This window comes from Andrographis paniculata, unplaced genomic scaffold (genome assembly GCF_009805555.1).
Source record: "Andrographis paniculata isolate CXL003 unplaced genomic scaffold, ASM980555v1 Contig79END, whole genome shotgun sequence".
NCBI classification, from domain to species: Eukaryota; Viridiplantae; Streptophyta; class Magnoliopsida; order Lamiales; family Acanthaceae; genus Andrographis; species Andrographis paniculata.
In genome coordinates this window covers 2,407,380-2,551,558 of record NW_026137616.1, presented here as the reverse complement: position 1 = coordinate 2,551,558, position 144,179 = coordinate 2,407,380, and the positions used below count along the sequence as shown (strand labels likewise).

The 144,179-nt window shown below is 28.0% G+C and overlaps 16 protein-coding genes across 28 annotated transcripts; 6 read left to right on the top strand and 10 right to left on the bottom strand.

The window, feature by feature from the left end:
* Window positions 1–16,847: 16,847 nt before the first annotated feature.
* Window positions 16,848–18,732, top strand: LOC127240551 (1-aminocyclopropane-1-carboxylate synthase 3-like). Its single transcript, XM_051259275.1, has 4 exons — window positions 16,848–17,074; window positions 17,164–17,298; window positions 17,382–17,542; window positions 17,642–18,732. The coding sequence occupies exons 1-4, from the start codon at window positions 16,931–16,933 to the stop codon at window positions 18,603–18,605; spliced, it is 1,404 nt and encodes a 467-aa protein (XP_051115232.1). The 5' UTR covers window positions 16,848–16,930; the 3' UTR covers window positions 18,606–18,732.
* A 5,613-nt stretch (window positions 18,733–24,345) lies between these two features.
* Window positions 24,346–28,625, bottom strand: LOC127240068 (uncharacterized). The gene is made up of 10 exons (XM_051258509.1): window positions 28,210–28,625; window positions 27,721–27,907; window positions 27,484–27,617; window positions 27,285–27,397; window positions 27,033–27,156; window positions 26,003–26,152; window positions 25,767–25,922; window positions 25,462–25,541; window positions 25,330–25,379; window positions 24,346–24,806 (listed from the first exon to the last, which is right to left on the bottom strand). The coding sequence occupies exons 1-10, from the start codon at window positions 28,603–28,605 to the stop codon at window positions 24,649–24,651; spliced, it is 1,548 nt and encodes a 515-aa protein (XP_051114466.1). The 5' UTR covers window positions 28,606–28,625; the 3' UTR covers window positions 24,346–24,648.
* Window positions 28,626–39,366: 10,741 nt separating this feature from the next.
* On the top strand, window positions 39,367–40,943 carry LOC127240434 (homeobox-leucine zipper protein HAT22-like). Its single transcript, XM_051259128.1, has 3 exons — window positions 39,367–39,888; window positions 39,972–40,051; window positions 40,430–40,943. Exons 1-3 carry the CDS (start codon window positions 39,511–39,513, stop codon window positions 40,683–40,685), a joined length of 714 nt encoding a protein of 237 aa, XP_051115085.1. The 5' UTR covers window positions 39,367–39,510; the 3' UTR covers window positions 40,686–40,943.
* A 6,756-nt stretch (window positions 40,944–47,699) lies between these two features.
* On the bottom strand, window positions 47,700–51,337 carry LOC127240495 (leucine-rich repeat receptor-like serine/threonine-protein kinase BAM1). Its single transcript, XM_051259209.1, has 2 exons — window positions 48,823–51,337; window positions 47,700–48,046 (listed from the first exon to the last, which is right to left on the bottom strand). Exons 1-2 carry the CDS (start codon window positions 51,305–51,307, stop codon window positions 47,700–47,702), a joined length of 2,832 nt encoding a protein of 943 aa, XP_051115166.1. The 5' UTR covers window positions 51,308–51,337.
* Window positions 51,338–53,479: 2,142 nt separating this feature from the next.
* On the top strand, window positions 53,480–56,953 carry LOC127240570 (uncharacterized). 3 transcript variants are annotated; one of them, XM_051259306.1, is made up of 4 exons: window positions 53,480–53,812; window positions 54,007–54,077; window positions 54,230–54,323; window positions 54,914–56,953. In XM_051259306.1, the coding sequence occupies exon 4, from the start codon at window positions 54,967–54,969 to the stop codon at window positions 56,710–56,712; it is 1,746 nt and encodes a 581-aa protein (XP_051115263.1). In that variant the 5' UTR covers window positions 53,480–53,812; window positions 54,007–54,077; window positions 54,230–54,323; window positions 54,914–54,966; the 3' UTR covers window positions 56,713–56,953. The 3 variants fall into 3 exon arrangements, with proteins under 3 accessions (XP_051115263.1, XP_051115262.1, XP_051115260.1); XM_051259305.1 differs by having other exon boundaries at window positions 54,179–54,323; XM_051259303.1 differs by having other exon boundaries at window positions 54,163–54,323.
* A 155-nt stretch (window positions 56,954–57,108) lies between these two features.
* On the bottom strand, window positions 57,109–59,625 carry LOC127240571 (uncharacterized). Of its 4 annotated transcripts, none has more exons than XM_051259307.1 (6): window positions 59,423–59,625; window positions 58,710–58,793; window positions 58,504–58,599; window positions 57,731–57,834; window positions 57,528–57,664; window positions 57,109–57,389 (listed from the first exon to the last, which is right to left on the bottom strand). In XM_051259307.1, exons 2-6 carry the CDS (start codon window positions 58,767–58,769, stop codon window positions 57,307–57,309), a joined length of 480 nt encoding a protein of 159 aa, XP_051115264.1. In that variant the 5' UTR covers window positions 58,770–58,793; window positions 59,423–59,625; the 3' UTR covers window positions 57,109–57,306. The 4 variants fall into 4 exon arrangements, with proteins under 4 accessions (XP_051115264.1, XP_051115267.1, XP_051115265.1 ...); XM_051259310.1 differs by having other exon boundaries at window positions 58,710–58,783; XM_051259308.1 differs by having other exon boundaries at window positions 59,441–59,625.
* A 2,750-nt stretch (window positions 59,626–62,375) lies between these two features.
* LOC127240612 (transcription factor bHLH18-like) lies at window positions 62,376–64,731 on the bottom strand. The gene is made up of 4 exons (XM_051259386.1): window positions 64,701–64,731; window positions 63,777–64,325; window positions 63,344–63,691; window positions 62,376–62,500 (listed from the first exon to the last, which is right to left on the bottom strand). Exons 1-4 carry the CDS (start codon window positions 64,701–64,703, stop codon window positions 62,432–62,434), a joined length of 969 nt encoding a protein of 322 aa, XP_051115343.1. The 5' UTR covers window positions 64,704–64,731; the 3' UTR covers window positions 62,376–62,431.
* Window positions 64,732–82,151: 17,420 nt separating this feature from the next.
* LOC127240667 (uncharacterized) lies at window positions 82,152–88,848 on the top strand. Its single transcript, XM_051259467.1, has 10 exons — window positions 82,152–82,350; window positions 82,474–82,579; window positions 82,739–82,877; window positions 85,265–85,373; window positions 85,471–85,607; window positions 85,898–86,034; window positions 86,964–87,070; window positions 87,182–87,309; window positions 87,583–87,678; window positions 88,600–88,848. The coding sequence occupies exons 1-9, from the start codon at window positions 82,300–82,302 to the stop codon at window positions 87,653–87,655; spliced, it is 987 nt and encodes a 328-aa protein (XP_051115424.1). The 5' UTR covers window positions 82,152–82,299; the 3' UTR covers window positions 87,656–87,678; window positions 88,600–88,848.
* Window positions 88,849–90,169: 1,321 nt separating this feature from the next.
* On the bottom strand, window positions 90,170–93,673 carry LOC127240445 (auxin-responsive protein IAA8-like). Of its 2 annotated transcripts, XM_051259140.1 has the most exons (7): window positions 93,506–93,673; window positions 92,930–92,976; window positions 91,746–92,380; window positions 91,435–91,661; window positions 91,221–91,362; window positions 90,771–90,832; window positions 90,170–90,479 (listed from the first exon to the last, which is right to left on the bottom strand). In XM_051259140.1, the coding sequence occupies exons 3-7, from the start codon at window positions 92,348–92,350 to the stop codon at window positions 90,442–90,444; spliced, it is 1,074 nt and encodes a 357-aa protein (XP_051115097.1). In that variant the 5' UTR covers window positions 92,351–92,380; window positions 92,930–92,976; window positions 93,506–93,673; the 3' UTR covers window positions 90,170–90,441. The 2 variants fall into 2 exon arrangements, with proteins under 2 accessions (XP_051115097.1, XP_051115098.1); XM_051259141.1 differs by lacking the exon at window positions 92,930–92,976.
* Window positions 93,674–106,669: 12,996 nt separating this feature from the next.
* Window positions 106,670–109,625, top strand: LOC127240557 (protein CYSTEINE-RICH TRANSMEMBRANE MODULE 11-like). Of its 4 annotated transcripts, none has more exons than XR_007836339.1 (3): window positions 106,670–106,797; window positions 106,961–107,048; window positions 108,956–109,625. XR_007836339.1 is itself a non-coding variant. In XM_051259282.1 (3 exons), exons 1-3 carry the CDS (start codon window positions 106,755–106,757, stop codon window positions 109,422–109,424), a joined length of 276 nt encoding a protein of 91 aa, XP_051115239.1. In that variant the 5' UTR covers window positions 106,670–106,754; the 3' UTR covers window positions 109,425–109,625. The 4 variants fall into 4 exon arrangements, 2 of the variants coding, with proteins under 2 accessions (XP_051115239.1, XP_051115240.1); XR_007836338.1 differs by having other exon boundaries at window positions 108,948–109,625; XM_051259282.1 differs by having other exon boundaries at window positions 109,280–109,625.
* Window positions 109,626–113,700: 4,075 nt separating this feature from the next.
* On the bottom strand, window positions 113,701–114,958 carry LOC127240568 (uncharacterized protein At4g22758-like). The gene is made up of 2 exons (XM_051259301.1): window positions 114,670–114,958; window positions 113,701–114,044 (listed from the first exon to the last, which is right to left on the bottom strand). The coding sequence occupies exons 1-2, from the start codon at window positions 114,950–114,952 to the stop codon at window positions 113,866–113,868; spliced, it is 462 nt and encodes a 153-aa protein (XP_051115258.1). The 5' UTR covers window positions 114,953–114,958; the 3' UTR covers window positions 113,701–113,865.
* A 2,175-nt stretch (window positions 114,959–117,133) lies between these two features.
* LOC127240566 (protein PTST, chloroplastic) lies at window positions 117,134–120,946 on the bottom strand. Of its 4 annotated transcripts, XR_007836342.1 has the most exons (10): window positions 120,803–120,933; window positions 120,612–120,672; window positions 120,037–120,280; window positions 119,853–119,942; window positions 119,431–119,499; window positions 119,228–119,333; window positions 118,513–118,601; window positions 117,805–117,953; window positions 117,559–117,722; window positions 117,134–117,433 (listed from the first exon to the last, which is right to left on the bottom strand). XR_007836342.1 is itself a non-coding variant. In XM_051259299.1 (9 exons), the coding sequence occupies exons 2-9, from the start codon at window positions 120,656–120,658 to the stop codon at window positions 117,620–117,622; spliced, it is 897 nt and encodes a 298-aa protein (XP_051115256.1). In that variant the 5' UTR covers window positions 120,659–120,672; window positions 120,830–120,946; the 3' UTR covers window positions 117,134–117,619. The 4 variants fall into 4 exon arrangements, 3 of the variants coding, with proteins under 3 accessions (XP_051115256.1, XP_051115255.1, XP_051115257.1); XM_051259299.1 differs by having other exon boundaries at window positions 117,134–117,722; window positions 120,830–120,946; XM_051259298.1 differs by having other exon boundaries at window positions 117,134–117,722.
* Window positions 120,947–122,461: 1,515 nt separating this feature from the next.
* Window positions 122,462–124,916, bottom strand: LOC127240109 (uncharacterized). Its single transcript, XM_051258579.1, has 3 exons — window positions 124,457–124,916; window positions 123,436–123,565; window positions 122,462–122,881 (listed from the first exon to the last, which is right to left on the bottom strand). Exons 1-3 carry the CDS (start codon window positions 124,865–124,867, stop codon window positions 122,661–122,663), a joined length of 762 nt encoding a protein of 253 aa, XP_051114536.1. The 5' UTR covers window positions 124,868–124,916; the 3' UTR covers window positions 122,462–122,660.
* A 3,991-nt stretch (window positions 124,917–128,907) lies between these two features.
* Window positions 128,908–131,098, top strand: LOC127240451 (GTPase activating protein 1-like). Its single transcript, XM_051259148.1, has 3 exons — window positions 128,908–129,101; window positions 129,890–129,985; window positions 130,669–131,098. The coding sequence occupies exons 1-3, from the start codon at window positions 128,943–128,945 to the stop codon at window positions 130,945–130,947; spliced, it is 534 nt and encodes a 177-aa protein (XP_051115105.1). The 5' UTR covers window positions 128,908–128,942; the 3' UTR covers window positions 130,948–131,098.
* An 834-nt stretch (window positions 131,099–131,932) lies between these two features.
* Window positions 131,933–133,660, bottom strand: LOC127240033 (kirola-like). Its single transcript, XM_051258447.1, has 2 exons — window positions 133,401–133,660; window positions 131,933–132,382 (listed from the first exon to the last, which is right to left on the bottom strand). Exons 1-2 carry the CDS (start codon window positions 133,585–133,587, stop codon window positions 132,129–132,131), a joined length of 441 nt encoding a protein of 146 aa, XP_051114404.1. The 5' UTR covers window positions 133,588–133,660; the 3' UTR covers window positions 131,933–132,128.
* A 4,072-nt stretch (window positions 133,661–137,732) lies between these two features.
* LOC127240702 (MLP-like protein 34) lies at window positions 137,733–139,458 on the bottom strand. The gene is made up of 2 exons (XM_051259511.1): window positions 139,179–139,458; window positions 137,733–138,275 (listed from the first exon to the last, which is right to left on the bottom strand). The coding sequence occupies exons 1-2, from the start codon at window positions 139,366–139,368 to the stop codon at window positions 138,022–138,024; spliced, it is 444 nt and encodes a 147-aa protein (XP_051115468.1). The 5' UTR covers window positions 139,369–139,458; the 3' UTR covers window positions 137,733–138,021.
* Window positions 139,459–144,179: the final 4,721 nt, after the last annotated feature.

The window sequence follows — 144,179 nt, the reverse complement described above, 5'->3', positions numbered from 1 at the left end:
GAATAATAGTCTGAATACCACTGGCCAAGCTTGATTGATTATTGTTTATGGTTTTCTTTATTGTGATTGATTTTTAATATTTTTTGTAACATGTAAATTTTGTCTATTATATATGATTACTCTTAATTGGGTTGAGAACGAGATTTAAGGAATATTGATATTATATTGATAGTTGGTAAAAAATATAGATAAAATATTTTTTTGCCCTTACGAGTGTATTAGTGTAAAAAATAGTAGTAATTGTGTAATAAAAATGAAATAGTAGGGGTAGTTTTACGATGATATGATTATTTATGGAAATAAGACTATTGTTTTGGGAGGGACAAAAATGATAAATAAAAATATTGTATCGAGACAGAGTGAGTAATATAGTGGGATAATGGTTGTATAATACAAATATTATTTAAACACTTTCCCTTTGATTTCCATTAATATTATGTTCAATAATGTATAGTTTTTAATATAAATATATTATTTATTTTGATAAAATATTTAAAAAGTAATAAAAATAAATATTTTAATAATATTTTCATAGTTTATAATAATTTACAAGTATTTAAAGAAAATTTGAGTTTGTTTGTGAAATAATTTTTTCAATATAATTTTTAATATATATTTTATTATTTTATAAAAAAATTAATATTCAATATAAAATAATATTTTATATTGTCAACACAACTTTTTATACTTCGGAAAAAAAAAAAAAAACTCCAAATCAAAACACTAAACAAACAAAAATAATTGTGTATAATTTTGAAGTTTTGAATACTCAGATTAATTGGGTATATGAGTATTAAATTTATATTTATCAAAGATATTTGGACTTTACTTTTTAAACATAAATAATACTCCTTCCGTATGGGTCCGTAGATATGAGAATTTAGGTAAAATGTGATTAGTAAATAATTAAGAAGAGTATTAGTAAAAATAATTATCGTATAATAAAAATAATTGTGGATTAAGATTAAGATAACTAAATAGTTTAATTATGATTAAAAAATTATAAAATTTAAAATTTAAAATGAGATTAAAGTGTATAATTATATTTTCAAAAAAGGAATGAACAAATTATGTAGGACGAAGAAAAATAGAAAATAGGGACAAATTATGTGGGACGGAGGGAGTACTATATATTGCTATATTTATAACTATGGTAAAATGGTTAATAAATCTTTAATATATTTACATTTTTATTTAACTCTCCATTATAAATTATAAAATGAAAGCACATTTGGGCTTTTGGATGTATGCCATTTTTTTATTTTTTTTTATTTTTTTATGTTAGATATGAAAAAAATGTATTTATAATACTCTATCCGTTCCACTTATCGTGTCCATATTGTCCTTTTTTTTTTGTCTCATATCTTATGTCACTTATATTTTTTGGAAAATGATTATACACTTTAATCTCATTATAAAATTTTTTATTTTATAATTTTTTAAATTTTAATTAGACTAATTAGTTATTTTAATATAAATCTATAATTATTTATAATACATTCTTAATTATTTACTAATAATTATACTTATCCTAAATTCTCGTGTCTACAGTAACCCGGATACGATACATGAGACAGAGGGAGTATAAAATTAGAATTTTTTTATATTAAATTATTAATTTTCTGTAAATAAATTATGAATATATATATATATATATTATATATTATGTTAATACGTGTATATTATATTATTTTTAATAATATTTATGTGAAATCGTTACCTAACAAATACTAAGTAAACATTATCTAAAAAAATATAAATTAAAAACTAAAGGAGGATTTGAATGGATCAGCAGACTAAATTAAGATCGAATTTAATAGCCCAACTGAAGAAATATAAATGGCCCAGAAGATACAAAAAACATAAAAAATAAAATGAAACAAGCAGTTGGAATTTTAGAAAATATTTTAAAAGACTTTCTTATGAATAAATAATTATTAATGAAATTCTTTTTTAGAATTACCTTGTATGTATTATGACTTTTGACTACTATTTCTTGATGTCTTTCTATATGATTTTTGTTTTTAATTTAATCTACTAGTTAAAAATATATGGATTTCTTAGGTTTATATTTGGGTTTGAATTTTATTTATTAATTTTTTTAATTTTGATTTAAAAATACTTAGAGATCGTATTTGTGAAAAAATAAAAAATAAAAAATAGTGATTTTTTTTAGGAGATAGTAAAATATTTGGTTTGGATGCAAATCAAACAAACCCAAATTTATATTTAAAATTTTAAAATATATAATTCATGCAAAATTTAAAATAAAATACAGAAAAAAAAAAAATAAAAATCCCAAGATCATATTTAAAGTAAAAATTGGTTGAGAGTGAGAGGATCAAAACATAATTTGGATCATTGAGTCTGGAAATATATTTCTTTCTGACCCAAATGAATTCTAAGAACAAAAATTGCTCACTAAGCCCACATTCAAAATTCAACCACTTATCAATCCATTTTGGGCCCACATATCTAATCATCTATTAATTTTATTTTATTTATTCAGAAAAAAAAAAATAAAAATGCATTTGTGGGTATATAAAAAGTTGTGATTTTTCATAATATATATATATATATATATATATAGGAGATTTTCTTTAACTCTGAAAACACAATCCTTAATTAGGCAAACAAATGAGTTTATTGAGATAATTTAATTGTGACAAGTACCCATTATTGTACATTAATGAAGTTAAGAATATTATATAATTAATAGTAAGTTGTCATCACTCCGTGTTTTTTTTTTTTTGTGATATAATTTGAATGAAATTTTTTTAATGAGATATAGAAAATTGTGTAAAAAATATTTTATCCGTATGTCTCTAACGATCACATTTAATTATCTTTTACGTAATTGTACTTAACATTAAAAATATCTTTATATTTGTACAAATATCATTCTATTAGTATTATAAGATAATAAAAGTATTTTTGTAATTTTTTCTTAATTTGTACTACGTTGGAGTAATAATTAATATTTAAATATCAACGTGCAAAAAATAAATAAGACATTTAGAGCCGAACAAGATAGTATAAAAATAATGAATATGTGTAATATATTAATATTTTTGAAAAAATACTGTATTTTTTTTTTTTTTTGGTTAAAAGAATATATACACCTGGTATATATATAATTATATATGCAAAGGTAACTCCAACTTGGGAGCACAAAGGGCCTCAAAGTTTGGTTACCAAAGCTTTAGGGCACATGAACATGACCTTTCTTGGCCTTTTGTTATTAAAATATATAGATAGCCATTCAAATAAAATTCACCAAACTCCCATTATAATTAAATTAGTTCATTATGTCCAAATGAATATTTTGTTCTTTTAGTGATTTTTTATTTGATATTATACAATTCTTATATTTTTAAAAATATATTATTATCTTACAAAATTTCACATTAAACCACTCTATAAACACAACAAACCAAACACAATGCAAACTCTTTACAATCACTACATATATAATCCCAAAATCTTTTGAGGTGGCACTTTTTGGCCTCTACCTACTATATATGTGTATATATGTATGTATTGTATGTATATATCAAACAACATGATCTACACAATGCTTCTTTAGTGGCAACACCAAGAAACATATGTTTTTAGCCTATTCCATGGCCATATCTTCAAATCAAACATTTTCTTATGATAAAGGGACAAAATTAAATATGGGTTTATTGAGAAATTGTTTGTGGAATGGGTGGTGAAGAAAAACAAGAAAGAACAAGGAAAATGAAGGCTTCCCTACAAGGTACAAACATTGCAAGAATTTGAGTACAATAAGGCCTCCACTCTTAATCATTTGCCAGGTTATTAATGTTGTTCTTGTTTTCACCAAATACACACACATATATGTGTATATATATATATATGTATATATATATATGTATATATGTGGCTCTTCCAAGACAATTAAGACAAGAAATCATGCTATTTCTTGAGTCTTGGCTACCTATGTGCCCATCAATTTCCTCTTCATTTGGCCCATGTTGTCTACCTTAAAGTGCATGTCGATTTTCGACACAAGCGTTTCTTGGATCATCGGTTCAGTTCATATATAGTAACTACATAAATAGTTGAATGTGGATTCTTTTTCATTAGTTAGTGACAAGTGAAAAGGGGTGGTGGTTTTGTTTGATACTATGAATTTTGATGTATTCACATATAGTGTGTAGTATTAGAGATTAGAGTTTAGAATTTTTATATAATGAGAAGGGGAAATGTTTTTAAAATGATATTATTAAGGTATTGTAGTATAATTAATTTAGGGTTTACATTGTGTGAGTGTGTGTGGGTTTATAAGGCTTTCATTTATAAGTACTTTCCAAACAACTATTATATTGATCTATTGTGTTTCGAATCATCATAATATATATATATATATGTATATAAGATAGAACATTCAAGTGTGCTCAAACAAAATGATCCCAATCAAGCTCAGCTGGATCCAACCCTCACTCCATCAACAACCTAGCTATATGTGCTTTATACAATCTCTCTCTCTCTCTCTCTCTCTCTCTCTCTCTATATATATATATATATATATATATATGAAGAAAACATTGAATGAGGCCTCCATGCTTGAGCTTTGGCAAACACAGTCACACACACATGAGATTTAATTTGACAATATACATCATGCAGCATGCTTGATTGTTACTTGTAGTCTGTGACAACCATATATATATATATATATGTATAATGTATGTATGTGTGTGTGCATGGACAAATTAATTGAAACATATATTGGGTTGTCTGAAAGAAACATATATATATATATATATCATATATGCAAGATCAGAGTAGTAGAAGAAGCTTGCATATGGGGCCTTTATTTGCTAAATCTTGGCTGATCCTTTATATATATCTATCTATATATATATATATATATAGATATTATATTTCTTCTTCTACAATTTTAAAATTATTTCTTGTCTTGAAAATTTTGTTTTGCAGAAAACATGTAATACCTTGAGCATTTTCCATTGCTGCATTGTTCTACAATGATTATTATTATTTCTTTTTCAAAAAATTCAATAACTTATCTTATATATATATATATAAATCGATCCATGTATTGACATATATATATATATTTCAATCCCCCTTTTTTTTCAATCATAACTATAAAATGTATAACATAACCTAAGCAAATGTATAAATAATACTAGGTTCACACTATTGCCAGAATTGATGTTCCAAAATCAACACTAAGAGTAAATATTTACCCTCTAATTCAATTTAACTTGTACATAGAATTATATTAAGAAAATTGAATTTAATTTTATATTAAGCAAATTTAACTCCACTGATTCCAACTCTACTCGATATATAATATCATAATTAATCCATCTAAATTCTAATCAAACTATAATAATTATCTCATGTTCATCGTGAACAATTTTCACTTTATAATAATACATACATACATATATATATATATGTCGAACAATTAATATTTTTGCTCGTATCCACGCTACATTGGACTTATTCTTGAGCAATGAAACCATCGAAATTATGACCATGACATTGACTTGCATTTACTTCTTAGATATGTATAAAATCCAATCAATATATATAAACCCCCCCCCCCCCCCCCCCCCCCACACACACACACACACACACATATACATATTTGTGGGGGGGGGGGGTGTCCTAATGGTCCATAGGGATGTCTCCTAGGAAGTGTGGGTAAGGGATGGTCTTAATGTGAGAATCATGTTAGTTGTCACTATAACCAAACCAAACTTCACTAATGGTCCCTTCTACATATTAACTCTTTGTAAGAAGTGTCACGTGCCCTAATCACCCTTCTTCCACAACAATTCACGTGGCCCCCCACAACCCCCCTCCCCTTGTTTGTACAATTATTTGGGAAATAATACAATGATAGATATATGAAAATTAATTAATTCGTATGAATGTGATAGCTAGCTAGGAACTTGAAATTAATATATTACTCTCTTAGTCCCACATAATTTGTTTTATTTTCGTCCGTCTCACATAATTTATCCTTTCCTTTTTTGGAAAATTAATTATACACTTTAATCATATTTTAAAATTTAAAATTTAATTTTTTTAATCTTAATTAAACTATTTAGTTATCTTAATCTTAATCTATAATTATTTTTACTAATACATTTCTTAATTACTTACTAATTATACTTTATCTAAATTTTCGTGTCTACAGTAATACACCCGTATTACATGGGATTGAGGGAGTATCTATTATATTAGGAAATAAATTAATCTTCATATTCATAGTTTGATACTTCGTGTTTTCTTACAATTTGGTGACATTTGGTTCGAGAGTGTGAGAATTATATAAGAGGTGACTGATATCTCAATCATGATTATGATATGTATAAATGGAAAGTCTAATTAATTCAATTTGTTGCGTGATAATAACCTACTTTAATTTATTTTAAAGTAAATTACATTAAAAAAAAAACATAAATCCATTTTTAATTTAATTTTAATTATTTGACTTGTGTGTGTGTAAGCTTCCACTTTTCAAGATTATTTCAATCATATTTGTTCCAAAAGAAAACCAAATTCATAATTTTTAATTCAATTATACATTTAGCGTAATTGTCTGTAAAAATACACTATTCATCATATTTTTTCCTCCAAAAAATATCAAACCAAACACCTAATTTTCATTTTTTATATTATACTAAAAATTAATTTTACATTCAAAACATCACATCAACACCTATTTATATCACATCATACAACTATTCAAATTCAAATTTTTACTATTCAAATCCCAACTAAAAATCCAAATCCCCAAACAAACACACCCTAAAAAAAATACATCTAAATTACTATTTCAAATAAAAATATTCGGAATATAAGAAAAAACTAATATCTCCCACTATAGAGTTCTATTTTTTTTTTTTTTAACTATACAAATATATGAGCTTCAAGAAAAATATATTATTATATCATATAAAACATCATATTGAACAATTGATATTCAAATACAAAACCAAACACTACAAAAAAAATATATATATATATATATATTTATAACGGAATTCCGTCCCTAAAGTTCACGTAGCTAACGTAATTTCATTCATAATTCTGTCTCTAATGTCATTAGTAACGGAAAAAGTAGATTTAGAGACAAAAATATTTTGTTACAAAAATGATTTTTTCTTGTAGTGAAAATAAACGGTGTATTTTTATGCAACGCTATCATTATTAAATATTAAAGAAAATAAAAAAGTAAATAGATGTTTTTTCACAAAACTCAATCAACACAATGATCGGATGTGTATATATATATATATATATATCGTCAATTCCAATAAATTGGTCATTCACTTGCATGCAAAAATTGTCTTTTACCCAACATTTTTTGTACAACTATTCCTAAGAAGGGTTTGTTTGGCAACACATAAATAAAGTCAAATGTAAGATTTGTCATGTTACTACAAAAACCCCATAATTTATAGTACACCATGTCATTTCTTGTCTCATATTTAAGTTACATTTCATTCAAGTAGGAGTTCCATCACTCAATTAAATGTTTGCCCATTAGAAACCTATTCTCATTCCATGTTATGGGCAGACTTCACATTTTAATACATTTATAAATAAATATATATATATATATATATATATTAATTTTTCCAAATTATCAATTTCATGTCTACAAATTCATCCATCAAATGCCCTAACCTATCACACCTATCATCATCGATCATCTCACACTCACTATATAACACACGATCATTAACAAAAACAAATATTATGCTAATATCATGAATTTTTGTCCCAACAAGAAGCTGTTAGAAAATGTCATATTCCAATAATTCAAGAACATTAACTGTCTTCCCATTTGGCAAATTGGATGGGAATGTAGGTGTATTTGAAGTGACACTATTTTAAAACTAAGTTAGATGAAAATGACATATACAATAAATATATATATATATATATATCCATGTACAAAGTAAAATAATATTATAAATTATTATTTACTTTGTTATTTTTGTTTGGAATTACAAAGGGTTTGTTTGCCCAACTCGATCTTCCCGACATGATTCTCAATATATATATATATATATATATATATAAAAAGAAAGTAGTTATAACCCTAAGAAATTATAAAAATGTTTGTTTGGAGGATTTTGGAAAACTTTTATTATTTACACAAAATTTTTCCTTAAAAAATATCAAATTAAACACCTATTTTTATTTTTTTTATTCTACTAAAAATCAATTTTACATTCAAAACATCACGTCAATACTTATTTATATCACATAGAGTTGGCATAAACTGACCCGACATGACAACCCGACACAAAATAATTGAGTTTTGGTCAAAGATTCTAACCCGATTATATATACGGGTTGACACGAACCCGACACGATAATAAACGGGTCGGGTTAGGGTTGAGACTCTCAACTCGAACCCGACACGACAACCCGATTATAATATATTAATATTGATTAATATATTTATTATATATGTAAAATAATCATAATTTAATAATTTTTTCATAAATTTATTTAAACTAAGTTCAATTTTAAATAATTCAACCTACACTACCAGAAAATTAGGCTATAGCTGCGGTAAAAAAGTCATGGTTTTAGTACAAATTGGTGACTTTTTAGTCGGAAAAATATACGGAACTATTTCCGTTGAATTTTGCTGGTGACTTTTTTTAAGTGGTGACATTTCTGTAACAATAAGTTATAGAATAATATCATGACATGTCCGTGACTATATATAGCAACAAAATTTTCGTGACAATAAGTTACCAAATAATACCATTACACGTGACTTTATATATTAACGAAATTATATTATAATTTGTGTTCAATGCAACCATACACGATTATTTTTTTCGGAATTACTTCGTACCACACTATTTTTCAACCAATGACCTTATACTTATTTTTTAATTTAATCTGGCAAGTCGAAGGGTTTCGAACTAGTTACCTTATAGTTATTAAAGACTTACACGACTTGTCATGCCAACTTAGCTATCTACTCTAAATTATTACTTTTTGTTTGCTATTATATTTTAACTATATAAATATTATTGATTATAAATTTATTTTTTAAAAATATATACATATTTATTTAATATATCATCATGAATTTTTAACAAAAAATTGAATAGCTACGAACGATATTGAATAAAGATATTGAAGATGATTTTATTATTTTGTTATTACTTTGAATAGCTACAAACAATAAAATTTTATTTAGTTACGGAAAGTTGTTTGTAGCTTTCTCAGCAAATATTATTTACTGAATAGTCAAAACAAAAAGTTGTGACATAAATTTGTCACGAAATTACTTTCTGTGACTTTTAATTGTCACAGATTAAAATTTGCGACAAATTTCCGCAATTATCAACCTTTTTTCTAGTAGTGCTAATTTACGCTCAAACCAATAAAAACTAACATAACGTGACATGAAAACAAAAAATATTTAATTTGAATCAAGAAATTAGACTTAATTGTTTATACGGGTCAACACGAGTCAACCCGAACCCGACGCGATAATAAACGGGTTAACACGAACCTGACACGATAATAAACGGGTCAGGTTAGAATTGAGTAATTTAACCTGTTTAAAGTAGTCAACCCGACACGAATCGATCCATTTCCGGCTCTAATATCACATCGTACAACTATTTCAATTCAAATTTTTTACTATTCAAATATCAACCCAAAATCTAAACTTTCAAACAAACACACCCTTATTTCAAATGGTGGAAGAGAGTATTACGCAGCTACCCGCCGCTGGCCATCTTATTATCTACTTTGATTGTTCGTTTATATTATTAATAGTAACACCACATCAAAATAAATAAACATTTAAATGAATGTTTAATAATTTAATAATATATATATATATATATATATGAAAGTATAATTTGTGGAGGCAAAAAAGGGTTTTTGGTTGTATTTGTCTATTTGAGGACAAAGAGGCCCCTCAAAATCAGACAATGCTGATTATTACTCTCTCTCTCCCAAATATCATGTCCACATTGCCGTTTTTGTCCGTCCCACGTACCATATCACTTTCCTTCTTTAAAAAATGATTATACACTTTAATCGTATTTTAAATTTTTAAATTTTTTTATTTTAATTAAACTAATTAGTTATCTTAATTTTAATTTATAATTATTTATATTATAGAATAATTATTTTCACTAATACATTTTTAATTATCTAATAATTACACCCCTCCTAAAATACCGTGTCTACAGTGTAGCAGACACGGTATTGGGACTGAGGGATTATTATTATTATTATTATTATTTAATTCAACTATATAAGAAAATTTCAAACACTACCCAGTCAGCACCCACTATATATCACCTACCACCCTAATTAAATACTTAATAATCATTTCCAAATCAACATTTAATTAATTAATTACTACCATCTACTATCATTTTCTTTGATGCTTTTATTTATTTTATTTTATTTTTCGTGACGTCTGTAACATATAATATGATTTGGCAGCATATGAAAGTACAAATAAATCGTATATTTACACGTTGCATAATACAAATCGACAATATATAATAATAGTTGATGCAATATATGCTATAATTAAACAGAATACCTAATTATATTTTTTAAGTACATACTAATAACATATTATAATAATCAACATAACAATTATATTTATTCAATAGCTTATATTTACTCTCTTCCCCCCAAATTAAATGAGTCTTTTGTAGTTTTGTAATAAATTAAAAATAATAATATTTTATTAGTTAGTACAAGAGTAAGAATTTTTGATATTTTTGTCATTTGATTTTTTATAAAATAAGAAATAAATATTTTAAAGTAAGATAAACAAAAATATTAAAAATGATATTTTGAATTGCGAGGGAGAAAGTATGTTATATCAACCCAATTATATATGATAATTAATTTAAGTATGTTATATCAACCCAATTATATATGATAATTAATTTAAGGTAAATTATTTTTTAGTCCCGTAACTGGATTCTCTTATCATTTTAATCCCGTAAGTGTAGCATGTCACAAACTAGTCTCATAAATAAAAAAATTTCATTGTTTTAGTCCTCCGGCGCCGGAGACGCCCGTGTGGCTCGCCGGAGGCCACGTGTCCACCAGGTCAGCGATACTTGGCGGACTCATTGATTTTAATTTTTTTTATTTTTTTTTTAAATTTTTTAAAAAATTTATTTTTAATTTTATTTGCCTTTTTAAATTTTTTTTTTATTTGGTCCAATTGAAAAAAAAAAATTAAAAAAATAATAAAAATAAAAATAAAATCCACGTGCCCGCCAGGTGTCGCTGACCTGACAGGACACTTGGCGGACACGTGGCTTCCAGCGAGCCACGCGAGCCTCTCCGGCGCCGGAGGACTACAACAACAAAATTTTTTTACTTAAAAACAGTTTACCCTTAATTTAAATCACGAATCCAATTATTATTCATCAAAAGGGCCTCTAATCCTATACATAAATAAATAAATTAATCCTACTTTAATTTGGAAGATGATTTTATCACTTGTTGGATGTGATCATTAGGTTACAATATTACAACCTGCGAATCAATTCAATTGGCTGATGATACTAACGGCTAAACTCGTTGTTTTTGCAATCCATGCATCTTCTTGTAATAATTTGCTTTCAACCGACACTCAAAATCATGTTTCTTTAGAACTGACTTTCAACCGACACACAAAATCATGTTTCTTTAGAACTGACCTCACAATATTTATTGCTTTTTCTTTAACAATCAAATAAGAATATACATGCATAATTTTTTATATAATATATTTAAGATATTCAATCAAATATTTTTTTTATATTAGATCAAATAGGCGCTGTTTACACAGCACACTTTTACTCATTTTGTACTATTTATTTTTTCAAAAAATATCACATCAAATATATTTTTTCTCTCACAAAATATCAAATTAAATACTAATATTTTTTTTCAAACTTCCAAATTTTAAAAAAGCTCCAAAAACTTCTATCTAAAACAAATCCCAAATATTTAATATATATATATATATATATATTAGCAATGATATAATATTATTAGGCATTTAGGCTCATCCACACACTAATGCCGAGGTTGACTTCAAGTGAAAAGGTAGTTAGGAGCCATCATCAAAACATTCTTATTTATTTATTTGGAAAGTAGTATTACAACTCAACTTTCTAATTTTTTTTTTTAATTTTTTTTTTTTATAGCGCGAGAATTCGCAGCTGCTTTGATTATTACAACTCACTTTGAAAATATAATGTATGGATGAATATTAGAGATTAAGAAAAAAAAAATGTATTTATTGAATAATATAATTTATAATTGGATATTTTGAAAAAATTAAGGTTCTGTTTGCCTGATTTTACTATTGTAACTTTATTTTCCCTCCAAAAAAATAAAAATATCAAATCAAACATCTAATTTTTATTTATTTTATTACATTAAAAATCTAATTTTACATTGAAAATATCACATCAAACCACTATTTCAATTCAAAATTTTACTATTGAAAATCAAAACTCAAAACCAAAAACTCACAAGTAAACAACACCCTAAGTATATCATGTGCTTGTCGGGCACCACATAATATTATTACAAGCAATATATTATATATGTTAATGTGATACGATACAACACATGAACTAACAATATATGCTACAGTCATTTACAATATATAATAGTTGATTTTAGTACATGATAATTTTATATAGCACACATGTAAATATGAACAAAGAACACATATTACTTACAATATATATTGTGTGTAATAAAAATATGTGTTATTTATACATATTATGAAGGTTGATTGTTGAATTTTTCAAATCGGTCTTTCTTGCGCAGCTTAGGTGGAGGGCAAAGAAGGCCTCAACACTGTGACCATTCACATAATGATATAATAATACTAATAATAATAAAAAAATGATTATTATGTATTTAAATTATGAGTATTGTTCAAGTTGAAAAAAGATATATTTGGCAAACTATTTATTTAGTCTTGTATTTGACTTATTTTATTATTTTAGGATTTTATGTAGATTTTTTTTAAAAAATAGTCTAATAAGTAAAAACTTTTTGTTAAAATGGTCTTTCGGTGCTGTACTGACCATGCTGGTCAGCCGTTGCTGACGCGGATGACATGTCATTGCCATGCGGAGGACCATTTTAGCGGAAAAAATTTATTTGCAGAACTATTTTCAGACAAAGTCTATTTAAATGTCCTAAAAATGATAAATGGGGTCATATAAGGAACTTAAAGAAATAGTTTACCAAGACATTTGTAAAATAAATAATAATAAAAAAATTTCACGTGTTGCTGACGTGGCATCTACGTAGCGATGACATGTTAGCCAAGTCAGCAACGGCGGGCCAGCATGGGGAGTTCGGCACCGGAGGATCATTTTAGCAAATAAATTTTAATTACGAGACTATTTTCAAACATGGTTCACCTAGGGGCTGTTTGGTTCAAGGATTTAATGGGATTCCATAGGATTTGGATTTTAAAATCCCATGAAATTCATGTTTGGTTAAAAAAAAAAAAAGTGGAATTTAAAATGATGGGATTTGAAAAAATGGTCTAAAATCCTACAAATAAGGAATTTTTTTGTAATGGAGATACCTTGCTATTTTTAAATCTCATTCTTGAAATTTTTATTTTTACATTTATATCATCTTATAAAAAAAATAATAGTATTATATTTATATAAAAAATTAAATAATTTTAAAAATTAATTATTATTTGAATTATATATTTAATTAAATTTATATTATTTTTTATTGTACAGTATTTTTTAAATAAATTAATAAATTCATTGTTTAAATTATTATTTATTATAAATTTTATTAGAATTATAAAATTATAGGGACGACCATAAGTCGGGTTTCGTTGAAACTGATATTCATTCCAAATATATATTGTTAAATCTGAGATTCAAATTGGATCCGATTATACTAGATTCGACCGAGACTATACCCGATAAGACTTGATGAATCCGAAAAATCCATTTTTTATAATTTTTAAATTTTAATTTAAAATTACACATGTACCAGATCCAATGTATATTAAAATTTATGTATTTTATTAGAGAAATACTATAATAAAATAATGAATACGTTAAACTCAAAAAAAAATATTTTAATATAATTATATTATTCGAAATTATTTTTTCATATGTATGGTTGATATATTATTATTATCTTACCCTAATCATAACCCGGATCCAGATCTAATACTCAAATAATTGGACTCAACTTCAAATAAATAGGTCGGACTCGGTAGGGTCTCGAGTTTACGCGAATCTATTGTCGTCCTATAAAATTATTGATATATTTTCAATTTATATTAATAATGAATTAGAGGTTTACTTTGTCAAAATAAATAAAGAGGACAATTATGTCATTAGATATAAAAAATCCAAATCCACGAAATATAAATCCTACCATATTTTACCAACCAAACATAATATGAGATTTCAAATCCTAAATATAATAAATCTCATCACATATAAATCCTACTGTAAAATCTCAATCCCACCAAAAAAATCCATGAACCAAACAGCCCCCTAAAGTCTTAAAATAATAAAAGTGGTAAGATACAATACTAAAAAAAAATTTATCCAAATATATATAATTTTTATGAATATACTTTTTTTTAAAAAAAAAAAAAGTCAAACATAAATTTAATTAGTTGAATAAATATTTTAAAAGTAAAATAAAATTTATAAGTTTCTTTGTTAATTAAAACAAATCACTAATCAGTAAATATCTAATAATAATATATATATATATATATAACATAATATGCTACTCCCTCCGTCCTAAACAAGGTGCAATATTTATTTTTGGCATGAATTTTTAGATGGGTAGTATTAAGTAGGATAATTTAGAAAGTGGGTGATGTGATGGAGAGAGAAATATATACTTTATTTTTTATTTAGATGATGTGAGAGAATAAAGTCGGAGGTAGAAATTAAATATAATTAATTATTTCCTATTTTGAAAATATTACAGTGTTTTTAGGACATGCCAAAAAAGAAATGTTGCAGTGTTTGGGACGAATGTAGTATTAATTTTCAGCACAGTAAGTCTATATAAAGTACAATATATAAACAATATATCACATGTTTTTATATAAAACATTGTTATATTTAAGGGTGTCAAAATTAAATCTGACCTGAAAATCGAATCCGTTCAATTTGAAATTTTTTATGTTCAGGTTTGTAAAAAAATCAGATCGATCCGAAACGAAAAAAATTTGTATCGTGTTCGGGTTGACGGGTTTCGAATTTTGGGTTGACTTGAAATTATTTATTATTATTATTTTAATTTATAATATCTATATTATACAATAATAAAATAATATAAAAAATTAAATTAAAAATAGATTTTTTTAGGTAAATTTAATTTTTTTAAAAAATTTTGGATTTGTTTTGTGTCGGGTTTGTTCGAGTTTCCGGTTGACCTGAAATTATTTTTTTATTATTATTTTCATTTATAATATTTATATTATATTAAAGATAAAATAATATAAAAAATTAAATTAACAATGGATCTTTTAGGTAATTTTTTTTTAATTTTCGGGTTTGTTTTATGTCGGGTTTTTTCGAGTTTTGGATTGACCTGAAATTATTATTTTTTTATTATTTTAATTTATAATATTTATATTATATTAAAGATAAAATAATATAAAAAAATTAAATTAACAATGGATTTTTTTAGGTAAACTTTTTTTTTTTTAATTTTCGGGTTTGTTTCGATTTTGGATAACTTGAAATTAAATCAGATAAACATGAACTCGACCAAAAAAAATTAGTGCTATGTTCAGGTTTAGAATTTCAAATCAAAATTCGGGTTCGAATTGGATTTGGATTGACAATTTTTTGTTACATCTATGATTCAATTCGACACGAATACGATTGGTAAACACGGATGGACACTCTAGTTATGTTGTTTGCCTTATGGTTGAATATTAATCACCTTAAGATTAGCGTGTTTATTCGATGAAATCAGCACTCTAATTGCCTCCCCTTTCTAATTGAAAAATGAGTCCATTCTTTTTGTCATAAAAAAAGATAAATAAAAAAAAAAAATTTCATTTTATAATAAAAATCTACTGGTTTTTCGTTTTTTATTATAAAAAGATAAAATATATATATATATATATATACACACAATTAAAATCCGTGCAACATAATAAATGAGTTTATTATTGTTTTTTTTAGGACCGAAAAAGTAAAATAAAAAAAAAATATATATATATATATATATAGTAGTCGACAAGATGGGCCCATGAGGCCGGCGGAGAAATGGACCAAAGTCCAGTATTTCATGGGCTTTGTTCCACTTTTCCCCTTATGTCTCTACCCCGCGATTTCCTATGTCGGTAGTCGGTACCGCTTCATTCCCAAATTATTATTATTATTATTATTATTATTATTATAAATATATCGTTCGTGTGTATTAGAGGATAATTGTGTATATTTATTTTTGTAAATGTACAAACAGAAAAATGGAATCAGTAATTAATAAATTAATAAATAAATGTAATCTCAGTTGCCAACGCGGCGTAATTAAATGAGGAGGGTATTGTGTTAGGTGGTGGTGGTGGTGGGGTTAAAAGCGCGTGCGGAGTGTAAAAGCGTGATTGTAAAAGCGGGTTTGCCCAATATAATTAATTAATTGAAACAGAAATTGAAAGAGAGAGAGGCGGCACATGTGCGTCTGTTTGCTTTGCTTTGCTGACTCACTCTCTCTCTCTCTCTGTATCACTCGCTGACTCTGCTATATAAATCCAATCCCTCTGCCCTTACTCTCCACTACAGCTCCCACTTCCACTTTCACTTCTACTGCTACTAATTCAACTCTCAATTATCCTCTTTCTCTCTCTACATTTAATTTTATTTTCTTGGAAAGCATTAAGAAGATGATGCTGTCGAAGAAAGCAGCCTGCAACTCGCACGGGCAGGATTCGTCATACTTCCTCGGGTGGGAGGAGTACGAGAAGAATCCGTACGATGAGGTCTCCAATCCCAGTGGTATAATTCAGATGGGTCTTGCAGAGAATCAGGTCTGTCTGTCTGTCTGTCTCTATCCACACACACACGTACGGGTCTGTGTGTAAGTACAGTCGGTCTTAACTATTGTATACATGTTCAGCTGTCGTTCGATCTGCTGGAAGCGTGGCTCAGAGAAAATCCTGAGGCGGCTGGATTTAAGACAGACGATGGAGAATCCATTTTCAGAGAGCTTGCCCTCTTCCAGGACTACCATGGTCTCCCTGCTTTCAAAAATGTAACCCACATACATACATACATAAATGCAAATTAAATAAAAATATTTACTTACTAATAATGTTGTTTTTAAAACATGTTCAGGCAATGGTTGACTTCATGTCGGAAATCCGAGGTAACAAAGTCAGCTTCGAACCCGACAACCTCGTCCTCACCGCCGGCGCCACCTCCGCCAACGAAACCCTCATTTTTTGCCTCGCTGACCCCGGCGACGCTTTCCTCCTCCCCACCCCATACTACCCTGGGTACGTATCTACAAATAGTATTATTATTATTATTATTATTATTATTAATTAATGATTTTGGAAAATTAATTTAATTATTCACGGCGGCAACGAATGCAGATTCGATAGAGACCTCAAGTGGCGAACCGGCGCCGAAATAGTACCGATCCAGTGCACCAGCGCAAACGGCTTCAGGCTCACGGAGCCGGCTCTGGAAGAGGCTTACCAAGCGGCTAGGGACCGCAACCTCCGGGTGAAAGGAGTGTTAGTGACGAACCCATCGAACCCGCTGGGCACAACCCTGAGCCGCGCCGAGCTGGACCTCCTCGTCGGCTTCGCCGACGCCAAGTGCGTCCATCTAATCAGCGACGAGATCTACTCCGGCACGGTTTTCGACTCCCAAGAATTCATCAGCGTCATGGAGGTCCTCAAGGACCGGGACCACCGCACCAGCGCCGCCCTCCTGAACCGGGTCCACGTCGTCTACAGCCTGTCAAAGGACTTAGGCCTCCCCGGCTTCCGCGTCGGCGCTATATACTCCAACGACGGCGCGGTGGTGGCCGCCGCCACAAAAATGTCGAGCTTCGGACTTGTCTCGTCGCAGACACAGTATCTCCTCTCCCCCATGCTCTCCGACCGGAAGTTCGCCCGGCGGTACCTCGCGAAAAACCGGGCCCGGCTGAGGGACCGCCAGGCAATGCTGGTCCGGGACCTCGCTAAGGCCGGGATCCCGTGCCTGGACAGCAACGCCGGGCTCTTCTGCTGGGTGGACATGAGGCACCTCCTCGGCGCGGAAACGTTCGAGGCGGAGATGGAGCTGTGGAAGAAGATCGTATACGACGTCGGATTGAACATCTCGCCCGGTTCGTCGTGCCATTGCGCTGAACCGGGCTGGTTCAGAGTCTGCTTCGCCAACCTGTCCGAGCAAACCCTCCATCTTGCAATCCAACGGCTCAAATCGTTCGTCCGTACCTCCCTCCATCATAACGGCTTTTTCCGGCAGAAACCTTCTAGAAGATCCGAATCTCTTACCACCAAATGGGTTTTTCGGTTATCGTTCAACGATCGCGAACGGGAACGATAGAAGCATAATTAATTTACCCATTTATTTTAATTAATTAATTAATTAATTATTAAAATTTACATATATATATATATATATAATTAGAATAAATTTTTAATTTCTTTTTGTTTTAGTGTATTTCTCATATGTTGTTTTATTACATAGAGAGAGTGCACTCTGGACGACGTGAAAGTGTGATTCGCGCTTCCTGGCTATGTAAAGCTTCTATTTTTAATCACTCTTTTTTATTATAAGATTTTGAATCCCAATATTTATTTATTTATTTGCCTAAGTATTTTTACAAGACAAGTGCCATTTATATATAGGATAAAGTATATTAATGCAAAAATTAAATACGTGCATAACAGTTATACTTTGACAATTTTATTTTTAGTAGTGATTTGATATATGAATTCGTACGTATCAGTTAGTTTCTTACGGTTATAATAACAAGTTCGAATTACAAAATTTATAACTTCTTATATATATATATATATGGACCTTAATTACGTCGTTTAATGGAATTTATGTAAATGATTCCCACTTTTTTGTTTTCTTTATTTTATTTTATTTTTTTAAAAAAAAACTTTTGAAAAAATAAATATAAATAGAATGAAACAATACGGCTCTATTCACTTTAACTTTTCTTTTATTATTATTATTATTATTTTCAAATTTCTTTAAAGTAAACTTTGTAATTGTTGATAAAAATATATTTATATTTGTTTTTATGTATAACATTAATTACAATCACTACACAAATGGTGTGTTCTTTTGAATTTTTTTTTTTTTTTTTTTGTTTCAATAGTAACTTAAAAGTAATATTTTATAAAATAAAATAATATATATTTTTATAAAATTAAAATCAACTTTCAAAAATATTAGAATTGAATACGAAAATAAATCCAAAACGAATAAGAGCTTGAGCTGTGTTTACTTGTTTTTTTTATTATATTATACTTTTCTGTCGCCCTAGTGGAAAATATATATATGTTTTTTCTTATAGTAGATTAAGGAATAATATTTTATTAATTAAATAAAGTATTTAAGATAATTTTGACATTTTTTTTTTCTTGAAAATAACAAATATATTTTTTTTTTTTATAAAAGTTAGGGTATCTTTTTTTTTATATATAAATACTTTTTTCTATAATTAAAAAAAAAATTGAGATAAACAAAAATATAAAATTGATAGATTAAATTGGGATGAACAAACTATATTATATCATTACACTAAAAGTCTTAAATTTATTTTTGATGTAGAATTTAGAGATTACAGTATTTAAATGACAATGGTTATATTTTTGGATATAAAAACTTTTCAGAGCTTGTGTTTTAATATGAAATTCTCTTTGTTCCAGTTAATTTGTCTCATTTAGCTTATACACATATGTTATTGTGTAGTTAATAAGGAATTAACAGATGTATTAGTAAAAATAATTACTTATTTAATAAAAATAAGATTAAGATGACTAAATAATTTAATTAAAATAAAAAATTATAAATTATGAAAGATGGAAGAATGAAAATAGAAAGAGTTGACAAATTAAGTAAAACAGAGAGAGTATAACAATATTGATGTAAATGTATGTAAAATTGAATGTTTATAATATACGGTATAATCGAACAAACTAAAATATATATATATAATAAAAAATATAAACTTTTTAAGCTGATTATTTTTTTTAAATAATTAGTTAGATACTATAATTAAATTTTTATTATTCAGGACAAAAGGACCAAATCACACACACATATATATATATATATATATATGATATTCTATTTATATTTAGCTGCCGACGAGACATTAAATAAACAAAATTAATTTTGTCACACCGACTTTTTATCACGAAAATTGTCCTACGCTGGACAAAACGTTACGTTGTTTAAAGCGTATAAGCACTTCTCAGCGCCTTCTTCTAAGTCAAAGCACGACTTTACCCTTTTTCCATTTTTGCCATTTATATACACCCATATTTTCAATTATATCCATTTTTGGAAACCCGCGTATTCTGCTCTGCGCCGTCGATCTCTGTAAATCGACGGCGTGGTTTGATCGGGATTTCAGGTCCCGGGACCTCTTGATAAGTGCAAGTCCAGAGAAGGGTAAGTTGCCTATAAGTAATTTCCTCTTTTTGTGTGGCCAAGAAATAATTTTGTTAGGACACAAATATTTGGATTCATATTAGCAGAATATTAAGCGTACTAACCATTGGCTAATCTGATGCCACGTGGCGGGCTGTGGGAGCTGATGTTGGGATCTTGTCGTGGGGAATTTTCACTTGGATGGCAAAATTTTAATAATTACGATTAATGATTATTTTTAGCCAATTAGTTGCATATTGGGATCATTAATTAATTATATTGGACCTTGCCCCAACAAAATTAGAAATTTCATATTGCCCCTATATTTATTTTGAGTAAAATATATTTTTGGTTTATTCAGTATTTCTATTTTAAAATTGATTCAACTCCTAGTTCATCAAATTAGTTCAATTTTAATTCTTATTTACTAATTTCGATAAAATGTTAATAAAATAAGATCATTGTTAAAGTATTACGTTAATCACGAGTCACGACTTTTACTTTTGCACTCTTGATAAATTATCGATTAAATTTTTTATAATTAAAGAATCAAAATTATATTTACGTTAAAATTTTAACATAATTGATAATTAAAAAATAAATCATCTAAATTTGATACATATATATACACCATAGACTAATAGTGCTTTTTTTTTTTTTTTTTACCCTTTATTTATTTAAAAAGATAAATTTAATTGAAATTAATTAATATAGTATGCAAGTGATAAAGAAAATGACGTATCAAATTACTAATTTAGATAGCCTAAATTAAAACTATATATTGGGTAATTGACAAAATAAAAGTTGGGCACAACTTCTGTCTTCTAATGCCATTAATTAATTAAATAAAAAATAAAAAATAAATTGATTTTATTGTATCACAAAGATATACTAAAAATATATATGTACTGGCCAAATAAATTGCACAAATTTGTGTAAGTAATTACTAACAAGAGATACAAAACATATGTAATATATAATATATGTAATTACTATTAATATAAACTAGATTCATTCATTTTTATCACTAATTGCTATCAAAATTACTATTGAAAAAGAAATCATTATTGTTGGAGATTTGGATTTGTTTACTTCAGCATTTTACAAATATATATCGAAAAAATGAAATATTAAAAATCAAAATAAAATAAAATAATATGGTACCAAAAACTTATATTGAACACATAATATGAACCAAAAATTTTAATATATACTAAGCCCATAAGCAATTATTAGACTAATTTGGAGGTTTTTTATAATCACTTTGTTGTCCAAATTTGTGCTCAAAAAAATTTGTAAATTAATTTATAAATAGGGTTTTTAAACTTTTAATTTTGGGTAAACTATTTTTTTTAGTCTCGTAACTGGAATCCCTTGTCATTTTAGTCTTGTAAGTGGAGCCTGTCGCAAACTAGTCCCATAAGTGAAAAAATTTTGTTGTTTTAGTCCTCCGGCGCCGGAGACGCCCGCATGGCTTGCCGGAAGCCACGTGCTTGCCCGGTGTCCCGCCAGGTCACCGACACCTGACGGACACGCGGATTTTTTTTATTATTTTTTTATTGTTTTCAATTTTTTTAATTTTTTTTTCAATTGGACCAAATAAAAAAAATTAAAAACTACAAATAAAATTAAAAATAAATTTTAAAAAAAGAAAAAATAATAATAAAATCCACGTGTCCGCCAGGTATCGGAGGATTAAAATAGCGAAAAATTTTCACTTATGAAACTAGTTTGCGACATGCTCCACTTAAGGGACTAAAATGATAAGGGGGTCCAGTTACGGTACTAAAAAAAATAGTTTATCCTTTAATTTTTATGTATATAAACTTGTATGAAACTCTAGGCATAAAATTGAGCAATAATATGAGTAGAATAATTTAGAGTGTACCTATTTTATTATTTGAAAGATCATACATATCACAATGGAACATGATGAAATTAAAGGTGTTTTCAACTTCAATAGATATGTAGGATTTAGTTAAAAAAATAAAAATAAAAGAAATTCCCATTTCAAAACTATTCTTATAATTAGAAATAAGAAAAAGTGTTTAATAGGGTGCTATAAATTCAAAATATGTATTTGATATAATTTCTAAAAAATAATTTTACCATAAAATAAATAGGACTATGAATTAGTAAAATACAAAAATTGCACAAAAAATTAGTAAAAATATTGTGGATTTATTTACTTAATGATTTTTTTAATTATTAAATTTAATATTTGTAGATAAATTGTAGTATCAAAAACTAATTTAATATATACATACATATTTATATATATATATATATTCCCAAGCATTTTATTTCCACCACAATCAATAAAGTTTGGATTATTTTTTTTCATTAGTCAAAATTGATTTCAAGACATATACAATAAATAATAGACAAGAAGTTTTGTTTGGTTGTTTATTTAAACCAAAAGTATCCAAAAGGATCTTTGAGAATGTATCAAGAAACCAACATATATATTAAAGATATATGATTTCATTTGACATTTTTATTTGATGGAATGTATTTGTAAATTGATATGCTACAGCTTTTTGGGATTATTTTTATTATTATAAGTTTATATATAATTAATTCAAGTCAAGAAAGGCAGATATAATATGTGGGTTTGCATGGAGACATGCTTTTCTTAACTTTGACCAATTGTTCACTTCTTGTCTAGTTTTTAATTATTATTATTATTTTATTCAAAATATACTTTAAAAAAAAAAAAAGAATTATATAAATATATAAAGGAGATGGTTGCGGTGTTGATTTTTCGCATCTAACACGCGTTATATATACAAACAAACATATACTAGTACTGTATACAACACATCTTGTTTTTTAATAATAATAAGTGTACATGTCATGTGTTAAAATAACTGTTGTGTATGATGTATGAGACCATACCTATAGCATATGATATATTTGTATTATATTAGAATATACAATGTGTTATTTGTAGTAATATTGTATTTTCTCTGTAGTAATATTGTATGCTGTTAGCACACAATGTGTTGTTGAGACTATATCATGTGTTTTTTATTCATGTGTTGTATTTGTATTATAGTAACATATATAGTGTGTTATCTCTAATAATATTATGTGTTGTCAAATAGTACCGTATGTGTGTATATATATATATATACATGCATGCATGTATGTATGTCAGTACGTGTGTGTGTGTCTGAGAGAGAGAGAGAGGAGGTATGGGCAGAAGGGGGTGGTGCGCGTGTCACGTGAGCAGTGTTCCCCATGAAAGCAAACATAGAAACACCTGCATGCATGGAGGAGTATGGGCACCAGGAGCCCCGATAGCAGCTTCCGGGCCGGGCCGAATATTTATTAAGCAAATTGCCGGTGTGCTATTTCGGTGCTGCAGTGCTGACCTGACCTGAAGATAAAATCATTATATATAAGTATTATTTTAAAAACTGTGTCATTTGTTTATTAAGAATTGATAGAATTAAATAATAAAACAAATAAATAAATATTTCGTTAGCTACAATGCAGTTTAATTATATTGATTATTAATTTATTAATAATATTATTATTATACGCGTGATAATTATATTGATTATTAATTTATTAATTACTTTTGATAGATTTAAAAAAAAAAATTAATTTAAATTTAATATTAAAGTAATATATGATAGGATATTTTGTGAATCGAAACACACCATTCCAATAGTAAAAATTGGATGTTTGGTGACTAAATAAATAAACCGTTATTTCCTAGCGGTCCAGCCAGTACAGTACAACCTAATTAATTACTCTCTCTCCTCATTAATTACACACTACCCTTCATCATCCGTCAATGCTCCATACTGTCTCTGTTGTTTCCTTTACTAATATAACTGAAAACATCAATAATTAATACTATTCTAATATTATAACATGCATCAGTGCTTTAGATAGAGCTTTAGACCATCGTCACCCGTAAGATAGTTTGGAACAAAACAGACAAGGCTGTCTGAATTCAAATTTGTTACATATCAAAAACTCTTATGATCTTCTTCTTCTTCGTTGTCTTCTCGAAGTATTCATCCAACCATCCGCGAATCAACTTGACTTCGACGGCCCTCTGCTCCAGCAGCCAGTCAGGATCCTCGGCAGTTGCCGGTCGCAAATCCAAGTGATGGGCACCTACCAACCAACCAAGATAATAATATGAATGTAATTTGCACATAAAACACCCCATACTGACACATACTTTCACTAAATCTTTTCTTGGAGTTGAATAATTACTCAACAAGTTCACACTTACAGCTGCAGGATTTTCACATTGACTATTGCTGTAAATGCAATCAAGAATCAATCAATACTACCATGTGATTTGGGACCTCAAAGTTTGAATTTACATACACATATATATATATAACTTTCAACACGACGTACGTGTTGAACTCTCGTAATCTCTCCTTAATGTTAGTAGCTCACTTACTAACTACCCAAACTACTAAGTTCATCGTGTAAAACTTATAATTACACTCAAATACACCATTGAACTCTACATGCATAGAAAGCATGGAAATAAGACAACTCTCAAATTCCTATTTCAGCAGAAGATTTATTTTATTGCATAATATTTATTGAAATAACGATAAAAGCGAAATCATGATATTTAATTAGTGCAGCAAAGATTGAAATCTGGTTCTAGTGCAGTTACCTTTTTCTGTTACAAGAGCTACAATGGTTTCGGATACAGACTCCAAAACACTGCAACAATATCATCAGTTTTGTCAAGAATCAGTAGTCGATGACTATTATTATATACACAGATAAACAGCAAAAATCTTACCTGCCACCGCTCCAGGGGTCCAATAGCCCATTCGAGAAAATGATATTGCTTCCAAAGTTTCCCAGGACTTTCTTGAATCCCTTTATTATTGGAAAAATTGAAAGAAAAAAAGAAGGGTTAATCACTTTTGAAGTCCCTCGTGTGACACTCTAGCCTATAGTACTTAAAAAAGTAACAATATAATCCTCGTGTTCGACATTGGTCATTTTACCCCTTCACTGGTATGTTGGCTAACAAGAAAAATCACTTAGAAGAGCACATATAATTATATACATATACATATATATATATATATATGCACATACATGTCCACCAAATTCAGTAGTTATCCAGTTAGGTCTGGGCTTGACATGATAACTCTTGAAACACCACTCTACCATGGAAGAGTAGTTATAGTCGTATGTTGGAAACATGCTACCATTCCTGCTACTGGACATAGGCATTACCATCTCGGTGCAGGCCTGTAAATTTAAGCAAACAATTACTTTTAAATTATACAAGAATGTGCACATGAAGTGAGAAAACATTACCAAAGTCACACCTGCCAATTCCACCCACTCATACCATGAGGGTCATCATCCACATCGAAGCAATCAACTCTACCAGTGTAATTGTAATAAACGCTAACTCCAGCGAATATGCGCTTCAAGACATCAGTCCCATTGGGAAAGTCATCAATCTTCCTACATACCTGACCGAGAGAAAGGCATTGGTGAGCAATTAGACAGCATATTGATTATTGAAACCATTGCTCGCTATGTAATGGTTAAGGAAACAACAATGTAACCAAAACACCATTTCAAAAATCTTTCAAAACCCTTTAAATCGTTCACTCAAAATTGTTAAATTATCACTTGGAAGGTTGGAGGAAACTTAAAATGCTTCATAAAATGCTTCTACATTCTACTCTTACCTCCGAAAAACTCAAAATTTCAAAATAAGAGTCCCATGTAGTAGTTAAAATATTAGCAAATAAAGCCTTAATAGAAAAATATCAATTGTAGATGTTTGAAACAGAATAAATAATAATTTATGTGATCAAACGAATTTCTAACCTTAATTATAAAAAAAATCAAGAAAACATGCTGTATGAGTTGAAACCAATCAATCTAGTACAGATTAAATTAGTTAAAGAAGAAAAAAAATAAAAAATTTTAAAAAATAAAAACCAAGAAGCTACTGTAAGCACTACTTCTGGTAGAAACTATTTTTATTGTAACGAAATGAAGATGAAAACACACACACACACAAAGATAAAAGTAATTTGGTGACTCAATTCGATTGGATTGATCAACATCTAGGGGTAGCCATGCCAAATATTTTCGCTAGAATTTTCGTTAAATGCAAAACCCCAGCAGTGTCCAAGGGGTTGGACGTACATTACTCTCTAGGCTTTAGCTTGGAGCTTCACAACACAACATTTATAAGCAATTAGAAGCAAAAATGAAAACTTGAAAAGCACTTGTCAGCATAAATATTTGGTAGAAGCACAAAAACATATTGTTTGAGCCCATACCAAATGGTGTCATAATGCAGGAATATCAAATAACAAACTAAACAGACAATCAAACCTCCTTAATTGGATTTCCAGGCAAGGGCATTAGAAAGTCGGATGGGTATGGATAGTTTGCCATTGCCAAATAACTATAAGCCGACTCCAGCCAGTCATAAAGATCATCAACACTCTTTAGTTTCCTGCCAATTCAACTTCATTCACAAATTCCACAAAGATAGCTACAACGAAGAAACCTCCTAACCAGGTACTAATAAATTTATTTCAAGAAAAAGATTTGAACTAGAAAATGTAGTTCATACATCCTTACCTGCAAAAACCAAAAGCTTTAGTCAAATAAGAAAGCCCGTTACTTTTATGTGCCTCGGTTTCTATTGCATCCCATGATTCTTTTATAGAATTAAAGCAGCTAACACTCTCACGCTGCCGAGGAAAGAATCAAACAGTACTCCAGAAGAAGAGCCTATTCGAATCTAAAAACAATATAACAAGCAAAAGTAAAGGCATACTCTGAAGCCATTAGAGACAATATCGTAAAATGTCTCCGGAGGCACAACATCCTCAAATTGAAGCACTGGCGCTGAAGAAGCGAGCGCCCCAATGGCAATGTGGGGATACTTCAGCCTCATCCACGCAGCCAACACTATGTCAAAGACTCATCATGTAGGCAATAAACTTACAGAAAAAAAACAAATGACTGTAAATTATAGTCTAAAGCCGAAAAACAAAAAAGGAATTGCACATACTTCCACCATATGATCCACCAAAAAGCACCACAGGACAAGCTTGGGCAGACAAATTCCTCTTCAAGTCAGTGATCAACACAGCAAAATCAGCAAGGGCTTGCTCAGCTGTTAAATGAGCTAGCGTGGTTACATTCTTATAGGCCACCTCCTTACTGCCATACGGCATCGACTCTCCATAGTACCTATGCTGTCAATACAGAGCATTCTGATCTTACCAAAAGCATTGCCAATTTTACCCTAATTCCTCAGTAACAAGAAATTATTTATAACCTCTCAAGCAGCCATTACAATGTCTGCTTCTTGAGTGTATTGTTTGCAATCAATAAGAAACTAAAATGGAAATAATCTCTTCCAATGGGAGTGAAAGCGTAATGTTACCACAAACACATATGCGATGCACAAATTTTCAATTCAACGAAACCGTACGAAATTTCATTCATACACAATCCGAATTTGCAAAATAAAGATACATAACAGAAACAGGATTACCTCGGGAAAGACGACCATGGCACGAAAACGAGGAGCGATCTCCCACAGGAAGCCGGTATTGGAAGCGAACCATTCGATGTCGCCTTCATTCCCGCAGTAAAAAAAGATCGGACCGAGCTGCTCGGGACCCGCCCAATGCTCAGTGTTAATGAGGTAGCGTTGACGGAAGGAAGGCAGTTCCGAAAATCCGAAGTGATCGAGATTCTGCTCGAAGTACCGAGTCTCGTACGAGTAAGGCGTAGCTCCCGAACCCCCGCCGGCGGCGAACTTGCCGAGAAAGCGGGAGGCGGCTCCTCCCGGAGAGCGGATGAACCGAGATGAGAGTACTGGATGGAAGAAGGCGACAAGGAATAAGGAAATCAGAGGAAGTAACGGCGGCTTGGGAAAGTCTGCCATTGTTGAGTACTGAGCTCTGCTCAGAGACTGAAAACGCTTTGTGTATGTCTTTATACTTTTTCTTATTATTATTATTATTTCATAAAGTATCTTTACATATTATTAATTGATTAATTAAAAAAAAATAATTAATTTATGCATTATCTAAGCTATCTTACCGCTGTCAAAATGGATTGAGTTCATCTGACTGCCAACCCAGTCACACTTTTTAGGAGAGTTGAGTTGTGATTTTATAAATCCGTTAAAATACAGGCTTAAACGGGTTAACCCACGTGGACCGCGGGTTGAGAGTAGATTAGCCTGCAGTGGGGCGGTTCGCCTGCGGGCTAAGTAAATATAATAATTAGTACTCACTGTATCAATTAAATCTTTTTTTAATTATTTTTTACTGTCATATTAGAAAAATTATAATAAAAGTAATCAAATATTAATATTAGAATATATTTTAATTTTATATAAACTACAGATATACCATTATAAATACAATTGATTTATAAATAACGTACACAGAGAAAAGCATATCAAAATCATCATGTACATTTTATTTAATAAATAATATATTATTATTTTTAATCTACTAAAAAGATATATTTTTAATTAAGACAAATAAAATTAGCTTAAATAAATTAATCAATATTGTTTACACGTTGGTTTTTTTTTTCTAACTCTGTTATCAATGTCACTTTTATTTATTTCAATTTTTGATCATTTTTTTTTGTTCGTCTTCTATTTTATTTTTTTATAATTTTTTATTTTAAAATCTACATTTTCATAAAATTAAATATGATTTATTTGTAAAATATTTCTTATTATTAATTTTTTTTAAACACAGTAACTAGTACTATTTAGAATTAAAAAAAAATATATATTTTTTATTTATTTTAAAATATTTATTATTTAGATTCTACAATAAAATTATTTTTAGTTATTTTTAAATATTAATTACGAAAATATTTATAATATATTTTTTTAAAAAAAAAATTCCTGGGCTAGCCCGCTTAACTCGCCACCTGCCGATGGGTTGGATTGGGTTGAAGAAATTTTGATCCGCCCCGCCGCGGGTTACGGTAGATCGTAGGCCAATCCGTCCTATTAATCCGTTTTGACAGATCTACTATAATGAAATAAAGTTTATTTTAATTTTTTTTATTATTATTTTAAAAATTCTATCACTATTATGGGTGTTTCATTGACTGAAAAAATTAAATATATTTATTTTACTTATTTGATTGAAATTGAGAATGGATAAATAAATTATTTTTTATTTTCTACTTTCAATGATATTCTATATGTGGAAAATGAAAAGAATTAACACAGCAATAAAAAACATAAAAATAAAAATATCATTTATCTCTAATCATCCTAAAATAACTTTTCGAATGTTTCTAGCGGTAGAAACATATCTAAATGTCAAAATACCTTATAAATTGTATCGGAAAAATACAAAAAAATTTAGTTGATAAGATCATTAACTTTTTTTTGTTATAGTAATAGTGAGTAATATTTTTTATAAAATAAGGTATTTTGGTATATGGAAATTACCATACACTATTTAATTAGTATTCGATATATTAATATATACTGATGATTCAGTATGTTGATATCAAATTTAGTATTTTGGCATGAAACAAATATGTACCGTTACCGTCAATTTGATATACCAAATTATTGAAACGATATCGATATTTACTTTATAGAATTTTTTATATAAGAAATTTGCTATGGTATTGATATATATTTTTAATACATACCAAAAAAAATGGACATAATATACTACAATCATCTTTAATCATTCAATTACTCACAATTGAAGTGTTCTACAAATTGACAATATAGTATTATTTTATTAATAAATGTGTTTTTAGATTTATTAATTCATATATATATTAAATAAATGATAATTTATTTATTTATTTATATTTATTTCGTTGAATCTTTTTTTTTTTACTATCTAAAAAATGTCGAAGATGTCAAATTAGTATATTATTATCATCGTATCGAAATTAGTTTAAATAGTATTTTGATATAATATTTTATAAAAAAAAAATAAATAAATACTTCCCTCCGTCCCAATACAATAGTCCTGTTTACTATTTTTGTCGGTCTCAAAACAATAGTCTCATTTCCATAAAGAATCATATCACTGTAAAACTACTCATACTTTTTTATTATTATTATACAATTGCCACTACTTTTTACACTAATATACTCACAAGGACAAAAAAGTCTTTTACTCCGTACTTTTTACCTATTATCAATATAATATCAATATTTTTTAAATCTCGTATCAAACACAACCCATACTATAGTTCTGGGACGGAGATAGTAATATATTTCAATAATAATAAAAAAAAAAGCACAAAGTCTATTTTGATATTTGTTTCACCTTTAGATGTATTAATATTATTTATATCGTACTTCATTATTATGTATTTTGGGTTCTAATTATCTAATTTTTTTTTAAATGTATATTTTATTATTTTACGTTGGTTGTTTTTCAATATTCTTTCATGAAATTAAAATTTTAGGTTGTTGCGTTTCTATTTAATCATTTATATTAAGTTTTATTTCAAAACAATTGTTTAATTATACAATTTTTATTTATAATTATTCACTATTTTAAAATAGTTTAATATTATTTGTAATTAATAATTATGATTAAATTAAATAGATTTAATTTATATTTGTATTTAATATTTTAGTTTGAAATATTTTTTAGATAAAATAGATAGATAATATAAAAATTAATTTTTTGTACAGTAAAATATTTGGTGGTCAAAGAAACCCAAACTTTATACCCCTATATCTTTAAACATTATAAAATAATATTTTTTCTTTAATTTACAAGTAAAATTTATTAAGTTAAATATTTTAATATATTAAATTTAAATAAAAATAAATTTATTATTCATTATAAATTTAATAAATATTCTAAAGCTACTAACAACATCATTATACAAAAATAATAATAATAAAACAATACTCCCTCCGTCCTACATAGTTTGTCCCTATTTTTTATTTTCGTCCGTCCCAATTTGTCCATTCCTTTTTTGGAAATATAATTATACACTTTAATTTCATTTTAAATTTAAAATTTTATAATTTTTTTAATCTTAATTAAACTATTTAGTTATTTTAATTTTAATCCATAATTATTTTTATTATATGATAATTATTTTTACTAATACACTTCTTAATTATTTACTAATCATATTTTACCTAAATTCTTGTATTTACGGTATGGGACGGAGGGAGAATTATATTACATTACTGTTAATATACTAAACTCTACCATTCCATAATCCAAATACAATAACTGTTAGTATAAGATAGAGTGTCTCAAATATTTATTTTTTAGTATTTTTAATATTATTTTAAAATTCTTAAAATCATTTGAAGCAATAGTCCTTATTTGGGCTAATGTTAATAATCACTGGGCTTTATATTCCAATATTTGTTATATTTAAAATAAGAAATGGTCCTTATTTGGGCTAATATCAATAATCATTGGGCTTTATATTTCTATATTTATTATAATTAAATTAATTTTTCAAGGGATTATAATAAATGATTTAAGTTATTCTTGAAACACACAATAAATCTATAAGTCCATATATATTATTCTTAATTTATCGGAAAAAAAAAAAAAAAAAAAAAAAAAAGAGCTATGGATTTGGTTCAACTTATATCGAAGATAGTGTGGTTATTAACTTTCATTGAAATAAGCTTTTTTTTCAATATATAGTCATTTGAATATTCAATAATTTGCTTCAAACACTACATTGTTACGATATTCAAGTTGATCATGTCAATTTATAAATTCGTCCGGTAGCCATTTAATTTACACGGGAATACGTTTTGAATCTATTTACTTTTAAATAATACAAAATGAAAGAAATAATAAAAAATTTTCCTTAAAAATATTTTTATCATTCACAGTATGAGTAATCAAAAGACACTCATTTCATGTCACATTCGATATTTTGTTTGGATAACATTGAAGCTCAATATATATCTTCGAACTTTGCTCGAGAACAATGCATTTTCAATCAGCATTTTTATCCTTTTAGGAAAAAACATAGTGGTTTTTCCTGAGTTTCAATCAATTTTGTTGCACCAATTATAGTAAGGATTGTCATTTTTTCTTTTTATCAAATAAGATATACTCCCTCCGTCTCAATACAGTAGTCTTGTTTATCATTTTTGTTTGTCTCAAAACAATAGTCTTAATTCTATAAATAATCATATCACCATAAAACTACTTCTATTTTTTCATTTTTATTACACAATAGCCGCTACTTTTTACACTAATACACTCACAATGGCAAAAAAATCTTTTGTCTATATTTTTACCAACTACCAATATAATATCAATATTCCTTAAATTACGTATCCAACCCAATTAAGACTATAGTTCTGGAACGGAGGAAGTATATTTTAATTTTCAAAATATTGTGAGTCATAACACTGTCAATGAGACAAGGATTTCATCGGCTTCAAACTATTTGACATTCATATATGTGCAAAAAATAACAATAACAAAAGATATGTATTACTCTCTTTGTCTCACATTTCTCGTCTACTATTTCTATTTTCGTACGTTCTATTTTATTTGTCATTTCTTTTTTAAAAAATATAATTATACACTTTATTTATATTTTGAATTTCATAATTTATGATTTTTTTATTCTAATTATATTATTTAGTTATCTTAATCTATAATTAATTTTATTATACAAAAATTATTTTTATTAATATATTTCTTAATTATTTATTAATTATATTTTACTCAAATTTTCATTTCTACGCAAAAGGTGGGACGAATGAAGTATTAAATATAATATAAACAGATTTATATTATATGAAGATTACAAAAAGATAGGGGAAAAATATTAAAATAACAAAAAAAAATACAATTATATTATATTATTAAACTACGTTAGCTGGCTTAATGAAATCATCGCATTCGGGTGTGTGATATTATCATTAATTATATTATTGAATGTGTTGTCATAGGCAACATTTCTTGTTTAGACATCAATTTTTTTCAATTTTTCTTTTTAAATTTGATACAATTCAGCCAAGTGAGTAGTTGAGCGACCAATAAGGACCTAGTAATAATCTTTGATTTCATGCCGGGTGCATTTTTTATAATTATATTTGTTCATCTCAATGTCAAATCTCTATTGAGGTTTATACGGCTTTTTGTCATGATAATGTTGATTTGACTCATATTGGGACATATTCTGATAATTGTTGACCACATGAGTAAACCCGGCCCCATATGTGGTTTTTACGATTGCAAACATTTTTTTTTTCCCGAAGAAATAAGTCATCTATTTCAAAAAGGATGAAATATATAACATATATTTTAATAACACATTATATAATTATATATAAAACAATATATTCTAATTTTAACAAAATAAATAGATTATATACATTAAAACACAATATAACTCACACAACAAATATTAATACAATATATAGCATAACACATTATATAATTTCATATTGTACAATATACTGTGATTTCAATATAATAAATAAATTATACAATACAAAATAATATATAGCTCACACAATATATGTTTCTATATAACAAAGTATATGCAATATATATTGTCATGAAATATTAATTATTTTAAATTGATATGTTAAGTAAATCAACACAGTACTAAATTAACTCGCTACCTAGTGTATATATATTCGCGATAATATTTTTATTATATCGAATATCTTTTGTTGTAAAAATGTAAAAGAATTATGTCTCCCTTTCTGTCAAAATTTTTCATTATAATTTAGTAATTTATATGAAAGTATGCATCGTATTATAATGTGTTTATTTGATAACATATTTTTGGCGATATATTTTAAATTTTAAAATAATATATTTTTCTAAAAAATTATGATAATTATATAAAAGTTATATTTAAAAAGTCACTAAATAAATATACTATTTTATTATATAAATATTATACTGTAATATTATTTTTAAAAAATATATATACAAAATAAAATTATCTCGTATTATATTATTATTTATTGACTTTTCATAATCATAAAACAGTCGATGACAAAAATAAAATTATAGTTCTTCCGTTTAGGTAGAAATGAACCCTTTTGTTTAAACACGAGAGTTTTAGAATTCAAATAGTATAGATTAGTTATTTAGACGATAGAAATTAGTTATTTATTGATTAAAAAATAAAAAAAAATGTGTTTAAATATTTTTAATATTATATTTGAATAAAATATGTACAATATGGATATTATTTTGTAGAGAATAAAATTTATATTATACAAATAAATAAAAAAAATTATTTATTTATTTATCATTATCATAAATTAATTTTATAAAAAATAGAGCGTTTTAAAAATAAATAAAAATATTTGTTAGTTAATGAGAGATAGAAATCAAGAAGTTTTGAGCTGGTTTTAAATGGTGTTAGAAATTTATTTAAATTGATTTTATTTTTATTAAATGTGTTTAAAATTAATAAAGTTATCAAAAATAGAAAAAAAAAATCTCCTATTGTAGAAAAAAAAAAAAAAAAAAAAAGAATTATGTGTAGCGAAAACGGAAAAAATTATTGTCGTATTTATCACTAAAATCCTTCTAACTTATCATTAACAAATTAAATAAATTGTGTATAATTTTAGCCATATACAGGTGTACCCGTTGCTGCATTGCCTCCACACCAGGACACAATTATTCTTTTATTATATTAAAGATATATATATATATATATATTAATATATTATGTGGTAAGAGAAGACACAAGTGTATCGTTTCTATTAGTTTTTTTTATTTTAGTTTATGATCTAAAACTTGCAGCGGCTAAGGGTGTGTTTGTTTGGAGGGTTTGGATTTTGAGTTGGTATTTGAATAGTAAAAATTTTGTATTTGAATAGTTGTATGAATTGATATAAATAGGTATTGATGTGATGTTTTAAATGTAAAATTGATTTTTAATGTAATATAAAAAATAAAAAATAGATGTTTGATTTGGTATTTTTAAGAGAAAAAATAGGATGAACAGTGTATTTAAAATCCAATCCCCGAAACAAACACACCTGATTAAATTCTTAATCAAATTTAATATTTTATAAATTAAATTTAACAAGACAAATCACAATAAACTAATGCAATAGACAAAACATAAAACAACTCACTATTATTCTTTTATTTTACTTATCGACGATATAGGAAATGATAATTATAAAAATTACTTTAATTAGGTGTGTTTACTTATGAAGTTTTGATTTTGAATAGTAAATTTTTGAATTGAAATAATTGTTTGATTTGTTATAAATATGTATTGATACGATGTTTTGAATGAAAATTTAGATTTTAGTGTAATAAAATAAATAAAAATTGGTTGTTTAATTTGATATATTTGAAAAAATAAAATAAAATGGTAAAATCAGATGTAAAAACTTACCGATACATAGAGCTTATATAGATTAAGAATAATAGAGGATTTTAATTTTTCAAAGCTTCGTATGTGCTCAAAGTTTTAGATATAAATTTTAATGTAACGGTGTATTTTGTGTATAAAAACAATCTAATATTTTATTAAAAGGTTTTAATACTTAGCTTTTTTTTTTATGATTTCAAATACAATTCTATACTATTTATTCCGTATAATTTTCAGTAAAAATATTTTTTTTTTATTTGATAAATATTTTTTTCTTCTGTTACACATAACTGTTTTTTTTTCATTCACAAAAATTGATTTCTTTATATTTTTAACAAATTTATCAATTTAAACACACTTAATAAATATAAATCAATTTAATTAAATTTATATTCTCTTACACACAAAATCTCTTTATATATATATTTTTGTTATTTACACCGGTCTACTTAACAGTGTTGGGACAAACTCGCCGCATCACGCCGCATGTTGTCCCAAATTTGTAAAATAAAAATTATATATATTTTTTTATAATAGTAATAAAATAATTGAGCAATGAAATGATGATTGCCCAATAATTAAATAACTAATTAATTAATTAATTAATTAATTAATGTAAGGTAATGCGGGAGACAGCTATTTGGTCTGATCCAAAAATACTAATCATTTTTAATTATTAATTAATTGCAAAATAATCATGGTCTCCGTATATATAGACAAACACATAACACTCAATAAATAGCTACACGTGTTGATGACGTCATTATTACGCAATTAATATACTACTCCCTCCGTCCCATTAATATGGGTGTATTACTGTACATAGGTAAAGAATAATTAGTAAGTAATTAAAAAGTGTATTACTAAAAAATAATTATAGATAAAGATTAAGATAAATAAATAGTTTAATTAAAATTAAGAAAATTATAAAATTTAAAATTTAAAATGCGATTATAAGTGCATAATTATATTTCCAAAAATAGAAAAAAAGAATTTATGTGGGATGAACGAAAATAGAAAATAGAGACAAATTATATAGCAGGGAGGGAGTAATAAATAATGGACCACCAAATCAAAGAATAAAACATGCTATTTGAAGCCCTCACCAATTTAAACAATTTTAGCAATCATCAGGTCTGTTTGGTAAAAAGATAAAAATGTCCCTATTAAATTGTGTGATATAAAAGTAAAAACACTCAGTATAATATATTAGAAGTTATAAGGATATTAATTATATTATTTATGTAGTACAATAACTAAATTAGAAAATAGTATTGGGACGGATAAAAATAGAAAATAATATCATTTCTATGAACAGAGGGAGTATGTTAATTTTAGTTTAAATAATATTTTAATACGATAGTTTGTATTAAAAAGAAAAAAAAAATTTAATAGTATCTAAATAAAATTGAATTTAAATAATTATTTAGTATGATATAAATATGTATTAATATAATATTTTGTATATAAATTTAAATTTTAATATATTATAAAAAATAATTATTTGATTTGATTTTTACAAGAAAAAGAATTACAAATAGTAAAAGAATATCCTTCTGAAGCTACCAATAAATTAAATACACTTTATATTAAATGATATAAATGACCGTCTTACTTCAAATTATACATTATTTATTTATTTATTGAAATTGATTGTCCCAACTAAATTGTATGTCGTAGAACAATTTAGTAAATACCAAATAACATAAATTATTGTAAGTTAATGTGGTGAAGTGTTAGTCTTATTTTGAGTAATTAACTAAAAAATAAAAGAGTGATCTTCTATATATAAGAAAATGTAAAATTTATTATCAAAAGATAACTAAAAAATAAAAAATAAAATCAATCACTAGAAATATATTCATCCTCCTATTTAAATACACACAAAATAAAAATAAAAATAAAAATAAAAAATCCAACAATGACTAATTTGTTCATCTTCAAAATTTTACCAAATATGAGTAAATTCTACTAAAAAAGTCATTGTACGAGTTTAAACTTCTGATGTCTCAAAATTTTATCTGTTACATATGATTTTCTTAGTGTAATTTATTTTTTCGAATTTAATTTACAAATTATTAAATTCGATCAAAATTTATTTAGAATATGCTCGAAAAATATTGACCTTATATAATAATGGTATGTATATTTATATTAGATACAAAACACATCAATCAATCAATCAAAATTGGTCTTGCAATGGGTGACGCAGCCAATCATCTTCAAAGAACATACCAGAATTGTATTTGGAGGTAGCCACGTACTCATTTCACAAAAAATGACAATTTTAACAATGATCCCTTTTAGCATACTTTTGTATTCTTTTATCATTCTTGTGCTATTTTTAATTTTTAATCATTTTTTTTTAAAAAAAAATATTGGTCTTAGTCTCGTATGCATTTCAATTCATAACATCTTCTTTGTACATTTAGGATAAGAATAATTTTAAAAAATTCACACAAAATAAATCATATTTGTCGAAGATCTGAAAGTATCGAAAATTTAAATTCATTTTATGCTATTAAATAATCCTTATTGGACCATCATGTTTAAAAATAGACCCAGTGGTCTTCTCAAGAATTGCATGAGTATGACCTAGAATAGCCATAATTTGCGTAAATTGAATAGTTATGTATTAATTATTATTATTATTATTATTATTTGAAAGTCAACTCAAATAGTATTTGAGCTTAAGTTTTTATATTTAAAATAATTTTTTTATCATTAAATTATTTGGAGAAAGAGTTCGAGAACCCTTTTTAAAAATTTTAATTTTTATAAACGTATATATTTTTTATTAAAAAAATGTACAAGTTAAATAGGAAAAAAATAAATAAATAGATTGGAGTACAAACAAAAATCCGTTGTTGAATCCAATGAATAGCAACAAAGACGACTGTGGCGTGCGAAAGAGCGACCGACAGGTAACCCTATCAACTACCGTCCCGCGGCCCGACCCGGCCCGGCCCAAAATCCACAAACGTTTCACATTCACATGTGATTCCCACCTCCTCATGAATTCTTTCCATTGATTACGGTCATCTCTGTCTTTACATTTCAAAGCTCCATGGACCTCTACTCCAGGGCAATCATAACCGTCTACTCTTCCAACAAACGGCGTAGATCTACCCGGCGTCGGAATCCCATAATCTCTACTATCCTGGCTGCTTCTTTCAGTTTCCTCGTTATTGGCCATCATTATTGGAGATAACTGTAAGTGGCCTTCTTCTAGTCAACTCCTCTCATTCATTCATCGTCCATTATTCATTAATAATAAAATTCTACACACCTTAATAATATATATATATATATATAATTCTGACCTATATATCTATCCCTTCTTCTTCCCCATCGTTCCTCATTTCAACATCTCTGCAACTCGAAAAAATCAATAAAATAAAATTAAAAAAACCCCTTCTTGTTTGTCCAAACATTATATCAATAAAAGCTTAACAAATTAAGCAATCAATTTCCTCCCAATTCGATGGGAATTGATGATCTATGCCAGACAGGATTAGGGTTAGTTCTCCAGCTGGGGATTTCCTCATCGCTTGATTTCAAATCGCCGGCCGTCGCTTCCCTGCGGGAGAAGAAATCTGAGCCGTCGCTGTCGCTCAGCCTCTCCGGCGAGCCGTCCGATCAAATTCAATTAGATAATCTATACGGTCAGGATAGCGCGGCGTCGTCGAGCGTGAAGAGAGAGAGGGAGGGGGAGGAGGCCGTGGAAACCGATAGGATTTCATCAAGGATGATCGGCGATGATGATGACGATGGATCCAACGGTCGGAAAAAGCTCAGGCTCACCAAGGCTCAGTCTGCCCTCCTCGAGGAAAGCTTCAAGCGCCGCAGCACTCTCAATCCCGTGCGTCGAATTTACATTCCTACCCCTGCCTAATCACTTATTTCCTCATTAATTATATATCTTAATAAATATTTATTTATTAGAAACTTAAGCAAGATTTGGCGAGGGACTTGAAGCTCAGGCCACGTCAGGTTGAAGTGTGGTTCCAGAATCGAAGAGCCAGGCAAGCCATCTGCAATTTTATTTTATTTTATTTATATATATATATATATGTTAAAAATTTATATTCTATATTATTATTATTATTATTATTATTATTATTATTATTATTATTAGGCTAACATACTTATAAAAAATTGAGTCAAACTTCCTTATCGTTTTATAACTTCTACGTCGAATTCCCTCGGCAATGATTCTTATTTAACGGTATTTGGCTAAATATAAGGACCATTTAAGTCAAGTATCCTTAATTAAGAACCATCGATTGAGTTTGAAGCAGTTTTAAAAATATTGAAGATTTAACTCAATTCCATTTTGATAAATTTTATGCAATTTAACTTTATTATTATTTAAAAAATGTTTATTTATGTATTTATTTTAGGACTAAGCTGAAGCAGACCGAAATAGACTGCGAGTTCCTGAGGAAATGCTGCGAGTCGTTGGCGGACGAGAACCGGCGGCTGCAGAAGGAGCTCCAGGAGCTGAAGTCCCCGAAGCCATCTGAGCCGCTGTACATGCAGCTCCCGGCGGCTACGCTCGCCGTCTGCCCTTCCTGTGAGGAAACAGCCGCGGCTAAGACCGCATTCACTATGGCTCCGAAGTTCACTTCCTTCACCAATCAATCGGCGGCTTGCTAATCTCGGCTCGGCTCCCTTAATTACAAAACACGTATACGATACATGTATTTCATATACAATACGTAGCTTTTTAGAAAATTATAGATATAGGAAAAACAGAAAAAGGATAATTGAAGATATTATATTTTAATTTGTTAATTATATAGGGACGTTGGATGTAAATAATTAGTTACATATTAATTTTATAAATATAATAGTGTGTTTCAAAATAGAATGTAAAATCATTTGTGTCCAGCATACTTTCACCTTAAAAATATAAACAAGTTCAATTTCAAATAGTGTCTCTCCTTGTAACATTTTTAATTTTTAATTTTTTTTATTACTCAATTTTTAGTTTATATATATATATATATAAGTGAATAATAAATTTAAGTAACATAAATTAGTAAGTTATTAATAATAAATTATAATATTATTTATTTTTTTTATATGAAAATATAATCTTGTTGGTATTTGAAAATTATTAATTAATATATATAATTAAAAAAATTAGAATATTTATTTAGATATTTTTAATATTATATATCAATAAAATATATAAATATTATTTTGTAAATAATATACAAAAATAAATATATTTATTTATTTATAATTAATTTAAAACTAGTTTTATAAAAATTACGAAGTTTTTAATATAGATAAAAATATTTGCAGATACACATAAAATGATTTTGAGTGATTAATTATGTTTAAAATAAATAAACTTATTAAAAAATAGTTATCTATTACAGGACGGGCAAAAAAATTGTGACATAATTGAGAAAGTATAATGCAATATCTAACAACTATTTGTATGTCGTAAAATTCAAAATACATACTTCCTCCGTCCCACATAATTGTCTCTATTTTTTATTTTCGTCCGTCCCACATAACTTGTCATTTCTATTTTTTGAAATATAATTATGTACTTTAATGGTATTTTAAATTTTAAATTTTATAATTTTCTTAATTTTAATTAAACTATTTACTCATCTTAATTTTAATTTATAATTATTTTTACTAAATAATAATTATTTTTACTAATACACTTTTTAATTACTTATTAATTATACTTTACCTAAATTCTCGTATCTACAGTAATACACTGGTATTACATGAGACGGAGGGAGTAATATTTGTCTTATAAATAAAGTACTTTGTCACTATAATTGAAAGTGTAAATATTTGAATAGCTTTTGAACAATAGCATTGGTGTACAGAAAATTAGGGTGGGGTACATATTTGCAAATAGGCAGGTATTTGATATCCGAATCGAAGCAAATAAATACCCGAAATCGTGAACTGTATTTGATAACTGAAATTTTCGGTTAACCGAAAATATTTGCAAATAATTCGAACCGAGCCGAAATTAAAAAATAATTAAAATTCTAATTAAATCAAAATATTTGCAAATATTTCAAATATTCAAACCGAAACCAAATCGAATATAATTATTAATATATAATTTAAAATATAATAACATAGTAATATAAATATATTCGGTTCGGTTAACCGAACCGGAAAAAATATCAAAAACCAAAATCGAACCAAACCAAACAAATATCAAATATGCAGTATTTGTATTCGAGCTGAATTTGCTCGATTAATCAAAAATTCGATTCGATTCAGTTCGGTTCAATTTTTTGGCCCACCCCCACAAAAAATTGAATACTTTATTTTCCAAAGTTCTACACTATAGATATAATTATTTTACATGTATTACTATGTGTTACAATATATCTATAAATTTATATTTCTTATGAAAATTTCATTACAATATTAAATTAGACTCTATTTAAATAAGAGTTTTTTTTTAAAAAAAAAATAATTAAATTAAAATAGTAAAAAAATTATATTTCCTCTGTGCCGTAAAAATTCATTTGATTTTTGCACGTAGTTTTATAATATTAATATTATATTGAGATATAATAGAAATTAAGTAGAAATGACTAAAATAATCTTACTAGTATGTGTGATATAAAGGTAATAGCATTTATGTAATATATTGTAAATTGTAAGGGTATTTGTAATGCTCGGTAGATAGTACGGTTACTAAAAAATTGAAATTGATATTTTGTTATGGGACAGACTAAAATGAAAAAATGAATATTTTGTTATGGAACGGAGAGAGTATTTAATTTGATGTAATGTAAAAACAGTAAATATTTGATATAATATTTTAAATAAATAAATATATATATATATAGTCTAAAACCACTAAATTAACATTTTTTAAATTTTTGGGTGTGTTTGTTTAGTTTTTTAATTTGATTTTTTTTTTTCATATGAAATAGGAAATAGCTTATTAAAAATATAAAAACAAATATTTTATTTTAGTATTAAATATTTACAAATATATATATATATATTGAAAATTGTATTGAATAAAAAAATTAAGTAAAACCTTTAATTAATTGTATCACTTTATGGTATCTACATAAATATGAATTAGTTAATTAATAACCATTCATTTAATTGGAATTGAATATTTCAATTGGAATATAAAATAGTTTGAAACGAAATTCCTCGTGACACGTAGACATAAATCCAATGTCCCAAATTCGTACAATTATTGAATGTATGATTGTCGTGCCACTCTTTGGCACATACAATTATACAAACATTTTATTTTAAAAAATAATAATGTGTTTGATATATATTTTATATTATTTTAAAAATAAAATATTTATTGTATGCGATATTTTATATGAAAATAAATACTACTTATTCCGTTCAACATAATTTGTTTATTATTTTTATTTGGGTACTTTTCTATATAAATTGTTTTTTTTAAAAAAAAAAAAAAATTTAATTATAGCACTTCAAATTTTAGAATTTATATATATTTTTTATTTTAATTAAATTATTTAGTTATTTTAATATTAATTTATAATTATTTTTATTATATCATAAATTGTTTTTTATAATATATTTTTTAATTATTTAATGATTATAATACCTGGAACTTCATACCTCAACTATAGTGGACATTGGACAAATTAAATATATGTTTTTTTTAGTATAAGTTAAACTTATAAAAAAGTTTATTTATGATAACATTATTTTATCTACTTATAGTTTTATTACCTATGTTTTTTTAATAATTTTTTTTCGAACTTTAATTTTATTTTTCTATTTCACTTTAATATTAGTGTTTCTTTTCTAAAAATACCACTCATTTTTTTAAAAAAATAATTAATATATTATATTTATTTATTATTTTTATATTATCCGCCTAATCTTCTATATTTTACATAAAATATATATATATATATTTTAAATCATTTAACAAAACAAACAAGGTGTTTAACCAAATTCTTATAAAATTTCTAATTGAAGAAAGTATATATTTTTTATTATTTAAAATAATTAAAATATATATTAATTTTAGTTTGAAATCACAATATATTTTAGTTTTGTTTATTTAGTTTTTTAATATTTTAAGGATAAAATATATTTTAATTATTTTTTATTGATATATTTTAGTTTTGTTTATTTAGTTTTTAAATATTTTTAGAATAAAATATATTTTAATTATTTTTTTGTTTGATAAATAATTTTTTATATCGTAAAATGAGATGGACAAAACAGTCGAATATCTATCAAATCCACCAAACAATCATTTAACTAAAAATTAATCGAATCTGTAACCGAAGAAAACAGTTGAAAGGGTGAGTCACGTGAGTTATGAGGGCACGTCACGTGCGTAAGTATCTATTAGTGTGAAACTTTATCAACACTTGTGGGATGGATATAAAGCGTTGATTTTCGGGGCCCACGTATATTAACGGTGTGGATGAAGCAGGACCTGAAGTCCTTGGACCTTTTGAACAGTACGATTAATTATTACTCCTACATTTTATTTTAGGAATATACGAGGAGAGGCGTGTGGATTAAGAAATGAGAAAATTATAGTAAGAGATAATGGTCGGGAGTAAAGGACGCGTCAGCTTGACCTGTCTTTCACGGGACCAGTAGGCCACCAGCCACGTGTTGCCCACGTGTTGCCCTGCCTTTCCTACAGCATTACAACATTAGATTCACATAGATTCGGTAGGGTGTGTTTTGTTGTAAATAATACTGTGTCAACCATTTGGCTTTTATAATAAATTAAAATATACTATTTCTCACTCCTTCAAATTTATTTTCATTTTTTTTAGTTTGTCCACTAAATTTATTTTATTATTAATTTTGGCAAAGTCAACAAATTTATTTAATTATTAGTCTTTATTCAACATTTATTTAAAACAAATATTACTAACTTTACTATATTCTCTCTTTTCATGTACTTTACTTTTTAATTAAAATTTCAAAAATACCCTCAACTGTCTATTATTTTTTCAATAAAATATTTATCTTTTTTAATTCTCGTGCCGAGCCCAAATGGACTAATTTTAATTGACAGAGGGAGTAGTATTGAAAAGTATAGTCTCGCAGCGTGTGGGAGTGAACTTGTAACAGTGAGGTCATTGGTTCAAATTCGACGTCTCCAGATTCATCTGTCATACATGAGTTCGTCTAGTGTAACATGCTTATCGGACCTACTTTGCAGGATATTAACTTCGATTGAGATTTTTACCTCATCAACAACAACAATAATAATATTTTATTTATGAGTGAAATGTGTAAGATAATTTTTTAATATTTTTATTTTTTGTATTATATATATAAATTATTGTATATGTAATATTCTTGTCGTCCCAACTAATTTGTCTACTTTAGCTTAAGCATCTAAATTTTAGATATTGTGTAATTAGTATATAATTAAAAAGTGTATTAGTAAAAATAAATATAATTTAATAAAAAAAATTATAGATTAAGATGACTAAATAGTTCAATTAAAATAAAAAAAATATATAAAATTAATAATTTTAAAATGTGACTTAAAGTGTATAATTATATTTAAAAACATGAAATGACAAATTAGGTGGGACAGACAAAAATAGAAAGAATGGAAAAATTAAGTGGGACGGAGAGAGTAGTATATTTATAAGTTTAATAAGTTAAATGATATTTTAATATTTCTATGTAATTATTTTTATTATAGTAAAAGATACTATCTTCGTCCCATAAGAAAAATATTATGGGTTTTTTGCATGTTAATTTTTAATATTAATTATTATATCAATACGTAATCTAAATTAATAAAATATATATTTATTAGTATCTTATAATACAAATACAATAATATTTGTAGAGTAAATTACACAAATAAAAATATATTTTGAATGTTAAATATAATAATATAAAAGATAAATGATATTCCTTATACAAGAGGGAGGTAGTATTATTTTTTTTAGTTGGAAACAAAAATAAAAAATAAAAAATAGTATTTTAAATTGTTATGGAAAAAGTATATCAACTTTTGATCACTTTAATTTGATAAATTTTGAATAAATTTTCCCGTGTGTTCGTTGTGGATTTGAATTTTATTTTGTTAAGATTTAAATAATAAGAATTTAATATTTAAAATAATTGTATAATACTTCCTTCGTCCCACATACCATGTCATTTTCTTTTATTGAAAAATTTATACACTTTAATCTCATTTTAAACTGTTTAATTTTATTTTTTTTTAAATTTTAATTAAACTAATTAGTTATATTAATCTTAATTTATAATTATTTATATTATAAGATAATTAATTTCACTAATACATTTTTAATTATCTACTAATTACATCCATTTTAAAATACCCGTGTCTACGGTGCAGCAGACACTGTATGTGGGACGGAGAGAGTACTATATAAATAAGTATTATTATAATATTTTTAATATAATATAAAAAATAAAAATTAGATGTTTGATTTGATGTTGTTAAAAAGAATTTTTAAATTAATAAAAATCTTTAATAAAATTAATAAATGAACATACCCGAGAAAACTAGTCTATTCGCACACTAATTCTTAAAAACACTATTATGTCAAATATTTAAAAACTTTTATATAAATGGTCCCTAATCTCACATAATATTCCTATTAATAGCAGAACCTATGAGTCTATGGTCAATGATGTCCTAACAAGTTAGGAGACTTGACCATTTTTAAAAAATAAATAGAAACCCCCAAACAGAAAACACGACACCCAAATCTATTACATAAGCAGAACAAAATTAAAGTAAATAAATAAATAAAATCTATAAGAAGACGGAAATGATCAACGGTCCAGATTTGCGGGCGAGAAAAGTAAGATGGTCTTATAATTATAAGTTAGACATAAAAAAATATATATATATATATATTTGTAATTTAAATTAATAATTTATGTTAAATTATTAATTTTTACGAGTGAAAAATATAATATTATATAAATATTTATAATATAATACTATATATATTTTTAAGTATATTAATCAAGAATCTATCACTAAAAAATATTACATAGGATGAACTAACATGTCTATGGAAGTGTAGATATTTCAATACATATGAACTAGTTGTTTGGTTGTATTTTAGGTTTTTTTAAATAGAAATGAAGTTTTGAAATTTTTTAAAAATTAGGATATTTGATATTTCTTCTTTTCTAATTCAAAATATTTTTTTTACTATTTTTATTAATTTCACTTTAAATTATAAATATAGTATTACATATACAATTACTTTATATATATTAAATCAAATGGCAAAATTGTCAAAAACATCTTACATACTTCCACTAACCACTAATTAATAAAATATAATTATTTTTTAATTTATTACAAATATCTAAATGAATACATTTGGTGTATTTGATTTGATATTTTCCAAAATTTCTATTGTCGACAAAAGGTAAAAAAAATTAAAAATACCTATGTAATTAAAATTGGTAATTTTTTTGTATATTATGATAAAAATACATTTTATCCTCACAGAATATTATTTAAATTAAAATTTAAACAAAAAAATCTAATTCCAAATCAAAACTAAAGGATGCTCTTCATTATTCATCTCCCCTTTTTTTTTTTTTTTTTTTTTTCGCAATTTAAATTTGAATCAATAAATAAAATCATCGTCCTCTGTTGTTACATGTAAAGGAGATCCATATCTAATCATCATCTTAAATTTTGAGAAAATCCAACAATCGTGATAGCCTCGACTGATCCGTTAGCATGAGCACGACTTCACGCATAGTGGGTCGCGAAATTGCTTGCTCTTCGACGCACAACATCGCCACACTAAACATATGCACAACTTCATGTAAAGCCACATTCGAAGAAAGCCTCCCATCGATGATCTTCGCCACTTCTTTTATTACCCCACCCGTCTTCATCCAAACCCATTCTACTATGTCTATGCTATCGCCCACTTCAACCACGGGCTTCTTCCCTGTGATTAGCTCTAATAGCACGATTCCAAAACTATACACATCGCTCTTTTCATCCACCTTCAACGTATACGCATATTCTATATATATAAAAAAAATAAAATATCAGATGTAACAACTATTTCATTAATATATATTGTTTTGGTATAATAGGACATATCCAACTTTACATTTTGATATAATATACAATACATATTATATAATCAAATGTCGCACAATACATTATTATTTCAACACAAACATATTATACGAATACAACATATAACTCAGACAACAAATGCTAATACACAATATATAACATAACACATTATGTCATTTCACGTAACGCAATAAACATATTATACAGCATAATACAATATATATAATTCACACAACACATGTTTTTATATAATATATTAAATGTTAATTACTTCAAATTCGTGAACTAAATTAAGTCAATACGATACTAATTTGATCAAGTGAGCACCCTAACCACCGCCTATATATATGCGGTTACAATACTTAATTTAAAAATTCAACATTGTGCTGACAGTATATTGTGTGCTAACAGAATAGCATACAACATTACTGCAGACAATACATTATTTATATTAATATAATATAAATACAACATATGAACTAACAACAGTATAGTCTCACACATCACATAAAACATTTGATTTTAGCACATGAGTTATTTCTATAAAACATACATTTAACAATGAACAAATAATACATATCTTTACTACACAGAACAGACATATATATTGTATGTAATAAAAACATGTGTTTATTTTTATATTTTATCGGTGCTTATTTAAACAGTAACAATTTACATATATATATATATATATATATATGAACATGCCGATAATACCTGGAGCGATGTAGCCATAAGATCCGGCGATAGCCGACATATACTCCGGCGCCCCCAAGCGTTGCAAGAACTTCGCAAGCCCGAAATCAGATATATATGCTCGAAACTTCGAATCCAAGAGGATATTATTCGACTTCATGTCACGGTGAATAATCGTCGGCATGCAATCGTTGTGAAGATAGCACAACCCTCTCGCCGCCTCGACGGCGATCCTATATCTCGTATCCCAATTTAGAGCGCCTCCGCTATCGCCATGAAGCATTTCGCCTAAGCTTCCGTTAGGCATGTACTCGTACAACAAAAGGTTTGTCCTATGATTCGAGCAAAATCCCAACAATTTGACAATATGTTGATGTCGAATTTGGCCCAATGTCTCGATCTCGGCCCTAAATCCATAATCATACGATGAACCGTGGCCCATCGCCGTGGCCATCTTCTTCACGGCCACTTGCTCGCCGGTAGGCGTCTCGAGCTTGTAGATAACTCCGGCGCCGCCTTTTCCGATTATGTTTTCGTCCTTAAGACATCTGACGATGTCGTCGCACGTGAAGTTCACTTGTTGGAACGCCGTTAGCCTCCACGCTTGATCCTTCCACGACTCGCCCAACGAGTAGTGTGTGTAAATGAAACCGATGGCGATGAAGATCGAGCAGACTATGAGGCCGCTGCTCATCATAAGTTGCTGTATAGTCGATATTGTTGGCTCCTGATTTTCGTCGTCTTTGTCGCAAGGCCTTACGATTGTGCCGCAGAGATTAGGATTGCCTGCGAATGATCTGTTATCGGAGAATGTAGATTGATCTGTGAAAGGAAATGAACCAGAGAAATTGTTGTATGAGAAATCGACTGTAGTTAAGCTATGCATCTCTGCCAATGGAGGGGGAATGCTGCCGCTCAAATGGTTCCTCGACAAATTCAAGTAGTTCAGCGATGTCAGGTTAGTTATCTCTGGAGGAATTTCGTTGGAGAGGTTGTTGTTGCTGAGATCGAGGTAGTAGAGTTTGTTGCAGAGGCGTATCTCGGAAGGAATTTTTCCGGTGAAGTTGTTGTTGCTGAAATCCATCTCTGTTATCTGTGTGAAATTTCCGATTTCAACTGGAATCCTGCCGGAGAACATGTTTCCGGCGAGTAAAAGCCTGTTGAGAGTGGCGAAATTCGCGAAGCTCCGCGGCAGAGGACCGGTGAAACTGTTCATGGAGAGGATGAGGCGTTCCAACAGTGGTAAGGATTTGTTGGTTTCAGGGAGAGATCCGGTGAGAGAATTGTTTTGAAGATCGAGGATGGTTAGCTTTGGTAAGGTTAGTAATCCCTGCGGAATGTCGCCGGCGAAGAAATTGTGGCTTAATCCGAGCTGATACAACGATTCGCAACGAGAAAGTGATTCTGGAATCGGACCTGAGAGGCTGTTGTAGATGACGTTGAATGATTGTAATTGTTCGCCGTCGCATAAATTTGGGGGTAAATCTCCGGCGAACCAGTTGAGGCTGAGATCTATTATTTTTAGCTTCCGATTGGTGCCTAAACTTCGAGGAATGATTCCGGCGAAGGAGTTTCGCCATAGACGTATCTGCTCCAAGTTCGGCAATTCTCCGATGCTTTCTGGTAGAGTTCCGTTGAAGTTATTCTGGTCAAGTAGCAAGGTGTGGAGATTTTTCAGACCTGCAAATGAGCTTGGTAGATCACCGTAGAAGTTGTTCGATCCTAGATCCAATTTTCTCAGGCTCTGCAACTTCCCCATCTCCGGCGGCAATTCGCCGGAGAGTTGATTTTGTGCAAGGCATAACGTTTGGAGATTCACCAGGTTTCCGATCTGCGACGGAATCTCGCCGGAGAGTTGGCAACTTGCAGCGTTTAGTGTTACCAGGTTTGTTAAATTCCCGATTTCCTCTGGTAGTCCTCCTTCGGTGAAGCTATTGAGGAATGCAATGTGAAGTTCCTTGAGTTGCTTCAATTTCCCGATCTCCGGCGGAATAGCTCCGGTGAGAACGTTGGCGGAGAGAGACAAAAACTCGAGATATGGAAGCGAGCCAATCGCCGGAGGAATTTTTCCGGCGAAGCGGTTCCCGCCGACGTGCAGATAAGTTAAATTGGCGGGAAAAAATTGAGCATCTAACATTCCGGCGAGAGCATTGTCGTGGAGGTCGAGAACTTGGAGATTCGTGAGGCCGGAGAGCTCCATGGGGATGCTGTGATTAAACTTATTTACAGAGAGATTCAGGTACTTCAGATTCTGAATATCTCCGATCGCCGGCGGAATTTGGCCGGAGAGATCGTTATTAGCTGCAGAGAGGCGGTTGAGGAACCGGAGGCGGCCGACGGCCGGCGAGAGAGTGCCTTTTAAGTAGAGATCAGAGATGTTCAGAAGCCTCACGTGCCGTTGCAACGGATCGCACGTGACTCCCCTCCATGTGCAGTGATTGGTGCTCGAATTCCACGACGACAGTGCAGAGTTAGCATCCACCGTAATGGCTGCTTTTATGGACATCAACGCCTGCTGCTCCACCCACCGTGAGCCCCTCACGGCGGCGCCGCCGCGGAGGTGGAGGAGGAGGAAGAAGAAGATGGAGAGGAATCGCATCTTTCAGGTTCGAAATTATCTTCTTCTTTTCTTTTTCATTTGAAATCAGTTAAAAACTTAAAACCAAAATTCCAGGTACATTAATGTCATTGAAAACACATATTTAGAAATCACATAAATAATTAGAAATAGAATTATTAATCACCCAATACTTAACCCCTCTTATTGTCTAGATTGGTTTCTCAAGACATAACATATTTAAAATTGTAGATAAACCCTAACCAAACAAATCCATATAAAAATAACCAAAATAATAATAATAATAATAATAATAATAATATAGTAAGTAATTTTCATTAAATACAGAGCAATAATTATATATAAATTAAATAATCATGGTAGTTACCTTAAAATAAAAGATGCTCGATATGTATGGTGATAAATTTTCTATATATATACATAAACGAGTATATATAATTAAAAAAAGAAAATAATAACAATTCTATTAATTTGGTTACCGAATTGATGGATTGAAATGCTTATTTCACTAATCAGCATATTATGTATTATATATAAATTTGACTCAATCAATATATATTTATATAAAAAAAAAAAAAAACTTATATAATTTCATTGAGCAATATACGTTGATTTAACTCAATCAATGCTCTAGCCGCCAGCGCAATTGTATAAGTAATTCTATGGCTCTATGTTTCACGAACTCATTAGTTAATGTTTATTTAGATAATTACATCTATATATGTCATATTAGTTTCTTAATTAATTTAAAACATAAATAAAACCATGTGATTGTTCTTTCAATATTATTCAATAATCTTTAATTTTTTAATGACAGAGAAATTCAAAGTCATAAAATTATCTACTATATGATTAATTATTTATGTGTAATTATTATTATTATTATTATTATTATTATTATTGTTAGCAATTAGAGCAACATAGGACATAGAGATTCGATTAAGGGCTTGAATACAAAAATATTCAAAATATAATTTTAAGCATCAGCATAATTAACTTGGCAAAATATGAAGGTAACGGTAAAATATTACTCATTTCGTCATACAAATGTGTGCTCATTTGATCGGACATGAATTTTAATAAAAGTGAGTAATAATAATTTTTTTTTAGTAAAAAAAATACAATAATATAATAATTTTTTACTTAAAAATAAAACAAGGATGATGTTATGCACCACACTGGTTACTTTGAATTACCCACATTTAAGATTTACATCAGTATCTTTCCTTTTGCAGTTAAAATATCAATTTTAAGTGTACTCTTTTTATTTTTTATTTTTTTTATGATTTACAAAATAATGTCGAAAAAAAAAAAAAACTTTTACTGATTATAAGATAACATATAAGTTCATATGATCTGAGGCACTATAAGATGATTGAGGGATTAAATGAAATATCAGTAAAGGAAATACCATAAATTCTATAGTTTTTCGTTTGAATTTTTGGGGGAAGGATTTGTTGAAAAATAAAAAATAAATTAAGTAAATTTAAATTGCCAATGGGTTTCGGCCTTAATTGTAATTTTTATTTATTTTTTTTAAAAATATCAAATCAATTGTTTTTTTTATTATGATCAAATTCATTATATACTAAAAACATCACAAAATATTTATTTATATAATATTATATAATTATTCAAATTTAAAATATTACTATTCAAAACTTCAAATTCAACTTTAAAATCGACAAACTCATCCCAACTCCAAATGTGTTTTTTTTTTTATGAGTTTGAAAACAAAAATAGTTTGAATTTGATATAAAAATAATGTTTGATGTGATGTTTTATGAAAAAAAAAAAAAAAGTAATTTTTTTTAGAAACATAAAATCCAAATAGTAAAATTTTGAAAAATTTGACTAGAGAAGCATACGCTTGATTATAAAGAGGTCAATTATATTTTTTGAATTTATTGAATAACACTTCATATACAAAATACAAATATTATTTTAATGTTATAATTATTTATTTTTTTATTTTTTTATGTTACAACATAAATATTTTAATTTAAAAAAAAAAAATTGTAAAAAGCTGCAAGCGTTGCAGCAATGCCATTAAGAGGAGACAAAAGGTGGTTTGAGGGATTTTTATTGTACACAGTACTTGCGTGAAAATCCCCCAAACCTGCTTGGAAAACATATCTATAATATTTAAATAAAAATTTATTTTTCTAATCATATTTTTTATTGTCATATGTCAAAAATATAAAAATTAAATTTTTTACTTTTTAATAATTTTTTTACTTTTAATTTTTTTCATTTTTATAACACAATATTGTCACTCAAATTCTGCGCTACTCAGTTGCAGGAGATAAGGTATTCGAGATTTGATCACGCAATGGGGAAGCATCGCATCAATGGCGTCCGCCGATACTCGATTTATGTCCTCCGTCGCGCTCAGCCTAGGAATACGACCAACGACGCGGGAACCAGCAGTGGGTTAGTAAATAGAGGCCTGATTCTAGAAGCTTCGACGCCTCCATCGCTGTCGCCGTTGCCGCGGCGGCGGCGGCCGAGGCGGAGGCGGCGGAATTTTTTACTGAAATTTTTCCTGATGTGATTCAGCTTACAAACGATTTGAATCCTATCCCAAATATTTGCAGCCATCGATATTTGTAAATTTTGTTGTGCAGAAAATAGCGCAAGCCGCGACGTGTCGGTTCATACGTGCTCACGTATCCATAGTGCGTGGAGATAAACTCATGTAACTTCCCTTTCCTCCACACATATCTCTACCTATATTTACACATGTACGTATCGTTAATGTCCACGCGCGGACATACATACAGAAAATGCATATTTCAGATCCGTTTGCGGGGATTCCAGTTAAAGCATTTGTGAAATTGTTCGCATCAGTGTATTTGAGAGAAGCATATTCGCAATTCACTGGTAGACTGAAGGGGATAATTCTGCACAATTACATTAGGGATTTGACTTTGATCATATTGTGGTAATATTTCCCAATCTCTGTTTATATTTCCTTGGTTTTCAATTGGAGCATTTCGATTTGCAATTTCGTATGAATGAAATGTGGATCTATGTTTATCAATGTTTGGATGTAGGCCTTCTTGATGTAACAAGGCCAGTGTTTGTATTACATTATGTTATCTTTGATCTCTTGCGGTAAACGAGGCTTTCTTCAATTATCTTTAGAACATCAAAATATGATGAAATGGATTGGACCTGTTTTGCTCAATGGGTGTAGATGATGGTTGATCCTATGTTTGAGCCTTGCATAAATAGAAAATTGTTGCCATTAGAAACTTAGATCTTAAAAAATGCACATTATGTGCTCTCTACACATTATGATTATGGAGTGGAAGACAATCACTTGTCTTTAAATTCAAATTTAAGATTATGGGGTTGAGAACATCACTTGTCCTTGTGTTCTTCCTTATCAACTTTATTGAATTCTTGAATATTTGGATCTTAGTAATGGATTGGAGGCAGCCATCTCCGCTGTTTTTCTTGCCTCGTTATTCTGAATTGTTCTTTTTTTCTCTCTTTGCATATCGAACTCATTTTGATTCTCCTTTACAGGACTTGTATAAGTTGAAGTTTTTATAGCCTTGGTTTCAAAGGTAGCCATCATCATGTTCAGGCAATCACCTCGGCGACACCAGAGGAGCACCGGGATGAAAATGAAGCACGTGCTGCAGGTAAGTTTGCTGCTCGGAGTGTCCATCTGGCTGTTTGTTCAGATGCAGCGCTCGGGCAACAAGAAGGCACCGTCTCAAGAGAGCCTCAAACTCTCAGAAAAGATGCAACAGCACGACAACGACAGCGTCAAGTTTGGGAGAAAGGATCTCAAACCAAAAGTAGAAGTGTACAGCGAAGATGAGAAGCCATTGGAAACACCTCATTTCGAAGACGAAACCAAGCCTCAGGACAGGGAACAAGAACAAAACATGGAAGCAGTCCAGCATACACAAAACTTTGTGAATAGCATAAAGGAAGACTCTACGGAAAATTATGCGAGTACTATAAAGGAAGCTGAGACAGAAGAGGGTGGCGTGGCGAAAGAAACCCACACCGAAGAACATGAGATTAGAGAAACCAACAGTGAGGATCAAATGGAGGACAACAATCTTAAGATGGATGGAGGGGCTACGGAATTTAACGCAGAGGAAGGGGAGAATAGCGAACACGAGACTAAAATAGACGAGGGAGACAATATTGAAGATGAAGGTGTGAGTGTTAAAGTGAAGAAGAATATGGAGAAGTTGCTCGAAAAGGGCGTCGAAGTGAAGAAGAACATTGAGAAATACCTCGAAGATAAGGCTGGCATCGTCGGGAAAGGCGAAGATGCTGCGATGGGGAATGAAAGCAATGAGAATGAAAATGGAAGAACAATGGAAGTGAACCTCGCCGGAGAAGAAAAGGTAAGTGAAGATTTACAGAAGAAAGAAAAGAGGAAGGAAAAGGGAAAAGGAAAGGGAAAATCAGGCCATGATACGCAACAGAACGAGGAAATTGTCGAAAGCAAGATTGGACAAAACAAGAACAATGTCGACAATGAGAGTAAGGTTAAGGATAAGGGAATTGTAAGCGAATATTCGACGCATAAAACAACAGAAGATGATGCCAATGGAAAAGGTAGCGGAAAGAGCAATGCTGAAAACGACAAACTGGAGAAGCAGGAAGATCATCCAGTCGAAAAGAACGGGATCAAAGAAAAGAGTCTCGACGGAGGAGTTGTTTCAGATGGCACGAATCGTAAGTCTCAGAACAAGAAACGGGAGAAGATAGCTGGAAAGATTAAGAATGCAATCGAGAAGACAAAAAACACAGCCAAAATGATTCAGGATGCAGTTCTTCCGAGCAGCGAAGCTAACTCGTCGACTCACGGTGATGAACTTCATTCATCTGCAAAAATGGATACTAATTCTGGCGAATCGAATTCAAGTGTAGCTCATCTTTTGACAAAAGCAGAGCTCGATATGTCGAACGGGAATTCAAACAGCTCCTACGATGGAAATTCAGACAGCGACGAATCCAAGGCATCCCGGGACGATATGGAGAACCATTTGTCCGTAAGCGAGACCAATACCTCAGTCGAGCCCAACAATCCCGGCAACAACACAGTTCTTGATGAGAAGTCGAATTCCTACAACGACAGCAACGGCAGGGATGATGGCAATAGCAGTATGGACAATTTTTCTCAGGTTTCGACAACTTCATCGAAGGAGGACAATCCGAGCATAAATGAAACGGTACATAGAATGACGGATAATGAATCCGATTCATCGCTCCCCCAAGAAGTGAAAGATGCTCGAACCGACCTCGATACCCTCCCGGAATCAGGTACGGATTCTAACACCCTTGATGCAAGTGAGTAGCGATTCTTCCTGTTGCCCGGCCGATGTTTTTTTACTCGGCGCGAGCAATCGGTATCGAGTTTATTTGCATTATAGACCAACGTGGTATGGAGATTAAGGTTGGTTAGCTCGAAATAAATTGTTGGCAAATCAGAAAATGAGAACCATTATTTTTGTAAAAAAAAAATTCGTCGACAGAATCAGAAATGGAATGTGTTAGCTATGTGAACTATAAACCAGATTCTCTTATTTTATTAATTTATTTAAATACTTTTCGAAATATTTATTTTATGCAACAATTAATCAATATAATATAAATATTTATTAATACATGTATGTTCGTTTTTAAAGATTTACCGTATATTGGTAGCTGCCAATATCCCTATTATTTATTTTCAAATTAATAAAAAAATAATATTAATATTAATATTAATTCCGGTATGAATTATTTTAATTAATAGTCTCCATCCAAATTGGTAGTTAAAGCAATAAAGAAACTATCTAATACTAACCTGTAGACAAGTCGAAAAAATGTCGTAAGGCCTTGTAATGCTAGCATAAAGGTTCGATACAACAATAGAAGAAACCGATGAAGGGCTTTAGGAAGAACTTGTTTTAGAGATCCGGCATTCCAATCCCGGTTTTAGCGTCGTAAGTCTTCTCCAGAACCACATCCATTGGAGTGTCCTTAGGACCAACTGCATTAACGACGGCAAAAAAAAAAAAAAAAAAAACAATAACCAATCATTCGTAGCTAGGCTTGCTAAATACGATTATAAACCAACAAAAGAATTGCAGAAATGTTCAAAAGCAATCAATCATACGATGATTATTACCATAGTTAGGCCTAGGATGTCTCCTCAGCTTCAATATCTCCGGGCGAGGTATGATCGACCCTGATGCTCCAATTCCTCTAGATACGCGCACCTTTGTGCCATCTTCCAAGTATTTAGTTCCAACCTTACAGGGATTCCTAAACAGGAAAAAGTTAGGCGCCATGCGCAGCCCGGCTAGGATAAAAATAATATAAACCTCTCACCCTGTGACCGGATCTACAATTTGAACATTCGAGACGTGGAGTGGGGCTTCCATTGTGAAAATCCCACCGGCATTGCCCTGGGTCTGCTTCACGTGCTTTTTCACCTGCACAAAAATTCTTAACTATGAATTTCACCTTGCAGAGACAACCATATAGCTCCTGCATAATGCTGTCTCTGTGAAATGATTCTATTCCTAAACTCTCAACCATAGTAAAAAATGATTTCCTATGGAATCCACAATGAAATCTGTTTTTACCAAAAAATGGGAAACAATCACAGAAAATCAATAGGGATCGAGGATCTTTTGGCAAACTCGCAATTATCAGACCAAAAATGGACATCAGCAGAACACCATTAAAGAGCATATAAAGAGCTCTCATTCAAAATGATCATGGTTTGGTTGCAATGAATTTCCCGTGAACTGTTTTAACTGTACAATCTTAACGATCCCTTACAAACAACGAGTAACATCCAAAATCAATTTCATGTATGTTTATAATACACATTTAGAACTTCTAACCGTATTTATCAACAATAAGTTTTTCAAGAAGATATTAGCATAACATGCCATTTTCTTCCTACAAAATATCGTATCAAATAACCAACTTTTTTACCATAATTTAAACGGATCATTATTAGTATCAAATTCATATTTTCTTATAAAATGTCACTTTCCAGACTCATTTTACATTAGCAAAAGTTTGAAAATTGAAACAGCAGAAAAGCAACTCAAAGCTCCAAATCACAAACAAACAAACTTAGAATAGCTCACCAAATTCTTCCCCCCAACAATGACTCGATTTTGGGAGCGGAATACACGTTTGATAATTCCAGTTTCGCCTTTATCCTTTCCCCGAATTATCATTACCTGCATAGATGATCAACCAATAAACTCTAAATGTTACTGGAAAATGATCTGGAACAAACTTTGATTTTCCTTCTTCAACGAAATGAAGCAGATTGCTTTATTCTTCTTACATTATCACCTCTGAGGATTTTCCAAGTCTGAATTATTTTTTGTGCTGCCTTCCAACCCATCTCGTTCTCTCTTGCTGAAATTTCCTATAGGAAAACCTTCACACAGTCAGAAGAGCTCGAAACGGATCCAACATTTACTGCAGCTGAACATAGCCGACAGAATCAAATCTCATCCGCCTGGTTCTAGATGAAGAATACAAACCTCAAGACAAGATCGAGAGCACACTAAACAAACGAGAAAGCTAAATTGGAACGTTAATAAGAAAATAATTCACTGCAAAGCTAAATCCTTAGCCTGAAAATTTCAGATTAGCCAACGACCGAGATAAGGGTTTACGGCAGGGATGGTTCTGTACCTTATACCGAAAATTGACACATACAGTATACCCAACAGAATTTTTCTACAGAAGTTTAACTATTGTACTGTTTATACGGTACTTTCGGTATATAGATTTTTTCAGTTTTCGAAGCTGAATTTTTATGCACAGCAGTAGAATTACTCAAAACGCAATCAGTCACCACACTCTCATTCTATATCAAATACAAAAAAATTAATCAAAGAACTGAAGAGAGAAAAATATTTCCAAAACTTTGGAAGTCACAAAGCAAAAACATACAGAAAACAAACAAAAATGACAGGGACAAAAAGTCGATACCCAAATCGACAGCAGCGGTAAACAAAAATTGAGAGAAAGAGAGAAAGAAATGCACACACAAAACACGGATAGTACTGTGCGCGCGCGACTGCGAGGTGGGGAAGGCGGCCGGCGGCTAGCTGCTAGCGGCGATTTGTGAGGTCGAGATGCAGGTGGGGGAGGACGGCCGACGGCGATTTGCGACGTCGAGAGAGAGGCGGGGGAGCGTGTCTGGCAATTTGGAATTGGGAGGATTTGCTATTGAGATTTGAGAATCGACTTCTTTTTAATAATGAATTTGTTCATTAAAACTATATTTAAGTGGCATTATTTTTATACTTTCATACCTAAGTTTTTTATTTATTTTTTGCAGTCATTCTATAAAAACATTTATAAACATAATATGATAAAATAATATAATATCTATTTTATTCTTAATATTAAAATATAAATAATATAAAAAAGTAAGGACGATAAATATTTTGATATTTAGTTAAAAATTAAAAAAAAAAAAATTTAACAAAATTAAAATGGTAAAATATAAAATTTACTGATGAACTGAGAAAGTATAAAAATACAATATATACATATTAAAGTAATATATATAATATCCCTTAGTCTACTTCTAAGTTTACGTATCTTTATTTTTGTCTATCCAATTTAAAAATTTACATTTCTTTTAATAACTGTGGACTTTACCACTAACTATTATATTTAGTATTATTTTTTTTCTACACTTATATTTAGTATTATTTTTTTTCTAAATATAAATAATAGAGTTGGATACGTATATTATTATATTCACATACAAAACGTCAATAATTCAACATATTTTTTATTTTTCATATCAAAAATAATTATAAAAAAAAATATTCTTTCTAAAGAATACAAAGTGAACATACTCAAACTAAAATATATTTTCCTCTAAAATAATACTCTCTTCATTTAAAATATGATGCAAACACACAATGAGATGTAATATGACAAAGTGTGATATATAGATTAATTATAGTTAATTATTTTTATTTTATAAATATTACAATATATTTAGGACATACCACAAACGAAAATATGACAGATGTTTGGAATTGAGGGAGTAATATTTTACTAATTGGTGAAAATATATAAGATGTTTTGACATTTTTTATTATTTATGCTTTACTTCTTCCGTCTCGTAACAAAATATTCATTTTTCCATTTTAGTCCGTCTCATAACAAAGTATCAATTTCTTTCTTACTAATTGTAATCTCTACCTAACATTACAAATATTCTTACAACTTACAATATATTACACAAATATCATTACTTTTATATCACACAATATTAATAAGATTACTTTAATCATTTCTACTTTATTTCTACTACATCTCAATATAATATTAATATTTCTAAAACCTCGTATAAAAAGTAAATAGATACATAGTTATTGAGCGGAGGCAGTATATAAATTAATTGTAATATATTTTAATATGGATGTGTAATTACTGTTACCACAATTAAAAAAATATTTTAATAAAACAAATAAAATTAGTAAAAAATTACATTCATTGAGATAGAGAAAATATATATATTTTTTTATACAACGAATTCATATTAAAATTTTTCGGGTAAACTGTTTTTTTAGGTCTGTAACTGAACTCCTTTATCATTTTAGTCCCGTAAAGCGTGTCGCAAACTAGTCTCATAAGTGAAGAATTTTCGTTGTTTTAGTCCTCCGGCGCCGGAAACGCCCGCGTGGCTCGCCGGAGGTGACATGTCCGTCTCCACCAGGTCAGCGACACCTGACAGACACGTAGATTTTTAATTTTTTTTTTCATTTTTCTAATTTTTTTAAAATTTATTTGTATTTTTTTATTTTTTTATTTGGTCCAATTAAAAAAATGAAAAAAATTAAAATAAATAAAAATAAATAAATAAATCCACGTGTCCGCCAGGTGTCGCTGACCTGGCGGATACGTCACCTCCGGTGAGCTACGCGGGCGTCTCCGGGTCCGAAGGACTAAAACAGCGAAAAATTTTCACTTGTGAAACTAGTTTGCGGAAAAAAAAAAAAAAAAAAAAAAAAGTTTACCCAAATTGTCCTTCTTAATTAGGATTTTGTCTCCATTTCCAAACTCAGAATATGAAGTGAATTGTAAGCTTTTAGGCCCAGATTTTCATTGAGGCTTTATTTAATATGGCCCATTATTATACTAGTGGGCTTTATTAGATATACATATATATCCATTATATACTATACATATTATATTAATACTCTTTGTCTCAGTAAGACACCCATTTGATTAGGAATAAGTATTTTAGATGATTTAATGTAATAGATTAATCATAATAGTTATTTTCTATATAAGTGGTATTTGTTACTAACTCTGTAAGTAAAGATATTATTTTGCGTCATTGTATTTAATATTAAAAATATTTTTATATTTATATAATTTACTCTAAAAATATAAGAGACTAATAGATGTATTTTTGTCTTTATATTTTTTTTGTATTATATTTTGATATAATAATTAATATTAAAGATTAACACAATAAAATCATTGTACACTTTGTGGCTGAACGGAAGTAGTATTATTTTAAAAATAAAAATTAATATATATATAATTAAAAATAAATAAAAAGTTACTTAAATATTTCAAATACTATATATAATAGAATATAGTAGTATATAATATAGATATTATTTTATAAAGAATAAAATTTTATATAATATAAATAAATAAAAATATATATAATTAATATAAACTAATTACTTTTAAAAATTGAGAAATTTTAAATTTAGATAAAATATTCTATTTATTAAAATTTAAAATTTAATTAAATTAATTTATATTTATTAAATATATTTAAAATTATTAAATTTACCGGAATGAAAAGAATCATCTTACTTGGGACAAACTTAAAAAAAAAAAAAAAAAAAGAAAGAAAGAAAGTGATATGTGTCGGGTCAAAGAGATGACTAATTTTGTATTGATTAATTTCTATTTAGTTACTGTAGTAACAATCTGTATATCGGAGCTGTACTTCCCACTTCCTGGTAGATTCTAAATTCACCCATCGGGTGTTGAGCTCCCGGGAGCGTGCAATCAATACCTCAAGGCGTCCTGGATTCTCTTCACCACCTCCTGTACTGTTAGTTTGAACTCTTTATCCATCTGAAACCCCAATTATTGGAATTAAATTAATTAATCATTAACCAATATTCTAAATTATGTGTATAATTAGTAAATAATTAAAAATTATACTCCATCTGTCTCATATTTATATATTTCATTACTTTTTGTACGAAATTTAAAAAATATTAATATTATATTGGAATATAGCAAAAATAAAATAGAAATGACTAAAATAACTTTATAAGTATTGTGTGATATAAACGTAATGATATTTGTGTAATATATTGTAAGTTGTAAGAGTATTTGTAACGTTAGTTAGATAGTACAGTTACAAAAAAAAATGAATATTTTGTTACGAGACGGACCAAAATAAACAAAAAAATGGATAGTTTGTTAGCGATGGAGGAAGTATTAGGGTTTGTTCGTTTGAAGAATTTTACCAAAATTCTACTATTCATCCAAAATTTTTCCCCAAAAACATCAAATCAAACACCTATTTTTTATTTTTTATATTATACTAAAAATTAATTTTATATTCAAAACATCACATCAACATCTATTTATATCACATCATACAACTATTCAAATTCAAAATTTTTACTATTCAAATCTCAACTCAAAATCAAAACCCCCAAACAAACACACTCTTAGTAAACTTTATTAGTGTATAGTAAAATAATTGTAAATTAATATTAAAATAACTAGATAGTTTAATTAATATTTTAAAATTATAAAATTTAAAATAAGATTAAAATTTATAATTATATTTTTAAAAAAATAAAATAAAATATATGAAATTAACAAAAATGAAAAATAGTAACAAATCGTGGAATGAAAGGTAATACTATTTATTTACTGAGAATTTCTAGGAATATTAATTACCTGAGCCACAATAGTAACATCAAGAGCTAAATTTCCAAACGGAACGGCGTTTTTGCAGACAACCGTCAGGCTTAGGGCATCCACGGCGCTGAGTAATTTTACCAAAATACCCATCCGTCTCCTGCAGTGAACTCTTATAAGGAGTTGGTTACTGGACGCTCTCGCTTCGATTTCCGGCAGCGGTTGCTCGTCAAACCACCATTCGTCCTCCGCCGTCATCAGAGATTTTCTTATGAGGACGGCTGACTCCTCCGTCTGAGTCGTCGCTTGTTCTTCGAGAGTCTTCACTCGCTCCTGGAGGTGCTTCAGGTATTTGATTCCGTCCTCCAATACTGAAGTTTTATCCATCTGGAAATTGATTGTGAGTTTATTGTTTTACAATAGAATGAACAATTCGTTGAGGTTATTAATGGAATCGATGCAAGTAACTGACCTTCTTCAGGCCTGGAATCAATGTTGAAAGAGTAAAGAAGTGCTGACTGAGTTGCTGCCGTCGCTTTCTCTCCGCTACGATGTGATCATAGATCTGCGACGCCGGTCTCACACGGCTAGGCTTCTTCACTGTCTGCGCACGCGTTACCAGTAATTGCTCGTCTGAATCCAAAAACTCACCGTGAGATCTCAAAGCTTCGGATACAGCGGCTTCTTCGTCGGAGTTCAAAGGCCTGACGCCAGAGTTCAATTGCGACGGTTTCTCGGTCGATTTTGAGAAATTGAGAATCATAGGAGCTGAAGAGTTATTAGGTTGAATGGTTGAAAAATTGGGGGAATCGTTTGTCTTCTGCAATTTGTGCGATGGTGATTTATGGAGTGAATTGCAGGTCTCCAAAACGTTGATCGGAGTGTCGTACGACGGCGATCCGCCGCCGGCGGAGAGAGCGTTGCTGTCGTATAATTCCTGTTGAAGAATTGCCGCCATTGGATCTTCGTTGAAGGAATCCATGAACTCGCACTGATCCGTGAAGATTGAATCGTCCATCCCCTGCAGGTAACCTCTCCCATAGTTTAATCTTAATTAATTCCTTTTTAAGCTAGAATCGAATAACTAAATTAAAGTAATTCTAGCCTATCCTCTAGTCGAAGTTTTACATGCATGCACAGCATCATTCATTAAGTGGTCAATTATTATTTAAACAAAAATTAAAATTAAAATTCTCATAAAAACATTGGAAATGAATATATATATATACTTATTATTTTTTAAAAACATCATCTCCAGCTAATATACTTATATTTTATTTTATAAAATATCATTTTTCAACAATTATTATCACATATATAAATCAACAATTTAAATTATATATATATATATATTCATACATACACATACGTTAGAGAGAAATAAGAGTTTAATTACCATCTCAACAAGCCAAGAAATCTTTGAGCAATAATCCATGGTAGCAATAATCAGAGAGTTAGGGATGTATCTGTGGACGCTACGGCTAAATTTATAGGCATTCTGGTGTGGGTGGGGGTGGGGTGGGGTGGGGTGGGGGGAGTTAATGTTAATAGTAGAGAGGTTGGTGTGGGTTGGACCATATAGAATTTTGTTCATACCTATCTATTATTTTCAAGATAAAATAACATTCCTATTAATTTTCAAAAGTTATATATTTTTTCATTATTTAGAATTTGGTTTTGATTTTTTGCTTTAACAATAGTTTATATACATATTTATAGTATATGGTATTTTGTAAAATAAGATAGTTTATTTTAAAAGATAATCACATTATAACTCAAATTCCAAGAGAATATGATGGTCTTTGTTTACTTGAGGTTTAATTTTGTATTTTTATTTAAAATTGTGATTTGAATGTGATGTTAGGAGTAAATTAAATTGCCTGTTGTCTTTGATATTTTGTTTGAAATTTTGATATTAGTCTTGATAAACTTTTATTAGAATTTTGTTTAATAGTACTTTTTTTTTTGTCCGACTTTAAAGATCATATTTATTTTGTTGTGTGTTGATCTTTAAATATTATTTATTATATAAAAAGATAGTACTTTCTCCGTCATCCAATTGTGTGCTCATTTGAACGGACACGGGTTTTAAGAAAAATATATAAAAATATAAATTTTTACTTTTTTTGATAAAGAAAAGTGGTATTTTTTTACTAAAAAAGAAAACGAGAATAAATTTGGATGACAATTAAAAAATGAAGTGAGAATAGATTTGAATGACAGAGGGAGTACAAATTAAGGGAAGCATACAAAAATATTTCTATTAGTGTCTTATAGTAGTAATATAATGGTATTTATATAAAAAATTATACAAATATAAAAATATTTTTAATGTTAAATATAATAACACAAAAAGTAAAAGTAATCATTAGAGGCGAACGTAATATGTATATTTTTAGATATTAATTATAAGTGCTTGCAGTTCCCACTGTTAGCACATGTTGAATTAGTACTTTAGTAATATTACATGTATTTGCTGCTATGTAATGTCAAATGAATGTTAGCTATGTGATATTTGTATTATATGTCTTGTTAATTGAATTTATCTGTGAGTAAATGGTTTTTATGACACAATTAGTGAAAAGACAATTATTACAATTAAGTTTGGAGGATTTTTGGAGAAAATATACATTAGAGAGAGCAGGATGGTTGTAGTATTAGGCAAGGTGGGTCAATTGACCCATCAACAAAAATTAAAAATAATACTACTAATTATCACTAAATTATAAACATTATCAACAAAAATTAAAAATAATATTACTAATTATCACTAAATTATAAATATTTCCTTAAATATTATTCTATTTTTATTTTATGAATCAGTTTCGGTATTCGACAAGATCCACCAAAAGAATTATTAATGTCTTGTTTTTTTCTCTCAAATTGACTTTCCTTTTTTAATAAAAATATATTGCAACTACTTGCATAATTATATTCTACAGAATTTTCAAAAACAAAATTAATGATTTTCGAATTATTATTAGGTAATTTCATTATTGATGTTTAATATGATGAAATATTTTGGGATTTGAAGAATTTAAATGAACTTGTTGAGACAAAGAAAAATAGTAATTGCAAATGTGAAAAGATTATTTTTCAACTATAACTATCATCAATAAAAAATTACGAAATAATATGGAAGAATAATTATTAAATGATTATTTCGTTACTTTTCAAAATCTTCAACATGCACAAATTCTTATGTCTTAACGAAGTTTGTTCAACAAAAACCATCACTGCCCTTGCCATCATCGCTTCGCTATTGTCGCTATTTGCCCACCCGCCGTCCGTCCGCCCATCCCTTGCTAACAATAATTCCCGGTCACAAGTGTGTGTTTTAGCTAGGTTAATGTTATTTTAAAATTTTAATTTTATTTTGTAGTATTATTATTATTTTTTTAATGTGTTCTATATGTTTTTATTTATTTATGTAGTTATTTGGTTTGGTTATTTATGTTGAAGATATTCAAAATGTGTTTGTTTGTTTGTTTTTTTATTTTTTTATCTCGATTGTAAACCCTATTTTCTTGGATTGATAATAATTTTTTATAATTGTTAAATAGAATAGATTGAATTTTTTATGTTAAAAATTTTCAATTTGTTAAATATATATTGTCTTGTGTTTGTTTAAGTATTTTCGTAATTTTTTTTTAATTTGTACTACGATATAATAATTAATAATCAAATATGAACACACAAAAAGTAAATAAAACTCTATGAGGCGTTTGGTACGAAGAATAAAATTGTAGAAAAATGAGAGTAAAGAATGAAATTTGAGACAAAGAGAATTGGGTAGAGAATGAGAATTAATTCTCTTGTTTGGTCAGTTTAAAAATGTAAAAAAATGAATGGATCGGACAAAAATAAATAATTAATCTAACAAAAAAGAGTTTTAGCGAGTGAGCATTCATAAATAAATATTTATGGTGACTTTTTTTTAAAACAAAAAATTATAAATTATATACGAAGATTTGTAAAATCATATTTTAGTATATTTTTTTAAAAAAAAATTAAAAAATTAAATACTTGAATGATAAATTAAATATAATTTTTGTAAAAATAAAAATAATATAATATAAATAATTATATAAATTTAAATAGTAAAAAAATAACAAAAATAAAAATATATATATACTGCAACATCATTTTTCTTCATTTTTAATATATAAAAAAAAATGAAAACAAACAAATAAAAATAAAAATATTTTATTTCTCTATTGCAAATTTCTTGTACCAAACACACCCTAGATGAAGAAAGAAGATAGTATTCTAAGAAAAATAGAAGAAATAATTGATAATTATTAAACAATCATTGCAAAATCTCTTGTTAGTAAGGCCAAGTTTATGTACTGCTCATGATTGATGTTATTGAATTTACAACATTATCAATAAATATATTCTTTCATCTTACAATATATTTATTTAAATTAAAACTAAGTAAAAGAAATGAAGATTTGTTTGTGCTGTTAAATAGTTTGAAAAGATATTTTTTATATATAAAATATAGAAAAAATGTATAGATAATATAAAATTAATGAACATTTATAATTTATTATTTTTCTTGTAAAAATATGTTGATTTGTTAAAAAAAAATACAAATTTTAACAAAAAATACTTCAATATCTTTTTTTATTATTATTTTAGTCTGTTTATTTAAATCTTCTCATTTCTTTCTTTTCAGTAACGTTACATTCAATATAAATGCGAAAATATTCGTACCTTTATCATTATATTATTATTTTTATATAAAATAATAATAATTAAAAAAAAAAAGACAAAAACATTTTTTTTATATATATATATATTATTTGTACTTATATTTTGATAAAAATAGTAATATACCTTTAGGTGCCAATAGTAAACGAAAAAATTACTAGTAATATACACAAAAATAAGATCCAATAGACAAAAACACAGATCGTTATATGAAACGTGGCCTGTGGCTTATCCAGCCAATCCCTACGTTCTCATCTGTCTCCTTTAGCCAATCACTGCTTGCCACCTCAGCACATCAATTATTGGCTTCGCCATCTTGGTCCACGTCTCTTCCAAATATTTTTTTAATACATAATAGTCCCTCCGTCACATTGTCATTTCTATCCGTCCCATATATCATATCACTTAGGGGTGGACACGGTTCGGATATTTGCAAATATACAGGTATTTGATATCCGAACCGAACCGAACAAATATTCGAAACCGCGAACCGAAACTGAACCGAAAATTTCGGTTAACCGAATCTTCGGTTAACCGAAAATATTTGTACTATTTGCAAATATCCAAATCGAACCGAATTCAAACAAATATTGACAAATAAATCTACTTTTGGAATTGAAACACTCATAAACAACAACACAATATCAGTTCAATTAAAAACAAATTAACATGAAACATAAAGTATATTTAAAAGTCAAATTACAATATCCACAAAAATAAATCTGCGTGTGCATCTTTTCACCGTCGAATTCCTGAAAAATAAGATAATAAAATAATTCTTTTTAGAAAAAATCAATAATAATGCACTGCAATTATAGTATAATAAAATTTATTTACTAAAAAAAACTGCACACTAAATTGAGTAGAGATTCAAGTTTTCTTCAAACACATGAATTCCTGGAAAAAAAAAATAATAATATAATATTTTTTAAAAAAAAATCAATAAAACTAAGAAATAAGCTATAAGTATAAATAATATATTTATTTATCACAAAATGTTGAAAGCTCAATAATCTAAATTTTCTGGAATTAGCAACAAAAGTAATTTGTAATTGAAGCAACCTGTAAATTAAAATTAAAAGTGAATTTTCAAGAGTAATAATATTTAATTTTTTTTTACTGTACAGAAAATTTTTTTAAAAAAAAAAGACAAAAGAAATAATTTATAATAAAAAAAATACTGATACTACAAAGAAAGTATACCTCATTCTATTCATCTAAATCCAGAAGATGTGCTTCCCATGCTGTAAACAAAAAATTAAGAAACAATAAAAAAACATATATTTTACATTTAAATTTAAATTTTTACTAAGTATTTAAAATTAAATAAAATACCTGCTTCGATATTTTCAAAATCTTCACGCTTATTTTCATCAACAATGTTTGGATTACCTCTTCGAATCCAATCTTGTGTACATATTAATGCTTCAACCAACTTTGGGGTAAGAGAATTCCGAAAATGATCAATAACACGACCTCCCGTGCTGAAAGCTGATTCTGAAGCAACCGTAGATACTGGAATGGCCAATACATCTCTTGCCATACGAGAAAGGATCGGATATTTTGATCCCGTTGTTTTCCACCAATATAAGATATCAAAATTCGATTGGGTCATCTTTTCACATTCGTCATCCAAGTATTTATCCAACTCAGATTTTAACACACCATGCACTTCAATTGCTTCAAATTCCTCCAACTCTTTCTGCAATCTTTTCTCAAAGTCATCAATTTGGGAAAAATTTGGTGTAGTACTACAGCAGGCCATGCTAGAAGGTTCCACTTCAATGTTAGATATTGAAGTGGAATTATATTCATCAAACATCATTCTCAAAACATCCTGAATTGACTGAAGCAATTCTTTTGCTTCACTCTCTACATACACGCGATTTATCATAAAATTCACCCAACGCATTTTATGGCGCGGATCAAGAATAGTTGCAAGATAAATAATTGGATTGACATTTTTCCAATCTCCCCAATATTTAAAAAACTTTCCAGACATCTTGGAAACCATTGATCTAACTAATGAATCCGGATCTTCCACCATTGATTGAATATTATATGCAGCACGAAAAATTTCTTTCATATATAAGTTCCCAGTTGCATACTTAGAGCCTGAGATTCTAACAGTTGTATCATAAAAACATTTCAAAAATGGTAGAAATCCACGTGCATAAGACCAATCATCCTCTGTAGGTGGGACTTTGTCGTTCTTTTTCAACTCATCCTTATATTTGTCATCTTCTCATTCCAACAAATCAAACGCATCTTTCACTCTTAAGGCGGAATCCAACATTTTATATGTTGAATTCCATCTTGTATCGACATCCAATGAAGCAATAGCATTCGTATTCAATCTTTGTTTTTCCATCAAATTTTTGAATGCTTGTTTACGATTTGAAGAAGACCTCACATAAAGAATAGCAGACCGAATTCGCTCAATTGAACCCTTTATTTCATTCAATCCATCCTTAACAATAAGATTCAGAATATGTGCACCGCATCTCATATGTAAAAACTTTCCATCCAAAGTCACCCCTTCCCATTTCTTCAACCTATCTTTTAGATATCTTAAACCAACATCATTTGCGCTTGCATTGTCAACCGTTATAGTGACAACATTTTTAATTTTCCAGGCCACCAAACAATCCTAAACTTTCTTTCCAATCGCATAACCCGAATGACCAAGAATTGGTGAGAAGTTTAAAATTTTTTTGTGCAAATTCCAATCATCATCAATAAAATGGGCAGTTAATGACATATAACTCAAATTTTGGCAAGATGTCCAAATATCTGTAGTCAGACAAACACTACCCTTGTAATTCTTGATAAAGGTCTCCAACTTTGACTTCTCATATTGAAAAATTTTAATGCAATCTCTAACAAGTGTTCTTCGGGACGGAATTCCTAATCGAGGTTGAATGACACTCATGCAATCACGAAATCCTTCTGATTCTACAGTTCTAAATGGCATCTCATCAACAATAATCCATTTAGCAAGAGCTTTACGACATTGTTGTTGATCAAATGACAAAAAAGAATTAACACCAACACATTCATTCTCTTTTTTTGGTTGATAATGCATTATTGTTTGTTTCAATTTTTTACCCATATGCCCATCATCCTCAACTTCATTCAGAATTGTCTTGCACCTTTTCAAATGATTCAACATAGCACTAGTACTTGTGCCTAGTTTAGATTTGCACGTAATCAATGTAGAACAATGATTGCATTTTGCCTTATCTCCAGATTCAGTCCTTTTAAAATTATCCCAAGCAACAGATCGAAATTTAGGTACCTTAGGAGCAGGACAATCATCTGCTACTTGAGTTTGAAAATCCTTTGATTCTGGTTGAGATTGTGTTTCTAGCATAAAAGATTCCATAGGATACCCGTCTGTTTTTGAACCCATTGATTCCATTAAACCTGCATAAATAAAAATAATTTTATTTAGTGAGAAATAACGGAAAAAAATATAAATAATAGATAAGCTTCAATTAACACTCATTACCAATTTTGGATTCAAAATAAATAAGTTAGCATTTTAATTGTTAAAAAAAATAATAATAAAACCTGCACAATTATATTTATATTTTGGAAAAAAATTTTGAACAAAAAAAACGGTCCACTAAAAAAACAATAAAAAACTCTGCACAATGTAAATAAAATGGAAAAAATTTTATAATCTTGAATCGACTATTTGTAGTTGTTACCCGAAAGATTTTGTAGTTATATTGTGCGCGAAGAGTTGAAAACGATTGTCTGGATAGTTGCACACAAACTGCAGAAGATGGGTGAAGCCGTGCTGAGAGATGGAATAAAAAATCGCAGAAACAAGATGAAGCTACCGCTGATTGGCTGAAAAATCGCAAGATGGTGAACAGGTGAAGTACCGCCGATGTCCAGGAGGTAGACGAAGAAATTAGGGTTGTGAAATCGCGTTTGAGATTTGGGAGATGGGGTTTGGCGGTTTGCACTGGGTTTGAACCGGGTCTGCACTGGGGGACTGGCTGTAATGTATATTATTAATGATAATTTATATAAATAAATTATAAATATATAATATAACATAATTAATTTATTATAAAATTATCCGGTTCGGTTAACCGAACCGAAAAAAAGGTTAGAAACCGAAACCGAACCGAACCAAACAAATACCAAATATGCAGTATTTGTATTCGAACCGAATTTGCTCGGTTAACCGAAAATTCGGTTCGATTCAGTTCGGTTCAACGGTTCTGCGGTTCGGTTCGGATATTTTGCCCACCCCTAATATCACTTTCCTTTTTTGAAAAATAATTACACACTTTAATCTCATTTTAAATTTTTTAATTTTTTTTATTTTAATTAAACTAATTAGTTATCTTAATTTTAATTTAAAATTATTTATATTATAAGATAATTATTTTCAATAATACATTCTTAATTATATACTAGTTACACCCCTCCTAAAATACCGTGTCTACAGTCTAGCAGACACGATATCTAGAACGGAGGGAGTACAATATCTTATAAAAATATGCTTATTTTTTTTATTTATCTCCAAAAAGTATTCTTGTTTTTCTGTTAATAAAACATTTTACTTTTTTTCGTCTCAAAATAAATAATAAAAAATTATAGAGATATTTGAAATTGACATAAAAATTAAAAAATAATAATATTATATTGATAGTAGATATAAAAATATTTTTAAAATCTAAAATATTCTTACTTTATTTAATTATTGTGAAAAAATGAAAATAATTTTGAAAAAAATAGAAAGTTAGTTAAAAAAAAGTAAAAATAAGATTATTATTTTAAAACAAATGAAAATGACAAAATAAAGCTATTGTTTTAAAATGTAAGAATTATTTTTAATATTTTTTATTATAAAATATATAAGTACAAAAAAGTTCCAATCAAAATCTCACATGTTGAAACTAGTGCCGAAATATTTTTTTAATTAAAAATGCAACATTCAATGTAAAATATTCTATATGCACCATATGTAGTGTCATATACACGAGAATTTGTAATTAATAAATAATTAATAATATATTAATAAAAGTAATAACAATGTAACAATATAATTACAATTTAAAATTAAAATAACTAATTAATATAATTAAAATTAAAAATTAAAAATTTAAAAATTTAAAACATGATTAAAGTGTATAATATTTTTTCAAAAAAAGAAAAATGACATACCATGTGGGACATAACAAAATAACATATACACTATTAAACAATATTACTTGAATTTATGAGGAGTATAATTAATAATTAAAAATAATTTTATATTAATATTAAGATAACTAATTAGTCTACTTAAAATTTAAAAAAATTATAAATTAAAAAATTTAAAATAAAATTAAAGGATATAATTTTTAAAAATAAAAATAAAAAATGACAGAATATAAGTGGAATATACTAAATTAAAAAGATGGACATAATAAACAGAATATAGAGACTAACATCTTATTATCAAATAAAATATATATTTAATTATTTAATATTCATTTGCTTACTATATAGTTAGAGAACCCTCCCAACTTATTTATTTATTTAGAAATTATATATTGTAATACTTATCAAATTGTTGTCAACACAGCTATTATATTATTAACGCATGGTTGTATATTTCACACATCAACCCTAGGGGCTTCTTGGTAAGGAGAAATTAAAATAGAAAATTAAAAATATTTTGGTTTAAGTTTGGTATTAAAATAATATTTGATTGGATGTTTTGTGAGAAAAAAAACGTGTATTTTTTTTCGAAAAAAGCAGAATCCAAATAATAAAATTTGAAAAAATTTGGGTAAAGAAACATACCCTTAATTTTGTTTTTTTGTTTAATTGAGCAAAGAATTTAAGATTGAGAAACAAATAATTTATCATTTTCTAATTTTATTTTTCTTTTATATTTAGAGAAATGGAGAGAAATAAAATTGAATAAGTACATGTATTTGTTTATTCAGTGTCTGTTTGTATTGACTTAAAAAATAAATAGAAGTCAAAGTAGAATCAGTTCGATTTTATATTTGGATTAATCATTATAAAAATAGTTTTATAAAATATTACTTGGATGTAACACTGTTGGAAGTGTTTTTAAACAATTAAAATTACTCAAAAAAAGACTTGTTGTTAATATAATTGTATTTTTCTATAAAAATTTTATAATTTATCTTTAAATTTTATTAATTATATTTTAAATTTTAAATTCAAGGATAATATATCAATTAAGAATAAAATTACAATTTTTAATATTAAATTATTTGTATTTTATAATTTTTATTTTAAAATTTTATAAATTATATTTAATAAGTTTACTATAATTAAAAAAAATTATATACTCCTATTTAAAAATTTATTATCTTAATTATAATTTTAAATTTTAATTTAAGGGTAACATATAAATTAAAAATAATAGTATAACTATATTTTTTAATTTATATTAAAATATAATATATAAATTAATTATTTTTATATTATATTATATTAATAATTGTTTTATCTCACAAATCACATTAATTGCTTGACCAACAGTATCTCGATCTTTAACTAATAAAGTGTTATAAATATTAGGCATTTTGCTCGAAAAAAAAGCTACATCTAGTACAGGACCGATGATTTGGACGATATGTCCTAGGTTACTATTATTATTATTATTATTAAAACATTAATTTTAACTGAAAGTGTTTAGATTTATTTCAAAAGCTATCTGCAAAGCATTTTTCAGTTTCAAAAGTTATATATGCTTTTGGATAAAAGGTAATACAAGTAAGTATGTACAAAGTTATTTCTTTTAGAAGTAGAAGCCAAAAATTTCTACCAAAAATCAATTAAAACATTTCTACCAAAAATCAATTCAAACGTGACTTTATTTTATTTATAATTTAACTTTATAGTTTAATTTCTATTTATTTGTTTTTCTTTTCTTCACTTTTTTACTACTCTTTTTGTTTTACATATTATGTCACAGTTTTCAATTATGTCTATATCATATCCTATGTCACTTTTTTCTTTTGGAAAAAATATTACACACTTTAATCATATTTTAAATTATATAATATATATTTTTTAATTTTAATCAGACTAATTAATTATTTTAATTTTAAACGGACTAATTAGTTATTTTAATTTTAATTTATAATTATTTATTTTATATTGTGTACTTAATTTTACTGATACATTATTAATTATTTTTTAATCAAATCCCTTATAAATTTGTTTATCTACGCTAACTAATTGTGACATTATATTCGAACAGAAGGAGTATTATTTAACTTTTACAATTTTTATATGATGAAAATCCAATAAAACATTATATTCAAATTAAAATAAGTTATCATACTAAAAAAAATAAAATAATAACTATATAATATCACCCAAGTTATCATTTTCTATAGATTGATTTTTTAATTTTTTTTTTCTACTAGAAATATACTGCATTCTTTATATATAATATTTACAATTTTCAATTAATTCTTTCGTTGTATCAAATAAAACAATCAATTCTCATTTTTTACTGATTTTATATATATATAATTTTATTTTCTACTATCATTTATCCCGAAATTCAATTCTCTATACTCAACACACCTTAAGAGTTTACTTTATTCACAGTTTGTGAACTCCTTTTAATACATCATTAATTTATGTAATTATTAAAAGAATTAACTAATGGAATTTGCACTTTTAATATTATAGATTTATTATCAATTATTACAATTTATGATACTATTATTTAGGCAATTAAAATAGTTTTATAGTTTTCTTGAATATTTTGTGAAAAAATTATAATGTTATTGAAAAATATAAATAATACTAGTATTTATTTAATAGAAATGATAGTAAAAGGTGAAAGAATAATACTATATGCCATATATGCAAGTATTATTATATAGAAAGAGTTATAGTGCTAATTGGGCATAAAATATAAAATAAGATATATCTTTATTACATACAATATACGTATTGTTTAGTCATAATTACATTGTGTCATATAAACATATGTTATGTGATAAATTTAACTGCTTAATGTATTATGTGAGATATATTACATACTCCATCCGTCTCATTAATAAGTATCCAATTACTTTTTACGCGTAGTTTTAAGTATATTAGTATTATATTAAGATATAGTAGAAATAAAGTTAAAATGACTAAAATAACCTTATTAGTATGTATGATATAAAGGTAACGACATTTGTGTAATATATTGTAAGTTGTAAGGGTTTTTGTAATGTTAGGTAGATAGTACAGTTACTAAAAAAAAAAAAAATGTATACTTTGTTATAGGACGGACTAAAATGAAAAAATGGATACTTTGTTATGGGACGGATAAAGTATTATTAATTCATATAATATATTTATATTATATTAATATAAATAAAATATAGCATATTGTGTGCGGTTCTAGCTGCCGCCATTATTATGTACCTATATATAAATAACATCTCTATATATACAAATTTGTCAACTTTACATGTTTCTAAATAAATACATACAAATTCGTATAATGCACGGCAATGAATTGCAATTTGTATGATTTAAAATATTTATATTTCGTAATAATTCATTCATATTAAATCCTTGCTTAAATAAATATGTTACTTATCTTAATATGTATTAGTATCGTATGCATATAATTTTAATATAAATAAGTTTCAGAATAAATACCTTTTTTCATTTTTTTTGTTTAATATAATATATTTTTTAATAAATATATATGAAAAAAACTAAATTTATGTTAATATTTGATATTAAAAATAACTATGTAATTTATTAAATATGGGCAGAGTTACGGTAGTAATTTGAAAAATTAGCATTCAAATTAGCACACGTAAAATATAAAATAATACATATTTTTATTACACACTGCATATGTCGTTTGCAGTAAAAACATATATTGTTTGTTTATAATTGCAACGTGTGTTGTATAAGAGTATGTCATATGCTAAAATCAATTGTTGTATGAATTGTATAAGACTATATCATGTGTTGTTAGTTCATATGTTGTATATATATTATATTAATATAAATGATTTATTATCAACAATAATATCGTGTGATATTTATTAATAAATTATGTATTATTCAGCGCAATGTGAATTTGACGCAATAGATATAAACACATTGGTGCTATATCAGCCACATGTCAATATTTAAATTATAGGGATATTTAAGACTATTGCAAGTTAAATGGAGTATATATAACTATTTTTATATATGTTTCAGGTAATGTAAACAATAATGGATACCTAGACTAAAAACTAATTTACCTTTTTAATTTAGGGTAAATTGTTTTCTCAGTTCCGTAACTGGACTCCTTTATCATTTTATCAGTTAATTGTCGCTGACTTGGCGGGACACCTGGCGGACACGTCACCTCCGGCGAGCCACGCAGGCATCTCCGGCGCCGGAGGACTAAAACAGCGAAAATCTTTCACTTATGAAACTAATTTGCGACATGCTCCACTTACATGACTAAAATGATAAGGGGTCTGGACTAAAAAAACAGTTTACCCTTTAATTTAATATATTAAATATAATGATGTTGATATTAATAGAATTTTGCTACTTTTAAATTTTATAAGTTAAAAAGAATATTTGTTTTGTGTTATTTCTTTTTCACTATTTATATTTTTATATAAAAAAAATCACATACAATATCAAATTTATATATAAAACATCATATTTAGTAGCTTTCTTCACATAAAAAATATTGAAATAAAATTTAAAAATAAAAATAAAAGTACAATAAGAATACACCAAAAAAAAATCTATTTAAGAAGAAGGAGGGAAGGCGGGCGGAAACTAAGATAACAGTCAGCTGAAAAACGTTAGCTAGCTAGGCTAGCGCGCAATGACTTTCTCTGATAGGGGCTCGTTATATTTGTGTTCTTTCCCTAAAATTTTTTCGACAATTAATATTACAAATATATGTATTCGGTATATTTTTACACAAAATATATAATATATTTACTCTATGTATTTTTTAAAAATTAATAATTTAATTATATTATTATAATGATAAGCTTGATTGACTCTAATATAAAAATAAAAATAATAATAATAATAATAATAATAATAATAATAATAATAATAAATACTTCAAATTGAAAGTACAAAACAAACAAACACATTATGCAACATCTTTAATACTTACATGGGTAACAATGATTCAATGCATACAAAATGTTGAATGATATTGTTAAAGACTTTGTTAGGTTAATCGTTCAATAGTAAATTTATTCGTATTTTATATTTATTATTGAAATTGTTCATTAATCAATAGAGGATAAATTGTTAATTTAGCCTCGTATTTGACATCCATTATTATTTTAGAATTTTAAATAAATTATGTCTGAAAATAATTTCGCAAGTAAAAATATTTCGTTAAAATGGTTATCCGGTGTCGGATTCGCCACGTTACCTTGCCGTTGCTAACATACACTGACGCAACTGAGCATGTCATCGGCATGTCGATGCCACGTTAGCAACATGTGAATTTATTTTTAAAATTGCTTAAATTTAAAATTACTAGCGTACCAAATCCGATACTTTATGATCATTTTAACGAAAAAAATTTTATTTGTGAAATTTATTTTCAAAAAAAAATTCATTCAAAATTTTAGAATGATAAAAGGATTATACACGTGACTAAGAAAATAATTTATCCTTTAATATATTGTTACTCAATTAAGTGCGTATTTTTTCAAAGCAAAAAAAAGTAATAATAATTGAAACGCTTACCAATCAATATCATACTTTCGTATATTTAACATAAAAATAGTCCAATTAAAAATACAACACAATTCAGTCGTATTAAAAGTACTTCTTTAATTATATGTTAATTGTCATTATAAAATATACTTCAACATACATGATATAATAATGCTTAAAATGTTTTTCTTACGTCTCGAAACAATTGATATATTTGATTTGTGGCGCAGTATTTAAGATAGTACTCTCTCCGTCTTAAAACTATTTTGAGTTGTATTTGACACGAGATTTAAGGAATATTGATATTATATTGGTAGTGGGTAAAAAGTACGGGTAAAATATTTTTTTGCCATTGTGAGTGTATTAGTGTAAAAAATAGTGGCAATTGTGCAATAATAATGAAAGAGTAAGAGTAGTTTTATAGTGATATAATTATTTATGGAAATAAGACTATTATTCTGGGACTGGCAAAAATGGTAAATAATATAATTATATTGAGACGGATAAAGTATTATTTAGTGAGTTAATAATAGTGATTTATGATATTATTTTATTTATTTTCATATGAATGGTGATTTTTTTAAAAATAAAAATTAATATATATGATTAAAAAAATTTAAAGTATACATTTAAATATTTTAAACATTTCATCTCAATAAAATACATATAATATGAATATTATTTTGTAAGAAATTTATATAATACAATTAAATAAAATATTTTTATTTATTTACAATTAACATAAACTATTTTTTGAAAAAAAATATAAAAATTTTAAATGTATATACAAATATTGATTTATTTAAAAAAAGATAAAAAAAAGTTTTTGAATGCATCGTATGTGTAAAATATTATAAATTTAATTAAATTGATTGAAAAAATATAGAAATAAAATAATTTTATGTGAATTTTAATATAAATCTTAGAAATTCAATTAAATTTGATTTATATTTATTAAATATATTAAATATTGATAAATTTATTAAAAATAAAAAGATGTAAATTATTTTTGGACGAAAAAAATACATGATCTTAGAATATTAACAAAATAATCTTAAATTTGCACAATTATATTTGTCGGGCTTGTCTTACTGATTTTTGTACTCAGTCTATCATTTTTTATTTATTTATTTTTTTCAAATTACGCCCATAAGTAGCTTTAATTATAATAATTTAAATTGTCAATATTTCAACAATCACTTTATCACTACATTTTAGCTTATGTCCACATATAGTGATGATTTAACTTGTCCTTTTCTAAGCTAATTAAATTTTTCTTTGACTATGGTTTGTTCGTCAAATAATTTTATTTATTATGAATTTATAAAAAATAATATATATATTTATATATATAAAACATATTAACTGAATGTATATAATATATTCCTCAGTCCCTTAACAATCTATCAATATTTTCAACTTGGTCCGTGCTATAACAAAGTATCTATTTTTTATTTTTTGTAATTATACTATCTACCTAACATTACAAATACCCTTCAAATTTACAATATATTACACAAATGTCATTAGCTTTATATCATACAATACTAATAGGGTTAATTTAGTCTTTTTACTTTTATTTCTACTTTATCCCAATATAATACTAATATTTCTAAAACTCTGTGCAAAAAGCAAATTGATATATGAATATGAAACGAAGGAAGTATTATTATCTATCCACCTTTAAAAAATTAATAATTTAATATAAAATATTATTTTTATATTATTGATATGATTATTTCTATAATATTTTTCTTAGCTATAAAATTCAATAAGAACAAATAAATTTCGAAATATAGATGAAAGAAGATAGAATGCATAAGAAAATATATTGCTAAAGAATGTGAATTAACTCTATTTATAACCAACCACAAAAATAAGTTTCGGAGCTGAAATCAAAATCAAATGTTAAATACACAAGCGATTGGTTAAATTTTACTTTAAAAGATTGAAAATCACGAACTAATAAAATTACTCAAAATATTCGATTTGAGATGGGGCAAATAATGCATATTAACTCAACAGATAATCAATCACGAGAATAAATTTTGAACATAAAATCATAACTAAAAGATTAAAAGCACAAATGATAGACTAAATTCCAATGTAAATGATTGGAAGCCACGAACATATAAAATCGTTCTAAAGATCCGATCCGAGATAGTTCAGAAAATATGAATTAACCCGACGGATAACTAATTGTGAGAATAAATCTTGAACCTAAAATCATAATCAAATGCTAAAACACTGTAAAAATTGGGCAAACTCAACATCAATATGATATTGTCTGCTTAGGCCGAGTCCACGTGAATTTGTTTGAACTTCTCTGAAGAGCTTTGTACTAGTGAAGTTAGATGTGAAATTTATAAAATGTAAGCTTTTTTTTTTTAATTTTTGAATATGAGACTTGAGTTTGTACCTCAATAATTTTATCTACAAACCAATGACCATATAACATATGATCTCTCCTCTAATGATATTTTAATTCATATGTTCATTTTGCACCGTCTTTATCAACAAATGGACTCATCGTCTGATCATACATATCGGGACAAATCGTCCAATTGTTCAACTGACCATCACAACATCAAAAAGACTTTCAACATAAGACACCACCACATATTTCAATTATGAAGTTAACGAGAGCTTCTCATCACCAATACCCAATGTCATCCACTCCACTTCACTAACTAACTCTTTTAAATCGAGCTCTGATACCACTATGATCAACAAAAATGCAATTCTCTTGCAAAAATATATGGAACAATAACGAATTACGTGTGCAAATAAAATATGAAAGCAACACAACTATTTTCAATATGAAAAGTTATTTAAGATAAAGGAAAAATTCATTTGTGGTTACCAAAGAAAAAGATCTACTATAACCAAATTGGGTACAAGAGTTTTAAAATATATATATATATAACTGAAATATTGATTTAAATAATATTTTGAAGTAATATATTTTTGTTTTTTAATTCAAAAATGTTGTATTACACATCATTAATAATAATAATAAATAAATAAATAAATAAATAAATAAATATTGAATCTTTTTTTTTTATACTAAATCTGCATCCATCGTTTGCTTAAGACAAACTGCTTATTTTTTATGTAACACAATTTCATTTCAAAACATTTACGAAAAAACACATGCAGTTGTACCTTTAATTATTTGATTAAAAATGATCCAATTTCAACTCAAATTAAGATTATTTTATTCACATATCATAATTAAGAAAGCAAAGATTCATAAATTATTATTATTATTATTATTATTATTATTATTATTATTATTATTATTATTATTAATGTTGAAGACTTATTGGGCCTATTGGGCTAAAAAAATCTGGACAAATATTCCTTCGGCCCAATCCATCAAAGCCACGCATATAGTCCGTCTAACTTTTAAGTCTTTCGTACGGAACGGAGAACTTTACTTCGCCGGCGGGGACGAGAAAGTAGCCAGTAGGTGGGTGATTCGGCGGAGGAGCTCATCGGCGGCGGCTGGACGATCTGAACTTGAGGTCCGAACCAAAATAGTTTCGTCTGGCGTGTTAATTTATGGAGTAATGGATATAGATTATAGGAACAAGCTTGTCCTCGCACCTATGGTTCGAGTTGTAAGAGTTTCTCTGCTCTTAATGCGTATGCTTGCTTATCAACTGATGCGAGGCTTTGTTTCCTTCTCGAGACCTTCTGTTTTTGCTTCTCTGGCGTTTGAGCTTTGTGCTTGGAATTTTTAGGGCACGTTGCCGTTGAGGCTGCTAGCTGCTGAATATGGTGCTGATATTACGTACGGAGAGGAGATTATTGATCACAAAATCCTGAAGTGCCAGCGCAGGGTTAATGGTACGGTTATCGCTAGATTTGGTTTGATTTTGATCACTGAATTTCATTTTATTTCTAATGGTGCATTAGATTTGGCTGCGGTGTTCGGCAATGTGTAGAAGCCTTTTTCGCTTTCGTGTAATTGTACGAGTGACGTTGTTGGTGTTCTACTTTTGTTAGATGTGCTTGGGACTATTGATGTGGTGGAGAATGGAACAGGTAGTGTTGTGTTTAGAACATGTCCTGAGGAGCAAAATCGGGTGGTTTTCCAGATGGGAACTTCAGATCCTATTAGAGCTCTTCGTGCTGCTCAGATTGTGTAAGTTAGTTTCCTCTTTCTGGTATTTTATTTTCTGAAGCTATATGCTATAGAAAGGGTTTGAAAGCCTATTCATGGAGTGAGGGGCATAGGGCTTCAATTTTACATATCCGAGACTTTGAAGAGCACTAGTGAGTTCGATTTTCTGTTGCATTTTAGTGTACTGTGAGTGGATTGATATATCAGTGTAGTAAAAATGCTCTTATAGTGGCATCTGTAGAGGTTATTTTTTTCGGTTTTGTAAGTGAATTTTAAGAGGGGAAACTGTGTGATATTGAAAATTAACAATAGCTAAAAGTGGGGATTGGTGAACATGAAAATTTGTTTGACTAGTTTGGCAAAGTCAACTATCTGTGGGGTAGATTGTTCGCTGTGCAAATATTATCACTATGAATAGAAGTTTGCATTATGTATCATACATGGCTACAAGTTGATACAAATTATGGTACTAGTCACTGAATGTTGAAACAAACCAAAAAGATAAAACTTTTGCCACTGAGAAGTCAAAGCTTAATGTCTTGCAGGCGCTGAAACAAGGCTAAGCAGCCTTCCATTAATGATAGTGAACTTACTGTTTTAGGCTAACTCTTCCCTGATGTAAGCAATATTTCCAAATTATGGAAACAAGTTGTACAGTGTTTATTAATTTTCAACACGGTGTCTATTGATATATTGTGAATATTATATAAAACTATTTAGAATATAACTAGAAAATGGCATTGAAGAAACAAATGTTGGCACCTTGTGTTAACATTTGGATGTGTCATTTGCAGCATTTTAGGAGTTTTGGATACGACATTTTTTCTGTGGAGGACGGATGGCTACTTAACATGTGGCCTCTTCATAGATGGTTATTTTGTGAGTTAACTTCACTCTGTGTATCTAGTTGTGAGTATTTCTATTTGGGCATGTTCCCTTGAAAACATCAGCACAATCATATACACTTGAGAACTGAAAACACTTATTGTCTCTGCAGTTGGCCTACCACCACTAATAGTAGGAGATCCATCTACATGGATTAAAATACATTTGAACTTGAGTTGTTAGTGTACACAAAGGAGTATTTCCTGAAATTGATTGTCTGCAATCAAAGATGGAGACATTCAATTCATTTCAAAGAAGTCTATTAGTTTTTCACCATGTGGGCTATGTCTATGTCACAAGGACCAACCGTTGCCCAATGAGAAGTTGAGCGTCGAGGAGATAGTCCTATACTATTTCTCCTAGATTGTACTACTAGTTGGTTGTTGTAAGTTATGTTTTGTGATGGTGATGGTGAAGCGCGTAGGTGACCATCCTAAATGTAAACGACTTGCTAAATTGGTCGAATCATTAATGGTCAAAATGGAATCTAGTTGTCCATTTCTCTATTGCAGATAGACAAATCTGCATTTTTTTTTCCTTAATTTTTTGGTCGGTGCACTTGTGTACGGTGTGTTCCTAGGTTATTTGCAAACATTTGCAAATTTTAATTAATAATTTGAGATTGCTACACCAATATGTGATACTAAACCAATAGAAGGACAGCTTTGAAACTATATGTTACAACCAACACTTTGTATTTATATGCTAGCCAAAGTGTATAATCCAAAGCTGGAAAGATTAATAATAAAGGATCGATTGATTTTTAATTTTAAAAAATTGTCAAGTGGATGCTTATACATAATAAGTTAATCATCTTTGCTTTGAAGAAATATAAAATGGGTGATCCTTTGGAAGTCTTTCAAGTTGACTGTTCATGAGTGAGGATAAGAGGCACTGGTAAGAATCTAAAAGGCTTGCAGCCCTATGTGGTAAAGATATGGTGCTACAAATGGCAGCAGAGGAAACTCATGCCTGCAAGTTGTACTTGACTACTTGTTAAACCAATTTGCTGCCTGGTAATGCATAGATTCTTGGGACTACATTGTAAGTAAGATGAAATGATTATATTGCATTCTCTTGAGTACAGAAGAGTGTATATAATCAGAAGTTGGGGAGATGAGTAATAAGAGTTTAAAAAAATGAATGGCTATTCATCTTAGTAAAACAACATTCTTTTCGAAAGCCTACCCATATTGATTTCAAAGCTAACCGTATTTAAAAGTGGGTGCAAGTGAGGGATAAAATACTAGAAAAGTGTGCACAAATAGGACAAAAAATTCTAGAAATAACTTATATTGATACATGGGGCTAGTTTAAGATCAAATATTAAAAATGCCCCGTATCCATTGTGGTGAGACCAGATTGTTCCACAAAGGTATGATTATTGAATTGCTCTGCATAAATAGTGATCATTGATATAAAAAATATTCTCAGTGACCTTTTGAAAAGTTGGTTAGTTGTATCTATTCCCTATCATACGCTTGCTGTGTCACCTCACTGTTTTTATTTGCCTTCTCTTTTAGCTCCAGGGATGTTGCTGCAGTTGACATAAACATGGGCTGCCCCAAGTCATTCTCCATTAGTGGTGGAATGGGTGCTGCATTGTTGACAAAACCTGAGCTTATTCATGACGTACGTCTGCACTTGAGTCCAGTATGGGCTAGCTTGTTTTTTCATATAGTCAAGCATGCTACCTTTTGTCTTATATCATTCACTCGTGAAATTCCAGATTCTAACAACGCTGAAAAGAAACATTGAAAAACCTGTAACATGCAAGATCCGCTTATTAAAGTCACCTCAGGATACTGTAGAATTAGCACGCAGAATTGAGAAAACTGGCGTTTCTGCTCTAGCTGTTCATGGAAGGTATCTTCAATCAGTTTTCTGCTTGAAAACGTGAACTATTTTACAAAGTCCTTGTGCAGTTTTTCTTATGCTTGTATGCCCAGAGTGATGTGGTGATGATACTCGTAACTTCCTCCAGCTGCAATATTTTATTTTGTACAAGAAACCCTAACGATGTTTTTGAGCTGTCTTAGCTGGTTATAGATCTTTCGACATTGTCTTTATATCAAAGGTTGTTATTGTTTCCCCATCCTAATTCAGCTGATTCCGCTAATGAAGCATTTATTATTATCATTGTTTATAACGAGCAGGAAAGTTGCTGACCGGCCGAGAGATCCTGCAAAGTGGAGCGAGATTTCTGATGTTGTGGCTGCAGTTTCTATCCCCGTCATAGCTAATGGTGATGTATTCGAGTATGAAGATTTCGAACGCCTCAAAGTTGCAACAGGTAGATATAATCGCCTAATAGTTTCATATACTTTGGGTTATTTATTAGGGTATTAATATTATAATTTCTGTATTCCTGTACTCAAGTATTTTTTCGTGATAGTGGTCTTCTGTGCATTTGAATTAGTTATCATGGATTCATGGAATCATAGTTTTACTTGTGGGCTGAATGAATGAATTAATTACTTCATGGTATTATATTTGTCTTCCTAATCAATCACTTCCACTAGACCTTGTTCTTAATTGTTCGAACATAAAAGAAAAGCTATATTATAGGTCCCCAACAACATGGTAATGAGACCATTGCCCTTGCAATTTGCATATGTTGAAAGTTGTTATTCTGTAGTGCCCCACTCTTCTACAATTTGGAGTTCCAAAGTCTCTTAATGTTTGCTCCTTATGAAATCTTTCCTACCCTATAAAATTTATTGGAAAGTATTGAGCGGGTACCATTTGCAGAGCATGTGCTTTTTGCAATGTGGTTTATTCAATCTTTACCACAGGTCACAGCATTCTTTCCTGAGGCAGACTTCTTTTCTGAAGAGGAGATTCATGATGCTCATTTTGGTATATAATTTTTGCTTAGATGATTTTTTACATTGTTATGAAGAATTTTCTTAAAAAGCCTTCCCTGGCACGCCTAATATACTCTTCCCTTCATGCATAATGCCAGTATGACAACATTAAGATTCCTCGATTGTTGGCTAATGTTGATTGCTCAGAATTCTCTTCTGACACTGACTGTTGGTTGTGTGCCTTGTTATGTTGGCTAGTACCGTTTTAAGTTCTTGCCATTGTTATAAATGCTTGTTTTTCTAGGGCAAGTGATGTACTGATGTTCATCACTGTCTAATGGTGCGTGCAATTTACAGTGCAATCTTTTTAAGGTTATTCTGTTAACTCTCTTCTATAATTTTATTCCTCCCACAGGCGCTTCATCTGTTATGGTTGCAAGAGGTGCGCTTTGGAATGCATCTATTTTTTCCCCCAAAGGAAAATTGTTGTGGGATGATGTGAAGAAAGAGTATGTTCAGAAGGTATTCGGAACCCCCTTCCTATATGTATATATATTAGGTTTCCCGTTGTCTCCATTTTTTGGATAGCGTATCTACACATATGTCCAACTTACGAAAGGATTCTTGTGTCAGTGCATCTTGTGGGACAATGACCTCAAGAGCGCTAAACATACATTGAAGGAAATGATAATGCATCATTCTTGTCTTGAATTTCCTGAGGGGAAGGCTGTCATCAAGTCGGAGACCTTAGCAGACCTGGCGTAAGTTTGTGTGTGTTTTCTGTTTTCTTACCTTCTGGAATTTTTCTGTGGGAGATTCAAATGCATTGAGTCGTATTCGAAATGAACGAATGTTCATGTGTGGCAATTCATGCTAGAGTTTGAACTGTGATGTGGAATTAATTAAGTAAATGACACAGATGAAATGATACACTTTACATAGCTCTCCAATTATTTGTTAAATGGAATATAGATTGTTGATTTGGCAAAACTAATTTTTATTTTTTTCTGCATGACTTGTTTTGAACTTGTCAGACGACTCTACGGAGAAGATGAGTACTATGAGCAGATAAACAAGATCCGGCCATATTTTGGCAAAAGCAGATGACATTACAGATTGTGCTCTTCCGGGTACCATTGAAATCTTCTGCCCAATAATTAGTTCTTTCCTTAAAAATGGTAGCAATGTTTTCTGATGTTTGTTTGAAGGATTCCTACCAATTTCCACGTCCACCAAATTTTTTTCCCCAAAAAAACATTAAATCAATCACTTATTTTTTATATTATATTAAAAATCAACTTTATATTCAAAACATTACATCACCACACTATCTATTTATACAATTATTCAAATTTAAAATTTTTACTATTTAAATTTCAATCTAAAATCCAAACCCCCAAACAAACATACTCTCCACTTGGAAAGTTGCTTCGATTGGGGAAGGAAAAATTAAAACAAGGATGCATTTTGTCAGGAGTTTCTAGTAGCGATAGTTCAGTTCAAGCATATGATAGATAAAAACTATTTAGAGTAAGGTTTACTGGCGTGCAGCCACGGAGTAGCATCTTTTATGATGTGTTATTTATTCCTGAGATTTCGTGAAATTTGCACAAAACTGGATATGCTTTCACTGGCTGAAATAGATTGTTTCAATAGTAGGGCGTATTAGGGAGTAGAGGGTAATGGTTTAATTTCACCTCAAGTTGTAATGACCTCTTATTGAGACCCCATTTGGTTGGGATGTGTGTTTGCGTTTTGGTTTGAAATTTTTGAATGAAAAATAGGTATTAGGGGTGATGCTCTGAGTGGAAAATAGTTACTTTAGGGGAGAAAGAATGTGTTACCCTAGAATTTATAGTACGGAAACAAGATGATGATGTAAACATATACCCATGGTTTCTGTTTTGGAATGTTTTTTATTTGTTGTTTCATACATTGAAATAGGTGTTGAAAATACACACCCTCACTGCAATGCTTGAGTGGAGTGTAGATTGCATATTTACTTAGTCCTTAAATCATACACTACTTTTTAATTATCTAACCACTTATAGGTGTTGTATCATTTTACCTCTGGTCTGAATGGAGGGAGAGTTGCATACAACCGCCGGCCAGGGAGAGCTGTTGTGTTGCGACCGAAAGTATTTTGAGTTTTGTGTCTTCCAATGGGTTATTGTTAATCTTTGCATGTCTTTCCACAAATTTACATTATAGAACAAATTTTTTTTTGGGCAAGTCACTGAAGATGTCCTGCCCTCAAACCAGTTAATCCCTCGTTTATATATAATAGTTCATGCTTGTAATGATTTTTTTTTTTTAAATCCCAATTGGTATTATTCTTGAAGTCGTATGGATTTGTTCATTTAAATTTTAATGGGGTTATTTTTTATTTTCTTTAACTTTTTAATCCCAATTGGTATTATACTCTTAAGACTTCAAAAATAAAGAGAATTTTCGATATTTTACTATTCAGTTTTTACACTTTCCAATAAAGAGAATTTTTTTTCTACTTCTAAAATATTATATCAAATTATTATTTTTAAAAAAGTGGTTCGTTGAGATGATATCATGAGATTATTAACGAAATTAATAGGTGTAGTTAGAACTTTGTTGCCTATACGAACTCTACTCAACGTGCCTTCAAAATTTATGGTGTTTTTGTTATTTTGAATTTAATTTTAATTTTATATTTTTGTAAAAAGATATAGAATTAAACGATCATATGTTGCAACCAAACAGTTATGATCGTCGGGTCGAGGTGTAAATTTGCTATTTCTTTATCAAACGTGCGTGTGCATTTCAAGTGATTAGGGATGCTTGGACTTAATGTTGCTTTGGAAACTTTTAATTTAAAGAATTGAAGTGATCAGATATGAAATTTAACATTATATGTTCGAAGAAATGCTTCACTTATCAAAACACATCCTAAAATTTTTGCTAAAGTTCTTAGCGTCAAATCTAAGCAAATTTTGGAAAATTCAAAATTAAAATCAGTTATTAGTCTTGAACCTAGCACGGTGAATGAAAATTCACGTACATATTATAAGTGGAATATTTTTTCCATCTATTTTCTTTTAGTTAGTTTATAAAATGTAGAATGACTTAGAACGACCACCAATTACACCGTCTAAAGATATACGCTAAAAAACCAACAATTTCTTGTACACATTTACTAGTAGAAAAGGGGATTAGGACTACCTAAATTTGCCCCTCACTGGAGTCCCTTGCAACTAAAAGTACTTTAAATTGATTAAGATCCAATTTATTTATTTATTTTCTATGTCTTATTCATATCTAAAAACACATCCCCCTTTTGCCACCCTTTCAAAAGACTTATTAGGTTCACTTCCCTTTCAACTACTTTTATCACTATTCAATCTTAAAATAGACAAATAAAAAATTCTAACCAATTTACCAACTAATAGTCAATTCAGCATAACGAAAGTACTTTTTTCCGATCAAAAGTACTATGTAAAATAACAATATTACCTCAAAGCAGTCGCATCGATCGTCCTCCGTCGAGTACTCCGCCCTGTCTTCGACAAAAACACAAGTATAAACAGTTATGTGCATAGATTGAAGGTCTTAAAAACATCTACTTACACAAAACAAACGACGGCGGCGTGACACAATAGCAGGGTAATCAATACAGCAATACACAAAGCATATATCCAGTAAGTATTCAATCACACTAATTCATAAGACTTTGCAAACCCATCATAGAATATGATATAAATATAAAATGAACACAAAGTAGGCATTTTTGCACTCTGAGAACAGAAAAAAAAAAAAAAAAAACCATAAGGCACTCCCGACGTAGTTTTTGCTCGATGATATCACAAGTCTTTCCACTCCCAACATCATGAACAGATAGCAATTCACCTGAAAGGCTAAAGCTAGTTACTGTTCTTAGCTTTCTCCATTCCCCTGGGAGCTGTAAACCGAACAAGTTCAATTAGAAGCACTTTTTTAAACATCAATCAGCACACAAAAATAAATGACACATAAGCAATGTATTAATGTGCTGCTATTCTCAGTGAAATCTGAATGATAAACTGGACTTAGACACGGCAAAAATAAAATAAAATGTCGTAAATATATCAAAAACATTCCCCCCAAATTCTTGTTTTTGATTATGAATTTTTTTTGTTGCAACACCTAATTTCAAATTGCAGAGAATCAATGATGAAGGCATAAGATTGCCAACCAGCAAGAATTCACTCACCTAATCCAATAGCATCTGAGCCTTTCATAATTTTGAGCCTCTTGCATGTGGCAGTGAACATCCTGAAAATAAATGGCAGATTTTTATGATACTATTACAAGTCCATGGGAAATAATATTCCAAGATCAAGCGCCAGCAACAACTAGTATAAACAAGTCACGCAGCTTTGGGTTGGTCTCAGAAATTTTATATTTTCAAAAAAAGATTCCTATAGGATGAAACCCATAAAAAGGTAAGACTAAGTGTCATATATATTTTAGTGTAGTTTGATCAGCAGTAGTACCAGAGCAAGATGTTCATAACCAATATTTATTTTAAAGATTTATTTTTCTAAAATGAGTTGTTGCAACAGCTAAGGTGCTTACCCAATAATATCTACCAAGGGAAATTGCAAAGCTTAGTTATAGATAAGCAGTACCATTAAACACGAAAAAATGAAAGAAAACTCACTCCCACGGGACATCCCCAACAAGCATCCAATCGCCATCCTTATCTTCATATGTCAACACATACTCAGATCCACTGAGCAGATCCTTCAACTTAGTCTCACTCAGCACTTCCCTACTCGGAGCACCCTGGGGCCCACATTGTCCTGAACAAGATATAATGCTAAAATAAGATCTCTGGCAAAAGAAATATATTCCAGATTGCATTAGCAACTTACCCAATGTAAAACAGCTGAACATTTTCTCTAGAGCAGATGAGAGTTCTTGATAGGTAGAGTACATCCTCAGATCCACCTTCCTCAGATATGGAGCACCGTCCATACTAACCTTGACAAAAAGAGCACCAGGACCTGGTTTACCATCAACTTCATCATTGTTCTTTGAAGTTGTTGCCAGAGTGTTCTTGCGGAAAGATCTGATAGGAGGCCAACCGACAACTTGTGCCCTGCAAACACAACAAATTTACCATAACATAAAGCTTCAGAATCATCAAACTTCTGGCCATGGTAAGTGCTTCACTTGTACTTACTTTGCAGCAGGTGCACTACTGGTGTTGGAATTGTTCTTGTTATTGCATTTCTCAGTTATCTTTGTAGGCATTTCAGTCTTAGTAGATGGCTTGGAAAGCATTACATTGATTCCAGCATTAGTAGGTAGCTTTGTTTGTCCTGGATCGTATCCTGCAGTGTTAAACATCCAATTTCCTTCACAAAAAGTGTTTTTGGGTTCGGAAAATCCATCGACAGTGTGTGCAAAGCCTCTTTTGTTCCCAGAAACAATTGTCTTTTGTGGCAGTGAGTTGATTCCATCCTTCAAAGGAATCAAAGGGAACAATTGTTTTTCATCGAGCTTTCCCGGGCTTGGCAGGGTGAAGTCGAGATCACGTTCTGGCGATTGAGATCCGGGAAGACCAAGCCTCAATTCTGTGGCATTCAGATTCAGATTGTTTGTGCTCTTCTCAGACACATTTGAGACTACGCTGCTCTCCACTGATGAAGAGCCAGACAATCCCAAGTAATTCCGTTCTTTCAAACCTGATGCATTCTGGTGAATAGAGTCTGCAGATTCCGTAGAAGCCATGAAAGAACCATTACACTGAATTTTCCCCTCAACCTCTGAGTGCAGTGGCGACATTAAGTTTGGAACGTACAATGCAGTAAAAATCTGCAGTACCACAGGGTATTATCACAAATAACTTGTTCTAAATTCTATTAAAATCATGCAAATAAAGCTATTAAAATCTAGACATTTAGCTATTTCTATGTTTCACAGTTCAGATGGATCTTTTCTAAGAAAGCAACTGCAATCAGTTCTAAATTATAACAATAACACAGAAACCGGTGATAAATTTGATTCGACATCTCTGCACATATAACAATAATCAGAATTTTATTGATTCAATAAAAATGAGATTTAAAAAAAAAAAAAGACACACACACACATTTCCTCTAGAGCTGCAGACTTGAATCTTTAAGAAGGTCAAAGATAACAGTATTTCTTAACTGTTGCAAGATCTTAAGAAGAGACTTGTGTTTCCAACTACAAACTAACCAAAGAAACGCATTAATTTATTGTTTCTTATTATTATTATTATTAAAATGATAATACAAAGTAGATCAGTAATTTTTTTTCTAGCTACAGTATATATGTCAAAAACATAACAAAATCATCAGAGGAACAAGAAAGTAAGAAAAACTAAATACACCAGCTTACCACTGGGAAAATGGTTCGGCACTGTAAATAAATAGCTCAAGCAATTCCTGCAAATATATCCATGTTTCGGACAAACAAGAATCGAATGGATTTTTAAACATACTAGAAGGTGAGAAAGGAAAATCCAGAGAAATGAAGCTCATAAAGCTCATATTGAAATTTCCTAACAAGTGCTTTTCAACTTTTGCATGAAAAAAAAATAAGTAAATAAAAACGATAATATAAAGCATAAAGGCATGTACCTCTTCAAAGATGAAAAATCACACCGAAATTACCATTAGAGCAAAAATCGTTAAAAAAAATACTAAAAACAACAATGTAAATGCAGATATATTCAACCAAAACATAACCTAAGAAGATCCAAGCCACAAACCATCACACACAGTGTACATACCAAAACTAACTAAAATCACAAAAAAACTGCCAAACATCACGAGATCTCAGCAGAATTTCACCTAGTTTAAGCTCGAAAGAGATAAGAAACCACAAAAAAAACCAAAATAAATAAATAAACAACAAAAACAAAACCACTGCTACCTTCGCCAGAAAAACATGCACGAGAAGAGAACAACATACCTGAAGATCCTTCGCGCTGTGTGCAGTGACAATAAAACTCCAAAGAAGATGAAGATTGAGCGAGTTCTGTAACTGTAGAAAAAGCAGGAAACCCAAAGCAGAGAGAATTTTTAAGGCCCCTCCATTCAAGCAGAAAGCTATAAACAAAATACTAACAAAAAAAGCATGAGAGAGGAGCTTTTATAATATATATATATATATATATTTAATATTATTTTTTCTCCGCTTCAGTACGATGGCAAATGAGTAAATTTCGCTGGGTATATTCTCATCGCTCATCGACGGCTGGGATTGGCTTCCCAGAGCGAATCTCCACCGTCCAAAATGACCATAAAATAATTACTGTCCCGCTTGCAGGTGGTTAATGGTGACAGCCAAATATGCCTTTTTACAGCATTAATTCGAGACAGTCCCTGGGCGCTTTGCTCCCCGGTTCTACTTGAAATGACGTAAATGCCCTCTCCACCTCGAAATGACCAATCTGCCCCTGTACGGACTCTCTTTTGCTGGCACACCTGTCGTTGTTCGATTCGTACGCTGTCGCATAGCCTCACGTGTAGGCAATTTTTGCTTGTTTTTTTTGGCAAAGGAAAAAATCAATCGCCCGCGAAGGGTGAAAAAGTAATTTCATGAGGCAGTTGGTGGGATTCGACAGTGGAAGTCATTAGTCAGCATTGCATGTCTGCGATTATATTTGTGCCTAAACATCATTATTACGCCTCTCCAACCTTCCCGTGCCTCCCCGCATGCAAAATGACTTAATTGCCCCCGCCATCTTTGCGCGGGGCCCACCATAATTATATCTTAATTGAAAATTAAACTGAACCCAGCTGAGTTGAAATTTCGTGGGAAAAAAGTATTTTGGTGGGGGCGGGGGTGAAAGTGAGAAGAATAAAAAGTTGAGGGGGGGAAAAGGAAAAGGAGGAAGAGTGCACGCAAAGGGCATTAATGAGGGAAGAAGGGAAAGGAGGGGACAGAGGAAAACAAGGGGTGGAAATAGTGATTGTTTTGGGGGACAAGAAAGCGGCAATCCCACTTGACCTGACAGCGACATTTCTTATTTAATTATTTGTTTATTGTAATTATTTATTTTTTGTCACGCATGTACTTCCAATTCTCCCTTCGTTTAATAATGGAAAAAAAACATGTATTCAATATTTTATTAAATAAATTTACAATTTAAACGGATAAGTTAATATATATATATATATCTATTAAATATATTTGGGATTTTATGGACTTGTTTGGCTTTGTTTTTTCAATATATATATATATATATTAGATTATTTTGCAAAAATCTATAATTAATATAAAATATTTTTATTTATATAATTTACCCAATTCTCTATATCTAATATCAAAAATAATAAAATTTCAAATCACAATACTAAACAAACAAACCATTTGTTTTGTAGTCTAACTCATATCTTTTATTATTCTTTTTACATCTAAATTTATACTTATTTTATTTTTTAATGATTATAAAAAATATATTCAAAATCATATCATTTTTATATAAATTTTATCATAAAAAAATAACAATTATTATATACGTTAACTGAAATTTGAACTCAACCAAATAAGTATAGAACTCAAAGTAATGAGTTGATCTAGGGGAAGTACACTTATATCTCACTTTTCCACTATTTCATATTCCCTTCGTTATTTTGTTTCTTCTCCTTCTTCCATTATTTCTCATCTCCCATTTGTGTTTTTTATTTTCCTTTCAAATTTTCTTCACCTCTTTCGTTCCAGAGCAAGGATTGTAAGGTTTTAGTGATTCTGTCGGCAAGTGAAGCAGAAGATTGCTGCGAAGGAGTTTGGGGGACGAATGTTGACGGGGGATAGGGTTTCCGGCAGTTGAGCGCAAAGAGGTAAGGAAAATCGAACTACATTTCATTTTGGGTTTTAATTGTTTAGTCGATTTCGTAAATTAATGCAATTTTCTATAAATCTGTGATAGGACCATCCTACACACTAATCCGGCGTTTCCTTCATTCCTCGCAAAGGGTTTCATATGGAAGCCAGAAAAATATGGATAGTTGTGCAATGCCGCGCATTTTTAGGTTTGTTTTTCTGCTTCAATTTCTACAGAAAGCAACCACTTATACGGAACGAGCACAGCCGTGCTTGATTAATTCTATTGTGCTACTTTTGGGTTACGTGAAGCACACAACAAACAAATCGACCACCGCCATGCAAATGTAGCTGCATTTCTCTATCCGGTGCATTTAGTGTTGTTTTCGAATAACCATGGACTCATGCATGGCCGTGCACACGCTTGTCCTTCCACATGCAGCTGTAGGCAAGATTTAGAAGTAGATTCGGAATTCTTTTTCTTTTTAGTTACGGATGAAAAAAATAATAATAAAGAAAAAAAAATCCACTGCTCTTCACATATATTCCATTACTTTTATATTTAATATAAATTATTTTCAATCAAATTAAAAATCTCATCACTTCAATCATCACTTATCAAATCACTATCCAGCAAAACTCCCCAAACCCCAACAAAACCTACTATACCAAAGAAATACGAATTCTAAAAAATTCAAATTCAAACCAAACTCAAACTCATTCTTTCCAAACCCAATATAAAGAAACACGCCCTATATTCTTTTCTCTCGTAAAATATCATATCATACATTATTTTAATACTCTTAAACAAAAAATTTCCAAATCCCATAAAAAAAGACACATCCAAACGTGTTCTTTTGGAGTTACATTATTATTATTATATTTTTAATTATACAATATTCGTTGTTTTTTCTAAGAATATATATTCTACTCTCTCTCCACCTCTACGAGTTATATTCATATTTTGCGTCATTATACTTAACATTAGAATATCCTTATGTTTATGTATTTTTTTGAACAAATGTCATTACATTAGTATTATAAAACATCAATAGAAATATTTTTGTTCTTTTTTAAATTATTTACACTATATTTTGATATAATAATTAATATTCAAATATCAACCCATAAAAAATAAATGTGATACTTAGAACCGAACCAACATAGTATAACCGTTTTACTTTATTTAGTTATCCGTTATAAATATATCAATTTTTTTATTTATCTTTTATAACTAATTTTAGTGATTTAGTTTAAAAAGGTTTTTTATTATATATATATAATACAAACAATTATATGGTAATATTAAAAAATAATATTTTAGTTTGAACTGACGAATTTTTTGAGAAAAATAAAATATATATATTATATATATATAATTTGTATACAAATAATTTTGAGTTAACAAACCTAGTATTCTTTCTATTCAATGTATTTATAATAATATCGCTCAATAAATTTTCTAAAAACAATCATAAGTCAAAAGGATTTTTTTAAAAAATAAATAAATAAAATTATTTCCATTCAACACAACTATTTATATATATAAAAAATATTATTATTTCTGAAATTCCAAAATAATACTTGTATGACAAAGAAATATTATTTTTTCTCATAAAATTTTATATTAAATTACTAATCAACTCAAATACCAAAATAAAAATAAATACACAATTAAGCTCCAAAATAATAATAATACATCACTTCATTTCATTGCCGTAGGATTTTAATAAAACATCATTATTTTCAACATAATTTTATACTCCCTCAATTCAAAAAAAAAAAAAAATAGTCTTATTTATGATTTGTCTGACCAAAACAATAATCTCATTATAAAAGCAACTACTACTATATTACAATAAACTATCATTACTTTTTTATTATTATTATTACTCAAATATTTATTTTTATGCTTAAATTAAAACGTTTTTACAACAATAAAAAAAAAAAAAATTTATTCGTTACCTTTTACTCTCTGTCAATATAATATCAATATTTTTAAAATTTGTATCCAAAGAAAAAATTTTATTCTTCTAAAACAGAAATAATATAAAAATACAGAAGTATTAATTTTTATGTAGAATATCGGGTGTGTTCGTTTTGTGAAAATGAATTGAAAAAATATTTTTTTTTTTATGTGAAGTATAAAAAATCGTGTATAGAATATAAAAATAATAAATATGTATGGAGTAATATTTTTTAGAAATATGTGAAGAGAAAATTAAAAAGAACAAATCCATATTTTATAGTAATTATTAAAAAGAGGTGTAAACTGTATAGCAAAAAACTATAGTGCTCATATAATTTTTTAAATAAAAATAAAAATAAATATTAAATATAATATTTGTTTTAAGACAATAATGAATAATACAAATTAAATGAAAAGTATGGGACTATGGGTAAATATAGCTCTAACTTTGGAACTTCACTATTATTAAATATGCATATATATATATATATACACAATGCCTGTTTATTTGAGGTTTTGAATTTGAGTCTGAGATTTAAATAATAAATATTTTTAATTAAAATTGTATGATATAATATAAAAATGTGATATTTTAATATAATAAAAAATAAATATTTGATTTGATATTAAAAAATATATATATAAAATAAATAATAAAATTTTTATAAGATTCTGACTGTCAATGCATAAAATACTAGCACATGCATATATCACTGTATATGTTGCCAGCGGCACTTTCTATTCTGGCATCATAGTATCAACATTATGGCTGCAGTAACATATTTATGTCAAATATTTTGAACTTTTTAATTTGTTTGAAAATAATAAACAATAATATAAAATGCGTATTTGATATAACGTATGTATTGTATATAATATTTGATCTGTTCCAATTCAAACTACTTATTTTATCATTTTTGTTTGTTTTTTCATAATATTATTTTTTTTTATTTTAGAAAAAATAATCACATATTAGTATCAAAATTTATTTAACTTTTATTTAAATAACAAATATACAATTACTTTATATATAAAGTTAAATACAAAAATATCAAAAAAAAATTTACAAATTTTTATTAATGAATAAAATACTATTATTTCTTAATATACAATAAATTCCCAAAAAGACCCATTGAAATGGAACAACATGAGTAATATTTTTTATTTATTTATTTTTTTATGGAATTTTTTAAATGAACACACATTGTAATGCTATCTGGTATTGAAATAACATGCATTGTTATTTATACTCCATTTCGTCCCACATACCACGTCTACGTTGCGGTTTCTGTCCATCCCATATATCATATCATTTTCTTTTTTTAGAAAATAATTACACATTTTAATCTCATTTTAAACTTTTTAATTTTTTTTAAAAATTTTAATTAAACTAATTAGTTATCTTAATCTTAATTTATTATTTATATTATCGGATAATTATTTTCACTAATATATTCTTAATTATCTACTAATTATACTCATCTTAAAATACAGTGTCTACAGTGTAGCAGACACGGTATGTAGGACGGAGGGAGTATATTATATATTGTAATGTATAATAATATGACATATGTTGAGATCAATATATAATAATATATTTTGTATGAACTATTATTATATGTTATACATTCATACGTTTCAAAGTACTCCCTTCGTCATGCAAATGTGTGTTCATTTGATCGGACACAAATTTTAATAAAAGTGGGTAATAATGATTATCTTTTTCTTTTATAGTAAAAAAATGTGCAAAAATATAATAATTTTTTACTTAAAAAAAATGAAAATATTTTTCAATGACAACCCCAAAAAAGTAAGTATAAATTTGAATAACGGAGGGAGTATTATATAGCAAAATGTTCATAAATGGAGTATTTTTATTTCTGCATTGTGCTAATACGTAGCATATATTGTTTGGATTATTGTAATATGTTGTTAATTGAATTATTATATTACTATCTCTGTCCCCACTTGCAATTTTCATTTTTTTTATTTTTGTTTGTCCTATTTATTCTGTTATTTTCTTTTTTCTTTTAAAAAGAATTATACATTTCATTCTCATTGAAAAAATTTTAGTTTATAAATTAATTAGATTAATTAACTATGTTAATCTTAATTTAAAATTATTTTTATTATGCTATAATTATTTTTATTAATATATTTTTAATTATTTACTAATAATACTTCTCTTAAATTCTCAACACCGAACAGTGGTAGTAATATAAATTGTATTATTTATGTATATATTTTAAAATTTATTATTCTTCTAACACCTTAACATCAGGCAATGTATATATAATCCTTTAAAATTCATATCTAATATTTATTTTATTTTTTTCAAAAAATTTCTTGTATATTATGACAATACTTGAAGGTTTTGAAATATTTTATATAAAAATATGAATGATAGGAATGGAATGATCCACCAAATGATGCCAAAAAAACATCAAATTTATGGCATGGCATGGTAAAGAGACATGTCGGTGACATAAGAATTAATGATTGTCTGCCAGTTGCCTTTGCATGCTTTGCTCTCTCTTCATCTCCAAATATTCATAATAATAATAATAATAATAATAATAATAATATACTATGTATAATAGTATTATAATAAAAAATGGAGAAAAAATTATTTTTGTTCCAATATAATTAAAATTTATTAATTTTGATCTCAATATAAAAATTTTATTATTTTTTATCTCAATATAACAAAAACTCATCATTTTTTATCGCAGTATAATCAAAACTCATTATTTTTGGTCCAAATATAAAATTTTTATCAATTTTAGTCCAATATAACCAAAACTCATCATTTTTTGTCCCAATATAATTAAACCTTATATTTTTTGGTCACACCGTCAACAAATCGACAGAAAATGCTAACGTGGACTTGCAAGATTGTACAATTTATTCGAATATAAATATAAGGTTTGATTTCTTTTCACGTTAATATTTTTCGTTTTCGTCGGTTTGTTGACAGTGAGACCAAAAAAGATAAGGTTTGATTATATTGAGACAAAAAATTATGAGTTTTGATTATATTGGAACTAAAATTGATAAAAAATTTATATTAAGACAAAAAATGATGAGTTTTGGTTATATTGAAACAAAAAAATGATGAGTTTTGGTTATATTGGAACCAAATTTGATAAAAATTTTATATTGAGACCAAATTGATGAATTTTTGTTATATTATGACTAAAAATAATTTTTTCCTTAAAAAATGATTACTCATTTTTCTTATAGGTGATATTAAATGATAGTAAGATATAATTAATATGAAAAAGTCATTTTATTTATCGTTAATATATAACTTCTTATTACTTTTATAATTTGATTAAAGATATTTTAGGTAAATTTAATAATCTTATGCAACAATTTTATTATAGTAAACATTGAGTTATTTTATTATATGATTATATAATTCATTAAAATAATTGTGTATTAGAATTCTATTATGCAAAGTAAATGTATCCTATCTGTTGTATTTCTGTTAGCTACTCTACTAATAATGATTTATTTGATTTTAATCTTTTGTCGCTTATATATGATTTAATTTAATTAATTGAATGCAAATTGATGAACACAAGTTGACTCAACTTACCGAGTAATACATATCTGTATATCAATTTATTTTTTATACGAAATTTTAGAAATATTAGTATTATATTAAAATAATGTAAAAATGAAGGTGAAAAGACTAAATTAACCATATTAATATTGTATGATATAAATGTAATAATATTTATATAATATATTGTAAATTGAAAATGTATTTATAATGTTAGATAGATAGTACAATTAGTAAAAATAAATAAATAAATAAATATTTTGTTATAGGACGAACGAAAAATTGGATAGATTGTTAATGACAGAGGAGTAGTTACTAAAACCAATAGATTGTGATAACTGTTATCTTACATAATACCATAACATTTTCTTATCTTTTGTTTGTAGAATTAGGATAAATTTTTTAATAGTAAAAATAAAAATTTAAATGAAATTAATTATTTAGTATGTTATAGATAAATATTGATGAATATTTTTAATATTAAGTTAATTTTTTAATATAAATAAAAATAAATGTGCAATTTGATCAATTTCCATTAATTTATTGTTATTACTAATAGTATAAACTTTTGAAGATCCCACAACCGAACACACAATTTTTTCTACTTTTCATAAAGTATTTAGGGTGTGTGTGTGTTTTTTTTTCAAAAGAAAAAACACATTTTTTCAGAAATATATTTTTTAAATAAATTAATATATTGTATACACTTATTATTTTTATATTTTTTTTATAATTCTCTATATCTCATATAAAAAAAAAATATTTATTCAAATTCTTTCACTATAGTTACATGTTAGAACAAGAAACTATAGTGGCCGCGGTTATGTTGAGTGTGAAAATTTGAATTCAGAATTTTAGACAATCTCCAATTCACAATTCTATTTTTTCAAGAATATCACAAAATTTTCAATTCTTTTCAATTCTTGCATAATACTACTTCCTCCTTCCCATTCCCATGTAATATGGGTGTATTACCGTAGACACGAGAATTTAGGTAAAGTATAATTAGTAAATAATTAAGAAGTATATTAGTAAAAATAATTATTATTTAGTAAAAATAATTATAGATTAAGATTAAGATAAGTAAATAGTTTAATTAAAATTAAGAAAATTATAAAATTTAAAATGCGATTAAAGTGCATAATTATATTTCCAAAAATAGAAATGACAAGTTATTGGGGACAGACGAAAATAAAAAATAGGGACAAATTATGTGGGACGGAGCGAGTAATTCATTTCCAATCATATCCTCTATTTTTATAAATTATACTAATTCACCTCTAACCACACTGTCTATTTTTTAAGGATCAATAATATTTTATCTATATTTCATTGTATATATATATTTTTAATAATTTTTTAAATTTATAAATAACATCAAATATTTTATGTATTTTAATACATTTAATTTTGAAAATAATTTAATATTATTTTAATAAATTAAATTAAAATGTTCTATTATTTAATCATAAAAATAATAAATATTTAAAATAAAATAAATAAAATATTTAATATTATCAAATAATATTTATGCAAAATATAAATACAAATGAAAATACATAGTATTATTTGATTAAATATAATAAATACAATATAAAATTTAATACTAATTAAAAAATATAAATAAAAAATTAATTTATTTTATAAATAATAAAATAAAAATCATAAAATATAATTTAAAAATAATTTTTATGAATTTTAATTTTTATTGTTGAAATTTCTGATAAATCGATCAGGATGATAACTGAGTTAAATACTACGTGTTAATTTAATTAACTTAAAACACTAATGTAAAATAATTAGAATTTCATTGCAAGATAAATAACATGTGATCATTAGCATATTAATTTAAAATAATTAATATTTCACCGCAATCACATTAATAAAATATAATTTAAATAAAAAATCTAAAAATAAAATACAACATCAAACACACCAAAACCTAAACATATTAATTAACTATAATGTACTACAACTAATCAAACATATCTACGATAGCACATACATTTTTCTAATATAATAATAAAAATATATAAAATATTCGGTATGTATAAAATATTTAGTATACTATACAGTATAAGAAAATATTTTATCCCACACATATCCTATTATATGCTCCTTCCGTCCAGCTAAAAAATATATATATTTATATTTTAGGACGTTTGATTACAAAATAAATATTTCATTAAATATTTTATTTTATTTTTTTCACAAATACCCTTACTTTATATCACATTATTACTTTTACACCAAAGAGCAAGGGCAAAGATGTCATTACACTACTTTTAACTACACATTATAATTAAAATACTATTATTTCTTAAATATTGCGCTAAAAATAAATGTATTGGACGGAGGGAGTATGTATATATATATATATAACACTATAGCTCAGGGTGTTGACCCTGTTCCCTTGTATTCCTAACTTTTCATTTTTTTTGGTTTTTAAAATTTTTTTAATGGAATTTTTCAAAACATATATATATATATATCAATAATTATTATTATTATTATTTTTTTTAAAATAACGAGATAGTTTGATAGTTTCTTAATTAATTTATTTATTTTTAAATTCAGTTTGTGTATTATACATTGAAAAATATGGATAATACGAATGTATATATATATTCTTTTAATAATTTAGCAAAATCAGAATATAGACAATTAGCCTCTCGCATCGGATTTCGGAAAGGCGTGTTGAAAGTCCAACAAAAGTTTGGCAAAGATTTGGTGACTCTCCCTCTATATTTATTTTCAAATGCGCTCTTTTTGAAAAAATATTTTTATTTTTAGAATAAATTTTATTTTTAATATATTTTGCAGATAAATTACGATGCAAAGAATAAGAAGAAGATAAAAATATAATATCCATTAATATTTTTAATATATTTTATAGATATTTTTTATTTTATTTTCTATTGAAGAAGAAAAAGGTAATATATTCATTTACTTTTTGATATATTTTGCAAATATTTTTTTATTTTATTTATTTTGCAAATAAATTAAAAAAAAAGATAAACATATAATATTCATACAATAAAATATAAATATAATATTCATATTAAAATATATTAAATAATATAATTATATTTTATGTTTTTCTATATAAATTTTATTTTATTTTTTATTTATGTTATGTTATATAAAGATATTGAATAATATAATATTATTTTATTTTATTTTATTTTTCAATTTTTATTTTATTTTTTATTTTTTAGTATATATTGATTTTTAGAGATTTAAAAAGTTATAATTAAAATTAAATTAATTTCAATATCTGTAATATAAAATTAAAACAAATAATTATTTGTTATTCTGTTAAATCAAATTAAATATAATAAATAAATTTTAATAATAAATATAGTTAATTATTTTAATTTTTTTCAAATAAAAATTAATATTTAAACATACATGTATAAGTATAATGTAATATTATTTTAAAATAGTTACTCCCTCAGTTCCAATACAATATTTTTATTTACCATTTTTGTTCGTTCCAAAATAATAGTCTTATTTCCATAAATAACTATATCACCATAAAATTACCTCTAACACAATTACCCATACTTTTTTACACTAATACACTAACGTTGATAAAAAAGTCTTTTACCTATACTTTTTACCAACTACGGGTTGACACGCTAGTACTAAATAAAGTTGTGTTTGTTTGGAGTTTGAATTTTGAGTTGGAATTTGAATAGTAAAAATTTTTAATTTGAATAGTTGTATGATGTGATGTTTTGAATGTAAAATTGATTTTTGATTTTTAATATAATATAAAAAATAAAAAATAGTTATTTGATTTGATGATTTTGGAAGAAAAAAATGAGATGAACAGTATAAATCCAATCCAATATCCCAAACAAACACACCCTTATAAATAAACATATAAAATGAATGGGAATAATTAAAGGGTTGAAAATTGAATGAGCATTGAATTAGTGGGTTAGGATCCACAGATAATGCGGGGCTGTGCCACGACACTGGGGCCCACCTTCAATTATTTAACCCTAACCCTTTACCGGCAACCGCCTCCCCCGGTTTGCTTGCTTCCATACAAATTACGGAGTACTATTATATTTAATTTTAATTAAATTTTATTTTGTAAATTTTCTTTTAACTTAATAAAGAAATGATGAATAAATAATAAAAGAAAAAAAAAGGCAGATTTATTTATTTATTTAAGAAAGGAGTATGATGATTTCCATTCCATTGCAGGCTTGCATCATCAAGCCCAGCCCAGATACTATTTTAATTTTTATTTTTTAAAAAATAAAAATGTTATTAAAGTGAAGTTCAAAAAGGATAGAAATGGGTTCATGTGTTCAAATGAATTAAAAGAAATATTATGGATCTCATGGGCCGGGCCTGGCAAAGAAATACAACTGATACTATTATGACTTTTGTTAGGCTCAGTTTACATACCACAATTTGTAAATTTAAATACTACTATTTACTTAGTCCCGTAAGGGATGGTCCAGTGGTGGTGTAGGAATTGGATTTGCAAACTCCCAACGGCTCAGGTCACCTGCCACATATAGTTCGCCTAGTGTGACTTTTCCGTCGGGTCTGATTTCGGTCGGCGATTTACCACCCAGTGCGCAGCGGCTGCAGGTATCCACATCATCTAAAAAAAAACTTTTGATAGACAAAAGAAAATGTTCCAAAATTTGGTCCAAAACCTCATCTAGAATATCATCTTTTTGAAAAATTAAAGACAAGTGATTATTAGACACAAGATTCCTTAGGTATTGGAATTTATTCTATTATATATGATTTGATACATTTTACACTTAAAAAACATAAACAGTCTCTTAAGTTAAGATTGAGGCTTTTTTTTTTTAATTGTTTAGAACAATAAAATATAAATAATAAAAAATTGGATAGGAACAAGAAAAGAAAAAAAAAAAGCATCCCCTAAATAATTAATAAGTAAATTTCAATGAATGAGATAAACCTATCACCTTAAATAATGATTTGAGATCATAATTTAATAATCCAACAAGTTAAACATGTTGATCAATCACAAAATCAGGTGCTCTAATATCACTTCTCAATCATATATTTCAAGTATAAATCTATATATAAGAATATATTTCTTTTTTTTTTTTTTTTTTTTTTTTTAACAAGAAGGAATATGTATTATTTGTGTCCATACGTAACAATCATATTTGAAAATGGAATAATATGATTTTTCATTACATAATCAGATATGACTTAAATCATTTAATTTGATTAATATATAATGAAAGTGTATCACTCCACTTTCAAGGCCTCCATTTATGTGCGTACGTGTAAGTAATTTGTTTATGTTGCTTTTCTTTTTTTTTTTTTCAAAAAAAATAAAAAATTATTCAATCCACTTATTTATTTAAAATTATATTGAAATATTTGATTTTTATATAAAATATAATACTTCCTCCGTCATAAAAAATTTAAGTATATTTTTTTTATTTGTCCATCATAAAAAATAAGCCTATTTTACTTTTTGCAAAAAAAATTATACAATTATCTTTTTATAATTATTAACGATTTTTTTTAAAGAACAGAAACAAATTAAATTAACACTCAGTACGTAAATCAAATAAATTTATTTTTACATAATAGGAGTAATATTTAATAATTAATTTCACTTAAGAATAAATATAAAATAAAATTTAAAAAGACTTAAGGAACACACCCTTAATTAAGAATAAGCATATAATTAAACCCTAAATTTGGAAACAACCTCACATTTCCCAACCCAAAGAATAAACCCTATTCACATCTCTCTCTCTCTCTCTATATATATATACACAAATTAATACATAATGAAGGATTTGATAAATATTGATTAAGAACAAGAGTCCAAAGAAATGAACGAAGCACCAAAATATGCTTCTCCTTATCCTGCCCACGGTATAACCTCTCTCTCTCTCTCTCTCTCTCTCTCTCTCTCTCTCTCTCTCTCTCTCTCTCTCTCTCTCTCTCTTAATTTCTTCTAAGTTTTTATGTATTTTGAAATATTATATATTATCCACAAAATGATGTATCGTATATATATATATGTATGTATATATAGGTCAGTATGAGGGGCCGCCGGTGATGGCGCCTCCGCAGTATTACGCTGCGCCGCCTCCATCCAGAAAACCAGGTCTTCTTGAGGGCTGGTATTCTCTCTCTCTCCCTCCCTCTCTCTCTCTCTCTCTCTCTCTATATATATATATATGTATATATATACACACAAACGTATCACTTAGTAGTATATTTTATTTTGGTCCACTATAAAAATATAATTCAATTTATTGAATGTTATGGTTTGATTACTTTGAGATATTGTTTGAACACTGAAGTGTGAAATTTTGTATAATACGTAGATGTTGAAAAAATATAGGAGTAACTTGATGTTAATTTAAAGGCTAAATTACACAAAATCCACAAGTTTGTTTCATGAAATTGCACCAAATCCCCCATACTTCTTAAACTGCGTCAAACTCCCTCGTGGTTTCATAAACTTTGCATTTAGCCCCTCAGTGGTCCTTATTTAACGGTATTTGACCTAAAAGTGCTCAAACTGCAATAAATTTTAGAATCTCAATTTCTAAACCTCTAAAATTACGTATATATTTATTTATTTATTTTTATATATTTAGCTTAAAAAAATAGTAAAAATAAACTCTCAAAACCTGAGAAAAATAACTATTTTTGAGTATATTTACTATTTTTTTTGGGTAAATATATATATAAAATATTTATAATTTTAGGGATTTATAAATTGAGATTTTAAAATTTATTCGTAGTTTGAGCGCATTAAGTTCAAATACCGTTAAATAAGGACCACTGCGGGGGTTAGATGCAAAGTTTATGAAACCACGAGGGAGTTTGACTACGAGGGATTTGGTGCAATTTCATGAAACCACGGGTGGATTTTGTGCAATTTAGCCTAATTTAAAAGATAATACTCCTCTGTCCCAATACAATAGTCTTGTTTACCATTTTTGTCCATCCTAAAACAATAATCTAATTTTCATAAATAACCATATCACCGTAAAACTATTCATACTTTTTCATTATTATTTCACAATTGCCACTATTTTTTACACTAATATACTCACATGGGCAAAAAAGTCATTTATCCTTACTTTGTACCAACTACCAATATAATATCAATATTCTTTAAATTTCGTGTTCAACACAGTAAAACTATACTTTTTGGACGGAGGAAGTATATTATATTAAATTATTGAATTTTTAGTGAATATATATAGTATCCTTCATACGACTTAAAAGTATTCATTTTATCATTTTCGTCTGTACAAGTAAAAAGTATCAATTGGTTTTCTTATAGTAAAAGTATCACTCAACTAAATACTAAAATATTGTTATTTTTTTTAATTATTTTTTCAATACCATTAATATCAAAAATAAAAATAAATAAATTTACATCTAAATATCTCTAAAATACTAATATATTTAAATCTACTCGAAAAGTCAAATGATTATATTTTACTTGACAAAAAATCCCCATGTCTCAGTCGTATGTATCTATCTGTTTATTTCCTTGCACTATTTTAAAATTATATATATTTTTAGTACCATAATCATCACCTATATGTAAAATGATAAATATATATTGAAGACACACAAGCAAAATTTGAGTAAACCGAACATAATATTATACTTAGATAATAGGTTTGTTTGGTTGTGTTTTTAAACAATTTCATTATTCTACTGTATATATAACATATTTTTCTTTTTTTTGGAAAATCGGTTCTGTTTATTTGTAAGATTTTACCTTTAATTTTACTATTTCAATTTTTTTCTTTTCAAAAAAATCAAATTAAACACTCAATTTTTATTTATCTTATTATATTAAAATCTAATTTATATTCAAAATATCACATCAAACAATTATTTCAATTCAAAATTTTATTATTCAAAATTAAAATTCAAAACCAAAATCTCACATAACTTTTATTCATGTAAAAGAACCAAACATGCATTAGAACAGATTTACTATTGTTAGTTGTTTATTAATAGTATTAATTAATTATAAAATTTGTGGTTAGTCTTGCAGCTTTATGCTGCTGCTGCTTAATCGACGAGTGCTGCTGCGATCCCTCTATCATCTTCATCTGCTCCTGATAATCTCTTCATTATAATTAATTATTAATTAGTTTAATTAAATTTATATATTATCTATAATTATGTTGTCTAATTGTATTTCTGATTTCTCGAATATTTGAATGATTCAATATATATATATATATATAATCACGAGTTTGTTGTAATTACTGACCGTGAGGTCATGGGTTCAAACCCCCGACGCCTTAGGTCACCTGCCACACATATAGTTAGCCTAGTGTGACTTTCTCGTCGAGCTTGGTTTGCAGGGTATTAGGTTCGGCCGGGGGTTTACCCAGTGCGCACTTTTGGGTAGCGACTGCGGGTTCCTACGTTATAAAAAAAAAGAAAAAATCCGGCAAGCCATGTTCACGCCACACTGGCAAGTATCAGTTCCGGTGACGGAGGATATCCATGACTAAAATGAAAATTTCTGTATTGATTATTCATTAGGTGTTATCATGGTTGTTTTGTATTAATTTTATCTCAAAATAATTGTAAGCTTTAGAAATTTAAATAAATTATACCATATACAAATGTTAATAAACAATTAGCTAGTTACAACATTATGGAATAGTTGAACTTTTCACTGTAAGAAAAAATCATTTTTGTAATAAAATCTTTTTGTCTCTAAATCTATTTTTTCCGTTACTAATGACATTAGAGACGGAAATAGGAATGAAATTACGTTAGCTACGTGAACTTTAGGGACGGAATTCCGTTACAAATATATTATTTTTTTGTAGTATTTGTTTGAATGCAAAAAATTGTTATGAATTGAGTTAGAATTAATAATGTTGTTAATTCTCATCAAATAAAAACACTACTTAAACTTATTGCATTTAAATATAAATGCATCGAACGTAATTCTATTCAATATATACTAAAGGAGTGTAAAATACTAGGTGATATAAAAACGATCTGACATGTATTAAAATTATAAATAAAATCAAAATACAAATAAAATGTGTTTATATACCGTCAAACCTAATATTTATACACTAAAGAACGAAAGAGGCAATGTTCGAGCCCGCTTCCAAGAACATTGACACTAATCAAGAATTTACGATTTCTTACATTTTTATTGTCATTTTCATTCTTTTTATCGTTTCTCATACGCAACCATGTCTTACCCGAAAACTCTCTCTATATTCATAGCACTCTTTTTTAACACAATTCTTTCATTTGACATTGATTAAAAAACAAAGACAAGAAGAAATATATTTAGGGTTTTTATACACCTATATACATATCTATAATGAATTGAAGACATTATGATTGTTGGGTCTAACTTAAAAGAGAAAAAATGGATAAAAGATATTCCTTCCGTCCTAATACAATAGTCCTGTTTACCATTTTTGTCCGTCCCAAAATAATAGTCTTATTTCCATAAATAATCATATTACCATAAAAACTACCCCTACTTTTTCATTTTTATTACACAATTGCCACTACTTTTTACACTAATACACTCACAAAGGGAAAAAAGTCTTTTATCCATACTTTTTACCAACTATCAATATTATATTAATATTCTTAAATCTCATGCCCAACCCAATTAAGACTATATTTATAGGACGGAGGGAGTATATAGTTAAGTAAAAAAGGAGGGATGGGTGTATATGCAATCCATGTTAGGGAACTTGATGCTTGTCACTCTCTATGGTTGTCAATTTAATGCATCATATATATATTTTTCCTTATGAGTAATCTTTGTCTTTCCATTTATATCATGTTAAAGTTAATTATTTATCATATTACTACTTTATATGGCAATATATATCTTTTTTAAGATCAATTATAAATTTTTCATTCATTAATCTTAAAAGAATATTATAAATTATCTTGTCGAGTAAGAATATAATCTAAGTAAACATGATTGTTCTTCGTACTGAATTAAGACCAATCTCGATAAAAAATGAGCCATTATTAGTTGTTGTTAAGGTATAAATAGGAAAATACTATCTAAAAACTTATATAAATTTTATACAAATATATTTTTATTCTTGAAGTGAAAGGTATGTAATTTTAGTACAATTTTTAAGATTGTACGTGTTCCATTAGAAAAAAATAAAATGACGATGAATCTACATTAAGGAACACAATTTATAATTTCTTATTTTGCTACATATTTATAAAGTAATAATCAATATAAAAATTTATAAATCCACTACCAGAAAATTAGGCTATAGCTGCGGTAAAAAAAGTCACGGTTTTAGTACAAATTGGTGACTTTTTACTAAAAAGTCACGGAAAAATGTACGGAACTATTTCCGTTGAATTTTGCTGATGACTTTTTTTAAGTTGTGATATTTCTGTGACAATAAGTTAATAAAATAATACCATGACATGACCGTGACTTTATATAGCAACAGAAGCTGCAACAAAATTTCGTAAATATTTTATAATTGTGACATTTTCGTGACAATAAGTTACAAAATAATACCATTACACCTCTGTGACTTTATATTAACGAAAACTGTAACAATTCCGTGATTTTATATTTTTGAAAAAAAAAATTATATTATAATTTGTGTTCAATGCAACCACACACGATTATTTTTTTCGGAATTACTTCGTACCACACTATTTTTCAACCAATGTTGAAGAGTTTCGAACTAGTGACCTTATTATAGTTATTAAAGACTTACACGACCTGTCATGCCAACTTAGCTATCTACCATAAAGTATTACTTTTTGTTTGTTATTATATTTTAACTATATAAATATTATTGATTATAAATTTATCTTTTAAAAATATATACATATTTATTTAATATATCATCATGAATTTTTAACAAAAAATTGAATAGCTACGAACGATATTGAATAAAGATATTGAAGATGATTTTATTATTTTGTTATTACTTTGAATAGCTACAAACGATAATAAGAAAAATTTATAATTATTTTCGTTTCTTATGTTGTGAAGTTTGATTTTAAAAAGTCACGAAAATTATACTATGACAATATCTGTAATAATTTAAAATGTTGGAAATATTTTGGTTATTTTTGCCGCAACTTAAAGTAGTCAAGAAAAATTTTTGTGACAATTCTTGTGACGAAATAATCAAAAGACACGTAATAGACATATCTTGGACATTTTCGTTACACAAGCCGTTACTTTAAATAGTCACGGAAAGTTGTTTGTAGCTTTTTCAGCAAATATTATTTACGGAATAGTCAAAACAAAAAGTTGTGACATAAATTTGTCACGAAATTACTTTCCGTGACTTTTAATTGTTACGGATTAAAATTTGCAATAAATTTCCGCAATTATCAACCTTTTTTCTAGTAGTGATCATAAGTTAAAAATTTTCGATACCTCTTGTTCTGCCACGCAATGCTTACTGTGATTTCTTTTTTTTACTAGATGTAAGTTATTATATTTGACTAATAATTTATCTAGCACATATTCAAATAATAATGGTTGAATTATTTAAAAAATAGATCAAATATATATATATACACACATATATATAGGATCAAAATAGCATATCTTAAGATATTCTTTTACACAATTGGGAAAATACAATTATATTAGTCCTTTGTTGATGTGCCATTGTCGATCAGCTAAGTTCTTGCCTTAAGTTATTTAATTTTATAAATTATACTTATATATTGATAACAGAAAAAAAAGTTTAAATATAAATGAATAAAACTTCGTAAAATTCTTTTTTCGAATATTCACGGGTCGAACATGATATATGATCGTAGATTGACTATTTTACAATTTTCAAGACACATTGTTGATGTCTTAAAATTAAAATCCTGTGGCTATTTTCATTTTTCTTTTGCCTAATTGGACAACATTAATTTGATAGTTATTATCTACAACAAAATGACATAGAAAATTGTATTCCCATATAATAAACTAAATCTTATCTAATCCAGTTTTACTATGTTTAATTATTTAATTTATTTGATGTCCTGCCAAGTGCCATGACCAATTTTTATTAAACAACACTAATAAAAGCCTTGCATCAATTATTGGTTCTGAATATTAATAATTGTGCTAATTAACCACTACACATATAATCCTTAATTGTACTAATAAAAGCCTTGCATCAATCATTAACTTTATCGAAATATTTAAGTAAAGTTTTTATGATATATAGGATTAAATATTCACATAGAATCTAGTAATGTTGAATGCTAACGATTTTAAATTTCATAGGATTTGTTCTATTATTATTATTCTTGTTGTTGTTGATTTTTTTTTTCTTTTAATTTACCATACATTTTTACTATTTTAGGTATAATAGCAACTGAATTTTATGTTTTTGAATGAAAATTAAAAGATTATAATATCCCTTCCTCTCCAAAAAGAAAAATATTCATTTATTTTTTAATTTAATTAATGTATAGGAGTATTTAATTTGTAAAAATAGTTGTATTAAGTGAAATTAGATGAAAAAGACAAAAATAATCTTATATTTTATGTTTTTTTTTAAAGATATAAAAATTATTGAGGAATATTATTGTAACTATACATTGACTTGTATGTATATTATTTATAAGAAATAAATACTTTTATGACGAATGACCAAATAAAGCGAAACATATACTTTTTTTTGTCGAATGGAGGAGTAAAAACAAACAAAAAGAATATAAGTTACTATGAATTTTAATATGTTTATATGACATAAGAAAACATATATACTAAAACTACTTTATTATTATGTTGTATTACTAGAAGTCTTGAATAACATATAGTACAATTTTTGTGTTTTGATGAGAAATATGAAGATAGAGATATCTTTGGTATCATATGATTAATTATTGTATATATATATAAACATATTTTTTTAATTATCAAACTATCTTGTGACTAATTATTATATATATATATATGTATATATTCTAGTGAGGAAGAATCTTGAGACTAAAAGACTTTTGAAGCCAAACAAACCATCCTCTATACTTCTTGGTATTGATAAGCTCTGATCTTCCTTGTGTCATGTTTGTCTTCACATTTTCTTTCTTGCATAACACAAAATTCCTTACATCATATGATCCTATTGTTTCCCATGGTTTAAGGGCTGTCGCAAAAATTCGTAGAACGAATAAGATTATTAAGGCGATAGTATAAGATTGCGGTAAAATAAAAACAACAAGATTAATACACACTATATGAATTCAATAATATTTTCGTATGCATATGTATTAAGAAATTTAAAAGGCTAACTACTTCTTTGAGACTCGATTTAAATTAATGTGAGTTTTTTTTTTGCATATAATGTCTTGATTTCAATAGATTCTATGCGATTAAAAAAAAAAAAAAACCCCGAGATTCTTATTTTTAATCATTGTGGTTTGTTATAGTTAAAATAGTATTAGCTATGACCTAATTGGTATCTACTACCATTAAACTTAATTATACACTTATTATAATTTTCTATAAAATAGATTATTTCTTTCACAAAATATTACTTTACTTCCGCTGTTCGGAAATTTAGCTCCATTTTTTTGTATTTTTACAAAAAATGGGACTAAATTTCCTGGATAGAGGAAGTACATATATATATATATATAAGAATCAAAATCAAACTCCAAAAGAGCACATTTAAAGGATTTTGATTCAATTTAACTTATTATAATTTCAATAGTAGAAGTAAATTAATCTTTAAGCTTAAATTTAATATGATCATAAGCGTATATACATACCGTCGAATTCAGCATTGGCACGGTAAAGAATAAAGCAATTGGTATCGAGGCCCAAGATTGGAAGGCGACCCTCACGAGCATATAGCTTTAGGGTAGTCTCGATGACCCTCGCACTATTATCATCTTGGCTCACGACGAATCTCAATGGCCCGGCACTTCCAAATACATTGATAGTGATCAAGAATCTATTATTCTTTACATTCTTGCTATCAACGTCGTCCTTTTTACCACTTCTCATCATATTCAACCGTGTCTTTTCCGAGAAGCTCCTCATCATCATCATCTTCGACTTCATATGATCACTAGGCCATTAATGAAAAACATTCGAACGATAATATATGTGTATATATATATATATATATGGCTTCACTAGAGAGAGAGAGAGGGAGAGGGGGAGAGAGTTGTTAGGTTGTAAAACCATATAATTTTTTAGGGTTTATATGTTCCTATATATATATATAAAATCAGTTGAAGGATTGGTGATTGTTAGGTTCAAATTTAAAGAGAGAGAGAGAATGATGAAATGGTAACTTAGCTTAGCATAAAATGTTGAACAAAAAGGAAGGAGCACAATGCTATGGAACTTGATTCTTCTTGTTTAATTTCTATGGTATTCATCACTTTACACTATATATTATTATATCTTTATGTTTTCAAAATTAAATACAAATCTCTTTACTAAGATATATATATATATATATATACTTCCTCTCCTTGCCATTAAATCTATGTTGTTTTTGTTTTTACAAAAAAATAAACACTTTATATTCACATAAAATACTTCTTCAATATTTTATTTATTTATATACATGTTACCAATATTTACATTTAATTTATCCAAAATAATAATAATAATAATAATATTAATTTTATACTTTATATCATAAACAACTAATATATATTATATTCATGGCAACTGCATGAACATATTATTTTAAGAGAACAATTATTGTCATTTACAATTTATCTTTAATATACATTTTTGGAGACTTCTATTTGTTTGTAGGTTTCATCTGATCTAATATTATTTATTATTATTTTTTTATTATCATTTAAAGGATCGAATTAAACTTAAATATTTTGAATTAAATTTAAATGTTTTTTATTAATTAAAATATTATATTAACTATATTAACTTTCATTCAAAATAACACCTCATATAGTTATTTCGATCACATAAATAAAATAAAATCCAATTTTTCAGTAAAATAATAATTATTTTCAAATCCAAATCGAACTCACGTAAATTTGTCTCTAATATATACATATATATATATACATATTATGTTTCTCTAAGGTAGGCAAGTTATACAATATTCACTAGTTAGTCTTTTAATTTATGGGTTTATATATATATATATATATAAATTTAGAATTTTAAATATGTTTCGAATATAATATTTAAGGCAAAAATATATACTTTATATATTTCTAAAATTTAATTTATTATACAACTTCATAGTATTTCTTTTTTAAATATATTTTTTTCTCTAACAACATTTAATATAATGTTAAACTAAAAAAGCTAAAACTAAAATAAAATAAAAATAAGAATGAAGGTATGGTTCATGACTGTTAATTCTTAACTACTCCATTGATGTGATTGCCACATATTAAAAATATAATATTAGTATATAAATGAAATACATTTCCATGCCTACTGATAATAATTATTGGTTAATTAAGGGAACGTTAGATTGAATTTAAAATTAATGTACAGATAATAAATGGTTTTTTTTTTTTTTTTTTAAATGATATAATAAAATAATATATAGTGCTTTCTTTCTTAACACTTTCTAAAAGAACAACCTTAGTTAATATATTTGCAATAGTATATATAGTACTTTTTCTCTTACCCTAAACTCTAACTTTCTATAATTTGCATTCAAAGGTTGTGTTATAACATTTGTTGTCCTTATAGAGATCAATTTCCTTTTAAAGTTTAGAATTATGTGTCTAATATTCATAAAATATTTAGATCCAAACTTGTCAATTTTTTTTCCCCATACCATTGTATTGTCAATGATTCTCATCAGCAAGATAGACAATTTTGAAATTCCCGATATACAACTTTTTTATGTCATAACATTTGCTAAATTATTTGCTTCAATTCCTTGAATTGAATCTACTTTGATTAATTTTTGTAGAATCAAATATTCATAAAAAAAAAAAAAAAATGCTTCAAATTTTCTTTATTTGGGATAAATCCTGTCACATTTTTTTCAATAAAATTTTAATTGAATAATTCCCTCCTTCGAATGCATACATAACATCAAGATCAATAAAGGGAGTCATCTAAAAATATTCTCCGTTTTTTTTAAAGTAAAAAATCATTACACTTTTCTACTTTTTTTTTTTACTATAAAAAAAATAACAATTATTACTCACTTTTATTAAAATTCATGCCCGGTCAAATGAACACACATTTGCATGACAGATGGAGTATGTCACAAGAACAATAGCATGATTCATACCCTTAACATCATTATACCGCAAACATGTTTGATCCTTACACAATAAGGGGCTATCTATATAAGGAAAGCCTACAACAATAAAATACTTCACGACTAAAGATAAGAGTTATCGTGTAATAAGAATTATAATGTGTCTCTACATCCTTCAAAGATATAGGATTTATTTTTATTGATCTCTTTGTTTTCCCATTAGATCCCCAAAACAGTTTATTAGCGAGATCTAAAATTTCGGGGAAAAAAAGATATAGGATATAAGAACCGAGCACTCCTCAGTCTATCATATCATAGTTCTGACCACATAATAACATTGCGTCGTTACTATCTTATACTAAATAAAATTAATTACCGTTACCAAATTATTCAAAATCTTGTCCATTTCACTACCAAAGAACAAGGAGGAATAATAGAGCCATACCTGCCGTGTGAAGTCGTGGATGCTGAGAAACCGCATGTCGATCAGAGGAGGTGAAAAAAATCTATTCCACCACCAATAAATTGTTCTGCATCAATCCCTCGCCAACGGAGGGAAACTCAGGTGACAGCAGCCACTCCCCGTCTACTAAGAACTTGATTTCATACCTTCACAACATTATGAAATAAATGTAAAAGACAACAAAGTCAAGATCAGTTGCATGTCGATATAATGTCTGTCAGGAAATACCTCCCGGGTTTTAGCATTAATGTTGTGGAAAAGGTCATGTAAGATCCAGTATACTCTGGGGAGAGATGTTCCCCTTGAGTCCAGCCATCGAATGTGCCCATCACTTGCACACTCTGCATTGAATCATGGTGTAGTAGTTTCGTACGTCCCTAAACACTTTTTTGTAACTTGATATTCCAGAAAAAAACTTGTTGATATAAGCACTAACTTTTTGGGTAAATTGCAGAATACCTCATGCGAAATGCAAACATTTTAAAACCAACCTTTGAAATACAAATTACCAAAGAGGCTCCCAACCCCTGAAGTAAATTGCAGTGGGATTCTCTTCCCCTCTCTCTCTCTCTCTCTCTCATATTTCATAGGGCTGATCTACAATTTACCCTTATTTTGTATGGAAATGCATTTTGCACAAGTCAATAATTTTCAAAGATCAATAACACATGTAAATTGTGGAATTTATAATTTTAAAAATGAATGCATCAAGCGCAATGTTTCCAACACTAAACAGGAGCAAACACTGTGAGCAACCAAACGAATCGATTTAACATGAACTGTGTGATAAATGAAGCCCAAATACTCCAAGACCGAGCATGGATTACCAGGCAGAAACATTTTTAACACTTTTATTATTTTTCTACAATTAGTTAACCATCAGAATATAAAGGGAATAAAAGCATACATCTTTTAAAGGAGAAACTATTGATTTACCTCTGCCATGCCAGACCATGATATTGGAACCTCTTTCAATTGTGCCATGTCCACATCCTTGACCTGTTCCTCCACCTTTTTGCTGACAACTTTCACATCATGGAAAAATCAAACATGAAAATTCTGGGCATCATTTATTTAATACAGATAACTCTGCCTAACAACACCAAGCACCACTCTGCTATTTTTATCATTGATTATTTCAGAAGTTGCATATGAGATGGTTTGAATGATTTATGGAAACTTAAGATTACTATAAAAGTCTAGAAAAGAAATAGTATTCTAAATCGTACATGGCACACTTCCATAACACCTAAGTTTAGAGAGGAGGTGACTGTTTAATATGGTGTTAGAAACCAAACAAGAGGCATGCTCGATTCCCGAGAACCATGTACAAAAGTTATTTCATGATCTACATTTACATAGACTTTTGCCCAAAGAGTTTGAAAATGCCAGTTTCTATTTGTAAAAATGTCAATTTGGAAACCATGAAATTGGCTGATATAAACTAACTAATATGTGGGCATATAGAAAATGATGCAAATCTCCTATAGCATTTTTATCATCAATAAATATAGGACTAATATCACAAAATTCCGGTTTGTACTATATCCAACTTTAAATTGTGGGATTAAGATTAAATTAGCTATATCATATAACTTAAAATTGCAATTTTTCCACCAATAGAATATAATACAATTTAGAACTAATTTACCTTGCAGTCGTGAGAGTAAGTGATACTGAATGTATTTTCCTTTGATCTTTCTTGAGCCAACTGGAACACTATAATTAGCAATTTCTTTTGCCAAATTAACAAGATTCTGCAGGTAAACAGTGACTTATTATTAGGTTAAGACCATGGCTGAAAATCCAAAATTCCTGCATTAAGTAGAAAAAATAAAAAATAAAAAACCTTACCTCAATTTCATGTTCAATGATGGCCAGCTCACTCTTGAATTTAACAAGTTCACCTTCCTTTTCTTGTAACTGCATTTACAAATTTCCACTCTTTGGCACTTGTAAAATTCGAAAGTTAAGTTCGCTTCAATATGATAAATCAGACCACGGTGCTCCAACACACCCTCTCACATGCAAGTGTATTCGTCTCACACACCTTTAATGTGAAGCAATTTTCTTAACCGGGCGACAGAAGATTCAAACACGGAACCATCACTCTACTTCTATATTAAATACCAATCACCTAAAAGCAACTACAACACATTCCATTATAACCTTCACATCCTAATCTTGCACACTAACTTCTAAGCTACTTCATGCAAAAACCTCAAAAATTATGGTTATCAATGAACAGTTAATAAATAAGTGTTGCAATGCCATACCTGGCGCTTCAGAAACCGATTGTACTGATTTGCTTCACTCAACTTCTTTGCAAGATTCGAACGCTCTGAGTTAGCAAGCCATGCCTTCAACTGTCACAGATAGCACACATTAGCCTTGAGAGAGAATGCATAATCCATGGAATGATCACACCTTCCTTTTTAATCCATCTGCTAAATGTATCACCTCTTCACTGCTCGGTGGCTGTGCAGGGGGCTCATCTGGATCAGATACCTCATCTGTGGAGAAATTCCTTGACTGCACTGCCAAGAATTCTTCCTCCAAACTAATAGGATCACAAAACACTCTCCAACGTTCATGACGAAGTGGAGAATTTCTACAAATGGAAATCAAATTCGCCTCGTTCAATCTTTTCCCTTTCAAACCAGCCGTAGTGATTTGAAATTTATCTTCTCTTTTCATGTTGATCCTGCGCAAACCACAGCTACTCTCAATCAACACTACATAATTCGCTCAATTCACTTATCCGCGGAACATAAACTCCACAGAATCAACAATTTTCAATTTTCCTTTCTCATCAAAATTCATCAATTTGATTAGTACCGTTACCCTCCATTCAAGTTCCAATTTATGTACTACGAGCTAGCATCCATATCCAACCACATTATCCAATCTTTATATAACATAATTTTCGAAAGAACTTTCACTATAGTCAATACAATGCTCCGTCGCCGTACAAGTCGAATGTGCCACAATCGCCGAAAGAAAACCCACAGATATGGCGCTAATAATAGAATCACCTGGGCAAAAGGTGCTGCGAAGCAGTGCTGACCATTCCGCACTCCATAATTCACGATTCCACTGCCAAATACAAAAAAAAAATAAAAATCACGAACCTAAGAAATGCTAAAAGCCTAAAAAAGTAGAGTAAAACAGCGTCCGCGAATTGGAGTCACGCATTTGATCAAACACATTGGGAAGCTTAGCTTACTAAATCCAGATTGACAACCGTACGAACCGAGAAACGCGTCAGATTGAAGAGCTTTTACGGATGGAATTTGGGGAATCGGAGACCAGCGCTGAAAGCGTTCTTGGAGCGTCCAAGATGAGTGTGAGGCTGGAAAGCAGTGCGCGGCCATCGGGACGATGTTGACACGTGGTCGGTCCTTAAACTGACACGTGTTCTGTGTGGGGACCAAATTTAATAAAAGAAATACTTCTAAAAGTGGATATGTTTTGACAGCTTGCAGTAAATATTTTTGGTATTACTAAAAAACATGATATTATAAAAATTAAAGTTATAGGTTCTGTTTAGACAACACAACACATTTATACTTATTTGGTATTATTTATTTTTTAAAAAATATTACATTAAATATAATTTTTTTTTTTCATAAAATATTAAATTAAATATTAATTTTTATTTTATTTTTAAATTTTTAAATTTTAAAAAATCTCAAAAAACCCCTATCTAAACAAATCCATAAAAGTCTCCTAAAGTCCAAACAGAATCAAATTGTACAAATAAGTTTAAGGGTCCGGTTGATACATTGAAGTGAATTATAAAGAAACAATAATAGAGAAGATAAAAACAATTTAATAGAAAATGAGAAATGACCATTTTGATAAGAATTCAGTCTAGCAATAGAAATAATAATGGAGATTATATTATTATTAAAAAAATGAGAAATGACGTTGAAAGAACAATGTATTGCAAAATGATGGATAAAGAGGAAACTGAAAATTCTAATAACAGCTGGTGTGTTTTTATATTTAAACATTATTTTTTTATTATTTGTGAATTCCGCATTTTTAAAAAATTATATATATATTTTAATATTATCATAAATTATTTTAATACTAAATTTAAATTAAATTCTTTCAAATTCTATCAAAATAAACACACCTAAATAGAATGTGAATGTGTATAAATATTAGTTTATTTTGCTGATTTCTTCTACATAATTTCTTTTTTTTTTTTTTTAATTGGAATAGTAATTTAATTTTACAAAATAAAATTATATCTTTTTATAAGTAATTTTGAAAGTTTAAAAATTAGAAAATAAAAATAAAATTATCAAACTTACATATATATATATATTTTAATTCTTTCAATTTCTCTTTACAAAGGAGAAAATAAAATAAGAAAATCACTTTCAAATTAATTATCTGATTTAAACAAATGAATATAAAACAAATAACTTTTTAATCATTCAATGTTATAATAATATTTTTAATTTAATTTAGTATTATTTATGTATCTCTATTTAATAATATATTAAATCTATTATTTATTTATTTTTTAAATATAGCCAAATAGATGTAGTTCAACCTCAATTTAATTTATCATAACACCAATGCTTCATGGTTACTTCAATAAATATTAATTTGTTACTAATCACCAATAGCAGTTATATTATTATATACAAATTCATTGCTAATTAAACTCACAGTAATTTTTTTTTTTTTTTTTTTATCTAATTGTATATAATAATTATCAATTTTGATACAATTAATTTTTTTTAGCCTTGTTGGCTGTGCTCACCATCCTATTTTGAATATAATTCATTTTACACCATTCAATAAACTTTCAGAACCAAAATCAAACATTGGATTCACCTATTTACAAGTCAAAATTCAACTGGATAAAAAATGTCACCTCGTAAAATGATGAAAATTCAACACTTGGAATGCTCATCACACATTTAATAAAAACCCAAAAAATTATAAAGAAGGCACAGTTTATTACCAAATAAGTTGTTACACAAAAACTACAAAACTGCAATAAACAAGACAGGCAGAGTGTGTTTCTTACCGGTAAATAAATGGATTGGAATGGAGATATCTGCTCACTTGGATTTCCGTTGATCGGAAACTCTAGCGCCCATGATCTTGCAGACGGGCTCATCCTTGGATCGTAAAAGTTTGAGCGCCGGGTGAACTTTGAGATCTTGCGCCACTATTTTCTGGCCGACATCCAGCTCGCTTAAGTCCACATCGATGTAAGGGGGGATGATGTCTGCCGGACACTTGTATTTCACAGTTCTTTTAATGATGTTCAGTTGCGAACCTGCAAAGTGAAATGCTGTTAGGGATTTGTAGATAAAGAGAGACCCGATTTCGATACACTTTGAAAAAATGGTATCTAAGTCTGAGCTAGAGAAGATCTATGAGCACAAAATTCATTTCCTTAATCCTGTTAAAAGGGTTCGATCTCATTAACTAACAATTTATGAAATTTGACTGCTCTAAGATTAAGCTAAATATTTTAATTTGATTTATAAGTGGATAGTAATCGCACACAAATAATTATTTATTATTCCATAGTCGTAAGTACGTGTGTAACTATCATCGAGAAGATGAGATTAGAACAAGTAGGAGATCATCACAAGCTAATAACATAAAACCTTTTTTGGGTATTATATATCAGATATTGCCTCTGATGAACTGAAATTAAAAATCTAGGAGACAAGTGTCAAATTGGCGAAATTATTACAATTAATGATTCCTACCGACATCAAGTAGCACACACGATAGTATGAAACTGAATACCAGCGTTTGATGAAAATTAAAAACTTAAGATGCAAAGTAGCAGTATTACAAATGTAATTTCATTCTTCGTACCTTTTTTCAATCCAGGAGAAACATCTTCTCCTCTGAACACGAGAGGAACATCCACCTTTAACCAAGCAGTAGATGGTGCTCGGATGAAGGTAACATTGAGCACTGCATCGCTGCCGGCTTGTAGATGAAGCTGAAGTGCATCAAGAAAGATAATATTGGTGAGAATTATAGATAGCTCGAGATATAAATCATACCGACATGTTTGAAGAAAACAATTGATAATCATAAGAAAAACCATCAAGCACTAGTGAAATCCAATTCAAAATGTTGTATTACTCATGCATTTGTTTCTGTTAAGATCCATTGTGGAGCAATGAACTATGCTCTAAATCGCTTCAAGATACTTGTAGTTGAGAAAATCTAGAGCTACACTAATTTCCGAGATACTTGTAGTTGAGAAAATCTAGAGCTACACTAATTTCCAACATTTCCCAAGTTCTTTTACTTCATAAACGTATCCAGAGTGGCATTCCATCTTCAACAAGAACAAAATTATCCAAATTCCTGAAGTACAATTCCATGGCATTGACAGTTCATTATGCAGCTTAAGATCAATTGTAATATGAAGTGTGCCACGACTTCATCCTCATTGCACTATCATAATATATTACTCTAATTTTGGAGGCACCCTTAAACCACAAAACAAAAACTATATATAAGTTTCCACTAATCACCAAATTCATGAACACTCATATGGAATTATGCTAGTTTCTCAACTAGCATACATCCTAAAAATCCATCATTAAATACACACAACAGGAGCAAGAAATTATCACACGAACATGTAAAATCTAGTATAGATAAATCAAAACAATTTAAGTTGGAAGATTATCAAAAAACTTCACAAGCTCAAACCAACATTAAAAGAAAGTGTAAACTTTGACTATAACAGGCTCTTACTGTAAGAGTAAATTTTCCATTAGCATCGAAATGTGTACATTAACGAGTATTAAAACGACTGCTCATCATCATGTATCATCGGAAATTAACTAAAAAGAAAAGAGTAACAAAAGCTCCGTACCTTCCGAGGCAAAACGCGGACTTTCTCAACAATATCCTGCGACTCGAAATCCGATCGAACCTCGAGATCAAAAAGCCGGGAAAGGAAGAAGGATCGACCGAGATGATTCACGAGCTTCTTTATCTGATTAGTCCGTACGGAGATGAGGAGCTTGTTGCCTCCGTGCTGTCCATCTTCAGCCTCGAAGACGATGCTAGGGACGCGACCAGAAGATCTCTCCTTAGCGGCGATGTTCTTCCCGGACTTTGGGCGCGGAATCGCGAAGATTGTCTCGTCGTACTTAGGGTCCGGCCTGGGGAGGCCTTCCAGGTAGGTGAATTCAGGCACAGTCTCTACTTCTTGGAGAACCGCCGCCGTTGATAATCGGCGGGCGGTGGCTGTGCATAATGCGGCTACTCGTCGGAGCAGCATTTGGGCAGGAGTTGGGTGCGCCGGCGCGAGGAAGGGTTTTGGAGAGGCTTAAGCGAAATAGGCAACTTTGGAATGGGTCAATTGGGCCTCAGCCCAACTTTCTTTTTATAAATTTTGACCCATAATAATAATAAAGGCTTTTTTTTTTTTTTTTTTTTTTTTTAAGTTTTAAATAATTTTAAAGTATTATAAAAAATATTTTTTTTTTCATGTTTTTATTGAATTTTATTATTAAATATATATAAATTTATATAATATTTTTAGTGGATAGTGTAATTACAAATTCTAAGGGAACATACTTGAAGTATATTTATATAAAATATATAAATATTATTTGTTTATTTATGTTTGATTTCTTTAATATTGAAATGAAAATGAATATCATATTATATTTTTAATATCTTAATAATTGTAAAAATAAAATAAAATATAAGTAATGTAGTAATGCATAAAAATAATACATATATAAATACTATCATTAATCTCAGGACATAATATATTAACATAACAATAGTACATATATAAATACTATAATTGATCTCAAGACATAATATATTAATACAACATACTTCCTCCGTCCCAAAAGAGTTGTCTTATTTTTCTATTTTCGTCCGTCCCAAAACAATTGTCTTGTTTCCTTATTTAGTAACTATAATCCCCACTTTATATCAAAATTATTCTTACTTTTCCATACTACTCGTAATTATTACTCTAACATACTTTTTAAAATCCTTAAAAAAGTAAAGCATTTTAGTCTTTTACATTCTATTTTATATCCACTTTGAAATAATACTATTATCCCTTAATTCTCGTGTCAAAGAAGACGTCTTTTCTGGGACGAAAATAATATTCAAGAAGAATAACTATCAACCTATGCTTTCAATTAACATAGTATGTGCTATGTGTGTTTGTTTGGGGGATTTAATAAGATTTCTACTATTCATCCAATTTTTTCCCCCCAAAAACATCAAATCAAACACCTATTTTTCATTTTTTATATTATACTAAAAATCAATTTTACATTCAAAACATCACATCAACACCTATTTATATCACATCATACAACTATTCAAATTCAAAATTTTTACTATTCAAATCCCAACTCAAAATCCAAACCCCCAAACAAACACACCCCATGATGTATGTCAATCTTCTGTGTTAGTTGGAAGTATGTATTGATATGTATGCATTTAGGGTGTGTTTGTTTGGGGGATTGGATTTAATTTTCACTATTCATCTCATTTTTTCATCAAAAAAATATCAAATCAAACACCTATTTTTTATTTTTTATATTATACTAAAAATTAATTTTACATTCAAAATATCACATCAACACTTATTTATATCACATCATACAACTATTCAAATTTAAAATTTTTACTGTTCAAATCTCAACTAAAAATCCAAACCCCCAAAACAAACACACCTTTAGGGAGTCTGAGTCGTTAAATTAATGTAAATTTGAATTCTATGAAAAATACGGTAAAAATTAAACATTCTTTTAAATGATTAGATATAATGCGTGATTGAAATAATCTTTTCCATGTAAATAATACATGAAGTCTTGTTTTCAAACCTGTTAATTGTTCTTTATTCACATCAATTGAATTTTTAAAGTGAAAATGTTAGATTTAAAGTTGGATTGCAACTAAATATTTTATTATTATTATTATTATTTTTTTAAAAAAAGATTGATTACATTGATTTTATTTTTTTTCGTTAAATTGATAGTCACATTTTAGTAGAATTTATTTATATATATTTTTGGATTTTAATACTTGTTTCGATAATAATTCTATTTAAAATAGAATAATTATCTTGTGACGGAGAGAGCACATTATAAACGCTAAATTTTTTACTCTACAATGTACTTCCAAAATAAAAAACGAAAATATGTTGCTATAATTAAGGTTCTAAAGGGAAACATTATGATTAAAATGCTTGTTTTATGAAATTGAAATATTATGTGATAATGTGAGAGTTTATTTTTATAATTAATTTGGAATTTAATTATACAAAAATTTTAATTTTTACGACAGAATCAAATATATAGATGTAGTTCTATTCTATATGTGACGTTGCTAAATAGTTAATTAAACTTGAAAAAATATATTTTCAATTTAACCTTACTGAAATCAAATGCTTGCTTGTTTTTAAGTTTCAATCATATTTGAATGCGATAGACTTTGATACATTTGGTTAGAATTTTATGTTATATTTTTTTGATAACATACATAACTATTTTATGTTTAATATATGTTTTTATTGCATTAACTATTTTTTAACGATTGTAAGAATACTTCTAATGATAATAACATATTTCTACTTCGGATTAAATTTTATAAAATAACCACAAATGGTCGATAAGAAATAAGATAAAGATTATTAGTGTCTTTCAGTTTTACGGTATCTGAATCCAACATAACCTGACTCAAGAATATTTGATTTTTAATTTTAAATGCCAAAATCGTCCAAATCGTTTCTTCTACCTATTCTTCTCTTCGATATGTTCATTCCCATCTATTTCTTTCTTGTTTGAGTTCATTCATTTTTTTGTGAAATTTCGTGTTGGGTTACTTTGTGTTGAATCCATCGGTCTATACACTCTGTGAATGTTGCATCATTGGACGAGTTAGAATTATTAGCACATAAGTGATTTTGATATGAGCCTAAAAAATATATATATTTTTTAAATTTATACCTTTATTTTTCTAATTCTTTATTTCATCGTTTTAATTTCTTTTTAATAACATTATCCATTAATTTTTCGTGTGAGATTCATAAATTGCTGGACAAGCTTTTCATCCGATTGAAACCCCACATTTGTATTAGAGTTCGATTCGAAGGAGTTAGTTGGTAAAATAAGCTAACATTAGTTGTGTGGAACTCCCATTGACCTTGTGATTGGAAATATGCAGCAGTGTCTTATGTCGAAAATCTTTCCGATAATTGTAGTCAAACGGTGCGTCTATTTGTTGATAAAATTAGTGTCAAATGGACAAATCAATGAAATATCATTGGATATGACAAACTATACTGTCCTTAGAGAAGAAATAATGAGTTATATGATCTTAAATTTAAATGAATAATTGTGGAGAGAAAAAATAATGAGTTATATGATTCTAAGTTTGAATGAATGATTGTTGAGATGCAAACTAATTCTCATGTTGGAATATCATAAAAATTTATATTCTAAATTTTTTTTAAAAGAAAAATATCTAGTCATATATTTATACTACTTCTGTCTCTTGAGAATGACATGATTTATATTTTGCGTCATTGTAGTTAACGATAGAAATATTTTTATATTTGTATAATTTAATCCACAAATATTATTATATTTGTATTTTAAAAAACTAATAAAAATATTTTTTTTTCATTTTTTCTATATTTATATTGTATTAATAGGGTATGATACTATTCTTATGAAATAAAAATAGTATATTATTTATTATATTATATTAAAATTTTAAATTTTTTATTTAAAATATTATATTAATATATATTTATATCAAATTAAATAATTATTTTAATATAAAATTTTTGTATATAAATTTGAAATTAAAAACCAAAATCTTAAAGAATAAAAAAAAAATATATATATAGAAAAAGTCGGTCAATACCACTAACAAACAGTCAAACACGTTTCTAACAATCATAGCAGGATGAGCACCGTCCATCTACGGGCCCCACAAAAATAAACGGTGATGAACAACCTGGTTTGGAAACTCCCGGTGCTCTCAATAAATCAAAGTCCTGGATTTTAACCCAGCTAGTAACAGCGCAGCAGCGGAGATTGCGTAACCAATGACGCGGTAATGTAATAAAAGCCATGCAATTAATGCAACACCCATAATAATGATAATATAATAATAATAATAATTACTCCTGGCAAATTTCAAAATAGAATTAAATGACCAGAAAAAGAAAAAAGAGAAATTTCAAACCCAAATTAATTGCTCTTCACACTGCACCACCCTACCTACCTCAAGCCAAGCATATTAAGTCGAATCTCATATATATATATATATATATTGCAGAAGTGGGTTTTAATTTCTTCAGGTTGCAGGCGAAAATGGCGTTTGGGAATAATAATAATAATGCAGGAGGAGGAGGTACGATGATGATGATGATGTTGGGGCTGCTGAGGATTAGTGTAATAAGAGGAATAAATCTTGCCAAAAGGGACTCAACAAGCAGTGATCCTTACGTTATTGTTAAGATGGGCAAACAGGTCTTTCTCTCTCTCTCTCTAAATCTCTCTTTCATTCTCACTCATCTGATCTGTTACAGTAATTTTTTCCCCAGTGTGTTAGGATCATCAGGTTTTGTTTTTTTTTTTTTTTGATTTTAATTGTTGGATTGGCAGGTTTGTATTTAAAATAGGATAGATTAAGTAGGGTAAATGAAATGGGGTGAAAGTTTTCAGGTTTAGATGAACTGTGGTTTGAAATTGATTTGGAATGAAATGTTTATTTGAATTTTTTATTTAAATAATCGGTACCACATAATTTATTATTTTTTTAAATATAATTATACATCATATTTTGAAATTTATAATATATATTTTTTTATTTTAATTAAACTATGGCTTTGTTCTTTCTATTCATTTTTTTGCAAAAAAAATTAATATACTATATAAATTTACTATTTTTATATTCTCTACACTCTATAAATCATAATTATTTTTTATGATACTTTTTTTAATTATTTATTAATTATACAATACTTGAAATTGTCTAAGCTAAATAGAATAAATTATTTGAAAATAGAGTAATATTTTAAAGTGATGTTTTGTGATATGAAATACTGTATTTTTATTGATATTTTATTGTGGAAGTTTACATTTTTAGTTAATAGTATACTAGTATGTTGACCCGTGCATTGCACGGATTTTATAAATTATTAAATTTATATTGTATAAATAATTTATTATACAGAAAAATATCAAAAAAATAAAAATATATTTCGAATCAGCCGATCATTACTACAAAATATTATATAATTAATTTATGATATCAGAAATTGAAGACTCGTGTGGTGAAGAAGAGCCTAAATCCGGAGTGGAATGAAGAGCTTACGCTGTCTATTACCGATCCAAATCTTCCCATCAAATTCGTAAGTTTATTCTCTCTCTACATTTTAGTGAAAAAAAGAGTTTGCTTAGTTTTGATTTTGGTCTAAGGTTGAATTATTTTTATTTAGGTTTAAATTTAATTAGTATTTTAGTATTAAATTTTATTTAAAAAAATAATATATTCTTATTCAAAACTCTTCGAGCTTATTACGACCAAAATTGAACAAACTTGAAATAACCATCAAATTTAGTCCGATAGAAGTCCGATGTGATTTTTCATAAAAATTATTGTATAAAAAAATACAATATATACTCACTTCATTCATTCTCAATGTATCAGTAATTCTTTAATAAAAAATATGCATACATTTTCCACAATATTACATTCTATTAAAAAGTAAATGAATTTAAATGTAAAAATATTTTTTTATTTTTCTATTGTACTATTATATGTAAAATACTAGTAATATTTAAAACATATGTCTAAAACATAAATGATTACATTCGCAGTTGATGGAAAAATATAGTGTATATATATTTTTTATTCACTCAAAATTAACAATTAAAACAAAATGTTATTATTTTTTCTATTATTGAAAATAATTTCTTATATATAATATAAAAAACACATTTATTCAAAAACACAAAGTCGATATAAATTTAAATTAGTAATCTTCGTAAAGATTATAACAACCCCTTGTTTTAAATGATTTTTTCTTAACAGCTAGTTTACGACAAAGATACCTTTTTCGACGACAAAATGGGAGATGCAGAGCTCGACATCAAGACATTTATTGAAATAGTGAATTTGCAAATGAAGGATGCGCCGGACAAAACCATAATCACAACGATAAAACCACAACGCGACAATTGCTTGTCTGAAGAAAGCTCTATTGTATGGGAAGACGGCAATCTTGTCCAACATATGTTTCTGAGGCTTAGAAATGTCGAATCCGGTGAAATAGAGCTCAAGTTGCGTTGGATCAATGTCCCTAGCTCGTAATTATAGAGCATAGCATAATGCCGGCAAATTTTATTTAAATTCTTCGCATATAAATTACAATGTAGAACCTTTTATCATTGTCATGAAAATTATCGACAATTTCAGACATATTTAGTTTGGGGATTTTATTTTGAGCTTAGTTTTCGTTTTATGTACTTGCATTGTCTCTTTACATTATTGGCATATTTGATAGACATGCTACTCTTTCGCCCTATTTTTGAACGAAAAAACTCAGGATTTGTTTGGTTGAAGTGATTTGAATTAAAAGCATTTCAAAATATTCTATCAAGTTTATTAATTTCGTTTAGTAATATAATGAATTTTAAGTGTTACGTATATACATATATATATATATATACTACATTCTCTCGACAACACTTGTGTTTACTTATATAATACAAGATTGATACTCCCTCCGTCCCAGATACCATATCTACGTTGTCGTTTCTGTCCGTTCCACATACCATGTCACTTTCATTTTTTTAAAATGATTACACACTTTAATCTCATTTTAAATTTTTAAATTTTATTTTTTTAATTTTAATTAAACTAATTAGTTATCTTAATTTTAATTTGTAATTATTTATATTATAGGATAATTATTTTCACTAATACATTCTTAATTATCTACTAATTACACCCTTCCTAAAATATCGTGTCTACAGTGTAGCAGACACGGTATCTGGGAACGGAGGAAGTAACTTTTACTCTAAATTTATTTAAGCATGGCAATAGGACTTACTTATTTTATTATTGTTAAAAATGAATATTACAAAATATATAGATATTCTAATATTATTTTATAATAATTAGCATAGACGGTGTTATATATATATATATATAATTAATAGTGAGTTTGAATATATATATACATATATACATACATATATCTATCTATTGAAAAAAGGAAAAAAATGAAAATTTATAAATAAGTCACACTTTACAAATTTTAAAAAATATTTAAAATGAAAAATTGCAATCAATCTCCAAATAGAACAATCCCATTTTACATTACACACAAGTTTGGCAATTCAGACAAGTAGCTGGCCTTATTACATATTACACACATACGCAAATTAAAATATATATATATATATATGTATGGTTACAGAACTTCATATTCCATGCATAGAGATGTCTAGATTATAATTTGGAGCCATAGATACACACAACATGCACCATTAATGGGTGAGAAGATAAGCATCCAATAATTTGGTAAGGCCATCTGCAACCTTGGTGTAAATGTCGGGATTTGGGACTGCCTCATTAAGTTTTTCGAACTCGATGCTCCACGTCGCGCACCCTTCGCTCGCGCTCACTCTCACCTTGAAACTCGAATACATTTGCAGGAGATCGCCCTCCAAGACATCAAAGGTTATTGACTTCTCCTCGTCGTCGAGTTCAACAACTTTCATCTTCAAGCTCATCGGCTTACCTACAATTAATTAATTAATTTTAATTTACCAGGGAAAACACTTAACATTTTTGCCTCGAAATTAAGATATGTATACTTAATTAATGTGGGATTTAATTTAGTTAAAAAAATTTAATTAATATATCTTGTGTAAATTAAATTTGAGTCGCATATACATATATATATATATATTCAAAGTATATTATTTGTTGAGTGAAATATATATATAGAGAGAGAGATTCATGTAATACTTATGCTGATTAGTTAAATATTATTATCTTAATTATATTTTTATATATAATTAAATGATATAAATTAATATAAAACAATTTCAGCACCTAATTCATAGCAGTAAATTTTTAAGAAAGTATCAACATATTTAAAAACATGATAAAATTAAAATTTATAATTCTAATTCAAATAATTATCTTATTTCACACCTTACATAGCTTGGATATAATCATTTATATAAACTAGTATATTAAGACGAATTAATTGTAATTTCAAGATTTAATAAGTCAAAGTAAACATATAAGTAAAATACTATATAAGTTAATTTTATCCACTCTCATCACCGGTGCCAAACACACCCGCAAGAATTAGACATATATATATATAAGAAAAATTGCAAATTTTGGTCTGTGTGATATAATTATAAATGATCATTTTTAGACAATTATTTTTAAAATTTTATATTTTATTAAATGTCTCAACAGTAACCCGTAATTTTGTCCTATGACCTCTAAAAAATAACGTAATCTTATATAGTATTGTTGGTGCTGAGGTGGACACTGGTGACATTTTTTTCAGCAATGCCACTCAGCGTCCATCTGAGCGCCGAAAATGCCACATAGGATCATATGATACGCACATGATTTTTTCGGCACCGGATGACAAAATTAAGGCCTATTAATGCCCTAAAATGCAAATATATAAATATACATATGTAAAAATAATAATTTACTTCATATATAAGAAAAAATTTGTAATTTTTCTATATATATCACAAAATAATTTTAAAAGACGACTAAACACGTACCGATAACATATTCGATTAACTTGACATTTCCAATCTTGCCTTCCTCTCCTTCAATAACCTCAACTTTCTTCACAATCTGAGGATTCAGATTAACATATTGGGACATGTTATACTTATTGAAATTATAGATCTTCGAAGGGGCAGATTTGATCTCTGTCTTTACACTGATCATATCAATCTGAGCCATTTCTTACACAATCAATAGAATAATTAAGAGAAAAGAACAAACAACCTTAATTTAATTTGTTGTAAGGAAACCAAGTTCGTCTCCAGGGCTTTATATACTGTAGAGTTCGATATATTTAATTTCCATATAATATATATATATATATTTATATTTATATATTATATAAGAATGTGGTGCAAAGCAAAAGCAGAAATGGTTTATAGATCGATAGAGAAGAATATGTACTGCCTTTTATTACATATATGCTTTTTAAAATTTTGGCATTATTCGTCAAATTATAATATATTTTTTTTTGCTCAACTTAAGACTAATATGATATTATATATTTTGGACAAAGTTGTATAGATTTATTTTTAAACTTATTTCAAAAAGCATTACATTATAAGGTGAGTTTTTTCTTTTTAATCTTCCAAAGTAGAATTTAGTTTGCACTCCAACACACATATATATACATATTTTAATTTAAATATTATATTAAATATATATATATTTAGAAAATAAAAAAATATTACTTTTAATATTTATTTCAAATACCGAATTTTTTATTACTACCTCTCAATTATATTCTCATTTCCGAGAATCTGAAAAAAAATATTATCAAAATCCTCCAGGTCACCTGCCACACATGTTCGCGTAGTGTGAATTATCTTTTCATGCCTATTTTGCAGATTATTAGGTTCGGCCGGAAATTTATCCAGTGCCCTTTCGATCCCACCTCATAAACAGAAAAAAAAAAAAAAAAATATCCTCAAAAACTCTTGTTTAAACAAATATATTTTGGGGGGATAATTGCAATCTTTGTCCCGTAGTAATTATTGTCGCTTTGGTTGTGCAATTTAAATTTATTCTGATTCAATTGATCCACTACTTTTGTAAACTTTACTGATTTTGGCTAAAATTCTTGAATATGTTGTCCATATTATATGCTTTTTAGATATATATATATATATGTTGGGAAGAAAAGATGTTTCGCCAGTATACTTCGAACACCTATTCAAGGGCCAACTCCCGAAGCGTAGTTATATCACAGTTGTAACATTCTACTGTCAATTGAATTTATGCGAAAAATACAAAGCAGTAAATGAGACAAGAGTTTGTTTACCCGGTTCGGATATAAACAATCCTAGATTCGGGGATACCAATCCAGGAGAAGTTCACTAATCAGTCCTGAGGACATAGACAACCACAACTCCTTCAACTCATCCTCCTAACATGGTTTACCTTGAAAATTCCCTCCACAGGATTATGTTGTCACAAACTCGTGCTGACAATGACCACGGAGCAGAGCTGCTCAGAATCTGGACGCCTCCCTTGATCGGAACTTCGATTTCTCCTTCCTCCGATGAGGTCTCCAGCAAAATAAAAGTGTCTAACACTCACTCAATACATGTAGAAGAGAATGGTTGGAGTTAAAAGGATTTAACTCACTTTTTTCTCTCACTACACACACTCTCAAAACCTTCCAACAACCACATTCTCTCCTCACAATTATTTATAAAGCCATCTTATAAGACAAAATCAATTAAAATTCTTTGCACATAAATGGAATGATGTATTCCTGCATAATTATGATACAATTTGACCATCCAAAACATCTATTCCTTTGACTTGTTTGCTCACCAATCGAAAAAGAGTGTAAAACAAACAATATTGTTGACAATCTGTTGCAGCAATGTAGGAAAAAATAAAGACCATATGCCAAAATAAATTGGGGTTCCAACAATATATATATATATATATAAAAGAAACTTCTATTAGGAAAATTATAGATTTTGTTTATATACATATTTTTTAAAAATTTTGACACTATTTATTAATAGTAATTCAAAAATATATATATACCATCAATTTTTATTTTTTTTATTTCTTTACAAAATATCATATCAAATATTTGAACTTTTTACTATTCTTACAATTTTTGAAAATTCCAAAAGCATGTATTTAAATAGAGCCATAAATTGTGTAAGTAGACAAAACATCGCCGTAAATTTAAATTATGAGATAAGTAACTATTGCAGTTAATGAGACGGAGAGAGTAGATTTAACCTACTCATGTAACATGTCCACATGATAATTATCTACGGTTGAATGTTATATTGAATAATAAAAAATTTACCGAAGAAACTATAAGGGATCTAATCATAACAATATTTGATTTTATTTGTATTGTGAGAGTTTGAATATCAAATCCTAATAAAGCTTGGGGCATTGATACCATGCTAAAATAGCAAAAATCAGCACGGCTAAAATTAATTTCATCCCTTAATCTCATTTAGTATTTGGTATAGATTTAATAGAAACGTAAAAATATATTTTTATCATAAATAATATATAAGCACACACAAATAGACGATATAATTGTAATCACACTCACACGTATAAGCACATGCACACTAAAGAAGAAGAAACTTCGAACAAGACGCCGATGAATGCCGTGTGAATGCTAGCTGCCTTATTGTCGGAAAAGTTAAACTTGAAGATTTAACTATATTATTTCATATTTATTATTAGTTTCTGTTTGTACCCTAATTTTTAACATTGCAAATTACGTTTCAATTTTAATTTATTTTTGCAAAAACAATTATTAAAAAATTACTACTATTTTGCTTACTGATTGATCGAATTTGAGATTGATTGGAACAACGTTTCATGTCACTTTGTTGTAATCTCTACGTATTTTGCTACCTATCCAATGGAGTTTTGCTCTTTCGACTTGGCTTCCGTATCTTTGAAGTGCTTCTAGTCTTCGAATTTTGACTTAATTCTCCTGCTTAATTTGTATTCTATCAATTTATAATATTATATCTGAAATATTTGGTTAAATTATGCAATTTATGGCTATATTTGATCTATGTATGTTCTAGCTATTATCTTTATTTGAAATATCAACTGAATTATGCAACTCAAGCCTTTGTCGGATCTAAACTATTAAATTGATGAAATAAGTGAAACTTGAATGTTAATTTCTAGCTAGTGGTTTTTCTATGGAAATTTTGCAAATTTTTATATTATAATAAAATTTCAATTTCAATTTCAATGTCCATGACTTTTTGTTGACCGCAAAGGCACACATAATAAGAAAATATCAATTTTTTGTAACAAAGTTTTTTCATCTCTAAATTTACTTTTTTTTGTTACTAATGATATTAGAGACGGAATTAGAGAGGAAATTGTGTTAACTACGTAAAATTTATAAATAGAATTCTGTTACTCATATACTATTTTTTTGTAGTGACAATTAATTCATATCAATGAATTTTAATACAACGATGGACTTCCAATGTATTTTATGGATAACTTTTTAGTTGAATCAACAGATGAAACACAAAAACATCAAATAAAACCTCTATTTTTTTTATTTTTTTTATATTATACTAAAAATTAATTTTACATTCAAAATATCACATCAACACCTATTTATATCACATCATACAACTATTCAAATTCAAAATTTTTATTATTCAAATCCCAACTTAAAATTCAGACCCCCAAACAAACACACCATATATTTTTTTGCCCATCTTTTTTCGGTAGAAGGAATTATATATATAATAAGATAGTAGAATTGCAATACAAGGAACATAGACGCTCCGAGAGCCCCTTAGCTTGTCTAGATGATAATAACAACAACAACAACATTAAAAGTAATAGTTATGTAATCACTACAAAAAAAGTACTATATTTGTAACGAAATTTCGTTCCTAAAGTTCACATAGCTAACGTAATTTCATCTCTAATTCCGTCTCTAATATCATTAGTAACGAAAAAAGTGAATTTAGAAACGAAAAAACCTCGTTACAAAATTAATAATTTCTTGTAGTGAATGTGGTTGTATACATACTCATGTAAACTATCGAAGAAAAACACGGTATGTTTAAATGTATTTTGAGGTTGTTTTTATATTTTGAAAATTATAAAACTTTAAATAACTAAAATAATTTTTTAATGTGTTTTTGTTTTACAAAAAAGGGTATTATATTTGGCTTTTGATTTCAAATCAGAATTACTATTACGATTTTCAATAACAATATATTATTATTTTTTTTACGATCACATCAAAATAGTATTAATAAAATCAAACTTTAAAATTAAAGCAATCCCAACATAAAAGTAAACTCGAAAACACAAATAAAACAAACTCCATATACAAGCTAAGATTGTTTATTATATATGACATAAAATAAAGTGGTCGTCGTTCCAACATCAAGTGCAGGACTAACTAGTTAGAACAGTCGAGACACACTTCCTTTATTGCATACTTATATATATATAATATAATACAAACGCACACACACATGCACGTATGTGTGTGTATATGTATACACGCACGTACATACGTACGTATATATCTATTACTTTGTGAGCCTCTAATTTCTTACATATATATGTCCTGCGACATTAATGTTCTTACGATTATTATTTCACCTCATCAGCTCAGTTGACGAGAAGATAAACATCCAATGCTTTGGTGGCTGCAACCGCAAGGTTTGCATACATGTCGGGATCCGGGACAGAATCGTTCGCTTTCTCGTAGTTAAAGTTCCACTGCACTTGATTCTTACCAATCACAATCTCGACCGCGAAGGTCACATAAAACCCGAGTATCTCTCCCTCGACAGCCACGAATATTATGATCTTGTTCACGCCATCCACCTTTTGGGTCTGAAACTTCGCGCTCCCCGGCTTGTCTGCCATCATCAATCATGTTGATGATCGATCGACATATATATATATATATATATATGCGCACAAATACTTCATGATAAATATATGTGTGTATATGTTGTGCTTCGGAGAATAACACTAGGGTTTGATCGTTCTAGCTAGTTCTTTATGTGATAAATTATATTGGAGTTTATAGCGGTAATCGGAAAGGAAATGAGTTCCAACATGAATGTCTGTTACTGTCTGTGCTGAATTTTAAAATTTAGTATAATTATGAAATGCACGATCTAAAAACAAATAACACAGGATGCTGGGGCAGACAATATATGTATATACTAATATGATACAAATATAATATATGAATTTACCGGACATGACATAGTCTTACATATTGCATGAAATATATTTATATATATATACATGCATAGTAATTGAGAATTCCTTACATTTTTGTAGGATTAGTTATTTTTTGAAACAATATATTTTCTCTGTTTCAAAACTTTTATCATTATTTTTATTTTTTCCTTTTTTATCCGATCTTTTTTTTTTTAATCTTTCTAGATATAATTTATAAAATCAGTGTTAAAATAGTAAAAATCCATCAAAATAATACTTCTTCGCCATTCAAATCAATTCTTATTTTCCTTTTTCGGTTGTCACCCAAATCAGAGTTAACGCGAGGCTAGCTAGCCAAAAATCAAAGTTTATCAGTAGCGCGATGATAAATTTCTTAGAGAAAAATAGCTTTATAACTATACATAGGCAATCATCCAGTAGAGGGAGAATTAAGGGTGTGTGCCTATGCTCATCATATATACATAAGAAACGATAAAAATTCGATGGAATTAAAGTTGCGAAATATATACATATATATATGGAAAGCAAAAAATAAAATAAAATAAAATAAGAAAAATCCGAGTACGTACCCCCGACTAGATATTTAATGTGCATGACACTTCCGGGCTGGCCTTCCTGGCCTTGGACTACTTCAGCCTTTTGCACGATATGAGGAAGAATTGTGGGGAGTTGGGAGGCATTATGTATCAAGAAATTATAGAATTTTTCAGGGGAAGATTTGATATCTGCCTTTACTGCAAGCTGAGATGTCTGAGCCATTTCTGATCTTACTTAGAAAGCTTTTTTGTATTTTTCGAATACTTTCAGGTGATTTTTGTAGTTTGATCGATGCAAGAAGTGGAAGCCAATATGGCCTCTTATATATAGTATGGATTTTGGAATAATACAAAGAAAAAGGAATATTGTGAAAAAGGATATGTGGATTAATTTTGCATTATTGATTCAGTGGAACATGACATCGATTTTGTTACATCATTCGAATCAGATGCATATTGGCTTGACATACTATTTATGGGGAATCGTCTATCGATGAGGGTTTCTTTCTTTGAAATTATGGGCCGTTTGGTACCGAAAATAGAATTGCAGAGAAATTAGAGTAGAGAATAGAATCGAAGAGAAATAAAATTGAGTAGAGAATGAGAATTAATTCTCTTGTTTGATAAAATAGAGAATTCATTTGAGAAATATAAAAAAAATGCAGATATATGAATGATTAAACAAAAATAAATAATTAATCCTATAAAAAGAAAGTTTTAACGAATAAGAATTCATGAAAAATATTTTTGGTAATTTATTTTTTAGAAAAATTATACATTATATATAATGTTTTTTAAGATTATATTTTAGTACAATTTCTTAAAATATCGTAAAAATTAAATACTTTAAAAATAAATTAAGTTTGTTTTTTATAAAATTAAAATAATATAATTTTAAAAAAATTATAAAAATTAAATAGTACAAAATAATTTAAAAATTAAAAAATTATATATACTGCAATATCATTTCTCTCCATTTCTCTGGTGAGAAGAGAAATGAAAATGATTTATTTCTCAAGTTCTATTTCTCAGACTCAAACAAACAAGAAAAATGATACTATTTCTATTTCTCTGGTCTCATTTCTTTATACCAAACACAACCTTAAGGATAAATTGAATAGTTTTGTGTGATATAATGTGATTTTTTTAGTAGTAAGTTTAATTTTTGTTATAATATATATTAAATAAAAAATATGTTCTTTTATATATATATTGTTAGGAAAATTTTGATGAATAGTTTATGACAAAACTCAAACATTAGAGAAAGTGACAGCACCACACTCGCCCCACCTTCCTAAAAAATCATATTACTCTATGCGTCTGTCCTAATTATGCTATTTTGTTTAGGTACGAAAATTAAAAAAAATTATGATATTTTATTAATGTAAAAATTGGTAAATAAAAAGTAAAGTGCGACATTAAGGAAATTTATTAAAAATTTGATAAAATAGTAATGAAATAAGTAAGAAAAAAATTAAATAATAATAACTAATTAATTATTATTTACTAAAATATGAATCAAGGTAAATAATTATTTACTATAAATTATTGTACATAAATTTAAAAGCAAACATAACATAATTATAACCGTAGGAGTATTTTTCTTTTTAAAAAGTATCATATCAAATATTATTTAAATAAAAAATTCAATTTTAAAATTCAATCTAAATAGAAAAAAAAAAAAAACACACTTGAAAAAAAAATTATTTTACATTTTTAAAAATTATAGTCATTATATACACTACTACAGAAAAAATTATTTTTTGTAACAAAATATTTTTGTCTCTAAATCTATTTTTTCCGTTATTAATGACATTAGAGACGGAATTAGAAATGGAATTACGTTAGCTACGTGAACATTAGGGACGGAATTCCGTTACAAATATATTATTTTTTTGTAGTGATATATCTGGAGTATGTGTTTTTATTAAAAATAAATAAATTGTAATCAAATCAAAATCAACACACAGAAATACACTCTTGGTAATAATGTAACGGAGTACTATATTACGAAATTGGAAATTTTTAATTTTTTTAATTCTTTGATAATAATGTATATATTTATTATATGTATATCTATACATGTGATTGCATGTACAATTATTTATCTATTTTCACTGTAAGATTTTGCATGACTGTCACATATGAGATTTGCAGATAAAGACAAGAAATACAAAACTTACATGATTATAAAACAAGAATACTAAATATGTATATATATAAATAGTGAAAATTAAAATTCCCAAATATCTTTGACTTTCCTCAAATAATTTCATAGATTACTATATATCCCTTTTTATTTTGGTTGGGAGTTTGGAGTTTGAGTTTGAATTTTAAATAGTAAAAAATTAAATTTAAAAAGTTGTATAATGTGTTATAAATAGGTATTGATGTGATAGTTTGAATATAAGATTATTTTTTAGTATAATACTCCATCCGTCCCAGATACCGTGTCTGGTATTTTAGGAGGGGTGTAAATATAAATAATTATAAATTAAGATTAAGATAACTAATTAGTTTAATTAAAATTAAAAAAAAATAAAATTAAAAAATTTAAAATGAGATTAAAGTGTGTAATCATTTTCCAAAAACGGAAAGTGACATGGTAAGTGGGACGGACAGAAACGGCAACATGGACATGGTATCTGGGACGGAGGGAGTATTTTTTTATTAAAAAAAATAGTGTTTTAATTGATATTTTTGGATGAAAAAAAATAGTAAATAATAATATGCCACCAAACAAGAATGATTTTTGTATACAAATTCAAAGGTTTGAAAAAAACAAACAGAAAAACTACAAAGTATAAGATCTAAACACAATTATATATATATATATAATAAAATTGAAGAATAAGTACATGATTAAGTTTGTAATTATTTTATTGAACTCTAATGTTAAAAAAAAAAAAAAAAAAAACGGTTCAAGAGAGAAATATGAGAATTGGATTCTTTGAGGGTTACTATCTATGAACTGACATATTCTTCTAATTATGTCAACATATATTCAAGAATACGTGTATTTAGTTGTAATTTCAAATAGAAATTAATATTATTTATATCATATGATTCACAATAAAAATATATTTTTATATATTGGATTTTGAGTTAGGATTTGAATAGTAAAAATTTTGAATTGGAATAGTCATACGATGTGATATGAATAAGTGTTGATGTGATGTTTTAAGTGTAAAATTGATTTTTAAAACAATATAGAAAAAAAAAAGTATTTAATTTCATATTTTTTGAGAGAAAATTTTGGATGAACAATGGATTTCTTACAAAATCCCTCAAACAAACACACAATAAATAACTCTACTTACGTACACATTTTTAAAAACTTTTACCACTATTTACTAATATATAGTAATTTTTTAAAAAGATATATATAATACTTATTTATCATTACAAAATATTGCATCAAATATTGTATTATCTCTAATTTTTTAAATTTCAAATTTTCAAAAATCTTTATCTGAACGGAGACTTAATGCAAAGATAAGGAAAATTGCAAAAAATATTTCATACGTATACCTCATTATCACTTTTGTCCTGTATTTATCTCTCTAGTAAAATATATTCCATATATTTTCAAAAGTCGCTATTTCTATCATTTGCCCGCGCGTGGCCGCGCGTGATTGCGCGTAAGGACGCGTGGTGTGAATTTCACGTGCGAGAAAATGACATAAATAGCGACTTTTGTAAACATGTGGGATATATTTTGCCAGGAAGATAAATACAGAGCGAAAGTGATAATAAGGTATAAGTGTGGAATATTTTTTTGCAATTTACTCTGCAAAGATAATTTCCCACAAAATTAACACCATGCATGAAAGGACATCACGATCATATATATATATATATATATATATAAAGTTTTGATTTTTGGCAATTTTCCCTGCAATAATGTCGCCATAGTAAAAAGAAAAGAATAAATAAAACTCTTTCATACCTTTTTTTTGATAATTCTTGTATTATAAGATAAAATTAAATATTTATACATCTTTAGGCATAGCTACAGAAAGTATTTAACAACTTATTATGTATATCATTTGATTTTTTACTCTATTGAATCTGTATTCTTTTGCCATATTCCATTTACTTTTTATTTATTTGTTTTTACTTAAAAGTAATTTCAAATAGTCTCTAAAGTATATTTAAGTGAACATTGCCCGGCAGACCAATACAAGTTCTTTAAGTGTATTTTTTCGTCACTCATGTGTATTTTAAGAAATTTTTCAATAGTCACTTACTATAAAATTATCAAAGAAAATAAGCTTGCATAGCTCTGAAGTTCTTTTAAGTGAACTTTCGAAAAACAAATACATACATTGTGGATATAAATAATTTAATCAATTCTCTTCAATTCAAATTTAATTCTACTTAATTTCTGGTATCACATCAACATTCAAATTAAAAATAGCAAATAAAATCGATCCAATAATAATAATAATATACTCCCTCCGTCCCAATACAATAGTCTTGTTTACCATTTTTGTCTGTTCCAAAACAATACTCTTATTTCCATAAATAACCATATCACTGTAGAACTACCCCTATTTTTTCATTTTTATTACAAAATTACCACTACTTTTTACACTAATACACTCACAAGAGCAAAAAAAGTCTTTTATCTATACTTTTTAACCCCTACCCATATAATATTAATATTTCTTAAATCTCGTGTCCAATCCAATTAAAATTATATTTATGGGACAGAGTGAATAGTTGTTAGTCTAATGGTATTATTACTACCGTAGGACGATCAATTTCATACGCAATGCATGCATTGCAAGGAGAGTTTAGGCATAATATATTTTTTGTGAGATACAAAATATAATTATTGTCGAAAAACATGAGTGAAAATTAATTATAAATATATGAATAATTAAATATAAATTTATTATTATTTTTTTTTTGGATCAATTATTGAATATATTCCACATGACTTTACCTTTGTTATCTATAAATGCATACATATATCAATCATTGTAGGGCACCATAAATTTCAAACTTTACTGAATATATTCCTCTTGA

Bases quoted from the DNA above. Each gene is read 5' to 3' on its own strand.
- LOC127240551 (XM_051259275.1), top strand. From the start codon at position 16,931: ATGATGCTGTCGAAGAAAGCAGCCTGCAACTCGCACGGGCAGGATTCG. The intron at 17,075-17,163 runs GTCTGTCTGTCT...ATACATGTTCAG, and splicing joins TGGGTCTTGCAGAGAATCAG to CTGTCGTTCGATCTGCTGGA. The intron at 17,299-17,381 runs GTAACCCACATA...AAACATGTTCAG, and splicing joins GTCTCCCTGCTTTCAAAAAT to GCAATGGTTGACTTCATGTC.
- LOC127240068 (XM_051258509.1), bottom strand. From the start codon at position 28,605: ATGGCAGACTTTCCCAAGCCGCCGTTACTTCCTCTGATTTCCTTATTC. The intron at 25,542-25,766 runs GTATGTGCATAT...CCAATAATAAAG, and splicing joins CTACTGAATTTGGTGGACAT to GGATTCAAGAAAGTCCTGGG. The intron at 25,380-25,461 runs GTAAGATTTTTG...ATATTGTTGCAG, and splicing joins GACCCCTGGAGCGGTGGCAG to TGTTTTGGAGTCTGTATCCG.
- LOC127240434 (XM_051259128.1), top strand. From the start codon at position 39,511: ATGGGAATTGATGATCTATGCCAGACAGGATTAGGGTTAGTTCTCCAG. The intron at 39,889-39,971 runs GTGCGTCGAATT...TTTATTTATTAG, and splicing joins GCCGCAGCACTCTCAATCCC to AAACTTAAGCAAGATTTGGC. The intron at 40,052-40,429 runs GCAAGCCATCTG...TATTTATTTTAG, and splicing joins TTCCAGAATCGAAGAGCCAG to GACTAAGCTGAAGCAGACCG.
- LOC127240495 (XM_051259209.1), bottom strand. From the start codon at position 51,307: ATGTCCATAAAAGCAGCCATTACGGTGGATGCTAACTCTGCACTGTCG. The intron at 48,047-48,822 runs GTATTATCGGCA...TTATATATATAG, and splicing joins TTATGGCTACATCGCTCCAG to AATATGCGTATACGTTGAAG.
- LOC127240570 (XM_051259306.1), top strand. From the start codon at position 54,967: ATGTTCAGGCAATCACCTCGGCGACACCAGAGGAGCACCGGGATGAAA.
- LOC127240571 (XM_051259307.1), bottom strand. From the start codon at position 58,769: ATGGGTTGGAAGGCAGCACAAAAAATAATTCAGACTTGGAAAATCCTC. The intron at 58,600-58,709 runs GTAAGAAGAATA...TCATCTATGCAG, and splicing joins AAATCCTCAGAGGTGATAAT to GTAATGATAATTCGGGGAAA. The intron at 57,835-58,503 runs GTGAGCTATTCT...ATTTTTGTGCAG, and splicing joins TTGTTGGGGGGAAGAATTTG to GTGAAAAAGCACGTGAAGCA.
- LOC127240612 (XM_051259386.1), bottom strand. The intron at 63,692-63,776 runs GTCAGTTACTTG...ATCAATTTCCAG, and splicing joins TGATTCCAGGCCTGAAGAAG to ATGGATAAAACTTCAGTATT. The intron at 62,501-63,343 runs GTAATTAATATT...TTGGGGTTTCAG, and splicing joins ATGTTACTATTGTGGCTCAG to ATGGATAAAGAGTTCAAACT.
- LOC127240667 (XM_051259467.1), top strand. From the start codon at position 82,300: ATGGATATAGATTATAGGAACAAGCTTGTCCTCGCACCTATGGTTCGA. The intron at 86,035-86,963 runs GTAGATATAATC...TTCCTCCCACAG, and splicing joins ACGCCTCAAAGTTGCAACAG to GCGCTTCATCTGTTATGGTT. The intron at 87,310-87,582 runs GTAAGTTTGTGT...TGAACTTGTCAG, and splicing joins GAGACCTTAGCAGACCTGGC to ACGACTCTACGGAGAAGATG.
- LOC127240445 (XM_051259140.1), bottom strand. From the start codon at position 92,350: ATGTCGCCACTGCACTCAGAGGTTGAGGGGAAAATTCAGTGTAATGGT. The intron at 91,363-91,434 runs GTAAGTTGCTAA...TATCTTGTTCAG, and splicing joins GTTCAGCTGTTTTACATTGG to GACAATGTGGGCCCCAGGGT. The intron at 90,480-90,770 runs GTGAGTGAATTC...TTCGGTTTACAG, and splicing joins CTCAGATGCTATTGGATTAG to CTCCCAGGGGAATGGAGAAA.
- LOC127240557 (XM_051259282.1), top strand. From the start codon at position 106,755: ATGAACGAAGCACCAAAATATGCTTCTCCTTATCCTGCCCACG. The intron at 106,798-106,960 runs GTATAACCTCTC...ATGTATATATAG, and splicing joins TTCTCCTTATCCTGCCCACG to GTCAGTATGAGGGGCCGCCG. The intron at 107,049-109,279 runs GTATTCTCTCTC...GCAGGGTATTAG, and splicing joins CCAGGTCTTCTTGAGGGCTG to GTTCGGCCGGGGGTTTACCC.
- LOC127240568 (XM_051259301.1), bottom strand. From the start codon at position 114,952: ATGATGATGATGAGGAGCTTCTCGGAAAAGACACGGTTGAATATGATG. The intron at 114,045-114,669 runs GTATGTATATAC...TTTTTGCGACAG, and splicing joins TGCCAATGCTGAATTCGACG to CCCTTAAACCATGGGAAACA.
- LOC127240566 (XM_051259299.1), bottom strand. From the start codon at position 120,658: ATGGAGTGCGGAATGGTCAGCACTGCTTCGCAGCACCTTTTGCCCAG. The intron at 120,281-120,611 runs GTGATTCTATTA...TGGTTTGCGCAG, and splicing joins TCGCAGCACCTTTTGCCCAG to GATCAACATGAAAAGAGAAG. The intron at 119,500-119,852 runs GTATGGCATTGC...TTGTAAATGCAG, and splicing joins ATCGGTTTCTGAAGCGCCAG to TTACAAGAAAAGGAAGGTGA.
- LOC127240109 (XM_051258579.1), bottom strand. From the start codon at position 124,867: ATGCTGCTCCGACGAGTAGCCGCATTATGCACAGCCACCGCCCGCCGA. The intron at 123,566-124,456 runs GTACGGAGCTTT...GATGCACTTCAG, and splicing joins TCCGCGTTTTGCCTCGGAAG to CTTCATCTACAAGCCGGCAG. The intron at 122,882-123,435 runs GTACGAAGAATG...TTCACTTTGCAG, and splicing joins TTCTCCTGGATTGAAAAAAG to GTTCGCAACTGAACATCATT.
- LOC127240451 (XM_051259148.1), top strand. From the start codon at position 128,943: ATGGCGTTTGGGAATAATAATAATAATGCAGGAGGAGGAGGTACGATG. The intron at 129,102-129,889 runs GTCTTTCTCTCT...TTATGATATCAG, and splicing joins TTGTTAAGATGGGCAAACAG to AAATTGAAGACTCGTGTGGT. The intron at 129,986-130,668 runs GTAAGTTTATTC...TTTTCTTAACAG, and splicing joins CAAATCTTCCCATCAAATTC to CTAGTTTACGACAAAGATAC.
- LOC127240033 (XM_051258447.1), bottom strand. From the start codon at position 133,587: ATGGCTCAGATTGATATGATCAGTGTAAAGACAGAGATCAAATCTGCC. The intron at 132,383-133,400 runs GTACGTGTTTAG...AATTAATTGTAG, and splicing joins GTTAATCGAATATGTTATCG to GTAAGCCGATGAGCTTGAAG.
- LOC127240702 (XM_051259511.1), bottom strand. From the start codon at position 139,368: ATGGCTCAGACATCTCAGCTTGCAGTAAAGGCAGATATCAAATCTTCC. The intron at 138,276-139,178 runs GTACGTACTCGG...TGATGATGGCAG, and splicing joins CATTAAATATCTAGTCGGGG to ACAAGCCGGGGAGCGCGAAG.